The sequence below is a fragment of the Microtus pennsylvanicus genome, chromosome 18 (genome assembly GCF_037038515.1).
Source record: "Microtus pennsylvanicus isolate mMicPen1 chromosome 18, mMicPen1.hap1, whole genome shotgun sequence".
Classification (NCBI taxonomy): Eukaryota; Metazoa; Chordata; class Mammalia; order Rodentia; family Cricetidae; genus Microtus; species Microtus pennsylvanicus.
The window spans coordinates 8268131-8411271 of record NC_134596.1 but is presented as its reverse complement, the minus strand read 5'-3'; the positions used below and the strand labels follow the sequence as shown (position 1 = coordinate 8411271).

General features: G+C 45.3%; 3 protein-coding genes across 6 annotated transcripts; 1 reads left to right on the top strand and 2 right to left on the bottom strand.

Moving 5' to 3' along the window:
- Positions 1-12672: 12672 nt before the first annotated feature.
- On the top strand, positions 12673-51521 carry Zdhhc13 (zDHHC palmitoyltransferase 13). Its single transcript, XM_075952306.1, has 17 exons — positions 12673-12803; positions 18428-18573; positions 21897-22019; positions 23775-23852; positions 25415-25559; positions 27031-27095; positions 29434-29596; positions 29824-29949; positions 31158-31291; positions 34069-34169; positions 39945-40069; positions 40879-40941; positions 41555-41648; positions 43271-43354; positions 47121-47278; positions 49339-49436; positions 50959-51521. Exons 1-17 carry the CDS (start codon positions 12777-12779, stop codon positions 51095-51097), a joined length of 1869 nt encoding a protein of 622 aa, XP_075808421.1. The 5' UTR covers positions 12673-12776; the 3' UTR covers positions 51098-51521.
- Positions 51522-56896: 5375 nt separating this feature from the next.
- On the bottom strand, positions 56897-74644 carry Csrp3 (cysteine and glycine rich protein 3). The gene is made up of 6 exons (XM_075952307.1): positions 74541-74644; positions 66368-66504; positions 61598-61766; positions 59968-60100; positions 58807-58900; positions 56897-57202 (listed from the first exon to the last, which is right to left on the bottom strand). The coding sequence occupies exons 2-6, from the start codon at positions 66477-66479 to the stop codon at positions 57126-57128; spliced, it is 585 nt and encodes a 194-aa protein (XP_075808422.1). The 5' UTR covers positions 66480-66504; positions 74541-74644; the 3' UTR covers positions 56897-57125.
- A 13824-nt stretch (positions 74645-88468) lies between these two features.
- Positions 88469-104755, bottom strand: E2f8 (E2F transcription factor 8). Of its 4 annotated transcripts, none has more exons than XM_075952885.1 (13): positions 104624-104755; positions 102904-103032; positions 101407-101682; positions 100900-101056; positions 98416-98730; positions 97968-98129; positions 96401-96538; positions 95003-95206; positions 94618-94705; positions 93460-93991; positions 90178-90310; positions 89663-90063; positions 88469-89278 (listed from the first exon to the last, which is right to left on the bottom strand). In XM_075952885.1, exons 2-13 carry the CDS (start codon positions 102916-102918, stop codon positions 89096-89098), a joined length of 2604 nt encoding a protein of 867 aa, XP_075809000.1. In that variant the 5' UTR covers positions 102919-103032; positions 104624-104755; the 3' UTR covers positions 88469-89095. The 4 variants fall into 4 exon arrangements, with proteins under 4 accessions (XP_075809000.1, XP_075808999.1, XP_075808998.1 ...); XM_075952884.1 differs by lacking the exon at positions 104624-104755 and adding an exon at positions 104060-104278; XM_075952883.1 differs by lacking the exon at positions 104624-104755 and adding an exon at positions 103313-103659.
- Between the last annotated feature and the right edge of the window lie 38386 nt (positions 104756-143141).

The window sequence follows — 143141 nt, the reverse complement described above, 5'->3', positions numbered from 1 at the left end:
ATGAACTAAGACAAGATAATTTTCTATCAAGCTGTGGTGCACACGTACAACACAAGTACTCAGGCAGATCCCAAGCTCGTCCAAGGTCAGTCTAAGCTACGCAGAGTGGTCTGCCTCTGAGAACAAGCAAATACCCCCTACTCTCGGCCTTTACCTTTACCTACTCTAGGCCTTTACCACCCAGGACATCACACCAATGAACCACACTCCTCATCAGAGACAGGCTGTATCTCATCTCTAGGCTTCCTGACACACCTGCTGGATCAAGTTAATCTACAGCCTGTAATTATGAGAGCCTGGCTTCTTTACACCTGTCCTGCTGATCACTGATGGGAAAACAAGGTTCCTCTTGAGCTGGGTACCTGAATACAGGACAGCTACAGTTCTCAGTCAAGACAAATCTCTGGCCTCCAATAACCTCAGATCACCGTTGTCTACACAGGAGAAAGCCCAGGGAAACTCAATCGAGGCAAAACTTCACGCAACTTTACTCACCACCCCAACAAGACCAAACCCCTCCAGCCTAAGCTACCACAAATTTTGAAATTGAATACGTTATTTCAGTAGCTGCAAAGTCCTGAAAAACGACAACAGTGACTTTCTCAGTGTGGCACTGGGATAGCTATGGAAGGCCATGCCAGGTCGTACAGAGCAAGTGGCTGCTGCTGTCCCACTCAGATACACACAAATGATGATGGTTACAGTGGGCAGGCTCCAGTCTGCCCAGCAGATGGTCAGTGCAGGATTAGTGTTGTTGACCCATGCATTCATTCTCTCCAGCCATCCTGGTAATGTTCCCCTCCTTGGCTTCGTACTTTCTTGAAGAAGAAACCTATAGTGATGCTCCTCCCTAATTTCTGTCTCCCTCTCTTGCATCCTTTCCCTCACCTCATCGCAAATGTAAAGGTGACTCACCTAGTGAGAGAGTTTAGGAGGCAAGCATTGCATACCTCATCCAGCCTCTCGTTCTTCCATTTCGGATCTGTCTGTCTCCGTGGAGCATCTCTTCCTCTGCATTCCAGGAAGACGATGAGATGCTGACAGCAGTCCAGAGGCAGCAAGAATTGCGGTGGGCTAAACTTGCCGTTGAAGAGGTGAGATATTGAGTCATTGACAAGAAGACCTAAGCCCCTTTTCTAACTTTATCAGCTTTTATCAGGAGTAAAGCGAGAACGTCTATCTCTGTCCACATGACTTCTCTGGGTGTTTATCTTTTTGAATTTGTGTGGAGATACCATTTTCTGACTTCCACAACTCCAAAGACAATTAAGCTTATCACTGTGCGTGAACTGGGAAGACACAAATACCAGGTTGAGTGGGACAGGAGCACATCTGTCAGGACAAACAGAAGATGAGTCATCCTAGTTTTGGCAATGAAAGTCCAGTTGTGCTGGTCTGTCCTTTGTCAACTTGACACAACCGGGGCTAATCTAGGAAAGGGGGACCTCAATAGAAAAAAAAATCCCTCTATCACTGGCCTCTAGAGATTGGCCTGTGGTCAAATCTATAAGGCATTTTCTTTTTTATTGACGATTGATGTGTGAGGGCCCAGCCCATTGTGGATGGTCATTTCTGATCTGCTGGTCATAGGTTGTATAAAAAGAAGTCTGAGTATGCCCTGGGAAGCAAGCCAGTAAGCAGCATTCCTCCATGATGTCTGCTTTAGTCCCTTGATGGAGGAGGGTCCTCTGTCTATCTGTTGCTTTCATTGGTTAATTAATAAAGAAACTGCTTGGCCTGATAGGTCAGAACATTGGTAGGCGGGGAAGACAGAACAGAATTCTGGGAGAAAGAAAGCTGAGTCAAGCAGACGCTATAGCTCTCCTCTCCAAGATGGACGCAGGTTAAGATTCTTCCAGTAAGCCACCACCTCGTGGTGCTACACAGATTAGTAGAAATGGGTTAATCAAGATGTGAGAATTAGCCAGTAAGAGGCTGGAACTAATGGGCCAGGCAGTGTTTAAAAGAATACAGTTTCCGTGGTAATTATTTTGGGTAAAGCTAGCCGGTGGCCGGGAGCTGGGAGGCGGAACACAGCCCGCCACTCCACACTACAGTCCCTGTCTCTAGCTCCCACTCAGACTTCTCTTCATGATGGACTGTAAGTTATAAGATAAAATAAACCCTTTTCTTCCCCCAAGCTGCTTTATGTTCACAGTGCTTATTGCAACAACAGAGCAGCAAACTAACATGCTAGCTCGCCAGGAAGACTCTTGGTCCTGAGGGAAATGGGAGGGTATTCACCTCCAAGTGAAGGCTCTTGTGCAATGATGCAATACTAAAGCAATACACAGAATCCGAAGGGGCACATAAAGAAATCAGTGACCCCCCCCCCCCGGGACACACAGGTAACTTGAGAGGAAGTGCCGCTTACTTGGTTGTGAAGGACAGGGGTGTGGGGATGGAAGTGGGAGACGTAGGATGAACAGGGTAAGTGACTTCCTTGACTCTAGATTACCCAGGAAGTAAAGCTCAAAGTAGGCATACACCTTTTTTTTTTCTGAAACAGGGTTTCTCTATGTAGTTTTGGAGTCTTTCCTGGAACTAGTTCTTATAGACCAGGCTGGCCTCAAAGTCACAGAGATCCACCTGCCTCTGCCTCCCAAGTGCTGGGATTAAAGGTGTATGCAACCACCGCCCGGCTTGGCATACACATTTTTTAAGGTCACTTGATGTGTTAGCCAGCCCAGAACCTTAAATTGCACCTCATATCCTCAAAGGTAAGAACCAAGCCTGTTTTCTTAGAAAGGCCTTCCAGTTTGTCAATAGATAATGAAGGCATTCTATGCTATCCTGCTTAGCTTTTCTCCCTGAAGTATTTGTAACATTCTAAAATGAAAATATCACAGTTTCAAAATACAGAGAACAGGCTCCGGAGATCAGTTGGCTCCATGCTTGTTGTATAAGCAGGAAGACCTTTCGATCCTCAGACCCTACATTAAATTGCCAAGTGTGACTGTTCATGCTTGTAACATCGGTGCTGGGAAGCTGGGGACACTGGGGCTCACATCAGCCAGCTCAGCCTAATCTGTGACAGGCAAGCCAATGAAGACACTTGACTCAAAAGAGAAACTGGAAGCTGGGCAGTAGGGGTGCATGCCTTTAATCCCAGCACTTGGGAGGCAGAGGCAGGCAGATCTCTGTGAGTTCAAGGCCAGCCTGGTCTACAAAGAGCTAGTTCCAGGATAGGCTCCAAAGCTACAGAGAAACCTTGTCTCGAAAAACGAGAGAGAGAGAGAGAGAGAGAGAGAGAGAGAGAGAGAGAGAGAGAAGAAGAAGAAGAAGAAGAAGAAGAAGAAGAAGAAGAAGAAGAAGAAGAAGAAGAAGAAGAAGAAGAAGGGGGGGGGAGGGAGGAAGGGAGGGAGAGAGGGAGGGTGGTGGCACCTGAGAAACAGTATTCAGGATTGATCTCCAGTGGGGGTGGGATGGGGGGGGAGAAAGAGAGAAAGAGAGAGAGAGAGAGAAAGAGAGAGAGATCAAATGACAAGCTTTTTAAAAGCATAATTCTTCTGACAAAGTAATAATTTCAGCTAACGTATCTATGATTCTGGCACCATCCATCCCCCAAACCACTCATCCGCAGGTACCATACCATCCATATGGTTCTCTCAATTAGACTTCTCAAACCTTAGAAAACCGGAGCAGACCTGTGAAAGCTTGTGTGACTTGGCTAAGGGGACTCAGCTACTGGGCAAGAGTCCCCCGAGGAAGAGCTAGCTCCATCTCTCCCAGATCAGCAGACCCCATCGCTTTGCCTCCATAGCAACGGAAGAAAGGCTGGAACGACGGAAGGTGTTTAACCAGGAAGACAACAAGCTGGAAAGCGGTGGTATCATCGTGCATTCAGGTATCAGTGGTCTTCACTGTAAGACAGAAACTTCACTGAAAATGTATGAAGACAAGCAGAACCAATGGGGACACAGAGTTCTACTTAAAATAAAGTAAAGATGATAGAGAACGGACACACATTTCTGTAGGTATTCTGGAGATAATGACAACAGCTTTTACAGGCTGTGACAGAGAGAAATAACCCTGACTCAGAGAATGCACAGAGTGGAGAACTTTTAGAACATTTTCAAAATGTATTATTAACAAACAGGTGTGTGTGTGTGTGTGTGTGTGTGTGTGTGTGTGTGTGTGTGTGTGTGTGCGTGTGTTTGGGTGCTACAGCACCTGTGTAGAGGTCAGAGTGCAAGTTCGTGGAGTTGCTTCCTTTTTTCTGCATCTACATGGACTCCGGATTGAACTCAAGACATCAGCCTTGCACAGTAAGCTCCCTTACCGGTTCAACCATCTTGTAGGCTCTGGGTACAAGACTTTTAATGACCATACGACTATGAAATTATTTCATTTTTTAGATTTACTTTAACATTTCTTGATTGATTGACTCAGGGAGCAGGGGGCATGAATGTGCCACAGCACACATTTGGAAACCAGAGAGCAACTTTCAGGAATCAGTTCTTTCATTGAACTCGAGGTTTTGGCTTACTGAGGGAATCACATTGGCTCAGAAATTACTTCTTGTGTTCTGTGTACCCCATACCCTGAAGTTAGTTTATAATCTGGGTCAATCCCAACTAGTAAATTGCTCCCCAATTAATTAATTAATTAATTAAACATGTAAATAAATAAAAATTATCCATTTTGTGTCGATTTTTGTAAACATCTATGTGCCTGTAACGGTTCTAATCTACCCCAGACTTCCCAGAATTCTTAGTTTCATGTTTATTACTTAAAATACTCCATTTTTAAACATTTAAAGATAACTCTGCTTATGCTTATTTGAGAATTTTTTTTACCAATTTTAATATTCTTCCTCATCGTATAAGTGAATTACCTAAAGGAAGTGAGGGGAGAATGCCCAGGCTTCAGTGGGTATCATGTCGGCACTTGCTTCTGTCTGCCTCTGCCTTGTTCATGGGTACCTGGCCCCAGGTTCTGCACAGAGTAGCATCATGGAAGGGCTTCCCTTTTTCAGAATCAGGACTCCAGCTTGTCCTTCACAGAGGACAATCTTCCATGGGTCTCCACAGGTGTTGGGGCTGAGATCAACGGATAATTTCTTTTGTTTTTGTTTTTGTTTTTGGTCTGTCCCTTAAGATGAGCAACACAGGCAGATTTCCCATGGTACCACATTCCAACCTGTGCCCCGATGTGCTGTGTCCACAGATCCATTTTACAGGACAGAAAACTAAGACTAGAGACTGCCTCTCTTGTCTGAGACTGTGTGCCAGCGATGGATGTGTAGACTTAGAGGGCATCGGGAATCTTGCCCAGTGTTCCTTCACCTGCCGCACACAGCTCCATCACCAGGTTCAATTGCTGTATCTCTAATTGAGGAGGAAACTGACCTAGGAAAAGGCACACTGTGGTTCTGTGAGGTGGCCCGGCTCTGATCACAGCTTGAAGACTGGCCTCTAGTACCCTCCATCCAGGTAACCCCGTGACACAACCTTTCTGTTCTACCCTGGGGACATATTAGTTGTGTGACCTCTTCATGGTTCTGTTGCATGACACTTCCAGACATTTGAGTTCTTCATGTGACTGGTGCTGGCACCTGTACAGTAGGCTTCCACCAGAAGTCTGCAGCTCCCTGAAGAAAGGGGAAGGTGGATTATTCTTCTCCTGACTCAGCCCTGAGGGGACAAGGACCTATGCAGAATTTGAAAGTGAGTCATGTGACTGAGTTGGGAGTTCTGGGTTAACTTCTACCTTCTCTTTGCCCACTGTGCCTCTTCAACCATGTCTTTAAGATAGAGTTCCTGACCAGTTTTATCCGCTTCACCCAGCGAGCATTTATGAGACCTAGGCTTTCCCAGTCACGTGTTGGAGGCAGTGACAGACACAATACAGAGAGATAAGCCCATTGCCAGAGTGCCGAGCTATGAGGCAGAGGCAATGGCCATCCAGGCCCCAGCTAACTCTTCCTCCCTTTCAATCTTTCTTTCCCTCTCCCTGTCTCACTCATTCTTCCCTTCTCCATTTTGCTCTTTTCCCTGAGTACTTACTATTTTTCCATTCTCCTGCACGGGGTGAGATATTTACTCTGCATTCTTGTGACTCATATAGTATATCCTTGGTCGAGAATCCATTTTCTTCCAATTTCCTAACATTTTTGTTTCCTCCCCCTCCTACCCCCACCACCAGGATCCCAGTGGCCTTTATTGTCTCTCAGGTATCCAGAGCCCCTCATGATCTCATTCTCTCGGCCTCTGTCTCTAGAAAGCACTTCTTATCTCGTCTGACTCCTAACTCAGTTCTCTCTACTCCGTCATCAAACATGATGCTATGTTAGAACCTCTCAGATGGATATGAATTGGGCGAGATCTCACTTCCTCCCCTCACTTTCTGATGTGGGTTGAATTGTGCCCTCCAAACACAGGTGTTCAAGGCTTAAGTCCTGGCACCTGTGACTATGACTATATTTGAAAATGGGGTTTTATAGAAATAATCAAATAAAGATAATTTCACATTGGGTAAGGGTGGAATTTACACCAGTGACCCCTGCCCTTGCCAGAAGGGAAGAACAGTGCAGAGACAGGAACCATGGGTAAATGGCATGGAAGAAGCAGCCATTGAAAGGATACACCTACAGACACGGTGTACAAGTATTGCTAGTGACCACCAGACATGAGGAAGGGTCAAGGGGGCCCTAGAGCTTCAGGAGACCATAGCCCTCTTCACATTTTAGTTTAGAGCTTCTAGCCTATAAAACTATGAGGAAATGATTATATGTTCTTTAAAGTCACCTGTTGTATTATTTTTCTCTGGTGGCCCTAGAACATTGATAAATGATCCTGAATGTGTTTAGATATGGGTGGGGGGGTGACTTTTTTAGGACTTGGAATTTCTAATGCTGTAGGTTCCCTTTCCTGGAAATTGTTCTTACCTAAAGCCCTGGGAGATCCTAGCAGAAACAAGATACCCCAGCACAGCTGTGTAGACAAGATGGATAAGTAACTGGAGAACTCGGAAGCCACTGAATAAATAACTACAAAGTCGCTTCTCTCTTTGAAGAGTCTGAATAAAGATACATAGTAGATTCAGGGATGAGCAAGCAATATGTCCATGGCCTTATGAGATGCTACAAAGTCAGAGCTGTTCCCTGTGTTCTAAGAGAAAGTATACTGTCTTCTTTTTATCCTCTGTGAAGTGGGTACTATTGGAATTCCCACCTTACAAATTAGAACATAGAAACCCAGAGTTGCAGGGCTTTTCTAGAGTGAAGCAAAGAGTAGGCTCTAAACCCATGTCTCATCTTCATTCTCCAGAGGAACTGGGAGCTTGAGAATGTCGCTTAAAGCCCCTGGATAAAGTTCTGGAAGGCTCTGAACTTGGAGCTAATTCCTGGATTCTGAATTTAATTCTCCCCAGTGATTGTGCTGCCAAAGTGACAAGCGGGAAACTGTGCTGCTCAAGCCATTGGGTATTCTGTCGGAGACCAGCTCTGACAGAAATACCATTTATCAGGGTAGGGGCATGGGGATCAGAAAAACTGTAAAGAGGACGAAGACGCAAATGAAAATAATAAAACAGGAAACATAGAGGGAGCTCCAATGACTACTGAAATCCACTATGTTTAATTTTCCATATATTTTTATACCCCAATACAACAGGGGAGAAGACAAAAGACTGCGTTAACAGGCTACAAAGGACAATTAGAACAGTTACTTCAGTACTTTGAGATATCAAGTCATTAGCCTTCTGTTGTTGAGGCAGTGAACCCACCCTAGACTAAATCCTGAAGGCGGCCACTCCCAAGGTCAAACCTCCTTTTTCAAAAGAGAAGCAGAAGTAAGTTTGCACAGCCTGACCATTTGTCAGGGTGGAGTGGATCTACCTGTGTGGGCCATCTTAAAGAACAAAGAACCAAGCAGCCACGTCCTGGGTCAGGATGTATAGCCCTGGTTGTTGTCAACAATTTTGAGCAACCTCAAACTCTGACCTTCAGACAAGGTGGAAAAGGCTCACATTTTTGGGCCTCCACAGCATTTTGGGGCCTTAGCTTTTTGATATTATCTTGCTTGATGCTCTTAGATACCTGATTATCCTTCTGAGGCACATAACAACTCTAAGTCTATGGGGATTGGGGGAGGCTGATCCCTGCTCTGCCTGTTCCACAGTCTTGTTGGAGCCTCAAACTAAGTGACAGTCAAGTAGTTTGCAAACTGTACAGAGGGTTCTTTAATGTAGATCAATGCTTTTGAGTACTTGGTAATTGTGCTAGCTTCCAGAGATATAAATGAAAATGACAGCTATCTGATTTTGCACTCAACAGCTGAAGGTTGAGCAGCTCCCATGGGCCCTGTACCATGATGTATGTTGGGAATAAGTTTATATTGAGACAACTCAGGTCTTGTGATCATGAAAACTGCTCATGTTGTGTAGGAAATGTTAGGTTCAGGGGGGTTGTGCAAAAATGGGACAGACCACCAAAGTCTAATAAACCAGAAGCAAACTTTATTCCAGAAACAGATTCCAGAAAAAAAATAAAAAAAATTTAAAAAACTCTCCATGGGGCACAAAAAGCTTATCAGCTAGCTGAGACTACAGCCAGAGATGGATTTTGTAAGGCTGTGGCAAAGGCTGGTTTTAGAACCCACCTTTTTATACTAGGGGCAGCAGGCATTAGGTCTGAACAAAGGATGTTTTACAATCTCGAGGTAAAACTCAGATACAGATTGCCTTTCTTTACAATCTCCATTAACAGAGTTTTTCAGTTAAACTAGTGTTTGTACTTAATCTATTATCTTCCTTGGTACTTCCAGGTAGTGCTTACTGAAGCCCTGTGCTCTCCCTGTGCTCTCCCCTTTGGGGCTGCCACTCTCACATAGCAGAGAAAATGTGTAGCCCTATCTCCTAAAAGTTAACTCAGCTCATATCTGTTGTTAATCAAGGATGGCCGGGGGTGTTAGGCTCTCAATTTGTAGAGAGATGCTTCAGCCTTGTAAATAGAGCTATGATTGTAAAGCCGAGAAACCCACTGTTGATAGTTAACCCTTAAGCTGCTGAGAAAGCTGCCGACAGTCTGCTCTCATTCTCCTAGGCTTACAACTTTATATATTTTTTTATTTCTACATTCTTATTTTGGGAATCTACATATTCTTATTCTTGGACCCTTCAGGGAAGATAGATGTTCTAAATGTGAACGCAATGTAGCCATAATGTTCCATGGATGCTGTGATAGAAGTATTAGGATTCCAGGATCTCTAAGACAGATCTCTTAATGTTTGCTGTCTGCTGTGACAAAAAAAAAAGCCACCATGACCAAAGAGCAAGTTGGGGAGGGGACGGTTTGTTTGGCTTACACTTCCACATTGCTGTTCATCACCAAAGGAAGTCAGGACAGAAACTCAAACAGGGCAGAAGCCTGGAGGTAAGAGTTGATGCAGAGGCCATGAAAGAGTGTTTCTTACTGGTTTGCTTTGCCTACATTTTTATAGAACCAGGACCACATGTCCAAGGTTGGCACCACCCACTATTGACTGGGCCTTCCCCCACTGATCACTAATTGACTCTGGCTTGTCAAGTTGACACACAAAATCAGCCAGTACAAAATCCTAATATGAATTCTCAATTCAAATAATTTCTCAATATGGTGAAATCAGCACTTAGTACGATTTGTGGATCTGATCCACTTTTGATGTCACCCTTTACAGACCACTTTTTACATGTGGTTGTTTGTATGTTTGAACACTTCTTGTTATCTTTCAACGCTTGTCAGATGTACAAAGCATGATAGAGATGGGGGAAATATGGACGTTCACCAACAGCCCATGGCCATGAAGAAAAGTAATGATCTACTCAACAATTACACTATAAGAAGGGAGTCCTGGTGAGTTGGTTATAGAGTCTTTCTCTTTGTGCTAGACAGTAAGCCATGGGGATCAAGAGAACAAGTCTCTTTCTTGCTCAAATGCTCTTTCCCAATGCTGAGCAATGTCTGGTATGTAGGAGAAAGTTAACATGTGCTTGTAGGGTGAGGATAGTGCTACCCATGTAAGGGTGTCAGAGAGAGAAAATGTATACTCTTGCTTAGGAAAGTTACATGATCAAAACTAAGAGGAACCATAAAAACCTCAGCTTCGAGGCAACTTACATACGAGGACACTTAACAGAAAGGGGAAATGGTTTGCTCAGAATCACACAGGGTTGTGGGCAGAAGAATGCCCTGCCTCTGTCCCTCCATATCTGAAATCTTAAACTCCAGTGCTTCAAAATGGAACTGTATTTGTCTATATGGTTTCTTTTACATAAGAATAGTAAAATAGGGTCAGGGTGGTCTCTAATTCAATTTAGCTCCTGCCCATACAAGAAGAGCGAATTAGGATACAATACACGCAAAGGCAATCACGTGAAGGCACGTGGAAAACATGACCATCTCCAAGCTAACAAGATCAGCCTCAGAAGAAGCCAAGCTTGCTAAGACCTTGACCTTAGGCTCCAGACTTCAGATCTATATGACAATAATTCCCTGGCACCTTAGCCACTCAGTCAATACTGTCTTTTTCTGTGGCAACCCTGGGAATCTAATACACGCAGAAAGTGTAAACTAGAAGCCAGTCTTGCTGGATCTCCTTTCCCCTTTACACAACAGCACCCAGCTGGCCCCATTCAACGCTCTCCCAGTCCCATTCCTGAGGAAGAGCATGGCGATTATAATAAGCAGTCCATTGGCAAGTCTAGAATGTACCAAAGCAGTTTGGGGAGCACGCACAGGCATTTATGCTTTTCTACTGAGCCAAGTCTACAGTCACTTCAAAGGTGAGAGTCAGTGACAGCACTCAGCAGCGTCCCTGGGCTCGCTGCCATAGAGGAACTAGACACGAATATGCTTATCTTATCTGAAGTAGCTTGTTGGCGGCGAGGGGGGGTTTGAAGCTAATGGCAGAGTGGAATCAGGAGCCTGGCTAAGAAATGGGGCAGTAAAATGTATTCGGTACAGACTCTTCCAGTATTGTAGGTCATCAAAACAAAAGCATGGAAGAGAAGATTTCAAGGCTCCCTCAAGTTCAACAGCACCTTGTTACCTCCTTGAAGATGAAAGAACCAAACCACATTGGCCATAGCACCAACTAATAAAAGAAATGGGATCGAATCCTCTTTCTGCCACTCACTAGCCAAATGACTTGGAATTTATGGAATCAGTCATAAGCAACTCATGGATTAGAGATAATGTATGCAGAACACTGGCACAGTTGCCAACACACACTAGGCAATCAATAACTAAATAAATCATTACCTGGTTAGGTAATGAGTGGGAAGGACCACACCAAAAGGTTCTCTCCTCTTTAGAACCTTCCCCACGCTTCGTCCTCCCAGCTCTGAAGGAAGTCCCTTGCCCTTCTCTTTGTCCTTCAGTTTGTTCTGCAGGCCGTCTTAAAAGTTGATGACACATTCGTACATCCACCCGTCTACTCATTGTAATTATGGTAAATAATTTCGAAGTCTCAATGATGTTCTGTGCAGAGGGAGTTCCAAGACAAATACAATATGCTTCCTATCTTCACTGGGTGTAGGTTTTGTAGGTATGCCCAGTAAGTAGGGCCACTGACAATAACAACAATACACTTACAATCTTACTGTTTCAAAGTAATACTTTCCTCCTGGGTAAACCCAACACTTTATTTCCAGACACTTATTTCATGCTTTATAGGATTCTGAACTAGCTTCTAAGGATCTAAGTCAGCTGACTTAGCAGGAGACACGTTGAGGAATTATTACAAAGCACTGTGTTGAGTGCTGGCCCAGGAAAGCCCTATTGTTTTCTGAATGCTGAGGAAGGAGAGCTCGCCACCGGTAGGATCCAAGAGTTGTCTTGTTTCATAACCCATCAATCTTTGTAAGCCTTACACGCTAGCTCCTCCCTGCAGTCCACCAAAAGCGGCAGGGTGAGACTTGTCCAGTTTATCTGCACCTTCCCTGTGGAATTCATATATCTTCTACTATAAAACAACAACTTGTTTTGTTGCATTTATTAATTTATTTGTGGGGGTGCTGGTAAGAGAGCTTCTTTGCGTGCGTGCGTGCGTGCGTGCGTGCGTGCGTTCGTGCGTGTGTAGATGAGGACAACTTTGAGACTTTTTCCTTTCTGCCATGAAAGGGAAACACACCCGGGGACCACACTTGGGTTGTGAGACTTGTTGGTAAGCGCCTTTGCCCACTGAGCCATGAGGAAATAGGCCGTGATGGTAGAAGTGCCTCCCTTAGAGCACATGGCTCAAGAGCAGAAGATATTTTAACAGTTAACATCCGTGAGCCTGACCATGCGACAGAATGCACTTCATTCGCCAAACCTCAGCTGAGGGACGGTGCATAATTTTCCTTAGTTCATCCTCCAAACGCTTAGATGAAGTTGTTCTTGACTCCATTTCACAGTTGGGGAGACTGAGGTGAGGCAGAGATTTCCACAAGGACATCTAGGTTTGGGGTAGCCCACTCGTGGACATTGAAATAACAGCCTGCACAGAAATCCGTAGGGCCTCCAGAATGGGAACCTGAGGTTTGCCAAGGGTGGGGCGGAGGGAAATAGCATAGCGGGGGCGGGGCGGAGGGCGGGGCAGGACCGGCCGTTCCCTAGAGACGAGAAAGCCCCGCCTCCGTGCGCGAGAGGGCGGGGATTGGCTTGGCGTCGCGGATTGGCAGCGCGGGGACGCGCGCAGCTACGGGGGCGGGGCGCGATCCGGAAGTGAGCGAGAGGCGGCGAGGCGTGCTAGCGGGCAGAGCCGTGGCCGCCACTCTGCGGAGGAGCCGCTGCGGGGCGGGCGCCGGGCGTGATGGAGGGCCCCGGGCTGGGCTCGCAGGTGAGCGCGGCAAGGCCGGGCGGGGACGGCGGGCGGTGGGGACCCGAGCGGTGGCCAGGTGAGGTGGCTCCGCGAGGGTGGCGGGGCCCGATGCTGCTTGTCCTCTGCTGTGGCCGCGAAGCGAGGGCGGCCGCGCCTGCCGCTTCCATTCGGCTGCAGGGCGTCACGCACCGGCCCCTGGGTCGACTGGGAACGGGAGGGTTTCAGGTGACACACCTCGGGCGGCCCCGTCAGCCTGAGACCTCGGCCAGCAGAGTGAGAGATTCTGAGGAGTAGTTTTCAGCCTAGGCTGCCGCCTTCCCTCCACCCTGTGCTGTCTTAGCTCTCGTTCCCACCCACATCCTTCCTACTCCTTGGAAGGGAAGCCTTGAGGCTGTGGGCGCAGGAGGAAGGGAGCTCCTTGGTGTGGCGTACAAAATCCCCCAAGCTAGGTCAGCCCCAGGGGCCACGGGGGAAGCTGTCAAAGCCAAGAGAACTAAGAATTTGTCCCTTTGGGTTGTGACCTCTAAAAACTAATAACTGGCTTTCAGTAGATGCTCACTGAGTATCTCCAGACTTATTCAGTCCAAGAGCGTCCTTCACATCTCTTTTTTTTCTTCTTCAACCAGTTTGGTGTAGGTTTGGGTAGAAAATAACATGCTGAAGTGTTTTTATTGGGAATTCTTGCATTTTTAAAAGAAAAAATGCACAGCAGGGAGACTGGATTTTATAAAAGGGTGTAGACACTACATAAAATTGTCTCATTATTTTCCTCAGACTCCAAAGTTGGCAAGAGTAGCCATCGTTTCTTAATTGCCATCACTCTATAATAAAAGCCCGTAAGGGCTAAAAGTTTACTCCTGCCTGCTGAAGGGAAAATGACCCTGCCCAAGGCCTGTGACTTCAGAAGGGGGAGGACGATTTTAGAGGTTGGAGTTGGCAAGAGAGTTTGTTGTTAGTAATAATTGCTTCTGGTACTTTCTTGAGTTATATCGTGAAGAGCTTAGACTTTGTAGAAAGTCCCCATACCTGGTCCTCACTACCCACCTGTTGGCTAGGAAAGAGTAATTATTTCTAATTTTAAATGTGAGAACTGAGACTCAAGAAAGTGAAACCACAGCTATAAGAGCAGCTGCCACCAAGATTCCATTCATTTTGCAAACGTGTTTTGAATGTCCTCCAGAAGCTCGGCTCTGCACTTCATGAACAAAACAGACAAAAAAAAAAATCCCTTTTATTGAATTTGCTTCTTAGTGGTGATAGGTTTTTGCCAAATTTTTTCTACCCAAGATTTTTCTGGTTCTCGGTTACATTTAAGACTTCATATGTTAGATTTGTTTGTTCAGTAAACTCCCAGCTACCCTGGGCTCCAGGCTGTTGTATTTGTTTGCTCTGTATATCTATCCTGTGCATTTCTGTGCCTTATTCCTCCATCTCTATATTGTCTTCAGACAAATCTCACCTCCATGTCGCATTTTTCATCCCTCTTACTTAAAACTGCAAGCCTTTCCATTGTCATCACTAGCAACAGCACACCCTGCCCTCCTTCCTGGGTTCATATTTCACCCAGCATTTAATACCATGCCATAGAGTCGCTGATCCTGAAGATGCTCTCTTTCCCCTCTGACAGAAATAAGTGCTATGAGGGCAGTGAGTTGTATCAGATGCTTTCATTACTTTGCGTCAAGCAGAGAAATGAGAGTCTAACACTGGTATTGTTCAACCACTAGTGAAGTTAGAAACTTAACTCTGATACTTCTGTTAATATTGTGACAAATTTTAATGGTTTTCTGTCACGGCTCCCTATCCCATTTTATTTATTAGTGAGGATAATGACCCTCACCAGAGTTTTCCAGATCATGGTTTTCTCTTAAAGCCCATTATAACGTCAAGAGTACTTACTGTTTTTAAAATAGTTTGATTGCATGGTGATTTCCCTGTAGCTTAAAGATGCTCTAATTATGTGCTGTGGTATAACAAACCACTCAGAAGCATAATGATATGAAGAACGGCCTTTGTTAACTCATGGATCTGTGTATCAGAAGTTTGAGGATACTGCTCAGGTGTTTGTCTTTGTGTTCCATTGTGTCTAGAGACTCAGCTGGAAAGACTCACAAGCTAGGGGCGAATTGCTAGCTGGGGCTGGTATCCAGGAGTGTCTTCACTCGCAGATCTGGCAGTTCATGCTGACTCTCAACAGACATTTCTGTGTGGCATGTGACCTGGTCTACACAGTATGGTAGCTGGACTCTAAAAGAAGTGTGTCTTAAAAGAGACAGAAAGAGGAAGGTACCAGTTTCTAAGGCATAGACTTGCAAACTGGCACGGTATTATTTCTGCAATATTTTATGAGTGAAGCAGTTCATAGAGCTTGACGTCAAGAGGAAGTGGCATAGACCACTCTTGATCTTGAAAATAAGAAAACTTGGGAGCCTATATTATAAAGATTGCCGCAGATGTACTGTATGCCTCTTATATAGTGTTCCTATTTCAGCCCCTTTCTTTCCCGTGAAAAATTAATCAGCTAATTACATCTTTCTTGTTATTCCTTTTCTTCTATTTCTCCCCAACAACCCATGTATCTTATAAAAACAAGAAACAAAACATGTTATCCTGGTACCTTGAGTCATTTGCGAAGTGGAATCCTAATAAATCAAAATCATAGACTGCTTAGAGCCAGAGATTTTCTAGCTTTCGTCCAGTTAAATAGATTATAATTACTGATTGACAAAGAATTCTAAAAGGTTCTTACTTTCATTTTACTGTAGCTAAGTACATGTTGCTTTTGGCTATGTATGACTCTGTGTTTGATTTTTTTTTTTTTTCTTTTTTAGCAGAGAGCCAAACAGACCTATTTAAAAAGATCATTATGGTTCTGGTTCTGGGTAAAATGAAAGGGTGGAAAACACACCTTTCTCTTCTACATCTTCAGGACTCTGGAAAAGTAAATGGTAGAAAGCAGATTGAAATGACCAAAAGTCAGACTCTACCAACCCACCAGATAATTTACGTTTTTTTGCTTCTGGTTTACCCCTGGTGTAGACTTGGGCCTTGAGAGAGGGCATCTGGGTAGACAGAACTCCATAAGCAATTCGGTTCACTCAAGAGGCAAGAAAAGAATCTTCTGGCAGCATGGGTGTCAGAACATTCTTCAGTTGCCGGAAGAATTGTGATTTCAAGAGTACTTCCTGGAACTGAACACAAAATAAACATTCATCTGTGAAATAGCAAGTTGAAAAACTGGACATGAAAATGTAAAACTTACCCCATGAATGATTCTAGGGAACATATTTGCAAGTCACATATCTCCAGTACCATATCTAGATTGTTTAAAGTCAAGAACTCTTAAAACTAACAGTAAGAAACAAAGAGCACAAATGGAAAATGGAAGCTAATCATGTTAGCACATGCCTTAAATCATAGTTCTTAGGAAGCTGAAGCAGGGGGTTCACCACAAGTTAGAGCTGAATTGTATGTAGTGGGACCCTATATCTAAAAAGGGAGGGTGGCAAAGACATGAACAGAAACTTCATTCAAGATACGCAGAAGACAGATTGTGATTTGTAGGCTGGTTTTCTTTGTTTTATGTTTAAAAACCACTTATGAGTGAGTACATGTGATAATTATCTTTCTGGATCTGGGTTACCTCACTCAATATGATGTTTTCTAGATCCGTCCATTTGCCTGCAAATTTCAAGATGTCATTTTTTTCTGCTATGTAGTACTCGTTGTGTAAATGTACCACATTTTCCTTATCCATTCTTCAGTTGAGGTGTAGTGATGAGGCGAGCAGGCCTGCCTTTCTTCCCATCCGGCTCTCGCACGGCTAGCTTAATACCCGAAATAACAACACACAAATTGTATTCTTTTAAACACTGCCTGGCCCATTAGTTCCAGCCTCTTAATGGCTAATTCTCATACAGTTGAGGGGCATTTAGGTTGTCTCCAGGTTCTGGCTATGAGAAACCAAGCTGCTATGAACATAGTTGAACACATGTCCTTGTGGCACGATTGAGTATCCTTTGGACATATACCCAAAAGTAATATTGCTGGGTCTTGAGGAAGGTTGTTTCCTAATTTTCTGAGAAATCGCCAAACTGATATCCAAAGGGGCTGTACCAGCTTGCACTCCCACCAGCAATACAGGAGTGTTCCCTTTACCCCACATCCTCTCTAGCATAAGTTGTCATCAGTGTTTTTGATCTTGGCCTTCAATGTCATTTCTTAACATAAGCAATAATACATTTATTGACATTGAATACTTTATTTCTACTTGAGAATTTGAACAGTTTAAGAGATTGATTTGATTGGTTATCTTACTAATGAATGCTGTACATTTAGAATCTTTTTAATTTTAGAATACATACAAATAATATCTTTGTTATCAAGAAGCATTGAGAAATGTTGAAAAGTGTCTGTAATCTTCAGCTGTTAAGAGTCTTTCAAATAAAATTAGATCTTTGCTTTGGGGACATTACAGTGACTAAGTGAGCCTCATTTGATTTTAACCCATTTCCAATCTCTACCCTGATGCTTGGGCATCTGATATTTTAATAAAGCTGTTGACAATTGTCAAGTGTGCCACCACCACCTAGCTCGTAGGCCAATCTTGATTGTTAACTTGACTACACCTGTAATCAACTAAAATCCAAGCAGCTAGTCATTCCTGTGAGAGGTTTCTATTTTTATAATTGTTAATGACTTATCCACTGATGTTTTGCTTGCATGTATGTCTCTGTGAAAGATCGGTCAAATCCCTTGGAACTGGAATTACTAGGCCTGAGCTCAGGCCTGGCTGATGGGACTCCTTCCCTGAACTCTGTGGTCACTTCTGTCCTGGCTATCTGTTGCTGTACAACAAATGACCACACCTGTAATAGCTTAAAGTGTTTATTAGCTCAGTGTTTCTGCTTGTCAGAGGTCCACATACAGCTTAGCTGGATCCTTTTTTCAGGGTGTCACAAGCTGGTGTCATGGTGGAGCTGCGTTCGCTTATGGAACTTAAAGAGTTCTTTCTCAAGCTCATGTGGTTAGTAATGCAAGTAGCTCTTTGTGAATGCTTGATAATTGCTTTCATTTTCTTGATGTCTGTCACCAGGGGCACTTTCAGTTCTAGAAGCTACCCCCCAGCCTTGCCACATGGGCTTCTTGCCATCCCTTTTGTTTTATAGCAACCTGCTTTTGCAAAACCATTAGGAAGGAGCCTCTGCTAAGACACTCATATCAACATTGTCATAGAAGGCATTGTCCCACCACCTTTGCCATGTTCCTTGCCACAGGGTGTTTCCATCTTCAAAAAAAGGGGAACACACAAGATCTTGATTCTTGAGGAAGTGGGGAGAATATTTTTAGGGTGTACCCACAACTCTTAAAAATAGATCCTCATAATGTCCCTACAGTGTCAGTAGCCATGACCCTCTATTGCTACAACTACCAAGGCACATCCGTGCCTTTTCTGATAACCTGTTCTTTGACAACATTTATAATGTGGGTTTTTCCAATAGTAAGTATCTAAGATAAAATCTTTTCCAAGATACTCCTGTAAGAGATTAAAGCACAGGTATTGATAGTTGAATGCTTCGCTACAAAATTGAATTATGACATTGATTCTTTTACATGTTTTGTCAATTGCTCTTACTCTTCAGTGCAGGAATCACAGCCATGGCTCCCACCTTCAGGGATTTGGTCGACACAACGTCTGTGCACACGAAAACCAAGAACTTGCGAAGGCAAAAGAAATCCTTCCTCTTATAGAGGACTCGAGCAACTGTGACATTGTCAAGGCTACACAGTGAGTCTACTAGATGCTCTGTTTTATCTGTACAGTCTGTTCAGTTCTGATCGTGTGTGTGTAGTTGATGGCACTTGATGGGCACTTCCCTACTGTATCCTACAGCTCAGTGCCAGCACCAATGTATCTGCCTTTTCAGCATCAGAGTACTTAGTGCAGTATACAGGCTGTGCATCAGGCGCTTCCATTCGATTGTGCATTTCAGCATCAGAGTACTTAGTGCAGTATACAGGCTGTGCATCAGGCGCTTCCATTCGATTGTGCATTTCAGCATCAGAGTACTTAGTGCAGTATACAGGCTGTGCATCAGGCGCTTCCATTCGATTGTGAGCAGCTTTTTAGCAAAATTGAATCTCCCTTATATTTTGTAGCCCCAGGCCTTTTGCATAGTTTCTGTCTTTTATTAGGTACCTGATAAAATTGTTTACTGAATGAATGAGTGAATGAATGAATGAATGATTTGGGACAAGACTAAAACCAGACTCTAAATTTGAATTTAAAGCATGCTGTAACCTAATACAAGAGTGGGATGGGAAATACCAGCTCATGTTTATAGATATTAATTGTTAATTATTATGTATTTCCTATTTTTTTTTTGTTTGCTGGCACCAGAGGACAAGATAGTTAGAGGTATACTCTTGATCACTTGAAGCAAATAATGGGTCTGAAAATAGAAGTGCATCTGAGATATTCTGCTTGTGATCATACGTGGACATCTCTAACATCGGTTATTGCCAGTGTTTTCATCTTCGTAGAGCCTGTTCGTTTCAGTGGCTGTCTCACCTCTTGCATTTGAGCATATTTTGAAATACATTGTCTATCAGACAGAATTCGGTAGTTATTTATATTGGGGTAATCAAGTATAAACATTATAATGTTCATTTAACATAAGTCACACTCATCAAATCACCATTAAAAAAAAAACTAGTATTACCAGACTATCTTGGTATGATTTCTGTTAAATCTCTGGTTGGCCTTAACACTGACTAAAGTTTATATTCATAATTCATATATTGACAATTACTTGAGTATCCTAATTACCAGTGTTTATAAAGTTTAGAGGCTCAGGGCCCACTACATTGGGTGAATATGATTTGGTAGTTTGTATTGCTATGAAGACAAGAGTGTTCGTAAGGGGAATATTGGCTTTAATCAGAATGGGAAGACTGAAATGTCTCTGTCACCTGGAAAACTCTGTTGTAACAAGTGCTAGATACCCACTGCATTCACGAGGAAGCTCAGTGAGAACTCATCTCTGATGTTCCGTTAGGTCTTGGACCTTCTCAAATGACTGTGGAGACATCTTTAGTTAGTTGTTTTGGAAGGAGAAATGAGCAGAGAGAAAGACGTTCTAAACCACCAACAATGTTTCTCAAATAAAAGGAATATTCTTTTCCAGTAAAATAACCCAGGTGACCTTCAAAAGATGAAGCATACAACTGTGACGCTGTGCCATTATCAGAAGCCTCCACATACGGTTCTCACTTTGTATTGACATACATGTGCCTCCGCTCTTTAAAATGCTACGAAGGCTTGTGCACATTTTCATTTAACAGTGTGGAAAACTGAGATCATTTGCCAGTTCATTTGATTTTTGACCTCTGAGAGCCTGTTGATATTTTCAGGTTCTTCTAGATAGAAATGAGTTTCAGAGAAAGTGCCAAAGATAAATGCTGTGCTTAGTTTCTGTTGGAAAGAAATGTTGTGCGGGTGGTGGTGCACGCCTTTAAGCCTTTGATCTCAGCACTGAGGAGGCAGAGGCAGGTGGGTCTCTAAACTCAAGGCCAGTCTGGCACGCAGAGCAAGTTCAAGGACAGCCAGAGCTACGGAGAAACTGAGGCAGGGGGAGTTGCTAATGAATGATTTTTGAAGTTATGAAAGTATTAGAAGAAATACCTCAGTAGGTTGACTATCTCCTAGATGCACCTTTTGCATTCCTGTTGTCTGCCTCACACTGTAGGTTCTCTGCCATCACCCCTTTGTTGGTCTCTGAACTCTGTTCTTAAGCTGATCTGAGTAGCTTCCATATTGCCACTAATGTAATCTTTCTTAAAACTTAAATTCCCGGGACTTTTCTTTTCAAGTTACTCTCTTGGTTTCCCACTGAACTGTAGAGTCTTATCTTCTTCTACCTTGAGTGGTCTTGCCTCTTGCCCTTCCTACTCTTCTCTTCCTCCTCTATTGTATTTTGTGCTCAGCATTGCTGAGTTGCTTCTGTTTCATTGAACATGTGTATAATATTTCACATCTCAGTTTTTATACATGCTGTTTCTCCTGTCCAGAATGCCCCCCTTTCTTAAAATACAGCATGTCTATCATCTTTTAGTTTCTCCAGGAAGGAGTCCTCATTCCCTCCTTGCTAGATCTACATTTTGGCCATTTCTGGTTGAATTTATTCCACTCCAAGTTTGATTTTAGGGTTTTGTCTGCATTGTGAGGTAGTTGCATAGGTGCACTTTGCTTCAGAGATAAGTCAGGAGGATGCTGTAAAATCACCATAGTCTTTAGCTGTGCACAAACAGAGGTCTTGTGTGTCGGCTGCTCCACCGTCCTCTGTCAGCCTGCAGGCCGAAAAGCAAGGCTGACAGAAGGATGCTCCTTTAGGAGGAAGCAGCACTTAAAAACATCTGATTCAAGATGAGTGGGAACCATCCCAATAAACACATTTTGGATTAAAAAAAAAAGATTAAGTCAGGAGCCAACACGATATGTACTTAGACAAGTGTAATTATTGCAGGGGACAGGTGTGAGGACTAAAGTTTAAGAAAGTCTGTTTCAGCTCCACATGGATTAATCCATCAGTTCATACACAGAGCTTACTTTTGTTTGGCTTTGCATTATGTTCCCTTTGTGCATTAATTAGAGTTGGACCATATCAAAGAATTCTCCCTTGTGAAGTTAAGTAAGCATAGTTTCAACCCATCTTGAGTTCAAAATGTTTTCAAGAAATACTACACCAGCACTCGTACTGTACATTCATAAAATTGTAAAGCTTCGTCTTGGTCACCTATACAATATGGTATGACAGCTGTTTACGTGGCATCTATATTGTGTGAGTAACCTATAATTGACTTAAGTATGTAGGAAGATATGCATAATTATTATATATGACACTGTTTTATGTAAGGGACTTAAATATGCACAGATGTTGGCATCTGCGGGGATTCCTCTAAGGATACTGAGGGACTTTGTATTTACCTTTGATTAGAGAGTTGTGTAGATTTAAAATAAAAATAAAAAACAAAGGTCATGATAAAGGGAAGAAATTTTACACATAAAATTATTATAATGTATTAACTATACTTTTCTTTTTCTTATTTAAGATATGGAATTTTTGAACGATGTAAAGAGTTGGTAGAAGCAGGATATGATGTCAGACAACCAGACCGAGAAAATGTGTCTCTTCTTCACTGGGCTGCCATTAACAACAGACTGGAGCTTGTAAAGTAAGATGGGGGTTTGTGCGCATGTAAACTGGTCTTTGTGGTTCTAGAACTCACTCTTGTCTTGTTTTTTTGTATGAGTTGGGCCACCTATGGTCTTCTATTGTAAATGAGTACCTGGAGTATGCAGTCTTACTATAGAGTTGAAGACGACCATCATAAAGGGGACCCATCATAAAGATAAAGGCTAGTAAGTAAAAGCAGATGTGTTTTGAAAACAAGGACTAGCATTACATCAGTCTCAGGAGAGAAGCTGATTCTGGAAAAAGCATTGAAACGTTTTGTGTTCTAGCAGCAGGAGGAATAGATAGGTAGAGAATTAAACTTTGAGAAAAGCTAAATGTGGAATACGTTTGAAGTGAGCATGGAATGGTTTATATAGTTCTTTATAAAGAATGCTCTGCTGCCTACCTGTTGTTTGTGAAAGGTTTTTAATCTGAGCAAAGCAATCCCGAGTGGTCCCAAGGGAAAAACTGAAACCATGAGGGGAAACCACGAGGAGGGGGCTTTGAATGCCCTCTGGGGAAGGAGCCACCATTTGTGGACTTTCTCAGGGACAGACAGGGTCTGGAATGGGAGGAGAGGGGCTGGGTGGAGCTTCCTAACAGTTTGGTATAACAATTTCTACTTTAGTGTGTAAAATGGCAGTGGGTAGTGAGTATTTGAGTGTACATGGTCTTATCAGAGGACTATATGTATAAAATCCTTGAGGCCTAAAGAACTAAATTTATTAGTTTAAAATCTTCTAACAGATCATACCAACAGACAAACTCATGGTATATTCTTTAGATAATGTGATATTAAAAGCATATCTTTAAAGTAAGAAAATAAACTTCTCTAAACTAGAGATGAAAATTGTTTTTATTACCTTATAGGTTCAATGTAGCAGTACCCCATATTCTGTGTTCTCAAAAATGGAACGTTCATGCCAGGCGGTGGTGGCGCATGCCTTTAATCCCAGCACTCGGGAGGCAGAGGCAGGCGGATCTCTGGGAGTTCGAGGCCAGCCTGGTCTACAAGAGCTAGTTCCGGGACAGGCACCAAAGCTACAGAGAAACCCTGTCTTGAAAAACCAAAAAAAAAAAAAAAAAATGGAACATTCAAAATTTATCTAAACATTTCTAATTTGTCTAAAATGATTTTAAATTCATTTTTGCTACTTTAAAAAATCCTTCTCACATGCTACTTCTAATTATGAACTGCTAAAAATGATAAAATCTCACCATTCTCTTTCCACTTTTGAAGCTAAAAGAATACTATAGTCATTAAGATGTTCAGGGAAGTTACTATGTGTTGTAACTATGTGGGTGATAGTGGAATGCTATTTATAGCAGAAATAATTATACATGGACTATTGTTTCACTAGAGAGTTGTCTGCTGCTGGCCTACATATTTTTGAGACTTCTGTAGATTTGGGCCCTTCAGGAGAGTTACTCTAATTTTTGTTTTATAACATAGTGCTGAGAAAAAGTTAGACTGGGTTGGTAGAGTACTTGCCTAGCAGACACAGAGCTCTGGGTTGGATCCCAGTGTCACATGGAAACTGGATGTGATGATGCACACCTCTAATCCCAGCACCCAGGACGTGGAGACAGGAGGATCAGAAGTTAGTTCAGGTCATCTTTACAACGTAGCGAGTTTGAGGCCCAGCTGGGATACATGAGACCTTGTCTTGGGCAGGTGGGGAGATAGAGGAAGGACTTTTCTTTCTCAGTATGAATCTTAAGTTTCATGTCTTATTGTCGTTGCTTTTAACAGGTTTTATATTTCCAAAGGTGCTGTGATAGATCAGTTGGGTGGTGATTTAAATTCAACTCCTCTTCACTGGGCCATCCGGTAAGATGTCTTCCCAAGCTGACATTAAGCTGTGTGGCTTGTGGGGGCAGGTCTCAACCTCAGCTGCAGGCGGGAGAATGGTTTTCTTTTCTTTCCTCTTTTCAAAATGAAGTACTGTTTTAACGTTTCCAGAAGGGTTGTTTAGTATTTGGCCCTGTGCTGCAGTATGGTTATCAGACTCAAATATATTAGAATTTCTGTTTCGAAACTGGAATGAACGTCTCTTCTATTTGGTTTGTGTGAATTAAAGCAGTAATTCAACTGTAAACTCACTCTGCAGCCTTTCAGATTGATTTTGCCAGTCAGTAGTGATGCAGGCCTTTATTCCCAGCACTCAATAGGCAGATGGATCCCTTGAGTTCAAGGCCAGCATGGTCTACAGAGTGAGTTTCTGGTCAGCCAGGGCTACACAGAGAAACCCTGTCTTGAAAACACAAAAATGATAGATAGATAGATAGATAGATAGATAGATAGATAGATAGATAGATAGATAGATAGATAGATAGATAGATAGAATAAAGAGATTTATTTTTCACAGAATAGAAGTAAAGTATATTTAAGATCAAATGGGTAAACGCCTTTGAAGTTGATGCATGATGATCTTGAGTAGGCTGGCTGACCGTGACAGTTATGATATCTAGCCTCCCCGTTTGCTGTGTGATCCACTGATCCTATGACTCTGAGGGAAGGAGTCTCTCTGCCTGACCACTCTGTTTGGTGAGGTTGGAACTGAAATGAACAGTTAGTTGTTACTGCAAAGCAGAGCACTGGATCTGTTCTCCATAGGCAAGAGTTTTGAAGAACCCAAGGGTTACTCTTCTACTTCAACCTGCTGATGTTGTTAGTTTACATGAAAATGAGTTACATTTGGAGATATACGTACATATATGTATCTATGTGTGTATCATATACATATATGGTTCTTTGTATGTATATGGTTTTTAATATGGTTTATAAACATATATATGGTTCTTAACATTTTCACAATTACACTGATAATTATACTTAATTTTATATTTCTAGCGTATTATTATGTTTTAGTTTCTGAACCAGCTCCACTGTTGGCATTAGTCATTTGCTGTTGCTGTTGACACATGCTTTAGCAGCATAACGTTTGATTTAAAATGTAAGGTTATCAAGTTTATCGTTTGCCCTTAGCATGATCATGTAATTCTGAATCTGGAGTATTTAAGTAAAAGACATTTGGGGCTGGAGAGATGGCTCAGTGCCTAAGAGCCCCTGCTGCTCTTACAGAAGACCAGACCAGAGTTCTGGCTTAGAACCCACTGTAGAGTGGTTTACAGCTGCCTGCAACTCCAGCTCCAGGGAATCAGACACCCTGCTCTGGCCTCTTCTGGCTTGCACGCATGTGTATATACACACCTAAACATTAATAAAAATGTACAACTGCCAGTATTTAAAACATCTTCCTATTGGAGAGCATTCTTTCATCCAGCCAGAATCCCTCATGTCGAAATGTAGCTTCTTCCTGGATATTTTTTTTTCTGCATTAATTCTACTTCCTCAGAACGCAGTACAATTTACAATTGTTCTATTTACAGACAAGGGCATTTGCCTATGGTCATATTATTACTCCAGCATGGTGCAGACCCCACTCTAATTGATGGGGAGGGGTTCAGCAGCATTCATCTGGCTGTCCTGTTTCAGCACATGCCGATCATAGCGTATCTCATCTCGAAGGGACAGGTACGTTTTGAAATGTTCCTATCTTCCAGGTAGTGTGGTGTGAAGGTATCGGGAAGGTTATTGGCCCTAATCTATTCTGACTTTTAAGCTATAAGTTAATGGATGTTCACATACTCAGAATTAACCTTGGTAAGCCAACCTAGCTGTTCAGCACTGGGGTTTTTGACTACATTAAGGGGGAAAGACAGGTTATTTTAGCTCAGCATCATTTAATGTTTCTGAAACTTGTAAGCCTGTAATAGTTTTTCTGACGAGACCAGTAATTTTCAGGGTTTTTCAGAAACATGACCTCAAAGCCTGTATTTTTCTTTTGCTTGAGTGTAGAAATGGTAGTCAGATCACTATTAACCCATCGCTTGCTTTCATTATTTGGACTCACATGGGAGGCCAGTTTGAATGTTTGCATCTTATTTATTGTTCTCTGAGTAATTCCATGAAAATGATGTCCTTCAGAGCACAGGTTAAATTATAGGCTGTCAGCCGTGGGAGTTTCGCTGTGAGCTGTGCTTGCTGGATGGAGTGTGCTCTCTGACAGCAAGGTGGTTTATGTGTTAGCAGTCTTGTCTGGAATGGGTGTGAAAGCGTGTTTGCACAAATGCCATTGGATTGATTGTTCTCCCTCTATAAGCACTTTCTCTCAGACAGCCCAGGGAAGTAGAATAATTATAGCCTCCTCCCGTGCTTCATATTGGGAAGATGGAGGAGGAGGAGACCTTTGTGCTTCTCCCAAGTTCTGGTTCTCCAGGGCCTTGAGAACCCTCAGTACTTTAGACTCTTCGACGTGATGACAGCCACTGTGTGTGAAAGGACTGTGTGTCCTTACTGGGATATGATTTCCCTTTTCCTTCTCTTCCAGAAAATATAAAGAGTTTTGAATTTTTCTTGTTTAACTGTTTGAAGCAAGTGCAAAAAAAAAAAAAAAACCCCAAAAAAAGTGACTCTAAAGATAGGTAATTCACTATTATTGGATGAATGTTAGTGTGAATCCATGTGTCAAGGTTTAAATCATATGTCATCTAGATCTCTGTGTCATATTTGATGGTGACTGTCAGCTGTCTTCTCTTCCTTTTGCATCATAGAACACTTTATATCATATATTCAGATTCTTCCTTGTTTTTTATTTATATATTATGTATACAATATTCTGTCTGTGTGTATGCCTGAAGGCCAGATGTGGGCACCAGATCTCATTACAGATGGTTGTGAGGCACCATGTGGTTGCTGGGAATTGAACTCAGGACCTTTGGAAAAGCAGGCAATGCTCTTAACCGTTGAGCCATCTCTCCAGCCCTTCTTCTATGGGTTTTTACCCTGTAAAAGCAATCTTTTTTTTTTTGTTTTTAACTTAAATGATATTTGAACTATTTTTGTAGAGCAGTGATGGGCTGAATGTGTTAAAGTATTTATTTACTAAGAAGTGCAACTTTTTATACTATATTCACAGTTTTGCTAATTGATTCCTTTTGACTAGAGTGTGAATATGACAGATGTCAATGGCCAGACGCCTCTCATGCTATCAGCTTACAAAGTCATTGGGTGAGTGTTACTGGGTCCCTTCATTCTGCTTCTTGGTCCTTATAAGTTTTCTGTAAATATAATCTCAAGTATCTTGGTCTGTGAGTTGCTAGTACGTGCTGAAGATTTTACACACGGTCATGACTGTCTATACTTAAGATGCACCATTGAAGGACATTGTTTTCTCTTGGTAGCTTTGATGAAAAGTTTGAAAGTTTACAGAGTTGATATTCCTTAGCATATGCTTATTAATTGACTGATTTCTTCTTTTGTACCTGAAAAGATGACAGATTTAAATGTTCTCACAATCATAAATCTCTATGATAAGCTCACTTTTCTGACAGCAGTGAAATTGAGTTTCTCTGCTATTGCTGACTACTCTGAAGACACCGATAGAGCTGGTGTGTGACAAGAGTCTGTTACAGGATGTGATCGGATACATATTCATAAACAGATTTACTTAATGCCCACCATGTGGTCCAGCTATCATCATTCTTTGTACACACATGCGTGTTATAGTTCTCTCCTTATCAATTTGTTTCCAGCGTTGTACTGAATCCCCAGGTCTGCTTGTCCTCGACACAGCTCTTGCTGTAGCTGGCCTTGTTAGAGGACCATTTTTCTGGTCTTCTTTTTGGGTAGCAGTGGGGTCACAGGTAGCATTTGACTAGAAATATTCTTAGCGCTAATAGAGTAATTAAAGTCAGATCTTATTCTTACTGGGTAGATCTCCCGAAAGAAGGGAAAGTATTGATGATTAAAAAAGGGAGAAAAGGAAAAAATATTTCATTGAATTGTTTGCTTGGTTATCACTTTCTTTTTCATTTATTTGCATGTATGTATGTTTTGAGGCAGGGTTTCTCTTTGTAGCCCCAGCTGTCTTGGAACTCACTTTGTAGACCAGGCTGGCTTGAACTCAGAAATCTGCCTACCTCTGCCTCCCAAGTGCTGGAAATAAAGACATGCACCACCACTGATTGGCTTAGCTTATCACTTCCTAAAATATTACTAATAATATTTTAGGAAGTAAAAGGTGAACATTCCTAATCTCAGAATCCTAAGTCCTAAATGTTTAAAATCTTATTTTTTTTTAGACAATATAATGTCTGTATAAGTTGAGCATTACTAATTTTGGAATTCTAAGTCCCAAATATTCAAAATCTGAATTATTTAGATAACATGATACCTTATTATACCATACATAATGCAAAGAATCATTAAAAATATAACTTTAGACTATATATAAGATGTATATGAAGCAAATGAATTTAAGTTTAGATTTGTTGCATATCCTTAAGGTCTCACGGATATCCTAAAATCCTATTCCTTAAGGATGAGCAGCAAAAAGAAAATACAAGATACCTTTCTGGTTCCAAGTATTTTGGGAAAGGAATATCCGGCCTATGTTTGCACCTATTTTCCCTAGTAGGTAATAGAAAGTGTGTAAAGGTAGCTTTTAGTTTATCTGCTCAAGTAAGACATGCAATTAGTGTTCGGTTGTACACCATTTAATAGTAGCCAAGGTTAAATTGACAGTCTTAAAAATACTAATCACTAAATAGAACAAAAACATGAAGAGAATTTTCCTTATCTTCTGAATTGCTAACTAAATTATGTCATTGATACAGCAGGCTGCCATTCAAGAGCTGTCTTGTTTGTTTTCTCTTCTCTGCTAGTAACTAGAACAGAACTGGTCATTTGCTATTACTGTTTGCACATGCTATAGCAGCATAAGGTTTAATTTAGATCGTGAGGTTATCAAGTTTATCATTTGCCCCGAGCATGATCATGTAATTCTGAATCCCGGAGTATTTAAGTAAAAGACATTTGGGGCTGGAGAGATGGCTCAGTGCCTAAGAGCCCCTGCTGCTCTTACAGAAGACCAGACCAGACTTCTGGCTTAGAAATCACTGTAGAGTGGTTTACAGCTGCCTGCAACTCCAGCTCCAGGGAATCAGACATCCTTATGTATATACACACCTAAACACAAATAAAAATAGCCCCCTTTTTTTTTTTTTTTTTTTTTTTTTTTTGGGGTTTTTTTTTTTTGGTTTTTCGAGACAGAGTTTCTCTGTGGTTTTGGAGCCTGTCCTGGAACTAGCTCTTGTAGACCAGGCTGGTCTCGAACTCACAGAGATCCGCCTGCCTCTGCCTCCCGAGTGCTGGGATTAAAGGCGTGCGCCACCACCGCCCGGCCAATAGCCCCCTTTTTTAAGAGGAAAAGATACTTGTACAGCTGCCAATATTCTTGTTCTTCAGAATGCTTTCTTGTTACTTGATAGACTACCTTAAAATTTCTCTGCTTGCATTTTCTCCTCACATCTTCCTCCCTACTAATGCCTTTATTGTCTTGACACAGGCCAGAACCAACTGGATTTCTTTTAAAGTTTAATCCTTCTCTCAGTGTAGTTGACAAAACACATCAAAACACTGCGCTTCATTGGGCAGTTGCGTCAGGAAATGTCAGTGCAGTTGATAAGCTATTGGAAGCTGGTTCTAGCCTGGACATCCAAAATGCTAAGGTATGACCTGGTGTTCGCTTTTCTAGTTCATTATCTCTTCAGCCAAAGATGGAGGATATTTAATGCACTGGTAGCTATTCATTTGGATTTTAGATACCACAATATAAATATTAACGATAATAGCTACACTTAGAATAAATGTATTGAATATATGAATCTAATGAAAAAGTGTTTTATTACCTGTACTATATCCAAAAGTAAAAATATAATTGATTTTTTTTTTAAAGGGAGAAACACCTCTTGATATGGCTGTACAAAATAAAAACCAGCTCATTATTCACATGCTGAAAACAGAAGCCAAGAGGAGAGTGAACAAAAAGTTTAGACTTTGGAGATGGCTACATAAATGCGAGGTATGCTGTGTGATAAAAGTCTTTGTTAGTTTTTGTTTCTAGGGCCACAGAAGAGGCTGGAGATTAAACTTTGATGGTATTGCCATGGATCTGCTAATGACATCTTTGCCATAACATTAATTCTCAGGTGGATGGCACCCAAACTATGAGTTACCTGATGGATATTTGCTAATTACTAAGGAATCAATTGAAATGCAAAATGGGCTTGATTCTTAGAGTGGCACCTACTTGACCCCCCAGTTCAGTGTCTGGTAGACATTTGCAGTGTGAGGTCTCAGAACTGGCCTCCTGCTCCTGCCCACCTGTGACTGAGCCTTCTGATCTCCTTAGGTAGTGTGTGCTGTCAGCCCTACCCCATACCCATGTCAGTTTGTCACTAGAACGTGACCTCATCACATCACTAATGGCCACATTCGTCCAGCCCCGTTAGTCTTTATGTACATTTATTTTCCTACTGAAAATAACTTTTTTTAACTTAACAATTCTTCTCTATAGTGTTGTGAACTTAAAGTAAGCAAAACAGTAAAAAAGGGTTTAGGAACTTCAGCTTTCTCTCAGATGGCTAAGAAAACTAAACCATAGTTGTGAATATAACTCACGATGATAAAAATGGGTATTGGGTTGATTAATTTTTTTCTCAAATATGATAGTGTCTTTTCAAGCAGTATTAGTAATTACAATTGCAGGATAATTCTAACAGATGCAAGATTTTTACATAGAAAATCCCTGTGAGTACTGTGCTTAGTTTTCAGTTGGGGTGAAGAAAGGGGCTGTTACTCTCCAACTTCTTAGGAGTAGAGATGCCAAGATTCTGTCCTAGAAAACTTTTCTACCCCTTCATCCGTCCCTTAAATGACATTTGCATCTTGACTGCCCCCAAATTTCTCTCCAGCATAGACCATCTCTATTACTAAACTAAATCGCCTGTTTGGCCCATCCCGTCAATGTTCAATTATTTTTGAAACTTTTAATTTTTATTATCACTCTCCTTTTCTTTTTGAGGAAAAGAAAAAGGAAAATGTCATTAAGCAAAATTTATAAAATTATCTCTAAGGTGTATGAATGAATCATATTTTTAAATTTGACAACTATTTGAAGAAAATCTGCTAGTTCGGTTGTTTGTTCTGTACTTAGGAAGCAGTTCTTGTACTGAACTAATTCTTGTTAGGAGGTGTGATCCACAGTTGTAAAATCTAATCTCTCAATAGCTCTTCCTGCTGCTGATCCTCTCTGTGGTTACCCTGTGGGCCGTTGGATACATCCTGGACTTCAATTCAGATTCTTGGCTTTTGAAAGGATGTCTTCTAGTAGCCTTGTTTTTTCTGACATCTCTGTTTCCAAGGTGTGTATATTAGTCTTTGCAAGGCTGTTCTAAGTCAACTGGAATCTCCGATTGATGTTGAGCTATAAATATTACTGAATCATGTGACAACATCCTCAGGATGGTAGGAAGAACGAGATTTGGTGGTACAGCTTTGGGCTGAAAGCAGACATTTGGTGAAAAATAAATATTGTGGGTCACACACTGTATCATTCAGTTGGTCAGTGATAAAGTTCTGTTACCATTTTATGTCCTGAATCATTTTACCCATTTTTCACATTTTTTTCTCTTTTAACTGCTAAATTCATTTTATACTAATTATTTTTCCACATGATGGTTTTAATTGAAGCAACCTTAATATAATGGGACGGGGGGGGGGGAGATAATGAAAGTAAATACATTGTAGTTCTCTTTAAAAATAACCCACAGAGAAATATGCAGGATTGTACTAGTGAGTCAGTCATTGTCTGGATCCAGATTCGGTTTTAATGTATACCAGTCTGATCTAAAACAACTTGTTCTTCCTCTCTGTGCCTCAGTTTCTCGATCTCTAAGTGAAGATAATTGTGATGATGCCCACTTCATGACTAATGCATGACAGAACATTGTCTGGTACACTATCTGTACTTGGAACCAATCATGTCACATCCCAGTCTCTTCCCCATTCCCCACCTTAGTGGCAAGATGTCAATTCTCACACGGATGGGGGTGTCATCCTTGAGTTCCTTGCATCCTTGATTCTTCCCTTGCCTTCAGTCCTAACATTTAGCCCTTCGTAAATAATTCCTGCCAAGCCTCCCAGCTGTTCTCCTGCCTTCATCCCTACAGGGTGCCCCCACTTAACAGTCAAGGCAGATCCATTTCTGCCTGGTTTTCTTGTTAAAATCTCCCTTAAAACTTAACTGTTATGCTCAGAAAAAAAACAGACCAGATTCCCTCCCTGCTGCTTTCATCCCTTGTCCATCCCCACACTGCCCTTCACCTTCTTTCTACTTCTGGAACACAAGCTTGTTCCCTGAGCCTTGCTGGTGTCCCTAGGCCCCGGGTTCAGACCCCACCCCTTGTGAGGCTGTCCTGACACAGGTCTGCTGCATCACCATCTTACTGTCTCTATAATGTAAAGCCCACGAAAGTAGAAGCTTGTCTCTGCTGCTGAACATTTCATTCTCTGAATGAGACAAGCTGTAAAGATAAGGATCCATAGGGAAGAACTGGAAGACAGTGCAGCCTGCCGGCTGAGACTAATGTGCTGTCCAAGACCTTTTGCTGCCTGCACCTTCTAGAATAAGCATGCACTGCTTTCTGTCATAAGAAAGTCAGTGTTACAGGAATCTTTACTTTGTCACCCAAAGACCAGGATAGTTAGATGGAAACAAACTAGAATTTAAATGTGAAAGCTCAAATTTCTAAAATATAGCAAAATACCTAAAATTGTCTGATTCAGAAAACATGACCTAAAAATACTCATTTTTCACTATATGTTTGAATACACTTTATGCCACACTAGCAGGAATCAGTCATTAGTTTTTTTTTTTTAAGATGCAGCAAGGGCTTACCTAGCAATTCATACTCTCAACAGGAACATTTTGTTTAATTATTTGAATGTTTATTAAAATCCAAATTATTAAAAAATAATTGTGTGAATAGCTTTGGTTTGATATCTTCAGCCGCCATGATTGTCATGGGAATACATTTCAGATAGGAGTCAAGTGCACGTGACAGGTTGGTCCACTGCCTTAGTTTTCTCGTATTCCTCTAGAGTTTACGTTTCACGCAGGTAAGCAGCTGGACGCTTCTGTTGTTATTTGGCTCGAGGGGCGATTGCTTCTTGGTCCAGACTTCTATGTCACCTGTCAGAAATAACAAGTTCTTGTGGGTTTGGCAGTTCATTGCACTGTTTTATTAGACCAAGTGCACTTTTTATCCCCTGTAAAATCTTAGTTCAGACAAGGAGGTTCCAGTAGATTCCATTTTTACCAGACATATACCTGGTGCCAGAGGTTGAGGTCTTTGGTTCTTCTCAGATAGGCTTTTATCCTAATTATGGCTGTGGTCATTGTGGCATTTTTTTTTCCTTTTAACTAACCAAAATTTCAGGTGTTTCTGTCATAGGCCTCAGTTGCCAACCCTTGCTTCCACCTCTCCCCCCTTTTTTAACCCACCACTAGCCATTCCCAGTAGAAATTCTGAGATGTACCTAGGTAAAGTATATTTGTTTATAAGATAACTATATTGAACTTGATGTTTCAAGCGTATATTTGATATACGTTTTTATGTTTTGCTTTTGAAACTACAGTATTCGCCTTTTAAACAAATTACACAAGAGCGTTAGCTGCCTGCTGTAGGAATGAGATTGTTAGTGCCATGGTGACATTTTAGCTGATGTGTATTTTCGTGTTGTGACTGCTCACGCTAGTTCATGCATCAGCTTGTACAACCGCTGTTTTATAAGCATAGGGCAGCCCACTTGACAAAAGCTTGCTTAGACACGAAGGTGAATTTCCACGTATTTCAATGTCTGTGTCTTGGAATATTTCAAAATTACATGAAAAATACAGTATTGCAAAAGGAATACTGAATATTCACTGGAAAAGTATTGTTATAAATGAAATAATTATGCAATAGCTTAGAAGAACTAGGATGTGTGCTTTTGGAAGGTCATCGTACAGTTTTCTCATGTGAAAGATTGAACTGACATTTAAACAGGGGTGACTTATTGTTGGGGAGTTAGAACTGAATTGACATGAAACCACACCAATTCCTTACTTCACTAACATCTTATGTTTCCTTTTTTCCAGGTTTTTGGTTGGCTACAAGAACCTTGTATACTTACCAACAGTCTTTCTGCTAAGTTCCATTTTTTGGATATTTATGACTTGGTTCGTCTTATTCTTTCCTGATATCCTTTAAGCTTAAATGAAACACATATCACGTTTTACTTTCGAAATCAGTAATGCCATTATTAGCACTTTAGATATTAGAAAAAATCTAGGGGCTATAACTTGTGTCTGCACTCACATATTAATTTTGACTGAGCTTAATGTTGAATATAGTTGCTTCTGTTAAATCTGCTTGGTGCTGTGCAGACATTAGTCTCCTGTGTCCTTCCTTCCTCGAGAATGGCAATAGAATGTATATTGCTTTACCTGAGCCCATAACAATGTGTTGGGTGTTTTGAGATACTTCAAGGTCAGATGGTTCTTTTAATTCAGTCAGCAGTTACGTTGATGAGTAAGTCTTCTGAGTACCAAAATTGGCTGTGTGGGAGAGATTGGGGAATATGGCTTTCTCAGTAATGCTGAGCAATTCAGAGCTAGTGGCTCAGGCAGGGTTTCTCAGCAACATTAAGTGCGCTTTGAGCGGGTGTTAGGCAGGGCTCAGAAAACTACCCCTCATGTGTGCTTTACCATGCTTCGTCCTTGGTTCTTTTAAAATTTTAAGTCATGGCCCACGTTATTCTTTCATGGCCTACTCATGTGGTTTCAAATAGATCTTCTGTCTAGTGAGTATGTTTATTCCATGAAGACAGGGACCCAGGTCCTCTTGATGGTGACCAGATTCAGCCACCTAAAACCTGAAGGAGGGTTGCTCTTTGGATGATATCCATTTTTACATTGTAAACATGTCCAGGCTTCTGTCTCTTTCCAGACTTCCTTCTCTCCTCCCTGTGAGACCGTTTTATTACTGCTTATGTGCCAGGGAAAGCGGAAGTGTGTGGGGAAGAGATGTGCTTTTTAGTTTATTGCCTTACTTTCTGTGTCTGTATTTCTTTCTGGTAATATTTCTGAAAGGAAAGAAGAGAATATTTATCGAGGTAATGCAAAAGGGAAATTTAAGAATCTTTCCCACAGGAATAAATGGGGTGGGCATATGAGTTCTCAGAGTGCATAGGTCTGTCATGCCATGTTTCTCCTTTAATGCTGTTTCATTATTTCTAACATGGTTTGTTTTCCTTTAACCTAAATGAAAAGCATAAATACCATAGATGTAACTGGGTTTTAAAAGAATTACCTCTAACCTTTGTCTTGTAATTACTGATTTGATGAGGGTTTTAATTAACACTGGCTTTCGTATCACCACCTAGGACAACATAGTTTCTACTACGTCATTCACAGATGACCCAGTGCTCTTAGATGCTGGGACAGTGGGCATTATACTAAAAAGGAATGATTCATACTTTTGTGTCAATGAGCAATTTTTGAAATGGTGGTTTTTGAATAATTTTTAAAACATAAGCAATTTCAGTTATTCCAGATTTTGCACACCAGATTATTTTGGTTTTGCAGAATCAAAAATTAGCAAAACATATAATCCCAGTGTAAGAAATTCTCACTTGACTGTAACTAAGAACTACTTGGTACTTGTGAAGGTATATTATGTTAGGGGAATTGATTTTCACACTAGATAGAATCTGGGGATGTCAGCATGCACACGATGGAATATGTCACGTGCTGAACCTTGAAGCACCACTTTGACCATACTGCTAGGAAATCATGTGAACCAGTAGGTGGCACACTTCACCCAAGGGTAGTGTTTTCCAGGATGAATGCTACATACTGCTGGAACTGCCCTGTGGGTTTGCTGCTGTTTTTTCTTGTAGAGACTTCAACTAAATATTTAAATTTGCATTGCTCAGGCTGCCAGTTAGGATTTACCAGGGGCTTCTTCCTATAGCCCGTGTGTTATCAGGCAGCGTGCTTCTGAATTTCAGGACCTTTTTCTTGTTTTGTTTATTTCAGATGCGGTCTCACTTTGTAGTCCTAGCTGCCCTACTTGGCTGTCGTGACAAGGCTGGCCTCAAACTCGCTGAGATACATCTCCTGAGTGCTCCAGCGTAAAGGCTGGCTTTCCTCCCTGTCAGGGACTTGAACCCCAGTCTCCCACAAGATAGGCAAGGACACTCACCACTGTACTAACAAGAATTACCTTTTCTTTTTATTAATATGTATCATTGGGCAGGTTACTTGACTTCAGGTTTATGTTTGTTGAGGACAGCAGTTCCAAGCTCTTGGAGTGGCGGCAAGAATTCCTATACTGTTGATGTCTAAAGGCTGTGCAGAGTCCCCATTATTACATAATTGCTATTTTTAAATAATACGCTGTGTCTTAGGGACAACTCAGTGATCTTTTTCTGTTGGTCTCTTTTATGTGTTCAGTTTGCTTTTATGAGAGGGACTGGATGAAAGGAAAGAAAACTTTAATAATGATTCAAGCTACAATTAGGACTTGGTAAAGAAATGATAAACCACTGAGTGTTTCCTTTACAATGCTGGCTGTACTAAAGTCTGATCTGGGTACGTGAAAAGCCCTCGTGGTTTCAGTCAGCTGTCGGTATGACTTAGTTTTTAAGTCAAGTAGCAGAGAGTCAGGAGCTTGCTGTGCTGATGCATGCATGCGTGTCTGTAGCAGAGAGTCGGGAGCTTGCTGTGCTGATGCATGCATGTGTGTCTGTAGCAGAGAGTCAGGAGCTTGCTGTGCTGATGCACACATGCGTGTCTGTAGCAGAGAGTCGGAGCTTGCTGTGCTGATGCATGCATGCGTGTCTGTAGCAGAGAGTCAGGAGCTTGCTGTGCTGATGCATGCATGTGTGTCTGTAGCAGAGAGTCAGGAGCTTGCTGTGCTGATGCATGCATGTGTGTCTGTAGCAGAGAGTCGGGAGCTTGCTGTGCTGATGCATGCATGTGTGTCTGTAGCAGAGAGTCAGGAGCTTGCTGTGCTGATGCATGCATGTGTGTCTGTAGCAGAGAGTCGGAGCTTGCTGTGCTGATGCATGCATGTGTGTCTGTAGCAGAGAGTCAGGAGCTTGCTGTGCTGATGCATGCATGTGTGTCTGTAGCAGAGAGTCAGGAGCTTGCTGTGCTGATGCATGCATGTGTGTCTGTAGCAGAGAGTCAGGAGCTTGCTGTGCTGATGCATGCATGCGTGTCTGTGACTCCAGTGCTTGGGAGATGGGTAGGAGAATGGAAAGCTTGAGGCTGACCTGGGCTATACATTGAATTCAGATCCAGCACAAACCCTGGGTTTGATACTTAGCACCGGAAGAAGAAAAGAGGGAAGAGAGACTTGGGAACTTTGAGTGGCTACACTGAATTGGGTGACTGGGTGACTGAGCTCTGGTGTAGTAGTACAAGGACTTGAGTCCCCAGGCAAAGGACAATACAGACCCAACGTGTGATGCCCTCTTGAATTCTATTTTTTTTTTTTTTGGAGAAAATGGTAAGTAATGCAAGCATGTTATTTATAGGAGCATAGCCAGTAAACTGGTATGTGAGGAATAGCCTTACTGCTACCCTAGAGATGGCACCACTCCTCCCAGTTTCACATGCTGGGAGATGTCATTTGGAATGACATTGTCACTCTGGAGCCATTAAGAAATGCACGTATTGAGCAAGTGCGGGAATGAGCTGATGTCAGGTAACGCTAAAGGAGAGCAGAAGTGTGGACTACAGGCGGAGAGTCCCAGGGATGAAGCCAGGTGGTCATGCTGTAGGGGAGCAGGCTTTAGCCCTGCATCTTCAGTAGTGCCACCAGCTTACAAGGGACGCCAACACATCTCCAGATACTGTATTTGAAATTCTGAAAGCCATAGAGAGCGTTCCTGGGTTCAGGAAAAGGTGAAGTCTTTCAACAAATCTGAAAAGACAAGCAAGAGAGATAACGAAGTTGAGTCTTGAACATTCTGTAATTGTGGCTTTAAAAATAAGGTGGTGGAGAATGTTCGTGGTTAACACAGAAATGAGGAATCTGTCTGCCTTCCACGTGAGGGGTTAAAGTGCAGATCCCTTTATTTCGGAGAGGGAAGCCAGTGATGCTTCTAGGGCTTGTCTTCAAGTTATTATAGTGGAAACACAGGTTCAGTCAACTTACCCTGCAGGACTACCCCAAGCCTGAACCAAAGGAATTTTGAGGCTATGACATGTAAGTTATTAGGACTTAGTAGAGGAAAACTGCATCTAATTTTAATAAAAATTCATTTTGTGTATCATTTAAAAGTGTTCTTCTTCATTCAGTGTAACCTTTGTTAAACTTCCATTTCATAGAATTTATCTAGCCTCTATATCTTTCTTAAAAGTAGTCTCACGTATATATTAACTGTGATAAACTAAATGCCTTGGTTATGGCTTTTATTGCTGTGATACAGCACCATGGTCAAAAGCAATGTAGGAAGGAAAGGGCTTTTTCAGCTTTTAGCTTGTTGTCCATCTTCCACAGAAGTCAGGGCAGGAACCCGGGGTGAGGAACTGCTCCCAGAGGCCATAGAGGGGAGCTGTTTATTGTCTTATAACACCAGGACCTGCCTCTGGGTAACACCATAGAGGGCAGGGCCCTCCCACATCAGTCATCAATCAAGAAAATGCACCACAGGTCAGTCTGGTGGGGATACTTTCTCAATTGAGGGTCTCTCGCTCTTTCCAAATGATTAAGCTGGCTCAAGTTGACATAAAACTAGCTAGCACAGTCAGCCAGCGGGATTCGTTCTGTCTGTCTGAACCAGGCATGTTTGTGCTAGTCTCTGGATTAGATCAGTGTTTCTCAAACTTCAGTGTGGGATGAAGCCTGTGGAGAGCTCCATAAATCCAGTCTCGGGCGGTTGGTGTGGTCTGTTTAGAAGTTGACCTTAGCTGCCTGACTGTCTGCTTATGTTCTTCCCTTCCTGTCCTTCATTTTTTCATGTTGTTCCTCTTCCTTCTTTCTCTCCCTCCCTTCCCACTTTCTTCCCATTTAGTTTCATTTCTGTTAGATCTTTGAGATAGTATCGTACTCAGTAGCTCAGACTAACCTAGCACTGCCTCTGTAGCCTAGGTTGGCCTCCTGCCTGAGCACTCCTTGTCTTGGCATTCAGCTCAGAGTTCATTGTTGGTTGGTTGGTGGACCACACTTTGAATAGTAAGAATTGAGCATCTGTTTTATGGCCTCCTTTTCTGTTCTGAAGTTAGCACAAGGTGGTTTGGTAACACCTTGTAAGGCAATAGTTACTGTGCTAAACCAATAATATTTACACTGGGCACGGCCAGGCTTATTGCTGTCTCGTTGACTTATTACTGCATACTTGTTTCTTCTCTGTAGCAAAATAGTACTTAGTATTTTTTTAAAGTACCACTTTAAAAACATTTTAAAGTGGACAGTTTTTAGTCCTTGTAATCTTTTTCAGCATAAACTTACTCCTATTTCCAGTAGTGTGTAATTTGTCCTCATTTTGCAAGAAGGGCGATTATTAATCCAGAGCAGTTAAAAGGACAGGTTACTAAACTCTCCAGTAGGAAACACATGCAGTCAGTTCTGTACTTTATAGGAAAGTGCATTGAAATCTCTGACCCAAGGATTATGAAAGTGGCTTGGAGAATATTTTTCTCGATGATCTGAGGAAATCTGCAGTTACACCTTGAGAAGTTAATTTGGGGAGGCCTAGATATTTCCCAGTCTCCAGAATGATTGCAGCTTTTGTTAGTATTCAAAATGGGCTTCAACAATGAAGAAGCAATGGTTTTGACTAACTAGGAACAAACTTGTGTAGGATTAGAACCTGGAACAGGGCCACTTTGAGTGGGTGGTGGGTGTCCATGGGGAAGTTGGGAGCAGGTTGCATGAAAGAGAGGTTCAGAGGGACAGTGATAACATTGCTCACGTCACGCACTGATGCTTTCCTCAGTATGTTCCTTAACGTGACTTTAACATGTAGCAGGCAGCCCTTTCTATTTTGCTTTCATTTTCAGCATCATAGCCTTTCTCTATTTTTTCTACAAGACGTGGGCAACGGATCCAGGCTTCACTAAGGCTTCTGAGGAAGAGAGGAAAGTGGTAAGTCTTTTTTTTTTTAATGTCTTTTTCTGAAAGTCATGGCCGTATTGGCCTTTGGTGCAGCTGCATCTATAGTGCCTGCCACTGAACAGTGTCAATGTGGGCTGATGAGAGATCCATCAAAATGGGATTCCTACACGGTTATACTTAAGTTTTAGAAATGCCTATTTTCTGTAAAAGTGACACCCTACCATACTTTTCTAGAGCTGATTTTTGTTCTTGGATCTCCCCCTTCATTACAGTTTTGGATTAGTGCCTTTTGTCTAGAATGCCTAGCTCCATGAAGGAGTGATGATGCTGGAGTGTAGTGGGTTCCCCCTTCCTAGCAGCTGAGAAGATACCCCCTTTCTTCCTCAAGTATGAAGTGCCCAGAGACATTTGCTCCTGGGGTTTAGAAGTAGGGGAGAACGTTGTCTTCTACTACCTAAGACCTGTCCGAAAGACCCAGGCCTCCTGCTTGTAGCCATAAGTTTGGGCTTTTATCCATGAATTTTGCTTTTTTAATGAGTAGGGTGTGTGTGTGTTTCTCTGCCCTAGCAGGCTATAACTGGAAGGTGCTTGCCATTTGAGAGAAGGTAGTAAAGGGTGTGGGAATATAATTTTTATGCAGTCAGATTTCTTGGCTGCTGCCTGAAAGAACACCTTGAAAAGTCACATTATTTCAGGAACAGAATGGTTGGGTGGGGAGTATTCCAGATTGTGGTGCTGGCTGCTTTTGAAGCTGGAAGTGGAGTGAGAGCTGTGAAAAGTGCGTACCATGCATGACTGCCCAGGCAAACGCGCCCTAAGGCCAGACTTGTGTCTTTCAGAGTATTGTCACCCTCGCAGAGACTGGCTGTCTGGACTTCAGATCATTTTGCACATCATGTCTTGTGAGTCTCTTCTGTTACTACTTTGTGTTCCGTAATTCTTAGTAGCGTTGCTTATGTAAGCATTTGTCAGTTTTTCATAGCATGTGTATACACTTTTGTTTTTCTCCCTGGCTCTAATTTTGTATTACTGTCAGACCAGTTTTCTGCCATGAGCCTATGAAAGAATATTTATAATCTCATGAAGCTCCCTGTGGTTAACTCTTCGTAAATTATCTGTAGTGCTTTTATTTGCTTTTCCTATCATGAAGTGTATGTTAGAAATCACTGTAAGTCAGAGGCACCTCATCATCTCAAAATGCAAACGGGAACCTCCTATTTTGCAGTTGACTTGAGGCTTAGAAGAAGAGAGCAAATGGTCGGAAGAGCCTGGAAGGGAACTGAGGTTCCCGTTTTTCTTACTCCAGTGCTCATGCTGACTGTGTCGCTGCTTGAGCTTCCCTTAGCCTCCTGGAGGTGCAGAAGTAAATACTAGTAAGGCCTCTCGGGGCTTCTGTGCGAGTGAGTCATCTAATTAGGATTACTTTGCCAGTCTTCTGTGACATAAGATTAAAGGTTTGCTTATGCTCTGTTACCAAAGACTGTTTTTGCTTAGGCCTCTCTTAATTTCCCTCAGATAAGGAAGCCTTTAAGGTCGCTGCATTGCCATGTATGCAACTCTTGTGTGGCTCGATTTGATCAGCACTGCTTCTGGACTGGACGCTGCATAGGTGAGAGACTTAATTTTTTTCCTTACCTCTTTGGTGAAGTTAAGTGTGTTTAGTTATATGTGTGGCTCAAAAAGAAATGGAAGGCTTTCCAAGGTCTCCATTTTGTAGCTCCTCCTCAAGAATCTCTACGGTTAAGACTTGGGAAAATGATTAACAGGTTGCTGACGACAGTTGCTGTCATTTGTGTAGCATTTTAGAGTTTATGAAATACTTTCATATGTGGTGTCCAGTTTGGTCATCTGAACGTACCTGTGAGGTTGTTATTACTATTTCTATTTCAGGGCAGAAGGTGTAAACAGTTGAGATTATTTTGTAGTATTCATTTTCCACTCCAAATGTCACACTCTTTTCTTATGTTGTGACTTACCTTCTCCACCTGCCTCCTCCAGTGCTCAGGTGGGAGACAGAAGCAGAGATGACAGAAGGAGCTATGAGGGATTTCAGTAGGGATTTTCTTTTATCCCCCTAAGGAACTTGAGGCTTCAGGTCAGGCAGATTCCTGTGATATATTCTGATGTTCTCTTTGCTTCCTGTGAAAGGTAGCTGGGTGATTCCTGGGGTCCCAATCTTCCCAGGCTCCATTCTCTCATAAAGATTAGATGATTGGCATTATGCCAGTCAGATTGAATGGCAGCAAGAAAGCAGTTCTATGTTTACCAAACTGCATTTGATAGTGTCTCCACATGCAGAGTCCTGTTTGCTTACCACAGGCCAATGAAGTGAGAGAGGTCTTATCTCCTCTTGTTATTATAAATGAGACTGCAGGATCAGAAAATCCAGTGGCGTCAGCTACAGTAATACAGCTGATAATCATAAGCAAGGGTCGCTTGTTGTAGTGGGTACATTCAGATGCTATGAATATTGCTGCTTCACAGGAAAATGACACTAAGGAACATTCATGTTGTTAGCACCAAAATGTTCCCACCTCTACCATCAAGCAACTAACACATTGTAGGAAGAGCTTTGGTTGCCTGGAGTCCCTTACCCCTTCCTTCTACAGCCTTTTTTAGGCCGTGTTCCCCCACTTTGCTATGTAGTCCACCAAGGTAGGTTATGCACTTGCTGCTCTTCAGTTTGGCTGTTCCTGTTCCCTTTCACGTTAGTCTTTGATGCCCATAGGTTGTTCTTACCTAAACACAGTCTGTGAGAAAGGAACCAGATGTGATTCCACCTGTTAACCTCCACTAGTCGTGTACAGCGGTTCAAAGGTAGTTTTGCCTAGTTAACTTTGCCCTATGCAAAATGTCTTCTTTTAGGCTAGTGGAATTTTTTTTTTCTCTTTTTCTTTCATTTTTGATTTTTTGAGACAAGGTTTCTCTTTAGCTTTGGAGCTTGTCCTGGAACTAGCTCTTGTAGACCAGGCTGGGCTCCATCTCACAGAGATCTGCCTGCCTCTGCCTCCCAAATGCTGGGATTAAAGGCATGCACTATCACTGCCCAGCGGGACATATTATTTAACACATACACCTGACTGTCCTATCAGAGCTGTCTGGTTTGGTAGTATTCAAAAGCATAGCAAGCCTGTTTCTTCTGTTCGCTTTGAAGATATTTCACAGAAGAGTAGTCTGGGGAGTCATTAGGAAAGGAAAATATTAAGTATGTTTTCTTTCTTTCTGACTCAGGTTTTGGCAACCATCATCATTACATCTTCTTCTTGCTTTCTCTTTCCATGGTATGTGACTGGATCATTTATGGATCTTTCGTCTGTAAGTATAAATGTTTCTTACAAGCTTGTGCACCTGTACCCCGTTCTTTTCCTTATGAACCCTTGTCTGCCACACTCTGGCCAGTGTGTAAACCTTACCCCTCCTCAAAGAATGAAGTCGGGCCTTTCACACTGGAAAGCTGCAAGAGCTGTAAGAAGGAGGTAGTAGCTCTGCCGTACTTGGGAGAGTGCCTGGGTGAATCAGAGTGATCAGAAAGACACCGATTATGTCGCGTGTAGACATCCTGGAAGAGAGACCTGGCGCCCGCCCGAGTGCAGAGCAGCAGGTGGGGAGTAAATGAGGCAGAAAGAAGAGGCTGGTGGTGAGAGGTTGAAGGACGTGGCCACAGCAAATCAAAGAAAAGACCCTGAGAGTACAGGCCATTTGAGAAGAATCACCCTGAAATTGAGAACAGAGGGGAAACTGTCACCCAGGAGAAATTGGGAAGAAAATGCTGGCTCACTTGTTCTGCAGTCCTGGACGAGAAAATAACCTTCAGTAGCATGTTTTAAAGATGCCTAGGTGTGTCGTGCAGGGCTGTTCTGGGGTGGCTATTAAGGCCAGGGTTTAATCTGAAGCATACAGGACATTTTGGTGAGCTCTTAAGAATTGTGTACCTGCACTCTTCACACCCTGAAAGAGGTCGCCTAAGGGAAGAACCTGTAGTGGTAGTATTTCTTATCTATGTGTTTATTTGAACTTTGGCTTTTAACTATTCGTTGTTTATATATTTTGAAGACTGGGAAAATTTAGACATGGTCTTGACTGTTAATCTTTTCACACCTGGTGTCCTCCTCCGTATTGTTGCCGCTGACGTCCTAGCTTGTTGCTCTGCGTGAATGTCTTCAGAAACACGGTGTTTTCTTTTTCCTCCACATCCTAAGCCCGAGCACTCCTGTCCTCTCAGGCTGTCTCCTCTTTGCATCATCCTCACTTCTATCCCCACTTCCTTGTTTAAGTTTAGAGGGTTTGGGTGGGAGGATTGTCTTACATTTATTTATTTGTGTTTGGAGGACAATTTGCAGGAATCATTTCTCGCCTTCAGAGATCTTCAGGGATCAAACTCAGGTCAGCAGGCTGGCAGCAACAGCCTTAAGCAACTAAGACAGCTCTTTGTGTGTGTCTTCCCTCCTGCAAACAGCCATGGTTAGGTTCCGTTGTGTTTGAGTTTTCTTGTTTGGAGGTTGGAGGAAACCAGGGCTGGGTTGCCTCTTGCCCTGGCACAGGCATAGTACAGGCTTCAGCCACTGTCAGACCTTTCCCTCCTGACATGGTGGGTGTCTGTTCTCTGGAGAAGGCTTTATAAAATATAACCATGGCCGACTCAGACAGGCTTAGTTCTTGTCCAAATCTATAGCAGCCCTGAGTGTTTTAAACCGTCTTGTAACAAAAAGCCTTCAAGATCTTCACAGAGCTTCTCTGACAGCAGCCTTCTAAGGCTCGACAATGAAACCTGTTCTTGGAAACCTTCTAAGTCGGCCCATGGGCCAGCTTGTCTCTTGGACTTGATCCTAGCAGAAAGGAGCCAGACTTTGCACCACCCCGTCTCTCCTTCACTAAAAATAACCACGTTGTTTGGTGTTGAGGTCCAGCACAACACCATGTTGATAAGGACGGCAGCAATTTCCATTGTATTCAGCCTTTTCAAGTTGGTTTTATGACACATATTTATTCTTTCCCTTCATTGTTTTCTTTTTCTGACTTTGACCAGTTTTCCTGTGGTTTTTGTTTGTGAGGGGTCACATTGTCTTAAATCCTGTAGACTAGCTGAGCATGCTTTGTCATTGATGAAGATATTGTCTCATTTGTCTTTTTGTCCATACAGCAAGCACAAGCTTGTGCTCCATTTCTCTTAGCAAGAGAGAAATGCCCCTTCCTTGCCACCCACTCCTTGGTTCGCCATTCGTTTGTTATCACTAGAGTTACGTCACACACCCTCTTCCTATGGCCCACTGCCTGCCGCTGCTGCTTCAGCACAGACTCTGTCCACTGCTCTTAGAGAGTAGAAAGAGGTGAATCAGAAAGTCAGCGTCCTACAGGGTGTTGGGAGAAAGCATTCCATCATATCAGGAAGGGCCATGTAACTGTCAGAGCTACCTAAAGATGGCTGTCCTGGAACAATAAGAATTCGCTGTCGGGAAAGGGGCTGGATTTAGGTGGAGGGGAGGTGGGGAAGAATTGGGGAGGAGTAAAGGGAGGGGAAACCATAATCAAGATATATTGTGTGAGAGGACTAAATCTGTTTTCAGACTACCTATAGGAAGACTGCATTCACATGGATTAAATTGTTCCCTTACATAAGATAATATAGATGACCACTTGCAGCCATATCTTTGATAACGTCAGTGTGAGTGCTTCACTATAGGCCATGCTGTTATATTTTTAAAGAAAAGAAAAAGAAAATCCCAGGAGGAAGCAGTAGAAATTCATGAAGACGCTAGATAGTCTCCCCTTCTACCTGCTGTGGAAATTATATTCCTTCTTTTTCCTCTCTCCATCCAGCACACAGGATGCCTCTTCCTTTGCTAACGGAATGAGAAGCTCTAAAATGTGGCGTTTGCTTTGACCTGTTGCCTTGATTGTTACTAGGCTCTTAGGTGCCTTAGGCATGCGTTCATGAAAGATGGTTAGGAATCAAAATGGGGGAAATTAGATGTTCAGGACTGAAATGAACGGCCTCGAGCTCATTTTCTTCCTGTCTCAGGAGATGCTCGTGCTTCTTTGGGTAAATGTCTGCAACTGCTTACAGATTGTCAGAGGGCTTTGCGAAACACCAACGTGCAAATCTACAGAATTCTCTCTTCAGAAGTGATCTACCTTTTACCTGCTGTCATGGCGCCTGTGAGCCTCATGACCTTGATTTGTTTTCTTGTTTCTGCTGCTTCCTACCTGTTTTCTCCTTGCTGCTGCTCTCAGTTTATGGGCTAGGGGTTAGAATCATGGCCACAGCGAAAGCCTCTTTTAATTGGAATTAGACACCCTGGAGGAGAAAATGATCAGTGACCATTTAAATCTTGCTCTGTATGGTTGTGCTGGACTGGTATATCTGTGAGGCCCTTCACCCTGGCCTTTCTCGAGAGCATTATGAATCAGGCTGAAGGCAGAGGTATAACAGACCTGGCTCCCTATCACAGGTTGTGTCCTGGAGGTATCTGAATGCTTGTCTTATGTGTGGTGTTCTATATGGGCAATCCTGCTCATCTGAACCTTTAGTAAGTGTGTATATTCAGTCCTGTACTCAATCTAACTTCCCTTTAAGTGAAGATAATGTTCTTAAATTATTACATTTTATTAGATATCATTATCCTCACTTGTCAAACCCTTTAAAAAAAAAAAAAACCTCTGGCCGGTGTATTTTATATGCCGAGTGTACTGTTTTTAGTGAGGGCTTTTCTGGGCCCTTTTTATTTTCACTCCCTCCCCTGTCGGCTGCTGGTGTGGTGCCGTCAAAGCCTCTCTACAGCTCGGGCCCCATTCACATCTCCAGCCCTGAGCTGGCTTGTAGAGAGTGAACTCCTGAACTTTAATCTGCTTTTGTTTTTTATTTGATTTGTTTTACTTTTGATGCTTGGAGCTTGGACCAAGGACCATATACCCATTAAGGATACTCTCCACCCTGAGCTACTCTTCCCATTCCTAAAGTTAAATTCTAATCTATTCTGTTGTCTGTCATTTCTCCCTAACTGTATAATTTTATCTTTTTAGAGGATAGCTAGTTTTTTGTCATTGTAATAATGCTTTTTTTTTTCCCCTTGTGGATTTACAGACTGGTCAAACCATTGTGCCACAACATTCAAGGAAGACGGACTGTGGACCTACCTCAGTCAGATAGTGGCCTGCTCTCCCTGGGTTTTGTACATCTTCATGCTAGCAGCTTTCCATTTCTCATGGTCAACATTTTTATTAATAAATCAACTTTTTCAGGTATTCTCATTATGGCTCTGAGTGAAATTTCCAGGGACTCATAGTTGGGTAGAAAGAGTTGACTTTAAAATTAGAAGACTAGCATCCAGCTCGTCCGGGGCACCCTCTGCGGGTCTAGCATGTCATCTCTCGCTCTTTAATTTTAGTTTCCTTATCTGTGAGCTGAGGACAAGAAAGTCCATCTGTTCTCACGGGCAGCGTAAAGGTTGGAATAATAGATTGCTTGCTGACACTGTACCCACTCGGGGATGGCCTAATCTGGCCTTTTAACTTATGTACAGAGAAGTGCAGTGAGTTGCTCAGTGTCACTCAGTGAGTGGCAGAATCAGAAATGGAGACTTCATTCTTCCACCGGTCCCATTCAGTGTTCTTTTCATGTTATATTTAAACTGTGTAATATGTGAAAACATGATAGAAGCTGTAAAGTATTGCACAAATGCAAAGCAATTAATTCCTTCAGTTCTTCCAGATCTGTTACCTTATACAGTTCTTAGGTAGATGCAAGAAGGGGAAGATGAAAGTCGGGCCACTGACCAGTGGACCGGGTGACCACCTGTTGAGGAAGTTCACATGCCAAGGCAGTAGCAGCTTCAGCTTTCTGCAGGGCTCCCTTCCTGTTGCTGCAGCCTGTCTACGTGAAGTAGACAACAGTGATCAGTATAAGGCAGTATTATAAGACTAGGGTTTAGAGTAGAGTATTACTCCGCAAAAGCAGAGCAGATCCCACTTTTCTGAGGAAAATCGTGATAGAAGTAAGAGGACAGGTGAAGGGAGTCAGGAAGTGCTAAGGAAGGGGCCAACACTGATGAAACTGAGCATCCGTCCCTTCCTGACATCAGCCACTCAGTAGTGAGCATCAGTATTACCAGTGGATGCTCACCTGTTAATATTTAATTTATAAGCACACTTTCCAAAGCGTTTACACATCTAGTTCATCATAAACGCCTGACAACAGTAGGGAACATACCAGAGGAGTAGCTCAATTCATTAGTTGGGGAAATGAACTCTAACAAAGGTGGAGGGCCAGAAGCCTAATGATAAGGTGATACATATGAGGTTCAGATACTCCTAGGGCTTGGAGACATAACAGCTCTAATGCAAGCTGCCAAGAGTTTAAAACATGAGAATTAGAAATTAAAGGCCAGCTTGGGCTACATAGCAAGACCTGGCTCTAAAACAAGCAGATGGTAGCATTAATATTTAAAGAAAGATTCATATATTTGTCTGCACTAAAGAAGAAAAATAAAGATTCCAGATAATTTTCACAAACAAGAATCTCACAATTGTCTATTTAAGGAACAAAACAATCCAGTTCTTTGAAAACTTTGATTTCCTAAATCCCACAATATAAGATGACTTTAACTGCATTAAATCAAGCTGAGCATGCGGGCTGATGTTTGGGAGCAGAAGCCAGTCCCAGCTCTGCCTCTCTCTCAGCTCTGTGCCTTGGACCACTTACTTCACCTCTCCGAGCCTCAGCATGTGTCTTAGATGTGTTAGCTCAGATCCTCAGCATAGGCTGATGAGGATGAGGAGGTGATCACTCCATTCACAGATTGGGAATTGACACACAGTGTTTTAAGGTTTAGACGAGGTAACCATGTGAACTGTTGTGGTCTCTAACGATTTAAGAATCTCTTAATCATCTTAGTCCTAACTCTTCAAATTTATGAGTTGGTTATTCCCTTTAGTGTAAACTCTTTTCTCTGCAACTTTTAAAGAAAAGTTCAGAACTCAGAAACTGATAATTGTGCTGATATTACCTTATACCCTGTTTCATTTCTTCAACAGATATATGTTTCTGTATTGAAATCTAAATATGGCCACAAGACATGGCTGTAGTAAAAAATCATTTCATAATTCTGAGTCAGTATATAGTGCTTTCTTGAATATTTGTAAGATTCAGATAATAAGTCTAGCTTTTGTGTTTACAAGGGGAAATGCAGTTTAAGGTTGTGAAGTCTGGGGCTGTGGCCTTGGTAGAGTACTAAATGTTTACCACTATTCTATAATGCGCTTTTAAGATGCAGTAATTTCTGATGTACCTCCATCTTTTTCAGATTGCATTTCTGGGCCTAACCTCCCATGAGAGAATCAACCTGATAAAGCAGAGCAGGCACATGAAACAGGCATTGTCCCTCAGGAAGACACCATATAAGTAAGTGAATCCTGGTCTGTTCACCAGTCCTTGGAAGATTCCCAGCCACTGATTTCTTGACCTAGTTCCATTCTCTAACTTACTATCTGCTAGAGCTGAGCCTGTCTTTCTTGGAAGCCTCAGTGTTAGGTTTTAAGTGATAAGGTCATATGCCCAGTGGGGTCAGGAATTTAGTCTGCTGGACTCAGCACAAATATTATACTTTGAAGTTTTGCCAGAATGGGGACTCTCCAGTTGAACCAAGTGATCACAAGGTTGTGTGTTGCTGGCATGGAGTCAGCATGAGATAGTTAAACATGTGACTGACAGGCCAGCCACAAGGTGCTGCAGAAACCATTGGCTGGTGTGCCTTTCCAGAACCTGAGCGTGGCTTTCCAGCCCCAGCCATTCTTTGGGTTCTGTTCAATGTGCCCACTTGTGTTGGGGAGAAGCTAGATTTTTAGACTGGGATGCGCCCCCTAGAGCACTGGCTCTGTGAAACCTGCCCTCAGTTTTAAAGTTAGAGCGCTGTCAGGGCTCTGGTCTCCTGTTGTGAAAGGCAAGGCTTTGAAGCCTATCTTCCCTGAAACCTACAGCAGTGTCTCGGAGGCTGGGAGTGTGGCAGAGGTGACCCAGAGCCCTCAAGGGATTTGTGCACTCAGTGCTTATCTCAGTGGCAGTCTGTTTCAAAGCCTGCTCCTGGCGTTAGGCTGATAGACAAAGGAACCAGGGGCTGATGTTACAGTGTGTATTTACGGAGGAGAGAAGAGGGGGCTGCAGAGAGGACTGGAGAGCACTTTAAAGCTGGTGATGATCACTTCAGGCTGCAGTCCATATCTTGGTAGTTTTGCTTGAGGAATGAATGTTTACTCCATTGAAGTCTAGAAACAGGACAGAGGTGATAGTGTTGACTGAGGTTTCTGAACTGCCTGGTCCCCGCAGTCGTTAAGTCCCAAAGAAATCACACAGAGTTCTACATTAGTTATAAACTGATTGACCCATTAGCTCAGGCTTCTTATTAACTCTTATAACTTATATTAGACTATTATTCTTGCCTGTTAGCCACATGGCTCGGTACCTTATTCAGTGAGGCAGTCACATCTTGCTTCTTCTGTGGCTGGGTCAGGACTGCAGAAAGCAGAAGAATCCTCTTCCCAGAATTCTCCCATTCTTGTTGCCCCGCCTCTACTTCTACCTGGTTGTCCCGCCTGTACTTCCTGCCTGGCTACTAGCCAATCAGCATTTATTTAAAACCTACCTGACAGAATACAGACCATTGTCCCACACCAGTGATGAAGAAAGGTATACTCAAGTTGCTGACCTGGTGTCAAGTGTCTCACAATAGTAATTCAGGTCCACAAATGGAGCTAGGTTTCAGCTTTAGGGTTCCATACAGGGAGCTGCCACTTACCTCTCAATTTTCCAGAAGGTCCTCAGAGAGAGTGTATCGCAGTTGCTCAGGGATTACCTACAGTCTGGGTGAATGCTTGTCAGGAGCAACACAGGAAGCATAGTAAGCCATCTTCTCTTCTTTTCTTGACAGCCTTGGATTCACACAGAACCTGGCAGATTTCTTTCAGTGTGGCTGCTTTGGCTTAGTGAAGCCCTGCATGATAGACTGGACATCCCAGTACACCATGGTTTTCCACCCAGCCAAAGAGAAAGTTCTTCGCTCTGTATGAAGAAAAGCACCTCCGAACACACCTTGACTTGTTTTTGTTTCTGTTGGTGCTGGGAGGTCTGAAAGTGAAGTGAGGTGCTGAGCTCACCATAGTTCAAAACTCTGGGCACACAGTCCTCAGGAGCGCGTACCCCTGTCAGACCTCGGAAGAAGGCATGTTACTGAGCAGTCTGACAGACATACTTCAAAATCTTCCATAGATTCCCCAAGAATATGAGTTACTTTTTAAAAAAACAGAATAGTCACTGATGATGGATTAAAATAGAGTATTTTCAGATACTGTATTGGCTTTCTAAAAATTGTACTCTTTAAACTTTTAATTTTTAATAAGTTATTTGTCCTTATTGTACCTATAAATATGTAAAGAGTATTTAAATAGATGTACCTGTTTTACTTTCGCACTTAATAAAAATATTTTTTTTATACTTGAGACTTATTTCTGAAGCTTAACTTCTGTAGACTCTTGAGAAAACAGGTTGCCAGACATAGGGAAACTAATTTATGATTTTAGGAATGGGTGGAAATTGCTGTTGATGCCAGTAAGCAATGTTTTGCTTAATTTTCCTCTTAGAATTTGAATACGTGAAGTCTTAAATATTCATATCAATTTTTACCCAGTGCCATTAAAATACTAGTTGCCTGGTGATTGTACTTACTGATCTCCCTTGTTCTAGAGGAAACGCTGATTCTGCCTAAGTATCGTTTGCACAGCTCTCCCAGTTAATCTCTCCTGAATCCTCCCGTGGGTTCTCGTCATGGCCTGTCAGCCACCAAATGATGCTCTTTTATTGTACCAGTGTCTCTCTAGACCACTGTTCAGTCTTCAAGGATCCTTGCTCCTTCCTCCAGGAAGGACCTAAATGCAAAAGAAGTGTGGATGCCCCATAGAGTGTCAATCACCTAGAATATTGCCTAGTACAGTGTTCATGCAATAAGTATTTGAATTAATAAGTTGAATGAAATAAAGAATTTTTAAGTAAGTTATGATGTATGTGATCAGGATCACGAATGGTGGACAGGACTTTCCCAAGCTCTATCCTCTCCCTTCCTCACCAGCCCCTGTCTCAGTATTCTTTTGCTGTGAAGAGATACCGTGACCATAGCAGCTGTTATGGAGGAAAGCATTTAATCAGGGATGACTTACAGTTCAGAGCTTTAGTCCATTATTGTCATGGTTGGAAGCATGGTGGCACTCAGGCAGACATGGTGCTGGAGAGTACTAGATCCATAGGCAGCAGGAAGAGAGTGTGGACCACTGGGCCTGCCTTGAGCTTCTGAGACCTCAAAGCCCACCCCCAATGACACACTTACTCCAACAAGGCCACACCTAATAGTGCCATTTCCTATATGCCTGTGGGGGCCATGCCGTTTTCACTCAAAGCACGCCTACCAAGTCAGTTTACTCAGATTGTCCACAGAACATTTAGATCAGAATGAAGGAAACTAGGTAAGAGTCCTGGACTCAAATTCAAACTCCCTACCTGAGACCTTCGGAACAACCAAATGTAGAATGAATTCTAATTGGTCTTAATATTAAAACACGGAGTCAGATATTAGGGGGTGAAAGCTGAAAGATCAGAGAAGAAGCAGTCAGCCACTAGCTCTTATCTCTATGAAATCCTCAGACTAAAAGGGATATCCTTTCTCTACAAGTCCTCAGACTGAATGCTTTGACCATATGTCTCCTCATGCCTTATCCTTATATTATACTCTCCACCTAGCCTTATCCCTTCCTGTCTCCACCTGTCCCTAGTGCTGGAATTAAAGGTGTGTGCCACCACTGCCTGGCCTCTGACTAACTAGTGGCTTACCTCTACACTCTGATCTTAAAGGCAAGCTTTATTTGTTAGATCACAAACAAGATATCACCACAACCATATTCCAGGTCTTTATAGATAGAAAGTGCATTTTGTGTATTTAGGTTACTCCACACTGGTATATTGACCTGTTATAATCATGGAGCTTTGTAAGACAGAGGAAACGGCACTTTAAATGAAACTAGTATAAGGTAGCGAACATTAAAAGTAGTTCAGAGTAATGCAAATTAGACATAAGAATTGAGAGGCTAAGGAGAGACTCGGTGGGTACTATCAAGGGATTGTTTATAAATGGTGATGTGGGATTCCCCTCTGTATGCTATGAATACCTTTGGTTAATAAAGAACTGTCTTGAGCCTGTGCAGGGAATAGAGGTAGGTGGGGAAAACTAAACTGAATGCTGGGAAAAAGGAAGAGTTAGAAGCCATGAAGCCCCGCCAGAGACAGATGCCTGAACTTTACCCAGTAAGCCACAGCCACATGGCAATACACAGATTTATGGAGATGGGTTAAATTAATATGTAAGAACTAGTTAATAAGAAGCTAGAGCTAATGGGCCAAGCAGTGTTTTAAATATTACAATCTGTGTGTGGTTATTTCAAACAAGTGGCCTTCCTCCAACAAATTGGCACCCAACGTGGCCAACTAAAATCCACTTAAAACCTGAGAGGGCTTGAAAAGGAATTCTAGACAAAAAATACAGAATTTAACACAGGTTTTTGCTGTTTGCTGGTGGTGTGCCACAGCTCCTTTAAGAAAGGTTTTCCTGTAGTAGGTGGAAAAAGCCACTTCATTTTGAAATGGTGGCTTTTTGGGCCACGCTGCCAGTGTGACCTCTGGTTTTTCTCAGGAGGCCGAGCATTTAAATGGGGTTTATAAGCAGCATGTTACAAACTGCTTAATGGCTCAACGTAGACCCACTACATACATGGAACTGGGGCAATGGGCATGGATTGCAGAGGCAGTAAACAGACTTTGGACTGTGCAGAGCAAGCAGACAGGGCCGTATAAACCCTCGTAATGCCACAGACAGTACAGACAATCATAGATTAAAGGAGTAAAGATAATAAAAATAATAAGCCATGTAAAGATAGAATATTCACAGAGAGTCTGGTTTATGTATATGTGTTTTCTTTGAATTTTTTGACTGTGAAGGAGCTAAGTAACCAACATACATTAAAGTTGTTGTCTTCAAAATTTGGTTCTAAGGATATGTTGCTTTGGAAAAGAGGTTCTTCTTTTGTTTCCACAGAGGATGAGAACCTGTGGATTGCAATCTTCTAGATTAATATGGATTGATGGACCAAGACCCCCTGAAAGGTCACCGTGAACCCCTCAAAAACTTACTTTACCCAATAAACAGCAGGAAGCAGTTTGGAGAGAAATATGGCCATATTCCCAAATGTTATTTGTAAATGTTTCTTTACATTTTAAAGGAGGATATGCTATAGAGATTTGCATTGGTATGGATCTTGGTCTATTGATACAAATTTAAGGTCAATTTTGTTTTATAAGTATATTTCTGCTCTTGATTAAGGTATTGTGTTTGTGCAGTTCATTTTAAAATGTAATACATAATTAAGAAATATCGGTTAATAGATAGTCATCTATAATAGTCAAACTTGTAGTCATGTTAGTTAGATTTTCTAGATGTATAGAGATATATTTTAGTTAGATAGGTAGTCTTCAAATTTTTCAGAGACCTTCAAAATATTGCATTTAAAATGTTTTAAGAAGTTAGGACTTTTCATGACATGAAACACATCTGCTCAGGCAGCATCAATCTACTTCAAGAGGAAGATGGGCATTGAAGAGGCTACTTATAGAGTTGGTTAGCCATTTGAGCAAGAAACTGCTCTTGCCTGGACTGCTTGATGAACTGGACATACAGGATCCACAGAGAAATGACTGCTGAACTTGCCTAAAAATGAGACTATCCTTTGGGGTTCCTGCTTCATGGAAGAGTCTGCCAGACATTCTTAAGGACACAGAAGACAGTGACTTGACAAACTGCCAATATAGGCAGAACTATCTTTGCAATATCTTGCTTCATAGAAAAGTCTGCTGGATACTATAGGCCTGTAGGCTGAAGATAGATGCCCCAGCAGTACAGATATCTCTGTCAATTCTAGAGTTTTGAAACATAAATACTCATCCAAGAAACTTTGGCCAACAGGGCTTCATTGGCCAAACCCCATCATCTGTCCCAGAGAGCTACAAAAGCATCTAGGAAATGGAGTGCATTCAAGTGCCTGAGATTGTCCACCATGAGGTTCTCTGATGTTCTTAACTTTCTTCATTGCATGTCTTCTCAATGTTGGTGCATTCTGTTCTGTCTGGCTTCTGTTCTCTTCTACTGCACTCAACAGATATTTATAATGTGCTTTGGTTTGTGCCTTTGTTGTTAAATGAAAGGGCATCCCATTCTAACAAGGATGCAAGGAAATTCAAAATTTGAGGCAAGGAGGTCGCACACCAGCTGTGGGAGCGCAAAGGCGGGCTCATCTGCTCAGATACTTGAAAAAGTACTTTGAAAGCATTTGACTTGGGCCTGAAGGAGTCAGGTTAAGGAATAAAGAAGGAGGGAGTCTCCATTTTCCAGGAATTCAAAGCAGAAAGAAGAGCATCAGCAAAGGCATGGTGAGCAGAGAGTACAGGGCATGTTAGGACAGATTTAAATCTGAGTGTAGCCTGAACTTGTATGGAGGATAAGTTATGTAATAGACTTTTACTGGTGGTAGTGCCTCCCCAGAATTTATGATAAGTCCTCAAATCTCGTCCCTCAGAATACAACTATATTTGGAGATAAAACCTTTAGAGAAATAATTAAGGTTGGAGCAGATTACATGGATAGGCCTTCATTAGCTCTGGTGTTCTTATTGAAAGCCAGGACATAGACACACTTAGCGGGCAGACCATGTAAAGACAAGATAATGAGACTTACAAGAAGCCAATCACATTGACCTTTGATCATGGACTTTCAGCCTCCAAGAATGGGAGAGATTTTCTATTGGTGGTGCTTTATTGCAACAGCCCTAGTAGACCAATATGTAAACCAAATGGGAATGGAAAGTTGTCTTCTAGAAGTCCCCTTGAGTCAGAAGCAAAGGTATTAGGAGTGGGGCAAGAAGATGAAGGACAGATCAAAACCACTGGGTGACAGTTTTAGCTTGAGTGCTTCCTTGGGGGGGCTGGCATCTGAAATGCAGCGGAGGAGGAGGCTGCATTATTCTGCAGTCATGGCACACACGTGTCTTTGAATTCTAGGCAAGCCTGGCATCTATTACAAGGCAAAATAGCGTATTGCTCTTAAAATCCACCTAGGACCTTGTCCAAGGCAACACGGAGGCAGTGCTAAATGACTGCTTGTTTTAAAGATAGCCTTTCTTGGGGCTTGTTTTCATAGCTTTTGTCCAAGAGATTTATATTTGTATTCCAAGTAGTTAAGGAATCACAGAGAGATGGGGAAAACGAAACAGTGTGGTTGCTTTAAGAAGATACATATACTCAAGCCACGGAAGAGGCAGAGAAAGTCATGTCTAATTGACTGTATTTCATTGGTGAGGCTAGAAATTTGATGTAAGAGGGGTGTCAAGAAAATTACTAAACCCCAAAGAACCACAGAGTAAGAGAAAATCCTCCTGTCATTTGTAACACGGAGCCACATCTCAAGTCTTGTTGTCTTTTCCCAGGTCCCATAGTTTTGCAAAGCCCATGCTAGGACAAAGAATCAACCTTTCATTCATTCTATTAGTTCTGATTTTCCTCTTAGCATCGGCTTTCACGTTCTCTGTTTCCTCGGACCGCCTGTTTTCTTCTCTACTCTCGGTGATGAGGGAGATGCTTCCATAGAGACACTGGGACACTGTCTTCCTTTACCTCTTTTCCCAGTCTCTTTTCATGGCTGATACAGAAACTCATAAACCAGTTCTCTCCCGCTCTCTTTAAAGCCTTGCCCTCTCTGCAAACAAGACAGACACGGGGCCACTAAAACATTTATTGCCTCTCCCGCCCCAGGAATAGTGAATAATGAAGCATCTGTTACAGATTACATCCCGGGGTTTTCTTCCAAATGACTTCGGTGCAGCCTATACCTGCTCCTGAGGAGAAATGCCGTCCAGCTACAAAGGAGGCAGTTTGGGGCAAACTCTGTGTCTGCGGGGTTACTTGGCCCTGCTGTTGGCTGGCAGGGTTGTGAGAACGCATGCCATTTCACTCTTTCTTTTCCACTTGCTGTGTAAGGCCGCCAAACCCAATGCCTGTGGGGCCAAAATTTTTGGCGTAGCAAACTGTGAACCAAAAGATAAGAAAGAATATATGTTAGCATTGCTATTTTAGATCCTGTCTAAATATCATCCTTTTTACCTGCCAGTAGTAGCCTTTTGGCAAATTTTACTTTTAAAGAAACAAAGCTGCACTTACATTTGCTAGTAATCATTTTTTTTATGTCTTTGCACTTCACAGTGTTACTGAAACTTCCTTATAAGATAGTCCACAAAAGCCAACTTGAATTGCCTGCTCAGCCTTCAGCTCAGCTGCTGCCCAGGGCTCTCCCTGCTGTGTCCGTCCACCAAGCACTCGGAAGTGCTTACAGTTTCTGCAATGTACTGTAAAGTCCTTCCTGTCACTGTTCCCTGTTCCTGGGATGCCCCCTCCCAGGCCCACATCACCCTTCAAGCCCAGAGGACTGTCTTCAGAATCGCACCTACTCTGCGGATGCTGCTGCACTCTGAACACTCCCCACTACGATTCCACTTTTATTCATTTATGTTTTTTACTTTGAAAACCTTTTTTTTTTACATGCTGGGTTTTTTTTTTTTTTATGGCTACAGCGAGATTCTAGGGTCTTATGGCCTATACATCTCTTCTGCCTATCAGACAGCAAGTGAATTGCCATCTATGTCATCATGGGGAATGCTCTGGGCAATCTGTGGTCTTTGGATCTGTTTGACACAGTCCCACAACCCATCCTGGCCTTGAATTCCCATATCTACTTGCTTTTGCTTGCCAGGTATAGGGATTTTTGGTTTTGTTTTGTTTGTTGTTATTGTCTCAAGACAGGATTTCGTTGTGGAGCCCTGACTGTCCTGGAACTCGCTCTGTAGTTCAGGCTGGCCTTGAACTCACAGAGATCTGCCTGCCTCTGCCTCCCAAATGCTGGGATAAAAGGTATGTGTCACAACACCCAAAGGTGTGGGGTTTATTACAAAAGTACGTGCTGCCACACCTGGTACCTAATCTCAATTAGCAATTTCTCTTCAAGCCACCCCGATTCCCTCTTCTCCACCACACACATTCAAAGCTCCTGGAACACCATCATTAGGTGATGATGTTCCTCTGAACTTCAGACTACGCCTTAGAGGTGCTGTAGAGTTGAGGACATATTGCCTTTGCTGCCTACGGTGTCCTTTCTTTTCCCACTGTCAGGCAGGAGCTGGGCCTCACCATCTACACACATGACCAAAGGATTATGGAAGTAGTTAGCAAAGCTGGAAGGACCAACACTAAAGACAGCTCTCTCCCTGTGGTTGCTAAGTGGCTTGCAACATCAGGAGCAAATGTCAGGAGTGTAGAAAGATTGTGAGAGAGGCATACACATGAGGCCAGGATGATCTGTCACTCAGCAAGACACCCTTTCTGCTTCCCACTGGAAGAGAGTTGCTTGAGTTTCACCGTTCTTCCTTATCTCCTTCCCAGATACCTTTGGTCCTAAACCCCTAAGCTGGAGCCCAAACCCCTGAGCTGGGGATAGGGGCTGCTCCATTTCTATTGTGTGGTTTTACTACCTTCTAAGAGCCCAAACTGCCAAGCTGAGCAGCCTAATTCCTGGCAGACATAGGTAGCCCTCTGAGCACGGCACAACTTCCACCCAGAAAGTCTCCACACCACTTACCTTTGCAATAAAGCTCTCCATCCTTGTCTGTGACATTTGTGGACTCCAGGCTCTTCCCGCAGATGGCGCAGCGGAAGCAGGTCTTATGCCAAGGCTGGGAATCATGAGAAGGTTATTTATCAGGGAGGCAAGCATCACATTGTGGTCTTACTGGAAGTGCCCTGATACTACTGCCCTGGTCTTTCTCTTATGAAAGAAGGCCCTCAACTAATAATTCCAAGGGTTTCAAGAAAATAAGATGAATAAGATGCCATGGTTTTGACCAGCAATTCTTAGAACACTGCTAATGGATTTATAATAATAATTTGCATGTGTATTTCTTCAGAATAAACTCAACAGGAAAGGGCTTCCTTAGAGAGATAAGATCAGGGGAGAAACTGGCAGGAAAGACTTGCCCATGAGGCAGTGGCAATGTTTATGCTACATATAATGTTCAAGAAACTGAAAGGGGAGGAACTAGGCAATTATCCAGGCAAGCCATTTGTTTTTACTCTGTAACTATGATGGCAGAGAGGTGTATGGCTTGGCTTCCAGTAGACCACCTCTGTCCTGCACATCTTTGTCTGCTAGGCATGGCCTGGAGGTCTTGTATGTCTGAAAATGGCTGGTCTTCGTGTGACGTCAGCCCTAAGCTTCAAGCCCTTCAAGTCTCCCCTTCTCCTTATACAGAATGAACATAATTTTTCTTTCCCCAGGTCCAGGTCTTTTGGTGAACACCCTGGGTTTGGACTTAAAGGGCAGTGCACATTCTGAGACCAACTTGATGACTTTCCCCAAACCAGGATATGTGCGAGTGTGTGATAACAGAATCAAGCCGAGTTGCACAGGGCTGATGGGGTTCCAGGGTTGACACACAACCATGGGGGGAGGAAGAGGGTCTTGTGCACCTTTGTATCCATGAAGCTTTGCTGCATGCCTTCTCCCCAGTACGTTCTTATTGCGACAAACTCGATAGTTGTAGTTGCCAAAGGGCACTATGTACAGTCACAAAATTTGGAAATGGCTGGGCTGGGGAGGGGGTGCGTGTGAGGCTTCTAAACAACTGTGGAAGCTAAGGAGCGTGAAGGGTTTGGCACCACCCACAGTCCCCACAGATTTCATTTCTCCCACGGATCCAGTGGAGATGAAAAGCCGCTGTTTGGCTCACCCGGACATCCTTACCTTGCCACCTCCCATGACCTTCTCAGCAGCGTACACTGACTTCCCGCATCGGGGGCACTTCTCTGATTCTCCGAACTTCGCAGAGAACTTGGAAGGGTTGCTCGTAGTGGCTGCGCGTGCTGGCTTCGGGGACCTGGTGGAAACGGCAAGTGGAATGAAGACTGCTCTCGGCACACAGTTGGAAAATTGTGCCCCGCGTGATGTACCTCACTCCACTGTGCCTCTTTCTCATCATCTACAGTAGGCATAATGGCAGGACGTGTCTCAGTTGTTGAGGGTGATGGCTGTGTTAAAGCCCTGAAGACAGCGCCTGTCGGGGTGGGTGGGCTAACATGTGTTAGCTCTAATGATTTTACATCTTCCCTTTGGCACTTTAGTGAGTATTCCATGCATGCCCATGTGCTGCTATTGCTGTTGTTACTTTGCTTTTGTTCTTTCGATTTTTTTTTTTTGTACTATCGTGAAGCCAGGTGAAAACTACAGGTCACGATGATGCGCACTTTTCCCAAGATAGAGGCAAGGACTCAGCTCCTTGCAGTTTTAGTCTTTGATGTTCTGTTATATGTGGTATCTCTTGAGTCTCACCAGTGACTGAAGTAGATATGGACAGTGGGAAGAGAGGGAGGACCCAACAGAAGCAAGACTAGGCATCTCCTGGCAGCTGGAGCTAGGAAGAAACCCAGGTCTCCAAAGGCTTTGCACTGTTTCCCCAATGTCAAAAAGTAGGCTTTAGATGATGCAAGACAGCACATGCAGCTGCCATCACCTCGTCGTCTTTAACCAAAGGCCGCTAGCAAGGATGGCGAGTAATGAGAAAAATAAGAAAAGGCCTCTAGTGAGCACACATCCCCCCACGTTTCCAGGCTCTACAGTGGGTGCCCCTCTTCTCAAGAGACAAAATGACAAACTACTCTCTGAGGTAGGTACTCAGTTCAGCTAGCTGTTTCTGGCCAATCGCCACAGGGCTAGGCCCAGATAGATACCAGCTGGCCAGCCAGCAGCTGTGGACCAACCACCATCAGATTGTTTTTAAGTCTGGCTAGTGATGGTCAACAGGAAAAGTGGGGAAACGGATTGAGCTGGCAGTGGCCACTGTGATATCCCACACCCTCAGGATTGTGTTGGGGGATGTTAGTACTATACAGGTATGGCCGCAGGCAGCCAAGGAGGCCCACAAAACCAGAGGGTCAGCTCTAGAGCCATCTTCTTGCATTGCAGACATTACTCATCTTACAACCTAAGAAATAAATCTTCACCAACAAGCACACAGAGAATGACCAAGACTTTCCTGCTCTATTTATACGATTTACACAGAAGCTCACAAAGGAGAAGAAAAGAGACTCCATGCAGTTTGCCAAGATCAAATAATGAAACATCTGTACATTCTGGGTTCTCTCTTGACACGCAAACTGAGAACCACCGTGTAAAAGTAATTGCCCTTTAGAAAAGCAGATAATTTAGAGAGAGACAACACATTGTGAGGACTTGGTCAGAGTGAGTATTCCTATTGTTGGCAAGCCAACAATAGAATCCATTCTCCCACTTCCAGAAAATGTTGCTATGGGAACGGAATGAACTGTCTTGATCATTGGAGACTAACAGAGAGAAAAGAAGCATGGCAGCCACTTACTGTTGGAACTGCAGGCCAAGATGCTCGCCTGTGTCCGTGCTGAGGCAGCCAGCGCCTTGTCCAAACCCGATCCCCTTGGGGCCGTACTTGCGCCCATAGCAGACCTTACAGTAGATCTCTGACTCATGAGCTGCCACTGTGGTGCTGTCCAGAGCCTTCCTGCAGGCCACTGCAGAGGGCGGGAAGAGTCAAGGAGTAAGGGTTGACCTCCCCACCTCTCTCTTCTGCACCCAGAGCCCCAGGCCAAGAATACATCTGTGACTCCCGGCACATCTAGAGCATCTGTCTATTCTGAGTCACTTTCAAGACAGACCTGGTCTGGCAGACAAGGAAAGAGGCTCAGAGAAGAGGAACAGATGTTAGCATTGCAACCGAGTATGGAGTCTTGGACCTGCTCGTAACAGTGATCCTGGTGAACTAATGAATCCTACTGAATGACATCAGGGAACTTGTGGGGTGGGGCAGCTTACTTACACCTGAGTCAAATAGGAGCAGTTTCTGTACCCATCAAGGTTTTGTTATCTATTTGTTTGTTTATTTATCTATCTATTTATTTTATTTGGTTTTTCGAAACAGGGTTTGTTCGTTTAGCTTTGACTGTCCTAAAACTAGCTCTGTAGACCTCACAGAGATCCGCCTGCCTCTGCTTCCAGAGTGCTGGGATTAAAGGCGTGTGCCACCACTGCCAGCCTTTTGAAGAACACTGTGATATTGTGTCGAGTTCTGGAATCAGGGGTGGGACAGAAGGGACACAAGTGACCCACTGGTCCCCTTTGTCACCCATTGCCTCAAGCCATTATCTATCACTTACCTTATGTCATTTGTCTCCAAATATAAGGTAACTAAATCCAAAGACAAAGATTGCAGAAGGAGTTGATTTTTAAGCTTGAAAAGACTTTGTGTGTGTGTGTGTGTGTGTGTGTGTGTATGTATGTGTGTGTGTGTATGTGTGTGTGTGTGTGTGTGTGTGTGTGTGTGTGTGTATGATGTTAGAAATTTAACCCAGGGCCTCAGGTATTCTAACCAAGCTCTCTCCTACTAAGTTATGCAGGCAATCCTGAGGGTGGGACTTTTAAAGATGTAAATGAAAATGTCATGTCATCTTATAATATTTAATAACACACATGAAGAATATACTGGAAATGCTGTTTCTCCTAGTCTCACACGAACTCAAGGATCCCATTCTTTCTTGCCATCCTCATCCGGTACGCTCTCTTTGGGGACAGCTGATTGTAGCTAGCTGCCCTGCACAGCTCATGTTCACTTAGCTCTCTGTCTGAGCCTTTGTCAGGCAGCCCTTGTTTGACCCTTGACCAGGAGGCTAAAGCATGAAAATGACCTCAACGCACAGAGCCTATTACCTACCATAGTTGCTAGGCAGTTGTTAGGGGTAAAGCATTTCCACAACTTAACAAAACACTGCAGTGCTTTGCAATAATGACCATTAAGGGTTTATAGTAATAATCGTTATGTGAGTATAACCTTAGAAATAATAAAACATAGGCATTCAATGTATTTGTTTCTTTAAAAGACAAAACCATTCCACCAAATGAACCTGGTATGGATGAGATCATCGCAGGTTAATATGCCTTTCTGAAATGACATTTTGTTGTTAAAAATAGAATAATTAAAACAAGAATAAAAGAAAAAGATTATGAATGAAGTAGGATGGGCCAGAGGTTAATGGTTGGGGAGTTTGGAAGATAGGAATATAGGAGAGAATTTATTCAAGTATCTATTGGTGTGGGAGGTCCTTCTGTTATATGTTGCTTTTATTGGTTAATGAATAAATAAATTGCCCTGTGAGAGGGCAAAAGAACAGAGCTAGGTGGGGAAAACTAAAGCGAATGCTGGGAGAAAGGAGGCGGGGTCACAGAGAAGCCATGTAGCCCCACTGGAGCCGGACGGAACTTTGTCAGGTAAGCCACAACCACATGGTGATACAAAAATTACTAGAAATGGGTTGAATTCAGATGTAAGAGTTAGCCAATAAGAAGCTAGAGCTAATAGGCCAAGCAGTGATTTAATTAATACAGTATCTGTGTGGTTATTTAGGGGCTAAGCAGCCAACAAGCGGCCTCCTCCTTACTACAATTGATAGGTTAAAAATTCTTCGCTCAAGAAAAAAGATTTAAATCATTGAGAGAATGTCCAATCGCATGAGAGACTTTAAAAGGCTTTGAATAAAAAAAAATTCTTTGAAGAACAATTTAAGAGAAATGCCTTCCACTGGGATGTAGAAAGCAGATACCCGAGTCTACCCTGTTAGCATTAGTTACTGCCCTCCACTCTGCTCACGGGGGACAGGGCCTGTTCTACCTGAGTATCTCCAGAACACAAGAGAGGGCCCAGAGCTGCACATGTTGGGTGAGTGGCTGGCTGAGTAAAGGTCCTTGTCATTAGAGATCATTGAGTTCCTGTTGTACAACAGTGAGGTCCAGGGCTGTTCCTGACCTCCATTCCTGTGACTTACCCAGTTCCCACTCTCTGCTCTCCGTGACCCCTTGTGAAGAGCACGTCTCAAGGTCGGTCCAAGTCTGGGACTCCAAAAAGCTCTTTTAAAATATTATATTCTGGTGTGTGTGTGTGTGTGTGTGTGTGTGTGTGTGTGTGTGTGTGTCAGCATGTGTGTGGAAGTCAGAGGATAACCTGCAGGAATTATTTCTCTCCCTCTACCATATGGGTTCCAGGGATTGAACTCAGGTCATTAAGTTTGGCAACAAATACCTTTCCCCACTGAGCTATCCTGCTGCGCCTCCCCCCCCCCCGAAGAGATTTTGTACATAGCAGTAGAGAACTGTGCTGCCCGGTACCATAGCAACCATCCATACAGGATGTGCTGATAGGCTCACTAAATCATACTCAGCTTCAGGTGAGTGTGAACGCTAAAAATATAAACTATCTCATGAGTCATGAAACATATATATTTGACTTACAGCTCATATACTGAGATATTTCAAAACAGATTTTCCCTAGTCTCATTGGTATATCTATAAAATGATGACTACCGTGGAATGATTACGCTTATATATGTGGCTTACATACATTTCTCCTAGGTAGACTGTTCTGGAGTCTATCTAGAAGTCAGGACCACACTAGTAGGCTAAAGTGCAGTAGAGCTTCCTCTCTGAGCCCTGTTCCCTGCCAGCAGAGGCTTGGCTTGAGTCTGGTAAGTCTCTTAGATGTAATATAGAAAAGTGTGCCCTCCCCAGAGGCCCCTGCCCCTACGGCTGAAACCCACATGGCTGAGCTCTCATCCCACCCATGGGGTATGCTCCCAAGTGTTCAAACCCTTCTCCTATGTCTCCACTGAGCACAGGCAGTGTCATCCGCTGGGAAGTCAAGACAGCACCCCCCCCACAACACACACAGTGGGAAGCTTCTGTCCACTCTACTTACTACACAGCATCAAAGTTAATACAAGCAGGACAGAGCCTAGAAGGCCAGATTTCCAGGTGTAGGACCCCAGTTTTCTCCGAATAAATCTGTTCTTATCTTGTGGGTAGAGAGGTGGTAAAACAGCTCCCTTCTACCCCCAAAGTTACACAGTTAGTGAATCGAAAAGCCTCAGTGTAAAGTTTACCTCCTCTTTGGTTCCAGTTCTCCTTCTGGTTCTGGTCACTTAAAGGACACTGGCTATTTTTAGAGAGCCATTGAAGGCTTGGAGAATGGATAACAAGGTCCAGATAGTTATAAGTGAACACTAGTGAGTATGAGGGATATATAAGGTGACTTAAAAGACAATTGCCCATCTTTAAAATCCAAAGCATTAGTAAGTGTGTCAACTTAATCACCCAGCACAGTCCTCTTTTTCCTCTATAAACACAGTTGCTGAGGAGGGGGAGGACCATGGACCTGCAGCTGGAGAACACAGCCAGACACTATTTCTGGCTGATACAGGTGGAGTATGTATCTCTCGGCCCTAACATTTAGAACTTAGGCTTTGAAGTTCATCTGGAGCTCCATCAATGGATGCCTTGCAGCCACCTGAGTGGGGTGTGGAGCGAAAACTGAGCTGGCTAACAGATCCTGAACAAAGATACCGAACAAAGCTAGCCTGTGAGTCGTTGCTTTGGCCTAGAAGCAGGGAAGATGGGTGGCCTTCCCTCAAAGCCATGGACCATTTGTCCCAGAGAAGAAACTGCAGAATGTGATGTCAAAGAGCACTGGGGCAGGGGTCTGACGGTGCAGGGGTTAGCCCTCACTCTGTTGCAGGTGCCTACCACCCCCTTGACCAAAGTCATGTGACAGACCCTCGAGTATGTCACAGTAGCTCAGAGCTCCCTTGGTTTGGGCATTTGTAAATCTGTCTGACAGTTAAAGCGTTCCTTCATTCTGATGCCTACGCCTGACATGTGCTGCCCACTGCCTTCCCTTTCTCAAGGAAGACTAGCCACAGCTGGCTTCGGTGACAGCTGACCAGGGCCACACAAAAAAAGACCCAAATCTAGTTTGGCTCCAGACAACTGCTAGCTTCCTTTCTCTGCCAAGTCATACTTTGCAAATGTCACCGAGAGCAGAGCCAACACTGCTTGTCTTGAGCTAGGTGAAACCGCCTCTGAGCTGATGCCTGGCTAGGGAAAGTGCTCAAGGGAGCACTCTGCCTCCTAATGGAGCCCACAGGCAGGGTTTCTCAGAGCTTCCTGCTCCTGCTCCTGCTCCTGCTCCTGCTCCTGCTCCTGCAGGCTGCTGCCGCACTGGGACAATCACAGTAGGATTCAATGAGGACTCAGAGCCCACAGCAAACCCCTGGGGCTCTCCCCAACTCACTGCAGAGGAAACAGGTCTTGTGGAAGCTCCTCCCATTGCACTGGATCTCTTCCGCATGGTAAACCGTCTTTTCGCAGGCTCCACATTTTGCACCTCCGCCCCAGTTTGGCATGGTGAAGACTCTGAGCAAGGTCAACCTAAGAGGATATAAAGCAAATGCCTTATGTTTAGATGGCATTGAGGGTAAACTGACCTAGAAATACAGTGATCTGAGGGCCCGGGTACAGCCCGATTCAGTCAGTCAGTCACTCATTCCACAAATGACTACCTTCTACAAGCAGCCCAGACCCTGCAGGCTTTGAGGCATCTGCTTATTGAGCCATCTCAGTCCCCTCTTCTGTTAAATTTTAGCAACATCGGTCCCTATATATCTCACAGGGCTCCTAGAAGAAATAGACAACTAATTTTTGTGTGCATAAAATTGTATTCTAATACTATTTTCTTGTCCTCCAAAGTTTAAAAGTTATCTCATCAAAAGTGGGATTAACTTTCTGAACGTGATGTGTTCTTGCCTGTCTACCTTAGATCTCAATATAGCGAAGGGTCGGGCTTGGTGTACCTCAGAGCAGGCAGTATTGATGCTGTTGCGGATAGGAGCTTGTGGTCTTGGCTTGTCCAGCTGGCAAAAAAATATAGAATATGAAAACTGTCTTGTTGAGTGTTGCTTCTCGTGTCTGTTGAAGAATGCCATTGCCAGGCACACTATAGTGGCTCAGCAATCTGTGCTCCCAGCTGCCCTCAGCTGCCCTCAGCACGCTCTGCATCTAGAGGGGTTGCAGGGCTTTTCTCTTTCTCACCACCCAACACTTCTCTCTGGGGCTGTTTAGGGGACCAGAAGATTCAATGTGTGGGAAGGGATGTAAGAGCTCACAGGCTCAGTGGGAGATGGTACCGACCTGTCCCCTGCACCTTAGAAACACACTCTGCCTAGAGCCGTACCTCTCCTCTCTCTCAGGTGATTTTCCCAGAGGATGATGTTTAAGGGATGTTCATAAAAGGGATGGTAAGCCAGAATTTTCAGGCCCTTAAGTGTGAACCCAAGTTTTTAGTTTCCTTGGAGCAAAGCTGAATTAAGCTGTCGATATTCAGTAGACTTCTGACAGCCCTACATCTGCCCAATGAGCTGGATTTTCCCCAGGAACCTTTGGCTTCCTAGAAGCTTGGTGAGCCACCAAATCATGAACACTAAGCACCATCAGGCACTCTGCAAGGCAGTTCTGCCCAGTTCCTTCTTATGATAGTTGCGATTAGCACTAAGCCCTCTTGGGTCACCTCTCCGGGTTGTGTCTCACAGTCTTACAACACTGGCAGTTTTTGCTAAGAAACAGAAGGTAAACAGAAAACAGACCACTGAACCTAACACTGGACTGAAGGGAATGTCTCCACTGAGCGTCTCTGAGATGCCATCCCTTTAGAAGTCATCTTAAACACCCCATGCTTCCTCTCTGTATCTTCTCTGTTTATTTAGAAAAAAAAAACTAGGAAACAACTTCCAAATAGGAACGTTTTTGTAGGCGTTTCTATTCAGTTTATCCGGCGGAGTGGAAAGAGTGAGAGGAATGGCTGGAATCAAGTCTGTATTCACTTTTTCTCTCACGGGGGGCTTACTACCTGCTTGCCTGGTACTGAACTAGGTCCCAAGTGGTGGGTCAAGGAGGAAACATAGAAGAATGAGTGGGTTGTGTCCCCGGCATTGAGAAGCCCACACTGAGAAAAGAAGACAAGAGCCAGAACACCTTGGACCAGAGTGCTGTGGTAACTCATGCGAGAGAACTTCAGGGATTGCGGTCACATTAGAGACCACATTCAGATAGTGACTAGGAGTCCAGCAGATACAGAAAAAGGCAAGGACAGTTCATGGAGATTTAAGAATTAGCAAACAGCCGTAATGACTTCATATCTCCAAAACAGAGCCTAAGTAGTTCTATTGACTCCATTGAAACAGTAGACGCTTGAGTTGAAATGAATTTTGGAAATTGTCTGGCATACTCATTTCCAGCCAAGATGGCTACATAGAAAGCAACTAGGGTCATTTCTTAGCTAACTTCTTTTTTTCCCAGATCCATCCTCCACATATGAAAGAACACGTTTTCTGGAAAAGAGCAGAATCACATAATTGTGTTCATGTTCATTTTGATCCCGGGTTTCAACATAATTCAAACAGAGGAGGGATAGTATGTTTTATCTGAGAACATGACAGTGACCCTTGTAGAGCTAATGGCATGGAAACTTTCAGTGAAAACCACCTCAGGTCAGATTTCTCATTTCCTATTGTCAGTGATTTCGTCGGCATGGCCAGCAAGTTTAATGGAAGACTGAGAGACTGATATGCCTCCGGGGAAAGTACACACACACACACACACACCCATGCCTTGGCATATTTTTCAAAATGAGGGTAAAATTACATATAATACCTCCTCACCAGCTAATGCATCTCAACAACCTGTTTGTAAGCGATCATAACTCTATGCCTTACATACATCAGAGCTCAAAACCCAAAATAGTAACACATAAAGATTCGCTTAATAGTGAATCCCATTCCTGAGGAAGGGAGCACAGCAAGGGAAGCTACACAAGGAAAATGACTTTGATTTCTTCTTCTAGTGCTCACAAAAGTTATAAAGGTATCATAACATGTTCTGAATCAGAAAGCATGGACTCTGATTGTCATTTGTCACTTGAACCCGAAGGAAATAAGCGTTAGTGTCTTCTTGTGCATGGGACAGTTGTGAAGGTCATGAAAATGTGGTGGAAATTTAAAGCAAGACTGGGCTTTTCCAAGGCAAATGTGATTTTTTGTTTTCTTTATGACAGGCTATTCAAACGCCACCAATGTTCTAGTTAAGCCACTACGACTTGAGAGTACATTTTGGTCTTGGCTTACAGGTGGCCTTTTTGGCTTCTGCATTGCTTTGGAATAGCTGTGTTTCAACACCCAGAGCTGGGATCTGGATGAGCATTTACCTTGGCACAGTGCCAAGAGATGGGCCATTTGTTTATCAGCGTTGCTTGGAACTGGCAAGGGTCATTGAAGGTAGGACACCAAATATAGGTTTGCCTGTCAGTCGGCACTGTTTATCGCCTGGGTCACCGTCACACCACCTGGCACTGCTTTCTGGAACTATTATTGAGGTTGCCGTTGTCAGAGACAAGTCATAGGTCAGGGTCAAAAGGGAGACAAGAGTTTATAAGGGTGAGGTAGAGAGTGAAGCCTATTGTACCAGCTGGGAACAGACTGGTTACTCTGATCCCACTCAGAAACGGCCTTCAACGGGCTTCTTAAATATTGGCGCTGTGAAAGAGAATTGCCGCTGACTGGGAATTCTCTTTAGTGAGTCAGGAATAGGGTCCAGGCCTATTCAAAGTCTAGTCCGTTCTAACCTCTTCAAAGCTGTGTGATCCAGGAAGCCAGTAACCTCTCTGACCTTTAGTGTTCTTCCCAAATGAGGACTCTTTGGGAACTGCTCCGAGAATTGCTTCTGCTCAGCTGCTGTCACACGCTCTGTAAACTGAGTGGTACTCAGTTATAAAATGTAGGTTTTGATCGGGTCTGGTACCGCTCTGAACTGCCGTGTGGCACCTGAACTTTCTAAAATAAACTCAAGTTGTTCGTTGAACAGTCCTCCAATTTTTGTTCCTCACTCCCTTTCTCCTTCCTCCTCCTCTTTTCTCCTTCTTTCTCTTTCCACTCATCCCCTGCAACTATGAGGCTGAAAGATGATGTTTTAGGGCAAAGTGGAGTGTACAAAAAGCTGCCACTTAAGCCGGGCGGTGGTGGCGCATGCCTTTAATCCCAGCACTCGGGAGGCAGAGGTAGGCGGATCTCTGTGAGAAACCCTGTCTCGAAAATAAAAAAAAAAAAAGAAGAAGAAGAAGAAGCTGCTACTTAGTAACCGTATTTCTTCTTAGAGGCCTGTTTAACAATCTGGGAGAGAAGCTAAGTCAAGACACCTCAGTAACTGTGTTCAACTTCCTCTTGGCTCACTTGCTCCTCCTAAGAGAAGTCACCACACGGTGAGTCGGTCTGTCTACACAAGCTGAGACAGAGTTCTGGACTCCATGGTAGAGTTAGTACTATCTCAGACATTGCCATGAAGTCAAACTTTCTAGAGCTCAGGTACTCAGGTACTCAGGAACTCATGACCAGTACGCTATTGTTGAAACCATCTTTGCAGAGAGGGAAATGTGTATTTAGGAAAATTAACATCTCTGTCCTATATCACATAGTTAGACTGGAATTCCAATCTTTGACTCCAGAGCTGTGTTCACATGAATACATTCCACACATTATCTTGGACACGTAGAACAGTCAAACAAAGTGAATTGTGTTGTTCCCAAGTTGGGGATGAGAAAACTACACAGAGGCCTAGACGGCTTGACCAAGATCATACAGTCCGAAAATGGGAGAGCTGCATCTCAGAGGCAAGTTAACTTGTCCCATCTGCCACCTTCTGCTGCCTCCTATCTTCTGGGAGACCAACACCACCATGTTTTTCATCTGGTGGCGACTGAGATCTCACAGACCCATCATCTCTTCATGGGGTGTAGGAAGTATTCATGAGAGGAGTCCTGGGGACCCCAACTTGGGAACATAAAGGACCTCCCAGGAACCCGTGGTGTTCACACATGGATAGAACTCCACTAGAGCTGGAGGTCTTTCTCACTATTGGGTTTCATCTCCTGTGGGGATGGACATCTAAGAGGCTGCAACGCAGAGAAGCATCTTCTAGAGTCCTCCCAGCCCTGAGACCAATTTAAGGACCCGAACTGCCAGCGAGCGAAGACTCTCTTTGCAGAAACGCTGCTCAGTAGTGTTCCCTCTCAAGTGCCTCTCCTCTCACAGTTCAGCAAAAAAAGGCATCAAAGTGTGAGAAGACACCGGCTTGCGAAAGACCAGAGCCATGTTCAGAACATTAGCAGTCTGATCGGGTCACATGGCTCAGATTCCTGCCAAAGGAGTGGGTCAATCCCAGAAGGATAAGGGCAATAAGTTAGTGTACTCCATATTCATCCATGCTGCACCCAGGGATCCAGGGACTTGAGTTGCCTATATATTATTATGATGGTTGGTTGGTGTGGTTTACTCTAGAGTTTAATCGATTTTTGCAAAACAAACAAAGCTCTCTGTCTTTTCTCTCTGTGGAACTTCACTTTAGACCACAAATCAACTGCGTTTCCCTGTCTTCAGAATCTCAGAGGTTGCCACCCATGTGTGGCCAGCACAGGGGTGGGGGATCTGCTCCCATCTCAGATTGCCAGTACCATCGACTGAGTTGGCCTTCGGCCTACCCTGCCTCTCCGAAGCTCTCGCTGAGCTTGCCTTGCCAATCACGGGGCTTTGAAGGGAAGCATGCCCACCTGGAGTCACTGTGGCTGAGGGGTGTCACCTCCTTTTAGCTCCTAGAACAGGAGTCAAGGTCAGAGGACAGCTCCCTCCTGATGTTACAGATCAGGCGTATATAGGACATCTTTCCACCGTCTCCTGTCACTAAACCTTGGAAATAACCATGAATGTTTCCTCTCGGGCATGGTGGACATGAGCTTAGAGAGACTAACGCATAATCACAGTAACCCTGCTCTGAATTATCTCTGCAGTGCGGCTGACTTCTGCTCCTGGAAGCCATTCTTGGTTCTGCTTTGACCTTTGTGCTTTAAAGACCACATTGTACCTCAATCCTATTCTGGTTCTGCTGCTTCCTGGCCATGTGACCCCCGTGTGGTTGTTGCAGTCCCTTGAAGTTTAGTTTCTCCCCCTAAAGAATAATTTTTCCAGGACTTTCTGTGACTCTAAAGAAGCCCGTGCTTAGTCTGAAACGGCAAAAGGGCAGCTTGGCAGCCTCAGGTGCCCTTCACTGTGTCCAGCCATGTCCTCAGGCTCCACACTCCGCAGCTCCTAGACAATCCCTGCATCCCTCGCTACAGGATCCTTCCCCAGGAGGGACACTCAGTTTCCACCTAGGCAGATCGTATTTCTCTTTGGACATGACTCCCAACCCTCTATACAGTAAGCACTCCCAGACATCTGGGCAGCATGCTTGAGCTTGGAAGGCTGCCTGCCTGGAGTTGTATTTCCTGCGAACGATACCCCAAAGCCTGTATCCTGCCTCTTGACAAACATCACCATCACCTTTTCACTCCTGGCTAGCTTGTTAGCCACTCTGACTGCTGGACTTCTGTCATCATCTTGTTCTTCACAGGACATCTTTCCTAACTCAGAGACAGCCCTGTGCCCCTTCTAAAAGGCTTCGTTTACTCATAGTCGTGTGAAATTTGGAAAGTATTTCCCCGAGTCTTACTCAGTGCACACACATCCCCTAGAGGTAGGTGCTCACCCTTGCATGTTCCTGTCCCAGAAGTGAAAACTGGGAAGCTAAGGGATATGCAGAGCTCTGAATTGAACCTTTGACTTCCTTTGCTTTGCTTTTCTTCTCACGGCTTTGCAAAACAAACAAAGCTCTCTGTCTTTTCTCTCTGTGGATCTTCATTTCACATCTACTGTGTGAAATAAAGGATTTGCATCTACCGTGGTTCTGTCCCACTTTCTGGGTAAGACTCTTGTGGTTCACCTGTTGGTTGCTGCTGCTTGCTCTTCTCACCCTGCCCCCATCCTACCTCTCACCCCATCTAGGCTCTTACTGGTATACTTGCTCTCTTGCCTCTGACGGATATGACCAGGCTATAGAGTACCCATTGGCCCAACCTGGGAGCAAGCAACAAGCCCTGGCTGAGGTATAGCTCCTCCTAACAGTGGAGTTGCTGACACTCACTGAGCACAAACAAGAGATGAACCAAAGGCAAATCAGGAAAATCTCCACACGTTCTGAGAGATAAAACAGTTCTGCACACATTGTAATGACCTGGTTGGAGGATGAAGCATTTTATAGTTGAGAGAGGTGTGGTAATTTCACACAGATGGCCATAGTGTTGACTCATAGGAGATACTCCTGGTCTTTGTTTTGTAGAAAACAGCATAGCGTTTTCATCTTATACCATTTTCTTTGACACTCAGTCTCCAAAGTAAATTGAGGACACAGACTATCTCCTACCCCTTTTCATGGCTTATGCCTCTACCTGCCCTAATTCTGAGATAGGAGGCAGGTCTTAGGGCCTATAAACTGGCATTGCACCACACTGGAGTTAGACGAGCCCCTCGGATGGCTACCGGGTTCCTCTATTGAGGGTTCACCACCCTGGCTAAGGGCCAGAACAGAAATTAGAAGCAGCATCTTTGATCTGCACAGCATATCTGCCCAAGCCACTGCTTAGAACCGCTCTCATCCTCATTCACTGGACAGCAAAAGGAAATCCTTGACCGAAACTTATAGGAAACACCGGGGATCACCCTTGCCACTAGCAGTGAATTAATCTCCCCATTAAATAAGAGCTTTTAATGGATTTTCAGCGTCACGGTGTCTTTTTAAGACCAATTTCGATTTATCTTACATGGCTAAAAGCATGCCCACCACTGAGTATCTTTGATGTGTATCTATTTTAAAACAACAGACCTGGAATCTCTTTGTCTACCCGCACCGCGTGAGTAGCAAAGTTTCGTGATTTGTGCTGAGAAAGACTCTCTTCTGTGCTATCGGAGCTAGGATACCTGCTTTGGAACTGTGTAGTTCTTTAGAGTTTAGAATAAAAAGTCACTCTATTTGTATCAAACCCTCGAAGGACAAGAGACCAAGACCCCAAGGGCAGAGACTTCCTTAGAGCTACTCATCTGCTTCTTCGATGGCAGTTCTGAGACCACAATGCAGGGCTCTTGAGCTCCATGTTTTTCTCTGCTCTCCTGCCATCTGGGTCAGAGGACCGAAGCTGTCCCTCTGTGACGGTGGCTTTTAGACCCAGATAAATCCCATGCCCGTTGCTCTGTCTGAGAGGTTCCCTTGAATTCCCAACTTTTTTTTTTTAGGATATCAGAAAATCAAACCCAGACCTTCACAAACACTCCCCACAACCCCCCCCCATATTAGTCATGCTTTTAAGAAGTTTAAAATAACTGCTAGATTCACGTGTGGATCAAGTATATAATTTGACCCTCCTCATGTGTAGCCAGAGTAGCTACTAGGACGTGTTTGTAAAATATACCTCGACTCTATAGAACTCTATATAGTCCCATCGGCCACCCAGTTAGTCAACCACCCCAGTCCAATGCCTGGTTCAGTCCACTTACCTGCCTGTGTGGTCTCTGTCCGCTCAACTGAGTAAGGGGACTCTCGTCCTCTTTAAATATATCGAGGCTGTCACCAGCCTTGGCTTGCTGAGGGAAGGGCAGGGGGGAGGCTGAGGGGAGGGGGTGAATAAGACATGAGTAACACAATTGCCCAAAATAGCCCGTGACCAAAGCTGTGTTCCCCAGCCCCCACACCCCACACCAGCCGGGAGCCTCCTAGAGAACAATATTAGTTGGGTTCTATTTTAATTGCCATTTGCCTAAGGCACCAAGGGATACATTTGCGAAGTATACAGTTTCCGACTAAAGACTTGACTTGGAAGAAGAGTAAAGGGTTTTAATCTAACATCACTTCTGCGGTGCCCCCTCCCCCACACCCAGCCTGTTCTGGAAATCAGTGCACGGTACCTGCAAATGAACCATGAGCCATGCCTGGGAGCCCTCTGGAATTCCGAGACCCAGGTCACCGCACTTGTGAGGAGAACGCGGAGCTAAAAATAAGAGTGATGGGGGTCTGGCACACACTTAGCTAATCTCCTCAAGGAGGCTTCAGGAGAGGTGGGGTTGACATCAGCTAATCGTCAGAGGCCTGTTTATCCGAAGAAGAAAAGGTTTCTCTCAAGGTTTGAGTTTCAAGTATTGATTACCAGACTATTTCGTGGTTTAGACTAGGGCTTTTGGTGATCTCACAAGGATGGGCGTAACATTGCTTTAAATGAAATATACTCAGTTTGTGTTATCATGGAAACAGCATAACTTGCTTGGCTGAGAAATAAGGCAATGATGACTGCCCAGCAAGGTTAAAGGATCTTAAGAATTCTTATAGAAGCTGGGCAATGTGGCCCAAGCTTTTAATCCCAACACTCAGAAGTGTAGGTAGGCGAAGCTCTCTGAGTTCGAGGCCATACTGGTCTAACAGAGCAAGTTCCAGGATAGCCAGGACTACACTGAGAAATCCTGTCTCGAAACCTAACCCCAAAAGAAAAAGTTTGTCACAGCTGAGGCCCTTTCGGTTACAAAAGGATTGTACAATCTTGTAGGATTGCAACATTTAAAGTCGTATGCGTTTGTGTGTGCGTGTATATGTGTGTGTGTTTGTATGTGTGTGTGTTTAATCCTCAACCTGTGTAAACCAGTGGAATTGGTACATTCCAGTAATTCCAGCATTTGGGAGTTAAAAGCCAGAGGATCAGAAGTTACCATTCTCAGACCCATAACAAAGTTAAAGCAAGCCTGGGCTGCATAAGACTGTCTCAAAAAACAAACAAATAAACAAAACACACACACACAAAAGAAAACCCAAAACCTTTGAATAATAATTGTGAGTTTCGACGCCAATATTTTTTAATTTAGCGAATGTTAAATGAGGCATCAGTGCACGAAGCCAATAAAACTAGAGCTCCAGACTGCTTCTTGTGTGCTCTTTAACGTTGAGGGGGTTTTTTTGTTTGTTTTTTTTGGGGGGGGGTTTGGTTTTTCGAGACAGGGTTTCTCTGTGGCTTTGGAGCCTGTCAAAGTCAGGGGTGAGAATACATTCCAGAGAGAGAGAGAGAGAGAGAGAGAGAGAGAGAGAGAGAGCGCCTGTAATGACTTCACTGAATCCTTACCTAACCAAAAGGGCCTCAGATGTAACAAAGTTATGTGTCACAGGTCTTGATTCCTCAGGATTAGTTTCTCTGAAGCCACACTCGTTGGCATGTACGCGAGTCCTGTCTCATGTCTTCCTGTGATCTTCCTTCAGTGTTTGTGTGGCCCCGTGTTTTCTTACAAGGAAACCAGGTATATTGATTAGTGTCTTCTTTGAAATCCCTGTCTCCAAGTGCAGCAGCACATTCTGAGTTTCTGGGGTTAGTTGGGATGTAAATGTGGATTTCAGAGGGAGCCAATTCAACCTTCATCTTGCATTCCTCTTGGGCAATTATCATGCTTACACCTGAGAATCTATATTCAAGGTGAATATAGATTTATTTCTTTATTTATATGACTATATTCTTTAGTCAGAATTTAGACAGAACTGTCTATAATTGCCCAGTAGTGTTGCGGTGGGTGGTGATATCAGTGTTTTCTTGTTCCTGTATTAATTTGATTTGTTTCCTCTGGAAACTAGATCTCTTAAATCTCATGATTTTCTTTGTCCTTTAATATCACTTGTAATTTAGTGGGTCATTTCAGCCAGAAAACTCCTGTTTTCTTTTCTTTTGTTTGTTTTGTTTTTAGCTTTGGAAAACTTTAATTTTTTAAATTAATGCCTTCCCTCTAATGCCCATTAAAAATCAAAACGTTGTCTTTTTGTGTTTATGCAAAGATCCCTTAGCTCAACATTGTCTAGAACAGTGGTTCTCAACCTGTGAGTGGCAACCCCTTTGGGGAGAGGGGGAGTACAGTGTTGAAGGAATCTTTCACAGACCATTGGAAAACACAGATAATTACATCATGATTCATAACAGTAGCAAAATTACAGTTACAAAGTAACAATAAAAATAATTTTAGGTTTGGACATCACCACGACAAGAGAAACCATGTTAAAAGGTCACAGCATTAGGAAGGTTGGGAACCACTGGCCTAGAATGAATTTGCATTACATCCAAGTGTATTTAGCCACTTACTCATTCACTAATTTAATAATAATTTCATTTACAATTTTTTTCTATTTTTTCTGGGATTACAGGTGTGTACCACCACACTTGATTCTGTATAATTTTTAGCACATGTAATTTTTTTGCCCAGCCCATTCTTGCTTTCTGGTTGGCGTATATCCTGAACTTCTGCACAAATTAATCACTCTAACTGAGGAGAGAGAGGTCTGTTTTCTCTATTCTATTTTCTTGGTTATTGGTTCTTTTGTGCATTGACTTTTGGCTTCCTGGTAGTGCTGGTTTTTACAATGTATTCAGATTCTTGGCTGTCTTTTGTAATTCTGAGAATTCCTGCTTGTTTGCCTCCTGGCTTGTTTCCAATTGGAAAATGTTCCTTTGAATTGTGAGCCAGGGATGGATCAGGCTGAATTGTAGTGTGCTGTGTCTACTTGGGCTGGAGTGGGAATTTCCGGCCCCTTTCACTAGGTCTCTAGGAATCTTTCTGGGCTGCTTCTTCTCTTTCTTCTTTTCCTTCTCCTCCTCCTCCTCCTCCTGCTCCTCCTCCTTCTCCTTCTCCTCCTCCTCCTTCTTGTTTGTTTGGTTTTTGTTTTGTTTTTTGAGACACAGTTTCTTCGTGAAACAGCTCTGGCCTGGCTGTCCTGGTACAGTGCTCTGTAGACCAGGCTGGCCTTGAACTCACAGAGATCTGCCTGTCTCCTTCTCCCCAGGATTAAAGGCGTGCACCAGCACCCCACCCTGCTACTCTAGGGTTCTTGACACTATAGACTTGAAGCACTCTGGCCCTGCGTCTGTTTCCTTGCTTATTATCATGGTGGCCTTCAGAGTCTCTTCCACATATTTCTACTGATTTCATTTAGAGTGTCCCCAGAGCAGCCCCCACCTCATCACAGGGATCCTCCATGTGCTTGGGCCCTCTCTGTATTTCTTCAAATTTCCTTACCTAATGATGAATACTCTCTGTTCTTCACTATTATTTAGGGTTTTTTTCCCCTAATACATCTCTCTCTGGAGTCCCTTAGTCTTCTAGCAATCTTTGTTCTTCCACCAAGTAGTCAGTAGCCACACTTGGCTATTCAGATCGAAATGATTTATAGTTGAATAAGATGTGATTTCTTGGTCATTGAAGGTGTTTAATCCTCATGTGTCCAGTGCCAACACAGAGCATAGCATAGACAGAAAAGGCCCAGCACTATAGAAAGTTCTGTGGGGCTGCCCTCCCATAAAGCTTCCCTGTGTGTGAAAAATGCAGAAGGTTCCCACATCCTGGCTGGGGCGTTGTGAAAGAAAGGATAGGCAGCATGCCCGAGGTGTACAGCAGGACACCTGGACAGCAGGAACTGGAAGCTCACTTGGTGGGAAATGAGTGGCAATGCTAAGACCTGAGCCCATTGCTCCTGTAGCATTGCTCCTCGAGCGTCACTGGAAGCCCATTGCTCCTGCAGCATTGTTCCTCGAGCGTCACTGGAAGTGAGTGAGCCATCAAGAGACAAGCTGTGATGGACAGCAGGTCAGAGAGAGGATGAGACCATCCAGGACACACATCTGAAACAATACTTTTGAACTTGAAATCAGAAAGGAAAGACACTACGCTATAAGGTCTTTACTTCATCCTCACAGTAACTTTGCCAAGATGGTTTTAATATTACTCCCATCGTATTAGTGAGCGGTGAAGAGGCCGCTCCTTAAAGCAGTCGGTCCTCCAACACACACGCGAGTCAGGCAGCCTTTGGCTGAGAACCCACATGTTCCCCTCCTCGCCGCTCTTGGAGTAGCAAGTCACTCAGACACATAGGTCACAAAGGGACAAGGCATTCAAATGCCGCTCTAACTCCAAAACCTTTACACAGTGGTCCTTAGGTTAGCTTGACCGTGGTCCACTGGCAAACATTTTTGAGCAATCTACTATACGTGTGTGTGCACTCTCATATTTACATAGATATTATGTATATCTAACTTCTTATCATATTCCTGCAGTATGCATATAATGAAGCACATTCAAACCATGCTCTGAAAAAGAAAAAAAAATATAATGAAAGTTCTAATTCTTTTTCTCTTGCTCCATTATCTCCCATGCTCCCCTGGTTGCTGCTCACCATTCCTGGCTTTCAAAATCACTGCGCTGCACTGAGTCGCACAAAAGAAGGCATATTTTAAAAAAAGAATCTGCAGCCTAGGAATCTTTGCTTCCATCTGCTCATCCCAACGCCTCTGAAAAGAAACATAATTGGGCCCTGATGTATTCAATGTCAGCCACATTCTTGAAGTAACTAGGGCTTTCTGCTATTTCTATGCACCAGTGGTCTGACATTTGTCTTCAGTTCTTATTTCAAAGAAGAGAATTAACTCTAACCTCCCAGTCAAAAAGTGAGCCTGGCCCTGCGTCCTGTCTGTGAAAGGCACAGAAATGGACAGACGGACACCTGAGTGTGTCACAATGGGTGTTTCTACCTAAGCTGGGTGATAATAGTGCCACCTTTTCTGAAAGGAGCTGAGACTGGAAAAAGCAAATGGCGCACTTCTTCCCAGTATCTGGGCATTTTTAATTGGTCACTTCCATGACAACGGTGTTCTTACACAATAGTCCTCAGTTTGAGAGCACTCCGATGTACTTGATTCTTCTCTTGGGTTCATCTCTGTCTCTGTCCATTTACCTCTGTTTTTCTCTCTCTGAAGCAGAGGGAGAACAGAGGTGCAGATACCCCTTTTCTACTGATGAAGAAGCTGGGTTGAGAAATTCAATCATACGGCTAGTCAACAGAAAAGTCTAGGCTCGGACCTAGTCAATTCTCCACACCAAAGGCCATGGCTTGGTGGAAATTTTCACTACAGTGGTTTTATACGGATGTCGGAGAAGACTCTGGGTCGGATGCCTGCACAGAGAAAGTACAAACACAACTTCATCTTACACCAAGAGGTTGGCGACGCTTTGTAGAATTAGTCCCTTGGAATCAGGAGAGGCTGCTCTTATATTTTATGCCCCTAAGAGTATCCTTGAGCAATATAGTTCCTGAAGTGGCTACCACAGGCCAGCAAACTGATCAGGGCAAGTCAAGTGAACACCATTCATTCTGTGAGACTGTCTTAGGAGTCTGGTCTCTGGTCATCTATGTCAACAATATGTTCAACGTCTTTAGAATCCATCCCTTTCTCTTCCTGTAGTTCCTCTTCTTGTCCTCATTCAGACATCTTGCTAGATTGTTCTAGAAGCCCTCGCCAAGCTTCCCCACCTCTCTCTCATTTGGCACATCCACCAGAGTCATTTGAAGCGGTTCTGACGATGGCAGCCCCGAGCTCAGAGGCCTCTGCTAAGTGCCCCACTGCTATGAGATCATGTTCAAAAATTGAACATGGCATTTGAGTTTCTTCATCTTACTCCAAACCAGCTTTCCAGCTTCTCCTCAGCCCTTCCTTTATCCTATCTTTCAGCCTCTCCAGTTTAATCTCTGTTCTCCAAAAATAGCCAGGGCAGTCATGCCTCTCGGCTTCGTTCATGTTCTGTGCTCTGCCTGGAATGTCCTCCACCTTCACGTCCGCCCTGGTAGAATCTTCCTCATCCCTTGGAAAACAGCTCACATGATGCTTCTTCCCCAGGGCGCTCATGCCTCCCCTTTCCAGGTGGGATGTGCCTCTCTGGGTACTGGGTCCCCAGAATATTCTGTTTTTCGCTATGGGAATCTTTTAACGCATAAGATCTTGAGCTTGTTAGGGGCTAGGAGAGTCTTGGTGATCTATGAGTCCTTGGTTTTGATACCTAGCATGTATTCAGAAATTTCTGTTTGAATTCTTTTGTTATAATCCCAGCATTCAGGAGGCCAAAGCGGAAGGATCAGGAACTTGAGGCTAGTCTGGACTATTACATACAAAGACTTTGTGCCTTCCCGACAAAAAGGCACAACAAATGTATTCATATAATTGAATGATTTTGATAATTTTTAAAGAGTTGATTGATTATTATTTGTATGTGTGAGATGTGTGGAGGTCAGAGAACTTTTGTGGAGTCAATTTTTTTCTTCCACCATTATGCAAGGTTTGGGGACAGAACTCAGCTTACAAGTTTTTTCAGCAAACCCTTTACCTGTGGCACAGTCTCACTGGTCAGACTTTGAGCGATCTGAAGGAGCCAAATGCCCACTATATCTAAGACAATCAGCAACTGATAATGTAGAAATTCAGTAAAAACATTACTTGTTTAGGGGTGGAGTCAGCTTATTCGCAGCATCACAAGGCTCATTAAATGAGCTTCCATGACAGCTGAAGGTCTCTCACTGGCTTTGCTTAGATTTGTGCTCTACCGACGGTGCAAAGACACTGGATTAGAGTGGGCAGTTACTTTGTTCACTCTTCCCATGCTGGGAACAGAAGCTAGAGCCTTGTACACATTAGGCAAGTGCTTTACCACTGAGCCAAACCCCTAGCCCTTCTGGGATGGGTTTCTAGCTACAGCTTTGCTACTAACTAGCTGTGCCCCTTTCTAGCTTCTTTGTGCAGTGTTCACACTAGACCAGTAGACTTCTGAGGCCTCTTCTTAGTCTATAATTTGATGATCCTTATTTTCCAGGCAAACCAAGCCTTCATTTCCCTCTGAGTGTGAATGACCTTTCTTAACAGGAGTGGTCCGTCTACATTGTCATTAAAACACCTTTATCTTTGGTGGCCCTATTAATAAGACACAATATTAGGAAAGGCTCTGGATAGCTTTTGGAGTGGGAGTTCTTGCTATGGAGGGAAGTAAAAGCAAGAGCGCCCGACAAACAGGAATTTCCTGTTAGTGCTAGAGCAGCCTCTTCCCCTTCAAATGGTGACAACCGAAAGAGAAGGGAAAGACTTCAGAGACCGCTCGCCTAAGCTGAGTGTGTGGCTCACACCAGCACCTGAGGGGAGAGACAGAAGGATTGCCATACGTTTGATGCCATCCAAATCTGCAAGGGCAGTTCCAGGCCAGTGAGAGATTCCTAGTAAAAGGAAGAAAGAAAGAAAGAAAGAAAGGAAGAAAGAAAGAAAGAAAGAAAGAAAGAAAGAAAGAAAGAAAGAAAGGAAGGAAGGAAGGAACCAATAACAATAAATAAATATTAGGTGATCAGTGAGGAGCTGAAAATGGAGGCTAGAACACATCATACAAGACTTGAAGATGAAACAGAAGATTACTGGACGATGAGTTTAAACTTCCGGTCTTTCTGAAAGCTGTCCAAAAGTGACACAGGCCCAGTTAAAGTAACATTCGTTCAGAGTGGTATGCGTCACTGTGTCTCAGGCTCCAAATGGACACCACGACAGCCCGCCTTGCCATAAAAGAAGACACCTGGTGTTTCCATCTTTTTGAAAGCCGTCCTTGTGTTTTAGTAAGTATTGAGATTCCTGGCAGAACTGGGTAGAAGTCACAAAGTTTCCATATACAGGCTGCCTCGTAGTGGATACATAGTCATGCTTTTTTTTCCCCTTGTTGATACATAGCCATGCTTTTTTTTCCCCCTTGTTGCGGGTAGTGAGGGAAGAGACAGGGGACATATACAAACCCTGTGACTTCCTTTCGATTCTGCTGTGAACCCCATTATTATCGCATCATACTGGAAGAGTTTGTTGAGTTTAAAATCCTCTCTCTGTTAATCCCAACCCGACTAACCCACGAAAGCCACCAACCTCTGTACCGTTCTCATAGCTCTTCCTTCTCCCTGATGTCTTGTGGTGGCCACGTGACATGCCGCCTGTCCATCCAGGCCTCCTCTACTTGGCACTGCACTTTGAATGCTCCCTGCGCCTTCTTAGGCTGTGATAGCTCTTTTCTTCTAAATGCTGAATAATGTTCTACTCTCTGGATGGGCTTCAGATTATCAATTAAATGACTGCAGGACATCTTGGTTGTGTCTATGTTTTGGCACGTATGAGAAAAAGTCTCTAGAAACACTCATTGTATGTGTGTGTATATACATAAGTTTTTGGGTCAACACAACTCATTTGGGTAAATATAAAGAAGCTCATACTGGATCATATGGTAAGAATATGCTATTTTTTTTTAGCTTTGTAAGGAACTGCCAATCTGTCTCCAGAATGGTTAGACCATTCTGCATTCCTGCCATCAATAAAAGATGTCGTTGGCCATATCCTTGAGGTGGTCAGCATTTTAGCTTGTGTCCACTCTAACAGCTGTGTAGTAGATCCCGTGTTGTTTCCTTTCAACTTTCCTAAGGACATGGGATGCTGGGCCTCTCTTTACCTGCTCGTATCTCGCTCAGTCTCTGGTGAAGAGCCCGTTCCAGCCTCTTGTCTGTTCTTTCTTATCTGACTGTTCGTTTGCTTATTGTTGAGCCTTGGGAGTTCTTTGTGCATCTTGGATTTATCACAGGTGTGCTTGGAAAACATTTTCTCCTAGACTCTAGCTGTCTTCATATTCTCCTGAGTGTCCTTTGGAAAACATGCTAACACTATCCACCTTCAGTCGACCCACCCAGGCGTCCTTTGGAGAACATGCTAACATTCACATTCACACCTTCAGTCAACCTACCCATGCAAAATCCCACTTCATATCACTTTAGCATATGTCTCATAACCTATAAAAAGTGGTTTTGTTTTCTTTTGTTTTGTTGGTTTTCCTTTGGATACGGGGTTTTATGTAGCCAAGGCTATCCTGGAATTCACTATATAGCTTAAAATAACCTTGAACGTCTAATTCAGAAATCCTGGGATAACCTGCATATGCCGCCATTCCTAGTTTTAGTCTAAGGATGAAACCCAAGACCCCTTGCATGCTAGGTAAGTACTCTTCCAATCGAACCACATCTCCAGCCCTTGTTTTGTTGTTGTTCTGTTTTGTTTTAGAAACAGAGTTTTGCTCTGTAGCTCAGGCTTTCTTCAAACATAGCTCAGGGGGGCCATGACTTGATTGTAATTCCCCTGCTTTGGCCTCCTGGATGCTAGGACTACAGGCCTGAGCCACCACTCCTAGTAAAAGTAGGCTATGTTTTATTTATATTTCCTTGACTTAATGATTAGAAGACATAAAAGAAATCACTTTGGATCAAATTTAATTATGACTTATAACGTGTCTCCAAAGTTTGTTGAAGATCAGACATCTTGGGGATGGCCAACTTCAACCCTGTTTCTGAAATATTTTGCTGTATATGATGTCACAGGTCAAAAAATTTCAACTGATGTTCCATAACCCAGCAAAGGAAAGTGCATTTCTTAGTAAGTGTGTATACTGTAGAGTCTATCTGCTGTGATGTGACTGCCGAGACAGCCAGAAACTGATGTGGGGTGTCCTATTACAAGAAACTCTGTGAGTGAGGAACACCATTCTGAGATTAGCGGTACATAAAGATGCCCCAATTCCTGGAAGATAGGAGGAGTTTGCCTTTCATTGGAGAGTACTTGAGAGAAAGTGGTCATGGCGATCATAGGATCAGCGGTGCTGGGAAGAGGCTGAGCGTGGTGTGAACTGCAGATCTTTTTATAGCTGCGGATTTTTTTTACAGCTGCTGAGATACGGTGATAGGAGCTGAGTGATAGTCATTGTTAATTTGTTTGGTAACGTTTCAGGTCTCTGAATTCCTTTGGATTGTGGATTGTCTCCAAATCCTAGACTTCCAAAGCTCTCTAAGAACTCCCAGAGGCTATGCAGGCAGACAGAGCAGGCCAGTCACGAAAATAGATAGCAATGTTGGCTTCTGCAAAGAAGGATTGTATTATGCATTATTTGCTGGATTGTGAAATCAGGAACTATGGGATCCATTTCGATAACAAACCCTATCTTTGTAGAATCTAAGCTAGTTAGAAATTAAATATGATATTCTGTTATGGTGATTGAGAAAAAGTATTGAAAATGAAGGCAATACTCTGGAAAACGATACTCTTAGACACTTGTCGTGAGAAAAAGCCCAAAGAACCAGACACATACACTTAGAAGACCTGGAGATGATGGGGATAGGAGAGCCTACAGAAAATCTCCAAATATTTAATGAACCATCATATATAAGGAAGGAATCAATTTCTTTCAAGAAAAAAAAATCAGCTGGTGAGAATTGGCTGGAATAAAACAGTGGACTGGTTAAGAGCACTGACTGCTCTTCCAGAGGTCCTGAGTCCGATTCTCAGTAACCATGTGATGGCTCACAGTCATCTATAATGGGATTTGATGCCCTATTCTGGTGTGCAGGTGTACATGCAGACAAAGCTTTCATACATAAAGTACATAAGCAGAGAGAGAGAGAGAGAGAGAGAGAGAGAGAAGAAATGGGCAGGCAGTGGTGGCACATGCCTTTAATCCCAACACGCAGCCTGGTGTACAGAGCAAGTTCCAGGACAGCCAGGACTATACAGAGAAACCTGTCTTGGAAAAAAAAAAAGAGAAAAAGAAAAAAAAAAGAAAGAACAAAGCCTGAAACCGCTAAGTGTAGAGTAGCAGACAACCTGATTTTATTTCAACGTAAAAGAAAAAATTAAGTTATTCTACAGGGTAATGGTTCACTTTCCAGTCTGTAACAGTGATAGAAGAGGGAGCCTGTCTTACAGCCCACTCTGGGAGAGCAGTGCTGTGGCTCCCATCTGCCTGAGGCAGAGGACAGCTTGGGACCTGTAACCCACTTCCATCCATGTGATTTAGAAGGAAGACCTACTGTAGGGGAATCAATGATCTTCAAAAGCAGTGAATTCTTTATCTTCGGGTAAGGTCTGGCAACAACCCAGATAGAGTGTGAAACAGCAGTTTAAAAAATATTCCTAGGAGCTGGAGAGATGGCTCAGAGGTTAAGAGCACTACCTGCTCTTCCAAAGGTCCTGAGTTCAATTCCCAGCAACCACATGGTGGCTCACAACCATCTGTAATGAGGTCTGGTGCCCTCTTCTGGCCTGCAGGCATACACACGGACAGGATATTGTATACATAATAAATAAATAAATATAAAAAAAATATTCCTAGCTGCATATGCTTTTTGATGTATTGTTTGATGGGTTCAAATGGATGCCTAGACTCAAACGACTCCCTGCGGTAACAATGCACTTTGTCGACTTTACTACATCTTGAATCAGCTACAACACAAGCCGCCAGAAACAGCTATGAAGAATTTTCTAGATCAGATTATTTGAAGCGAGAAGACCTACCCTAAATATGAGTGGTCCCTTCTGCCAGATAAAAGGGAGATGGGACCAGACAACTTTGCTTTTTGCCTGCTTGTCTTCTTCACTCTTTCTGTCACCTTCCTCCATCCTGCTGACCACCAAAGTCACGTTCCTTTACTGATATCATTATAACATTATATTATAGTAAAGACGGTAGCTCTCCAAGAAACCTCCAAGCCTTCAGCACCAGATTGAGAGTGCCGAGGCAGCCAGCACTGTGGACTGAGAAACTACTGGACTCTTGGTCTCTAGAGTGAGGCAGCCATTGTTGGACAGCCCAGACCATTAAGCTAATCTAATAAACTCTCCTTAAATATGTACACTTACTCTATCAGTTCTGTTCCTCTAAAGAACCCCAACTAATACAGCCCCAGATTGTCCAGGGCTTTCCTTTAGAGCCATATTCCCTTTAGTTCCCAATCACTTGTAACCACTAATCTGTTTTCCATCCCAAACGTTTGACCTTTGCAGATTGTCATATAAATCAAATTATGCAACAGCCTGGCCTTTTGGGTCAGATTTCTTCCACGGAAGGTAGTGCATTGGAGATTGACCCACGTTGTCGGCTCATCTCCAGTAAGCTGCTCCTTACTGCTCAGTAGCTGAGATCGTGTGAATCCTCCATAGTCATAGTGCGTGGCTGTTGGTCTTCTACCCTGACAGTTAAGAAACCTGGAAATCAGCACTCCATCTTAACCTCATATAAAAAGCTGGGCAACTTGAATTAAACATCTCGCTTTCCATTCCCCTGAACACTGAGATCACAGGAAATGGTCTACCCCCAAATGGGGGAAAGAGGCAGGTAGATTAAAACAACACCACAATTTAGCCAAGCGAAAACAAAACAAAACAAAAAACAAACAAAAACAACAAAAGCATGAGTAGAAACTCCCATGGAAATCAGAATGTAATAATTTTGCAAGAATACATCAAATTAGGCTTGTAAAAAATGAAAAAAAAAGCAAGGAATATTATATTCATAGGAAAAACAGATTTGAAGAGACAGAGCAAGCAAGCATCAGACCCCAGCAGGAATACAGCAAGTGTTTGGAGTGATCAGACTAGGAATGTTAAATAATTTGACTCACGTGGAATAATTAAATAATTTGACTCACATAGACAGCAAGGAAGAGTGGGCAGGCTGTGTGACTGGAGGGATGGAGCTCTAAGAAGCACAGAGGGAAAGGTGCTGTAAGGAAACAAAGGCTGCCTTTGGAAGGACCATTAGTCCACAAGGCACAGGAGGGAGAGTCAGTGAGCTTCAGCATATGGTTACAGACTCCCCAGACCCAAAGCAAAGAAGAAGAAAGCCTGGGAATCTGCCGTCTTGCCTGTGCTTAGCCACACAAAGAGAATGTGTGTTCCCAGGGGGTGACCTTGAATGTCCACAGCAGCTCAGAGCCTCCCACAGCTGGATGGCTTCACCCGCTGTTGGACGGGAAGGTTGAGTCCTCACAGTTCCCTCGGATTTGTTGCCTTATTCTGTCTCAGTGGCCTTGTGGTCCTCGCTCATAACATGCAACTCAAGCGTCCTAGATAAACTTCTGTTTATCTAGCTGCAAACCTTTTGGAAACAAATGCAGAGCAAACGATGCTGTCAAAAATGGCCCCTGCTTTTAAAGAACCTGAGTTCATACTTGGGGAAGATATAAATCCATAAGGCATTTCCATGCACTAGAGTTCCCTCTGGCAGATATGTAGACATCAGCACATAGGAAGAAGATACGATGTTCTGGGAAGATCCAGGCCAGAGGAGGCCCTTAACTTCTCAGCATGCAGCTTCTCCCCTAATGGCTCAGGAAGATGCACGCTGGACACACCCTAGCTCAGTCCTTTTCCTGGAGCTCACTGCGGGTGCGGTGCATGGTGGTTCCCTACCTAGAGGGAAGTAGAATCCTTACTGCTGTTTCTTCTCTGGAGCTGGATCACAGAGAAGGCGTAGGACAGTGGAGAGTAGGCCTGGGATGGGTGCTGGGCAGAGCCAGGGTTGCCGAAGCTTCTCCTGCCTTCCATCCGCTCCTCTGGCCTCTCCACATCACGTTGTCACTATTCTAGCAAGGCTCAGGACCATGGGGAGGGGGTGGGGAGCTGGGAGAATGTGGACACTTCCTATGAACTCCAAGTATCCGAGGAAGCCTTTCCCAAGAAACTGTCCCTGAGATCAGGCAAGTGCCCAACAGCGAGTACCCTAAGAGGCCCAGTGAAAACATTCACTACGTTTTAGAAGACTTTTAATTTTAACAACTTATGATTAAAAATACATTTTATAAATAATTTTTTCCAGACTTGATTGAGGAGGGTTGTAAACTCTACAAAAAGACAGACTGCAACAGCAAAGGATTAAAGAAATTACAAAAAAAAAAAAATAATAATAAAGCCATCTCCTCCCTAGGTAAAAATACATTATACGTCACACAGCATTTCCTTTGTGCAAAAAGTCTGAGCAGGAGCTGTGTTAGGTAAGCCGAACATTTACTGAAAGGGTAGTAAAGTGTAAATTGCATAATAATACAGGCACAGGTGAAAAAAAAAATGAGTATTTCTGCCCTAGAAGTTAATGTACCTTAGGTCACCATTTTACTTTATAGTACAGAAGGCTGAATTTGGCCTTCTACAAATGTGTGTGTGTATATATATATATATATATACATATACATATATAATATATATACATGCACACACATGCATAAGCATGACAAATATTGTGGTGATATTGAGTAAAAACCCCCAAAGTATTTACAGTATTTTCAAAGGTGGTATTCTCTCAATCCGTATGTGTATATCATTGTATATCATCTCATTAAATAGCTCTTTAGGAAATTAAATTAAACCACCGTCTCTGGTCAATCAGTGGACATCCTCAGTTGAGACTTCCAGTTTACGCTGTGGGACAAAGAGGGTTCCAAAAGAGGTTTTGTTAGCACCATCAAAATCCATGTAGGGTGAGCTGGTAGGCTTGGTTGGTCCACCTGGGGTACGGAAGAAACTCTCAGCCACCAACTGGGAGCCTTTGGGTGTCACAGGAACAGACTGGTTGGAGAGAGCAAAGGAAAAACGGCGTTAGACTAACGGTGACTAACACTCCCCAGAAGACTCAAGACAGGGCTGGATGATAGATCTGTGGCATTCTGGGAGACCAATACATCCTGATATCCGCATGGAAAGCCCCTAGTTCCTTTGAATTATTGTCACTAAGAGGAGACAAAATCTCATGGGTGCCTTGGGCATTCTTCTTGGGGCTGGAAGAACACTTCCCTCTCCAAAGAGGGGAACACGAGCCTCCTGATACAGATGATTTAATAATTAAATTAAATGGCAATACCAGCACTCGGGAGGCAGAAGCAGGAGGATCAAAACGTCAAGGCCATCTTCAAGTTTTAGGCCTATCTTTAAATTAAATGCAAATACTCTTACCTGTTGTGGTCCTGCCCCAGCAACTGATTGTCCATTTAGTTGGCTCTGGCCCAGCACTGGCGAGTCATGGTTGGTGGCTCTCCCTTGCCGAAAGCTCAAGTTATCTGGTATGACACTAGCTGCTTCAACACGAGGGGACACAGGGACTGTGCTAGCTCCAGGCCCGGGGCTGGCAGACATCTGCACACTAGGGGAGATGAGTCCCAGGTGCTGCAGGGTGAAGTTGACAATGGCTGAGCTTGGGTTCTGGGCAGGGCCAGGGTGGCTTGAGTTGAGAGCTGGGCTGTTCCCAACAGGTACGGCTGCCACAGATGTTGGGGAGACCATAAGTTTCAAAGGTGTCACATGAAAAGGGGGAAAATTCACAGCAGTGAGTTCAGATGATGCCACCGGGATAACACCTGGAAAAGGGGGGAGAAGGGCTAAGTCTTAAGAACAGACATTTACTTGTTCAGGAAGATGATAAGGGGACTGCAGGCCAGCTCAGGTCTGAATGGCATCTGGCATATACTCACCTGCAATCGGGGAGCCGTAGATCCTGTGGTTTGGGGAAAGTGTACCTGAGTTTTCTGTGCTAGACAGCACGGATTCTGCCCCCAGGGACTGGCACTGGGTGAGAGGGATTAGGTACCCTGATGGGAACAGGGTCTACAAAATAAGGAGAAAGAATTGATTTCACACACGTACCAAAAGAAGAACAGGGTCAGGTACAGTCCCCTTCCGGAACCATCTCTTGGCTGCTTTTCTAGAGCAGTTTAGGCCATCAGTCAGTCTAGCCACCCAGATAGCCCGGGCTGGCCTTGAACCCTGGGTCCTCCTGCTTCAGTCTCCCCAGGGCTGGGACGACCCTTGGGTACCACCATTTTCAACTCAGAAGATACCACTTGAGGCTACTTAAGGGTAGGCTCAGCCAGTACATCATCTTTCCACTGGCATCCCAACTCCTGTAATCAAATATCCCTGCCGGAGCCAAGTTTAACAGTGACAAACGCCGCATATGACCCTGCTGGGTCACTCCTGGATTGATCTTTAATTCTGAAGACTTGGTATTCCCCTGAGAGTATTCCGAGGGACACTGTTTCTAGATTTAAACAGGAAATACTGAATCACAGCCCAAACAGGCTTTGGAAAAACTTAACGCAAAATGTCTTTACTGAGGGACTCTGAAACTGATGGATGCCTGTTAGTAACCCAATGGGGAACACTGCGTGTAGCCTTTCCAGTCCATTAGGCAACTAAATTTTTAGTAGGCCATTGAGGAGGACTAATATACAAAAAAAAGTCTCTAGCAATACTGATTTAGCGAAAGGAGTGGCTGAACTATAGTCCTAAACCATGCCCAACTTTTTTTTTTTTTTTTGAGAAGGCTTCATTGGAATGTGCCTCACCCTTTGTGCAGGGACCGTCGGACCTCAACAGGGACAGTGGAGTGGGTGCAACAGAGACCCTATGGCCTAGCGAATGGCCCTCTGGGTTTTCTGACTCCTGATTTAGAACTAAGGAACTGCACTGGCAGACAGTTTCCTTGTACTTTTATTCTGACGAAACCTAGCAGCCTGCTCACACGCAAAGCAAACCAGCAGGCAGAAAAGAGCGCCAACTGGTCCTATTAGAGACCCAGATGCCAAAAGGCACAAGCTCCCACTGCGGTTGGGGTGACGGAGTGACGTAGCTCCCACCCTATTAGGTCGCTGAGCTTTTCCAAACACAGAGAGTGTGTGGATACCCCCCCCCCACACACACAAGTCAGCTTTCCCCTCCTGGTGCTGACTGACTGGAGAATCTAAAGCAGCTCTTAGAAGCAGGGGCCTCCTTTCATCCTTCTTCAGACTTTTTTTCTCTCTGTTGTCAAAACAACAGCCCACACTTTGATCCCTAGCTCTTGATCGGTCTCCTGGAGAACCAGGGAACTCAGAATCTGTAGAGCTGAGAGATTTAAACTGTTTCTCAGGGGCCTGGAACTGTTCACATTGGGAATTGGTGCCTCGAAAGCTGCAGGGATAGAGAGCCCTTAACCACTGGGTTTGGGCGTTGTACATAGGTCTGCTGATGTCAATCGTCATCCATCCTTGCTGGCTTGACTCACTCAAATCTTTAGTAAAGCCTGTATTACCCCTGAAATAACTATGCCTCAATCTCAACAAATCACATCTACGACAATTCTTTTAGCCGATAGTAATTCCACTTTTTGAAGTTAGCAAGATGAATGAATTTGATGTTTCTTCCCTTGAATGTCACCTCGTCTAGTCTTCTGAGCCCCTAGCTTCTGATCATCTATCCTGTTGTTTTCTCAGCCCTTATGAGCTACTATCAGATACGTTTGCATTTATTTGAATACTGCCTTCTCTCCGTCCCTACGTGCCCGGGGTTCTCAGAACATATTTATTGAATGAACTTTGCACATGAATCATTTTCTTCCTACTGTTTGGTCCAAGCTAAAGGAGAATCAAAATGAACTCAACAGAGATGAGAGCTAGGGACACGAGAGATCTAAAACCTCTAATCTGGGGTACCCAGGGAACACCAGGAAACCATTGGAAAAAAAATCAAGCGTGCTGGCCCACAGACGTTGTGGCCCTCACAGAACAACTGAGTCAAGCCAGGGTCTTGTGATCCCCTACCCCCGGTATGTACATCAAGTGCAAGGGAATACTCCATGAGACAGTGGAGTGACATGAATGGTCCCCACGAGGCCATCCTCAGGGAAGATTACACAGACTCCAGCTGCCTTAACAAGCCCAGTGCCAGATAACGCCATTCGGCCGATACGGGGCCCTAGAGGGGTCACAAAGCCCTTTATACTTATCCTTGTGTAATACATTCGCTTAAGCCCACAAAAACTGTAACGTGGTCATCGGGTGAGCACAGAGAAGCAACTGCCATCAAAGGTGGGTGCTGGCTTAGACCTGATCTAGGTCAGTCTTTTCTAACCTAGAGGACCGAGGGGAGAGGGGATGGGGACAGGGGGGGGGCGGTGGTGGGAATGACGTCATGACAAAGAAAAGAGGTGGAGAACTAAAGTAACAGCTGGGGGAAGGACGGACTAACTTCTGCTTCTGGGTTTAGGTGCATCTGCTAATGACACTGTGCTTCACGTGCGTGCGCCGCCGCCGCTGTCCTGCAAATCAAGTTAGACCTCTGGGCAAAAGATCCTCGAGTCTGATACCGGAAGAGTGGCTAGCTGTCCAGCAAAACATCCAATTCATTCTTTCCCCAATCTAATCTTACCTAAGAAAAGAAATCACCTCGAGGGCCAACACCTTTAGAAGCCAATGCGTATTCGCTGTACCCACACGTCGACAAGATCAGCTTGGCTTTTCCACGTACGCAGAAAAGACTGTGGTAAGTTTGGGGTAGGTAGTAAAAAGGGGGGTGGGGTGGGGTGGGGTGGGCAGATTCTCTTCCAGGCAACAGATGCCAGGTACATGACATCAAGCAAACCTTGAGGAATGACTCAGAAGGCACGAGTTAAAGGAAGCCCTTGTATGCCTCCGGCGACAACTGCTTTTAAACTATTTATGACTCTCATGACAGGTGCATGTGTTCCAGTATGGGGTGGCCACCTGTGACGCTTTAAAAAGAGACCAAGTCAGCCCCTCCTCTGTAGGTTTAAAAATGGCCCTGCCGTCATCCCTACGTGAGGATTAGCTGTCTGGGCCTTCATTTGGATACGGGGACGTTAAGGGACAACTCTTTTTGTCTTCTGAGAGGCTGCTCTTTGCTTACAAGCCACCCGTTCTTGTGGAGTCGGCCATGGGATTGCTAAAACTTTCAGACACCATCGAGGCTGTACTCACCGTGGGGACATTCTCAAGCGCCTTCAGGTCCTCCTTGGGTTTCTTTACAGAGCCACTGTCCTCCGAGGAGCCTGCCCTCTTTGTGCCTCGCTCTCCAGTTGTCTCCTTGCTTCGGTTCTTTGCACCCTGTCTTTCCGGTGCTGGCTGCAGGCTTCCGGGTCTGCAGGAGGCGCTGGACATGGTGGCGTCTGTACTGGTCCTCTCAGTGGGGGCATCTGTTGGGTCTTTGGATCCAGTAGCATGAGAGGAGTGGGCGGGGCAGACTGTTGGGCTCAGGCCATGGGGTGGTGTCAGCATCTGGGCTTGGGCAGGTTGCAAGTAGATGGCATAGGATGGGCCCGAAGGGGCCTGAGGTAGGATCACAGGCACTGCAGATGACAATGGACTAGGGATCAGGGGGACCACCCCCAGGGGCTGGATGAGGGAGGGTGCGGGCAGCTCCAGCTCGGTGTTCCCTGCGGGGTCCAGAGGGGCCAGTGGTTTGTAGTGCCCAGATCTCGCTAGCTTTACTTTCACTTTCTTCCTGGGTTCACTGGGAGAAAAAGAGATAGATAGGGAACATCACGGAACTGCATGGCTCCGAAGCGTTGTGTCTGCATCTGTGTGCACACGCATACACGCGGACGCAGAGGTCAGAGGCTGACGGGAGCTGTCTTCCTCAGTGATTTCCACCATTTCAGTGAGCCTGGAGTTCATTAGTTAGGTCAGCCGGCCAATGAGCTCTAGGAATCCTACCGTGGCCATAACGCCACACTGGGATTAAAGATGGGTGCTGCTATCAAGTGAGCTGAGGGTGGCCAGCCAATGAGCCTCCAGTGCCACACCTTCACTTTGGGATTACAAATGGTTGCTGCCATACCTGGCCTTTTACATGAGTATAGGAATCTAGATGCAGGTCCTCACGTCGGAGCCGTAGGCACCTTATCCACCAAACCATCCCCCAACCCCTTCACTCTACCACTTTCTTGCCCAGGTCACAGCCATACTTTTATGAAAACAGAGGCAGTGTTTTTGTTTTCTTAAATGACTGAGGGCAGGTATTTTAAAGGCTATCTCTCCAGTTTCCATAGGTGATGCCCACCCTTGAGTAGAGCGATCGGTTCTAACAACACACCGAGACAGCAGCCCATCCTGTTTCTAGCTGTGAGGCCAGCCTACCTTGACTGCTCTTCCAACTGCATCTTGCATATAGCAGCGAGTTGAGCCATCTTGTTTGGGAGAGGTGGAGAATTTTGAGAACTCTCAGCTGGCAAAAAGAAAGTAGAGGGAAGATGGTCCAAGCTAAAGATTAAGTATTCATATGGAAGAAAACGCAGGTGTCAGAGGAACAGAAAGCATCTATCTGCTACCTAGTTGCACAGCAATTAAACACTAAACCCCACAAACTGCTTTTAATCTTTATAAGTTATATAAATATATGTCATATATTATATATATAATATATATTCATTTATAAGTTAGACTTATGAGGGATGAAATAGGCTAAAAGAAAGCAGATCAAAAGTAATTCTGTGAAGAGCCCCGACCTCCCAGGAAAACATACCTTTGCTGCTCTTGGCAGGGCTGCTGGGGGCAGAACTGATCTTTCTCCGATCATTTTCTATACTTTTTACCAATTTGATAAGGGATGGGTGTCGAGTGAAGCTGGGTTTCCCCCGTGTAGAAAAGAGGTTTTTGGCACAGTTCTCTTTTGCAGACTGCTCCGCCTCTAAGAAGGAGGTGGTAAGAGGCATGACTGGGCTGGAGCCTGAAAGGGAAAAGGCCAGTATATTAAAGTCCAGTTGATCCTGCTTCCTTCTAACAGAGTAAATCAAAATGCAGCTCTAAAACCATGTCAGGGACAGGGGCTGGAGAGATGGCTCAGTGGTTAAGAGCGCTGGCTATTCTTCCAGAGGACCTGGGTTCAATTCCCAGCACCCACAGGGCAGCTCCTAACTGTTTGGAACTCTGTTTCTTGAGGAACTGACGCCCCCACACAGACATACATGCAGACAAAACACCAATGCACAAAAGTAAAAATAAATAAAACCACGTCAGGGACAAAGGGTTTTTGTCTGTGTGCACCTGCTCTAAACACTGGAAACTCATCAGATCTCCTTCAGTGACTTCATAGATAGTATTTCGGTGCTTCATCTCTGATGCCACAGCGCACAGCTGGCCTTCCACTTCTGAGGAGGACTTGCTCCAGAATCCCTCTTACGTGCCCAAAGCTGCAGAAGCTCAAGTGCCTTGCACACAATGGCATATGCACGCACAGAAGCGAAACACATCCTCCTGTCTACGCTCCAATCATCTCTTGGTGACTTGAAATACCTAATAGAATGCCCATGGCTGTCACATATCATTGTTTAGGAGATAGTGACCAGAAAACATTTGGACATATTTGGTGCAGACCAAAAAATATTTCCAACTTATGGTTAAACCCTTCAATATGAAAATCGTGGATCTGGAGAGTGGACCGTATCTCACAACCAGAGGAATGCTGGTGTGCATTCACTGTTGGTTTTCCTCTTTTGGTGATGTATAAAATCTTGCTTATTTCCCCTTAGGGGAGTGTTAGAGTGGGTGGAAGGCGGAGACCCTCCTGCCTGCTCCAGTTGGGCAGGCCCTCTCAAGAAATGCATTCCGTGGTGGATTTGAGAGCACGGTCACAGAAGACACTGGCTAAGGACACACTCTAATAAATATCGTGGGCCCGGGGTTATGCAGCTGTCACCACAGCTCCAGGGCCTCCATTCCAAATTCTTGCACCAAAGGACCTCTCCCCGAGAGTGTCCAATGTCAGAGCATCCAACTTTCTTTATGAGCAAACTGCTTTTCCAATCATCTACAGATGGTCTTCCCATGGGTGGGGCTGCATGCAGGATGGAGGGGAAAGAATCCGTCTAGATTAAAAACACACACAAGCAATGAAAGAAAAACAACAAAACCCCATACGCACCACTAGTATTTGGGCTGATTTCTGGGCCTGTCCATTTAAAAGCTGGCTTCCGACCTCTTTCTTCCGTGACGTGGACTTTCTTGATGAGATCCAGGCTACTCAGAACATTAGCAATGTCATACAATCTCCTAATTTTTGCTGTGGGGAAAAAGGCATGAATAGCATTAAATAGAATAATGAAAGATGACAAGGATTTTGCCTCCTAAGAAAGTCAGATGTGTTCAAGAGCTATCCTGCCAGCATCGGGCAGGGACTCCCTCCTGACTCCTTTCAAGTTATTCTAACAACACTGCTTGGATTAAAACCAAAAAAAAAAATGAGCTTTATGTATTTCAGGAGTCACTGCTGGTCCTGAATTTGGAAAGGACAGTTGGAAGTGACTCAATGAGATGGCCCTGCTTTATAAAAAGTCACGTTCCTGGGTGTCAAGCCATGTGGCTAAACATAGACAAACATTACGGGTTAATTTAAGTGGTAAGTGCTAGTTAGTAAAAAGTCTAAACTAATAGGCCAAATAATTTATTATTGATACAGGCCTCTGTGTGTTTCTTTGGGACTGAAGAGCTGTAAGATCTGGTGGGGCAGAAACTTCAGTCTACAGTACAGAGTTACAAACTGACTCTCCCTCTTTACAGCCCTGCTAGAAGTTTCTGTGGTCCCCAAGGATTCAGCAAGTGACACATTCCACTGTTACTAGAATAGTTTCCAAGGGTATGACTGACCAATAAGCAGTGTTGAGCTGAAGGGCACCTGGTGACTCAGAAAATCATTGACCAAGTGGCAGTATCAGGATGCGTTTTTCTCAAATTGTACTTTCCCCAAGAACTGTCAGAATTACTGCCTTACTCTCTCCTTGATCCTGTTTTGTAGATGTACTGTCAACCCAGGAATATCTGGACTGAACTTCCGCAGACTGGTACAGCTTTATAGAACATGTCATCTTGAGGTCAGGGACCACACAAATCTACAAATGCTGGCCTCTCAGGGCAGCTATGTTTTATATACAGCTGGTTGCCCAGCAGTTCACATCTGGGTTGTCCTCCAGGGGAGGCGAGAGTGTGGAAGGTCGCTCTTGCCTGCTTGGCTCTTTCCTCCACACCTTTCCCTACAATGTCTGGCATAGCCATGGGAACAGAGCTGGTTAGGAACCAGCTAAATCCACAGCAGCCATCTGGCTAAAACTGTTTCAAAGCAGCAGGCCATCTGTGTTGCAGGGCCATCGGGGGACAATTTAGTGGGAATTATTTATGCCATCAATGATCAGTAGTAGTGGAGAGATGAGATCTAGGAGCTGGACCTACCTTACAACTGATTGTTCATTTAAGCCCTGGGAGTATTTACCATGTAAAACGAGGAGAGAGCTACCGTATCAGATGACACCATAGTGTCGGACCGGTAAGAAGGTCTTGTTGAATTCCGCCAGTTAGTGGCAGCAGCATCCACCACTGTGGGGGAGGGTGAACATAGACACATACCCAGAGATCTGCTCAGTGCCTGGTCAAAGGGAAGACGACGCTTTGTTGTTCATGAATGGATGCCAAACCTCCTGGGTAGTTGTGACACTTACTTTTAAACTTGCTTTTATCCAGATCTTCCACATGGTCCTCCCCAATTAAAATCTTGGCAGCGATTTCCAGGCTCACTATCTGCGGCGTGGACACCAAGAACAGCATCACAAACTTCTGGCTCATCACTCGTAAGGACTTGTCTTTGCGGCTGTTCACGGAAGCTGCAGAGAAGGACGGGGATTAGGGAATTAACAAGAAGGGAAAGCAGCAAGCCTTAAAAATAGCACCTTTGGACCAGCCAGCCCACAGCCGTGGCGTGTGCCCAAAACCTCAGTGCTAGGCAAGTGGAGACGAGAGGACGGACGATCAGGGACGTGAGGCCAGGGTGGGCCAGAGACCTCGACTCCCCAGCCCTAACCCCACCCAACCCCCAAACAAGTGACAGCAGCTGCAGAGCGGCAGGCTCCATGGCGGTTTTCACAGGCACCACGCGACATCACCTCTCACCTGCCCGGAACTCCACTCCGGGGAGTTCGACGAAACACATGTCTGAATGCCCATTCTGGCCAGTGTTTGACTTGATCACGTGGTCCTCTAGGGCACAGCTCTTAAGGAAGTCAAACTCTTGTTCGTATTCTTTCCTCTTGATCATCATGATCTGCTCAGCATACTTGTTCTCCTCCCCGACGCTCTTCAGAGTCCCGAGGGTTTTGGTGAGATTGTGTCGGCCGTGCCAGGTGTACCGGTTTTTGGCAAGGCGGCTCACCATGTGCAAGCTCTCTAGTACATTCACAATGTCATAAATCCGTCGCCGTTCAACATCTGCAAAGAACGTGTGGCGGTGCGTTAGCAGGATCAGGCTTTCGCTGTGTGTTCGAAGTGGAATAAGGCTTTTCCTGTCTGTCAGCAGGTGCATCTGAACAACACAGTAATATAATACACGTAACAAACACTACGGGAGGCCAGAAAGACATGGCTCCCTCACGGGGGAAATGAGCCTGTTTAAATTAGTCACCATCTTCCCAGGGGTGCAAATTGCATCATTCAGGACAATTGTGTTCTAATGTGTGTGGTGGCCATTGTCACCAGCACCTTACTGGTGAGGATACAGTTGAGACCTTGCTGCAGTGATAGAGAGGAAGTGGCATGCCCAAGCCTCTAAATAGTCTAACTGTTGCAATTCTGAGCCCATTCCTTTATTCCCCTCCTCGTACCCACACCTGTCTGCCATAATCATATCACAGGCACGCAGTGCTTAGACCTGGGGCTGGAGAGATGGCTCAGTGGTTAAGAGCACTTGTGTTCTACCAGAGGACCAGAGTTCAGTTCCCAGCACCCATACTGGGTGACTCACAGCCACCTGCAACTCCAGCTACAAGGACTTCAGCATTCTTTTCTGTCTGGTCTTCAAGACCACACACACACACACACACACACACACACACACACACACACACTTTCACACTCCTTTATAAAGTGCTGAGGTTTCAGAAAAAATATAAAATCCATGATGTCATTTCTCAAAAACCTACATTAAAAAGCAGAAAGGTCTATCTCTTGGGGTCTAATTTGGCCCATGTTCTGCCTACCATCAGTGATGGTAAGACTAGCAATTCTGTGGCTCTTAAATCCACAAGGGGATTCAGTGTTCTGCATGATGGGATTCTCCTTGTTTCAGAAACTTTATCTTCACTGTTGATTTCAACTTCAGTACTGGACAGAATAACATATCCTTTCTGGATAGAGCACCCCCTAGTGGCCACTGCCAGGTGAGAAGGAGCATAAAAAGCTCAACCCTGGGCTGATCCTTCACCCAGGAGCCCTTCTCCCCGATGTCCTCCCAGACCTCTGCTTCTCTTTCAAGCCCTGGACATCAGCTTGATCTGAGCCCTTAGTTTATGGCCAGAAAGCACAGCTCCCACACACCTGGTCCTTTCACCATTTTCTAGATATCCTCCTCCTTTTCTGTAGCATGAATTGTCTGTCACACACAGTGAGTTCCTGCCATGTCCTTTGCTCTGTAGCCTCTGCTCCACTGAAGACAGGTTCCAGGGAAAAGGGAATTTTGCCCTTTTTGTTCATGGAGCTATAGAAGCTCCTCTGATGAGTCAAAGAGTCTGCACACGCGCACGCATGCATGCACGCGAGCCAGACGGAGCGCATGTGAAGAGCAGATGGACCCAAACAGCATAGTCTTAAACCATGAATTAATGTTCCTGCTTAGAAAGGCCATCTTTTCTTTTTTTTAAATGGGGTGATAGCGACGTATTAAAACACTATCCTGAGCATACTTCTTCAAGTTTTAGATTAAGATGCATTCAGGCTGGGGAAATGGCTCCATTGGGAAAGCGCTAGCCTGAGTCAGACCCCAGCACCCAGAGGAAAAGCCAACTTCATTTAATTGGTGAGCCCCCGATCCCAGTGAGACTCATTCCCAGAAGGAAAGGTGGCTGGCTCCTGAGGAATGACACCCAAAGCTGACCTCTGACCCCTTTGCACACGAGAACAAACATGTACACCCATACTCTCTCTCTGTCTCTCTCTTAAACACACACACACACACACACACACACACACACACACACACGCATGCATGCATGTACGCGCGTGCGCACAAAGATATTTAATGACTTCAAAGATATCCTGTATCTTCCAGACTCCTTTTTGGCTCTAGAGTCAGGTCTACACCAATCTCAAATGGCTGAGAGGCGGAGTCTCAGAAGCCATCCCTCTGTGTAGCTATGGATACGCTGGCTCCTCAAGGCCCAAGGCCAAGGTGAGGGTCAGAGTCACAACTATTTGTAAAGCAAGTTATGAAACTCTACTTCCTTCCTGTACAGCTCTGGAGACAACCTGAACCCGGAAACCACTCTCCATCACCTTTTGTGAGACTTCTAATTTCCACATGGCCTCATTGAAATCTGTGGTGCCGTGAGTTAAGTCCCCGGACTTGCTGTCATTCCTAGCCATGCCGACGACTGGCATACTCACTGAGCTCCTCGGCCACCTCATCCAGGCAGATGTCATTATTCACAGCAGGGTTGGGGTACCTAGGGTACCGCGCTAGGAACTTGTGGCACAGCAACCCCAAGCTTTTCTCTTTTCGACTTGGCTGAGATTTCTCAAACTCATCTCCAGATAAGTGTTCCTACAGAGGAAAAGACAAACAATGTCTCATCCTGAAATAAAGTTTGACAGACTTATTGGGGACATCTGGGCTCGATGACTAACACTTCTTACCCCCTACCCCCCACCCCCACACAGGTTGGATCACCGCAGGGTTGGGAGTGGAATTAGAATGGTCTTAAAAGGAAGCCTGGGATGAAGGCCACTCATAAGGTCCAGGATTTCCAGTGTTGTGCTCCAAGGGTACAAACTCTTTCCATGCTTAGCAGGTCAACAGCAGCCTTCCACGGGCTCCTGATTGCTTGACTCTCTGTATTCACCTCCCTTCCCTCAACAAGCCCCCAGCTGACATGAAATTCCTCACAAACCTACATGCAAACAGTCTCTAGCTTCAGGTAATCCGCGGTTGTCAGACAGGCCCCTCTTCTGATCTCGGCTTCTGATCTCTGGGCTCACGGCACTGATAAGCATTTTCAGGTTGGCTGTGGGTGTCCATGGCTCTCCTTGGCAAACTTCCTTGGGCTTGGTCGGCGTGGTTAAAGGACCCAAGTCAGGCTGGATCTCAGCCAATACTATGTTGGCCTTCGAGGACTCTTGCAAGGGGCTTTTCATCAGTCCCCTTTTATGTGGCTCAGAAAAGAGGTTTTCCTGGTTTAGAAGGAAGTCACAGCTGAGTTCATCGCAAAAGAGAACCTACCAGAGAGTTTTCTATCTTTAAAATGGACTCACCCCGTGATCCAAGAATCAAATCAATAAATAACTTTAATTACAGGCTCTGTCTTTAAATTTTATTTTCAGATAGGAGAGCTGTAAAGACAGCTTGGAGCTCACACCCTTTCTTACTAGAACTGATCTAAGTGACCTGAATTCCTAGAGGCAGCCTCTACTCATGTCAAGCAAAGGCCTTCAGGACCAAAGCCATTCTCCATCTCGCTGTGTGCAGTGGGGGCTCACTAACACCCTGCTGACCAGGAAGAGAACCAAGTAGCCAAGCTGAGGGTGCCCTTATGGTTAGACTTATCAGGTAGGGCTTCATGCCTACCAGCGAGACTTTTGACCAGAAAAAAAAAAATCTGCTTTCAACATCAACTTTTGAGGCACAGATACAGAAAATAGCCAAGGGAAGTAGCCATTTAAGGCCTCAGGGCCAGTCCCTGCTTGGGAGACACAGTGGTAAGCTAGCATTCCATAAGGCTAGTGGGGACTGGGATTTTCACTTTGGGGAGGGCACCATTCTTAAAAAAGAATTCTTTGGGAGACAACAGCTCAGAGAACAGACACCCACTGTTTCTTCGGTAACTTTAGGAACACGGGTTAACAATCCTGTATTACATGGCTATGATCAAGCACCTTCCAGTGTGTATTTCTGCTGAAGTTGGCATTGCTACTTAGCAGAAGAGGACACCAAGCTGAGAGGTCTCATAGGGCTAGCACCTGAATTTGCTCAGCCCAGTTCTCCCTCAGGAGGTGCTGACCCAGGGGTGGCAGGTTCAGTGAAAACTGCCAGGAACAGGATTTAACTAACATCTAAAAATCGATGGGGAAATTTATATAAGTTCACTTGAAAAAAAAAAAGCAAAACAAAACAAAACAATCCACACAATCCCATTGTCAAAGTCTTTTGTAATTTTTACAAAATACTTGCCATTAAGTATTAAAAAAAAAAACAACATACCTCCCCTTGTGTATGTGAAACTTACACTAAACTATTGAAACAGAGAGATTACTATTCCTCTTCAAAAATAGAATTTCCTTCTGAATTTCTGTAACAGTCAACCAAAAAGGGACATCAATGGCCCTATTAAAGGAAAAACTTTAGCTGTTACTCAGGAAAATACAGCAACGGTGTAGACTTAACTTTAAATATACCTTTTGGTTCTCCATTTTGTCAATTTCTCATACATTTAGTGTGTCTTTAAAAACGAAAAATCTTAAACTCCTTCCCAAATTCCAGTGGTTCAAGAAGTCCAATCGATCCTATTAAGGTTTTTTAGTATCCTTAAAAGAAAGAAAAAAAGAACAGAAAGAGAGAAATAAGATCTGCTGAAAATGCATTCACGGACACAGGAGGACCCCTGAAACAAAGAAACGAAAAATGACAAATCGGGGTTATATTTGCCCCCACCTCGAGGAAACACCGCTGCTCTAGGCAGATCGCGCCAACAGACAGCAGTAAATTCCTCCATCAAACCCATCTCCTGTCACGAGACTCCAAGTTAACACAATCTGCAGTGACAGTCCTCTCTCACGTTCAAAGACAGCTGTAGCAAGCACCCACCTGTGTACTGATCCGGGCTGCGGATGGAGCGTACGAGCCCGGGTACCGATTGGGCACACACCGAGCTTGCATCTGGGGAGATGCTGAAGTTTTTCGCCTGACACACACGTGCACAGGCTCAGAAGAAAAAACTTGGGGACATTGCCTGAGAGCAACCCTCCAATTCAGCCTTTGCGCTCTAAACGCACGATGGGGCATTTACAGAGCGCTTCAGGATTTGGACCCCTTCTTTTAGACTTGTTTCAATATAAGCAGTAATACGCGGCTATGGAGGGGTCTCCCTCGGTGCCTAGGTCACTGCGATGCACAGTAGGTTGCGCTCCCGGCCAGGTACAGTACCCTGCAGTCGCCTGCTTCCCGCCGGGCGCACGCACTGGCTCCTCCTCCCCGAAACTACACCGCCCCCGGGGGCCGCCAGACAGCATCTCACGGTTTCCAGGGCGACGGCTCCCAGCCAATCAGAACGTCCGCTTCCGGCCTGCGATTGGCTAGAGGTCCCCGGGGTGGGGCCGGACCTTCCGCCTTCGATTTAAAAATTTGGCGCGGAAAGCAGGATCGTGGCTGGCACCGCCCCCGAGTGCGCGGGGATGGAGCGCGAACGAGCCCCTCCCCCGCCCTCTGCGCGGGAGCTCGGCTCCTCCCCACGGGCCCCGGCTGGGCGGGAGGCGGGAGGCGGGAAACGGCCGCCTTCACCCTACCCCGCTTGAGATCCCGCAGCCCCGCCGCGCCAGTCAGCTCCCCGCTCACCTGTCAATCCTCCTCCGGGGCTGGCGGCTCCGGGCGGCCCGGGCTCCTGGCTGCGTGTTTCCACCGATCCCGGGAGCCCGCGCGTCTCAGGGAGACTCGCTCAGCCCCGCCGCGTAGAGGTGGGTGCCCGGGGTGGCACCGGGGCCGAGACTGGGGGGTGCGGCGGGCGGGCCGTGGGAGCGTGGCCGTCCCGGAGCAGTCCAGCCCCCGATTTGAAATTAACCCGCTCCCGGCGCGAGCCGCTCCCGCGGGCGCGGAGCCTCCCCTCCCCCCACGCCCGCTCTCCCGGCCCGGGACCCCGCGCGCCAATCGGCGCCTCTGGACCGCTGTCGTGGCGAATCAGGCTGTAGGCACCTCCCTCCGACCCCGCCTCCAGCCAGACTTGGGGAAAAGTCCTCAAAAACTTTTCCTTTTTTTTTTCTTTTTGCAAACACCCTTTATCCGAGATCGAAGTTGGGGGATGAAATTTGGCTCGTCCAGGTCTAGCTAGCAAGGGCACGCGGGCTCCCTGCCATCCTCAGCTTGGGGCCATATCAACCGGTGCACAGCCCGGAGTCTGCTCACCTGCCCTTCGGTCCCCAGCGGGGCCCTTTCCCATGCTACCCTTTGCAAGACCGTGCTCAGCTTCTGCCCTACGGCTTCCAGAACGTGTGAGAAAGAAGGAGCTTCGGTGTCCGAAGTTGACGGGCGCGGGGCATTGGCGGATCTCTGATCACGCAGGTGTGGGAGTAGGCGGAGTAACGCGGGAAACGCGCCAAGCTTGTCCCCAGCGTCCCGCGTCTTCCTTTCCCTTCCTTTGCTCTTCTCTCGCTTTTCCCGCTTTTCCTTTACGAGCTCCGGGCTTCGGCCTGGTGTATAGTACAGGTTTAGGGAACTTCAAAGTTAGGAGACCCTCTCGTCCTTAATCCTCATTTTGCAGAAGTGGAAACCGAAGCCCGGCGACCCTGCGCTGCCTTTCCGTGCCCGAATCTTTTTGCGCCCGCCTTAGCCTTACAACGTTTCCCCTTTTCTGATCACTCCTGGGGTCTCCGGAATCGCAAGTTGCCTAACCCGCTTCCATCTAAGACTGTGTTTTGGGCTCTTCTCACTTTTTATTTTGTGTCTTCAGGCTCCAGAGGAGCTCGGGACCATTCTGCCTAAATTCCATCACTGAGCTTAGCCATCAGTGAAAGCCATCCATTGCTGACTCCAAGCAAAATACCGTGTTTTTCTTTAGTGGTTAGGGTGGGGATGTAGTAACACCGCTGCGGGATCCAGGTGCGCAGGAAATACACCCTGGGCCAAGGTCTAGGTAGCGAGCCCGGACCTCTGTTCAATTCTAGTAACTGTCAGAAGTGCGGGCGCCAGGGATCACCAGAGTAACTCCAAGACCAGGATTGGACCTGAAAGCTCAGATGCTGTGCAGAACGGGCTGGCTGCCTGTAGCCACGGATGTGGATGTAAAATAAAGCCCTGTTTAGGAGGCAGGGCTGGAGGCTCACAGGACAAATAAATCTTACTGAGCCCAGCTACACCTTTTTAGAACAAAGATGAAGTTTAAACACATCACCAAGAAGAAGTGTGTGGGCTTCTACCGAGGCCACTGCCTGCCAGGTTACCTCTCAAACCTCTCACCGTCAGTGTTTAGAGCCCCAAAAGGGTTAAGTGATGTCCAATTTATATCTAGAGCCAGAAGCAAAACTCAGGTCTCCCTGTTGTCACTTCCTATACCCCAGTGCATTATCTCAGAAAATTCTCAGGACAGAGAAGTCAGTGACTTGGGGGCCAGGTCCCAGCCATTTCAAGCCCTCCCTCAGCACAGGAGGAAAAGGCAAGATAATGTAATTTTTGTTTAATGATGGCTGCCGTGTCAGTTAAACCAAACTCATGAAACAGGATGAGGAAAGTCTTGAAGTCGTGACGAACCCGTCAGTCATGAGACTTTGAGAAGGAAGCGAGAATCTGGAGATTTAGCTCACGGCAGAGCGATGACTTAACACGCTCCAGGCCCCAGGGTTCAATCTTCAGTGTCAAGCACACACGTCCAGTGTGTCAATTTGAAACTAGGCCTGGCTCTAAAGGAAAGAGGACCACGAAAAGCCTTCATGCTTATTGCTCGAATAGAAAGAGTCAGAGGACAAGCTGGAAGTAATTTTTCTTACTTTCCCTTCAAGTATGTTTTCTAGTTATCGATTATATAATCCAAGAAGATTTTCGTGCTTTTGTGTCTGGTCATCCGTGTTGCGTAATAGCCTATATCTCGCTGAGTGCGGCCAGTTTTTCCACTTTGCTGCCATCCTTCTGGATTACACAACCGAGAGAGTTGTGTAACATATTCAACGATAAATAAGGTATTATGAAAAAAAGATACCAGAGGTGGGGGGGGGGGAGGTGAGAGGCATCCTCCGAGGTACCGAGATTCAGAGGCAGCCTATGGAATCTCTAAGTCAGGTCCCTCTGGACGGTCAGAGGGTGTAGGAGGAGCAGCCAAGTCCTTCCTCCATGACCAGGATAGGATGGAGGCCTAAGTTCTGACTCTCACAGCCCCCTCCTCCCAGGTGCTTTTCAGATGTTCACAAGCAGATCTCGGCCCTCCCTTGTCCCTTGAACAAGATAGTTATTCTGTGAGTAAATGGTGTTTCAGAGACCAGGAGCAAGGGACTTAGGAGAGCTGGCACTGGTTCTGGCCTTGGGGCTGTGGTCCAGGACTTGGTCAGAACTTGCCCTAGGAAGGGCTGAAATCCTGCCTGTTAGACTTGCTCTGGGCAGCTGCTCCTGAAGCCTGGGCACAGATCTGCGGCTAGGGACTCAGTGGCAGCAGCTGCCATTGCTGCTGTGTATCGAGCAATTTCTGCCCCTACATTTTTAAAATACCTAAAGGAAACATCAAAAATACTAAGGGCCCCTTTCCAGAGCTGGTGTCTGAATTCTGTCATTGTATGAGTGTGCCGAGAATCTGAAGCTGTTAGAGAGCCGAGGTCACGTCCGCTTGTGCTTATCAGGAGGTTGGAAGGACAGTTTTCCCCGTTCCAGGACACCACAGGCACTGTCCTGGTTCTGGGGATTAGAGGCGGGGATTGACCACACACACCAAAAAAGTCTAAACCAAAGCAGGACCCTGTAGCCTCCCTGAGGAGCCCTTGCTGCTTTTTGTCAAAGCCTGTGGGGGCGGAACATCTGTGTGGATCCCCTCCGGGCAGATGCCTCACATCCTGTATGAGTGAGAATCCCTAACCCTGTACTTGCCTTTCTGCCATGGACTCCTCCCTCTGACCCCACTGTGTCTTCCCAGGGAGCAAGGAAGATGACTCTGTTCTCCCTTGGACTTCCCAGCATCTAGCCTGGAGCCAGGCCCACGAAAAGGGCGTGGTGAGTGTTGGCTGGTTAAGGTTCTGCCTTAGAATGTTATCCCACCAAGGAGGGAGGGATTTTCTTTTTCTTTATCTCATTACCTGCAGCTTCAAGTCCAGATGTGAACACACACTGAGCGCTCTATAAAAAGAGAGAAGTGGCTCTCATAACAACCTCCTCTTATTGACAGAGGGCGCACGCGCTCGCTCATAGACAGCTTAGCCAGATGCTTCTCACTCATTCACTAAAGCGTGTCTGAATGTCAGCCTCTTGCTCTGAACCTGGGGTTGTGTTCAGCGCGAGGTTCAGGATGAACTGGCTCTCCTGGAATCCCAGCACTAAGGCCAGCTCCACTGACTCATGGCCTTCTCCCAGACTTGTGAAACTGTTTTGTACCAATGGACCGCTTGTTTGAGTTCTTCAAACTTGCGGCTTCTGAGTCACTGGAGGTGGCTCTGCCCCTACCCCTCCTGAAGTGGTTGCTGACTTTGGTATAAATGGGGCTGTTGAATATTGGCATGTTCTCTGGCCTTAGAGCAGGGTGCTGCAGAGGGAGAGCAGGCTCTGATGCTCATGCCTTTCCCAAATGAGGTTTTGGGCAGTCACTAAGAGCTTTAGCAACCCATGCCCAGGCCCTTCTGAACACCCTTTAGTTATGAATTTGAAGATCTGATTTGACGATCAGCCCCGAAAATGCTCAGGTCTGTTGTGGTTGAGTTTTACTCTTTATCGTATACCTTGGTCGTACCATAAACAGCTGCATCTTCCTAGCTTGTGTAGACAGAACAGTCGCGGTCATTCCCGCTGAAAACGGCCAGGGAAAGCTCAAAACGTCTCTCAGTGTGGAAAGCGTTGGAGTAAAACGATGGTCTCACAGCCACAGCGAGGGATGAACTGCATCTGGGTTTCCCCGTGTGCTTTTGGAATAGGCTGCACTCTATTACAGATTCAGTCTTTGGAATCAGCCGTCACCGTTTTAATGTTAGTTGACGTATACACCCCACCAATACTGGACTGGGAGAGAACTCACGGGAAGAGTGCTTGCCTAGCATTCATGAGGCTGTATGTGGGTTCAGCCGCCAGCACCAAAATGATTTTATTGAGAGAGAATGATGTTTGCTGGCCTGGCTTACAGTCGATTGTGCTAGTCAGGCCCTACCTGGGTCCCACTGTGGATGGCTGCTTTAGGGGGACTCACATTTGGAAAGCAAGCACCTTCTAGTCATCTCTCTTTGAGGTAGTGGGTCTGGAGTGATGGCTCAGCAGTGAAGAGCACATACTGCTCTTGAGGATCTAGGTTCAAATCCCAGCAGCTCCAACTTCAGAGTATCAAATACTTCTGCTTCTGAGGACGCAGGCACTATCATGGGCAATACCCCCTCCCCTCCATATTCCCTCCCACACATATACACGATTAGAAAACAAAACAGTACCTAGGATTTGGAGTAAAACAGACCTTGCTTTTAAAACCCCATATTGTTATTTCAACTTTGTAGGCTTAAGCAAACACTTTCTCAGCAACTCCCCCCCCCCACCACTTACATACAGATACACTAAAAGGGGAATCAGAATGTACCCCTGGCGGGGCCTGGTGAGGAATAGGCGAGTTCCTGCATGAAAACCAGTACAGTGTTTAGCATATGCTAAGTGCTCAAAGAAAGCTAATATATATATTGTCATACGTGATCTAATCCAAAGGAATCTGCACACATGCATATCTGGACTTGTTTTTATTTTCACACATTCTAACCACCACAGTGAACTTCCTAGTAGCCGGATAGAAACGGTTGCTTCTGGTCGACTTGCCTCTGCATCCTCTGTCCCCTCCCCACCTCCCTGTTTTGTCCGCTGTCTTAAGGACATAGTATCCAGAGTTGCGTGAGAAAGAGACCCCGAGTAGCACTCTGAGAGGATGTGTTCTTACTAGAGTTAGTGATTGTAACTTGCCTGGCTCGTCTGCATGCTAGTCAGGATCCTCCCTCTGAGTTTTCTTCCGCCCTTGCTCCCAGAACACAGACAGTGCTAGAAGCACAAACCTGGCCAGGGAGTTTGAGTCAGTGTCTACTCGCCAAATGGCTTAGAATCCAGAGAGCTCCCGCTCTGACCCTCCTTCTCTCTATCAGGAAGTATCCGATCACTCTGCAACCCAGCCCTCTCCTCGGTGAAAAGGGCTTCATTGGTAGTGTGGGAGCCAAGCTGGCACGTGGGGGAACCACCGTACGGAAGTCTTCGTTGCCATTTGATGGTAAGAAAATGACCGTAGCGATCTGATCAAGCTCCTTCCTAACTCACTCGTTCCATCCAGAAAGCTACCATTCACGTGATCTTAGATCCCTTCCAGCTGAGCTTGTCTCCCTGTGACATCAGGAGACCTGATGACTTAAATCTCTGGACCCTGGCCAGGCGGTGGTGGCGCACACCTTTAATCCCAGCACTTGGGAGGCAGAGGCAGGTGGATCTCTGTGAGTTTGAGACCAGCCTGGTCTACAAGAGCTAGTTCCAGGACAGGCTCCAAAACCACAGAGAAACCCTGTCTCGAAAAACCAAAAAAAAAAAACAAAAAAAAACAAAACTCTGGACCCTGTTCAGTTCTGCACTGGTGTCAGGCTCCCTTGGAAACCAGAACCCACTAGGCTTTGAAGCCTAACGACCGGGGCCCATCCCTTCTTTGTAGGTGCACAGCTTTCTGGCCCTTAGACAACTGACTCAGAGTGTTCATGACATTTCTTGTTGGCTTATTTTTGAGATCATCGTTTTATATCTTCTCTCCCAGCCTTCCCATATCGCGACTCCTTGATGTCCTTCAAATTAATGCTCTCTTTTCTACCAGTTGTTGCTACATGCATATTGGTATTTGTATATACCTATATTATATACCTATATATTCCTAAGTATAGCCTGATGAGTACATCTAATGTTACTTGTATGCATGTTTCAGGGCTGACCATTTGGCAGGCAACCAATTGTTGTGCCCTTTCCTGAGGAGGCCCCTCTCTCTCTCAGCTTTCCTCAGTTGTTCGTGCTTCTTTGTGCAGGGTTGAGGCAGTCTGACATGCCCACTGGTGTCAGGACATTTTTTTTTAAATGGCAGCTGTTTGGCTCAGATGGGTATAATTGCCTGCAGTGAGACATCAGCTGGGAACTGACGTCTCCAATGACGAAGGAAATAAAAAAGGATCTGGTTGAGATTCTTCTCTCTACAAATTCCAGTGTCCTGTGAGGTAGGTCACTGGCATGACATTCCCGGTGACTAAACCAGAGTGCTTTGAGCTGGGGTAGAGCCCTGGTCCCCTTGGGTGGGCTTTCAGGGAGTGGCAGTAGCCACTTCTCAGGCTGTCCCGGCCCCCGGCTCAGGGGTGTGCAGCTGTGTCAACAGGCCTTTGAAGTCCACAGTCACCGGATGACTGGTCCGCAGACCCCGGGACTGTCACCGCACACACACACTAGGTCACAAGAGATCACAGAAGGCTTGTGGGAGGAAGCTCTGCCAGAGGGAGGGGGAGGACCCTCCCCAGATTCGCAAATGTATTCATTCCACAGGGGTGGCTGCCACATCCCCAGGCTCTGCCTGCAGGTCCACACAGTTGTCTGGTTTATTTCGCTCTGACCTGAGGAAGCCCTTCCATAAGGCTTAAGCAGGATGACAGTGCTGAGGGGCGGCGGGATCCGGGAAAGGCTCCTGAGTCATCAAGACATGAAGGGACGTGAGCAGGACAGCTTCAGCTGTTAGACTTTTTGGTATTCTGCATTTTTAAGGCTTTCTCTTCTGTTTCCTGAGCAGTCTCCCTTGTGGCAGGCACTGCCGCAGGCAGGTCCCACCAGCACCAGGGGCTCGCTCCTTGGGGCTCATGTGTTCCGAAGAAGGTGGAGGTTCAATCCCTGTGTTGCAGAAGCAACGGAAGCGCTGGAGGGGGGGTAGAAACTGGGAGAGAGCAGCTAGCCACCTCCTCCTCTAGGAAGAAAAGAGAGCTAAGTTCAAAGACACGTAGTCATCTCTTTTTTTTTCTCCTTTTAAAGACAGGACCTTACTGCTGCTTCCTCCTCCCAGGGAGTGTCTACAGAATTTCTTGTAGGTCCAGTGGTTTTCTTCTGTGTAGCTCAGCCTGGCCTCAAACTCACAGCAGCCCTCCTTCCTTAGATTCCTGAATACTGGACTTATAGGTGCACATCACTATGCTGGGCTGTCTTGCTTGCTCTGTACAGCCATCTGGCCACTGAGTCACATCCGCTTGTCTCTGTGTCCCCGTATCCTGTCTTCATTTTTATCCCTCACCAGCACACTTTTGGAAAGTACAGCAGCCTGTCTGCCCCCTTTGCCGGCAGGCCCGCCATCCTGTCTGCCCACGCTGGCCAGATCCATCTTCCTTTAACACTGTATGTGTGGTCAGGCACACTGCATTGGATGAGGTCTTGACATGGACTCTCCCTTCCCAGTCCTTGTGACCTCTGAGCTCTTTTCCAGGCTTGCCCATCCCTATATTTAAAGTTGTCTTGGTTTTGTTGTTGTTGTTGTTTAACTTTGCAATCTTTGCTTATGAAGTATCCTTTCCTAAAAGGTGTTACACGCCCGTCTACCCTACTTCCTTCTCTGTTTGGAATCTCCCAGCCAGGCTTTAGAGCAATGATTCTCAGCCCGTGGATCGATTCTCAGCCCGTGGATCGTGACCCCTTTGGTGGTTGACTGACACTTTCTCAGGGGCCGCATATCAGCCCTCCTGCATATCAGGTATTTGCATTACAACTCATAACAGCAGTAAAATTGCAATTCTAAAGCAGCAAAGAAAATAGTCTTCTGGTGGGAGGTGAACACAGCATAAGGAACTGTATTAAGGGTTGCTGCATTAGGAAGGCTGAGAACCACTGCTGTAGGGAAGCTTCCTCTTGCTGCGTTTCCTGGAATGATCTTCCTCTACCATTTTGTAGTATTTAAGCGGTGCACCTCACAAGCTGCTTCGGTGTAATTATTATTCCTTTTTTTAGTTTAATGTATTTTAATAGCAAAATTACAGGAACAGCACAGGACAACATTAAAAGCATGTACTTGCATGAAGGACAACTCAGAAGAGTATAGTGAACCAATGGAATCTTCTGTGTGAAAGAAATGCTACAGTCAACATTTAGTTGCCATCCATAAGAAATCTACCTTTTTTTTTTAAAAAAAAATCCAAATGCTGGCATTGTCCAGTAAATTGTAACAGGTTTGTTTATAATTGTTACAGTGTTGAACTGTTGGAATGTGTTCACGGAAACATTTTGCTTGCACTGAGGCTTTACTTATTGCATTTATATTAAAAATTCACACACAAATGAAAATAACAAGAGTTTCAACATCTGATTTCTGCTCCCTACTTTTTCACTCTCAAACATATACTTAGGTACCTTCTGACCCCACTGAAAAAAAAATCTCTGAAACTACTGATAACAAGAAGAAGAGGGAAAAAGAATTTTTTGAGAATGAAATGTGTCCCCTCATGGTAGATTCTTAAGCCGGTTCTCCACGTATGCGGCGTGATAGCTGGATATCTTTTGGCATAATTGTTAACGTTTGGCATGGATAGCACACAGGTTGGTATCTTCAAAAAGGTCAGTCCGATAGACCTCACTTGCCTCCTGCAAAGTACCAGTAGCTGCACTCTGGAAGCGTAGATCTGTTTTTGAAATCCTGAGCAATTTCTCATACCAGACGCTGGAAGGGGAGCTTGCGAATCACAAGTTCAGTGGATTTCTGATAGCGTTTGATTTCACGGAGTGCCACAACGCCAGGCCTGTAACGATGAGGTTTCTTCACGCCTCCAGGAGAGGGCGCACTCTTGTGAGCGGCTTTTGTAGCCAGTTGTTTCCTGGGTGCTTTACCACGGGTGGATTTGCGGGCAGTCTGCTTTGTTCGAGCCTTGGTATGGGCACCTCCTTACTGACCCCCTTTCTTCTTCAGCTGGAGCTCAGCAAGCGAGAGTCGGCATTGGCTTTAGAGAGCAGTGTGCAGCGACCGCTTCCAACAACCAGTGCAATGATTTATATGCCAGAGTTTATGCATACATTACAGAATTTATGCATGCCAGTTACTTTGTCTCAAAGTGAATATGAAGTGTGTGTCCCAGTCTGTGTGTATATGTCCCAGAGTGTGTGTCCTGTTGGTGTGTTCCAGTGTATATATGTTCCCCAGTTTTTGTGTATTTCAGGTTTGTGTGTATGAGTGCACACATGCGCGTGTGCGCCGGTGTGTGTGTGTGTGTGTGTGTGCATACCAGTCTGTATGTATGTGTCCCAGTGTATATGTGTTCCCCAGATTTTGTGTATTTTAGGTTTGTGTGTGTGTGTGCACACACACGCGTGTGCCCCGGTGTGTGTGTGTGTGTCCCAGAGTGTGTGTCCTGTTAGCGTGTCCCAGTGCATATGAGTTCCCCAGATTTTGTGTACTTCAGGTTTGTGTGTATGTGTGTGCTCACGCCCATGTGCCGCAGTGCGTGAGTACCTGTTTGATCACTGGCAAAGTGCAATGAACCTGGTGGGCCCTTTTGAAGTGGTTGAACTAATTACTGGAGAAAACACAGTAGTGAGGAACAATCACAATACGGCGAGTGTTTACTGTGGCTGGCAGTTCCTTAGTCCTAGCAGAAGGCGTCACTCCTGTAAGCCTTGCAACCACCTTGTCAACTACACTTGACAGGTAGGTGACCCTGTGTCTCTGTGGCAGAGAAAGGGCTAGTGATTGCTTTGGGATTCCAGTCCAGGTCTTAGCATCCACTGTGACCACTTCTGTTACTTTTCTCTTACTGTAACCAAGCGCTTGACTAGAGAAAATTGAAGGGAGGAAGGCATTATTTTGGCTCACAGTTTGGGGGAATAGTCCAAGGCAGGAACGGCAGGGGACATGAGCAGCTAGTCACATGCTGTGTGTAGTTAGGGAGCAGAGAGGAGGAATGCTGGCTTTCTCTCTTTCCTTCCCCATAGGACGTCAGTCTGTGACTGTGCTGCCCACATTCAGAGTGAGTTTTCCCGTCACAAACCACACCCAGAGGTGTGTCTTCTAGATGGTTCCAAACCTAGTAAAGTTGACTGTGAAGATTAAACATCTCACCTGACCCTTCCTGGGGCTCTTTGCCTCTGCACGGAGGGGCCTGGCAGGTTGATTGGCGTGCACTCCGAACAGCTACTTCACAGCAACAAGCACTTGGCAAATTGGGACATTGTAACAAATGGACAAGATCAAGGACGTGTGCAGAGTGGGACTCAGGACCACCACGGAATGGCTGCATAACTGAACTTGGGTAAGAAGGGAAGAAAGCAAGTGTGCTGAGCAGCGAGAGAGGCACTTTATCTGTGAGCAAGTTGGGTGAGCCAATATAGGCAGCTTGCAAGTGCCGATGCTCCTGGGAGGCAGGTGCTGTGTGAAAAGGAGGCATGTGTTCCACGTCCTAGAAAATGTGCTATCTTCATTATGCACTAGTCAGACTGCGGGCTTGGGACTTCTCTAATTCTCCACCTTTGGCGTGAGATGATTACTTGGTTAATAATCCTAATCTGCCCAGTGCATGTGCGTACCCTGTGCTTATCGCTCCTGTCTTATAATTAACTTTTATATTTTCCTTAACTTTACAACTCAATCTGCGCGCCAGAGTGACTGCAACCCCGTCTTTATCTAATTTAGCAAGCATTTGCCTGCACTGCAATTAGACTCACATGTTGTATGATCAACGTCCTTTGCTGATTGCATAATTCCTTTTGAGCTTAATCATCACATGGCAGCCTTCATTTTTTTTTTTAACTGTCTGTGTGGTTTGCTGTCGGTTGTGAGCTGTGCGATGTAGAATCTCAGTTGGAAGCATCTGCACTCCCACAGCTAGAGGTCTTCCAGAGTCAAAGATAAGGGAGGAACTGTCTTCCTGCACTGTGGAGAATCGGACACAAGGATGTCAAAGGGACCTGCCTCTCCAAACGGCTCCCTTCGTTAGCAGTTCCGGAACAAGCTGGAGGATGAACACTTCTGCAGAGAGGAGCACTCGCTCTACCCCAGTGTGGGAACTCATGAATAATTCAAACGGGGCCTGACGATAAACGGGGAGCTTAAGTCTGGACAAAACTAGTCAGGGTCTGAAAGAAACCAGGTGACTGGCCAGGAGGGTCCCAGGATAGTCTGAAATTGTATCCTTCAGTAACTGTTTAAGGCTCTTCATCCTCTTCATCGCAACCAGATGTATCATTGGTAGGGAGGCAGGCTGTGTTCTCTCTCCTTCCTGCCTGCTTCTGGGAGTTTTTGTTGTTACTCTGAAGGTAGGTTAGAAGAAAGTAGAAACTGCCCTCAGGATCTGCCGGTTCACAAGGAAAGAATCAGAATATTCTGCTGAAGTGAGTCTAAGGTGCGGCTTTCTCAGTTTGCTTATTTATTGGACCCTTTCGCAATAGGTTCAGAAGGGTTTATCCGAAATTACAGAGTTGGGGTCCATGCCTCTTAACTCCAGGCTTGGGTCACCACAGTGACCTAATGGACAGTCCAGTGGCCGACGCTTTCCCTGACTCCTTCTGGGACTCAGCACCTTGTCAGGACTTTGGAGTGCCCAGTGCTGAGCCAGGAGTGGAGAGATGCAGAGGCTCCAACCTCGATCTTGGCTGAGATACAAGGGTCGGGGTGGAGGGTCAGATAGAGAAGGCACCACTCCCTGGGGAAGAGATTCTCAACTCAGATTTTAAGAAAATGCCATGGAGCCTGTTATAGAACCTGGCCTATTGTAGGGACATTATATTCTCGGTGACCATGTGCCCTAGCCAGGGAGGACTTGTTAGGCAAAAATGATGTAATATTTTAATTAAAGTTTTGTTTTGTTTTAATGACATCAACAAACTAGCTGCTGGCTCCTGAAGTTATTGAGCCCGTGAAGATATGAGACACCCTCTGCTATGGACTTGGTTTTTGTTTTTGTTTTCTGTCTGCCCAGAAAGACCTGGTCAGCAAGGGAAACATTAAGAACCACTGTGTCCAGAAAAATGCAGTCTAGTGGTGTACTTAGAAAGAAAGGGTGCAGGGGCCGGGAGACAAGCAGTAAAGCACTTACCTTGCAGGCACGAGGGCCAGAGTTTGATCCGCAGACCTCCTGCAAAAAAGTCAGGCATGATAGCAAGCATTTCCTATCCCAGTGTTGGGTGAGTGGAGACGGACAGATCCACAGGGCTGGCTGAGCAGCCAGCATAGTCTACCTGACAAGTTCCGTGCCAATGAGAGCCACTGGCTTAGAAAGACAAGGTGGACCACCTCTGAGAACGGATAATCAAGGAGCCTCTGGCCCCTATGCATACGTAGTTGCATGCACACAAATCGTGTGCACACAAATACAAGATTGCAAAGCTTGATTTTCGCCTCTGCCACGTCTCCTGAGCTGGAAAGCCTGCGCGCCTGCTGTGTGTAGCCTGCTCTCCTATTAGCAGTCAGGGCATGCCTCTGTGTAGGTCCTCACCATCCAGTCAGATAGACACGCCATCGGCATCTCCTGACTTCTCGCACAGCATCTAGGCCAGGGGGTGGTAGATTTGGGCTAGGGAATACATCCTCGGTGAGTTGGATGCTGTTGAGTTGCTTGTACCTCACCACGTCTGCAGAGTAAGGCAACACATGGACCGGACAAAGAAGCTTTCGATGTTCTGATAGCTGGTTGTGTATTCTAACACCAGGGAGACAGAGGCAGTTGAACAAAAGTTCAAGGTCGGCCTGGTCTACAGTGTAACATAATGAAACTGCCTCATCAAAAAACAAGAGGGAAAAAATATATAGATGGAAAACAAAACAAAATCTAGTGGAAATGTGACCTAAAGTCTACAGTTAAGCTAAACACAAACCAAAGAGCAGATGAAACATGAAGGGGTAAGCCTGTTGAAAAAGCACACGGGGAAGGCCATAGTGGGCCATGGTTGAATTCTCCACACAGCCACAGAACAAGGCTGGATCCCATAAGAAAGCAGATGCTTGCCCATAAAGGGACCTCCCTGTAGCCGTTGCGTGGGGGTCAGGTCATGCTCCAGCATGATGTCTGCTTGGGGAACTGGTAGCTATATCTTCTCCTGAATCCCAAGCTTTATTTCACAAAGGATTTTCATGGTCATTTTCTTGTCACAGCGTCCTCATGAAATGGTTTGTGTATGGTCAAGGGCAAGTTGACTTGTCCAAGGTCACCCGGGCAGTGAACCCAGCCTTCTGCCCCCCCCCCCCCCGGTCAGCACTCCTCTAGCGCAGCCTTGCCGCCTTTGTGCAGCCCACAGCTCCTGCTGGCAGCGTCTAAAGCAGCGAAGCTAGTGTGACACTTGTCAGGCGCATCAACGGTGGACACGCTCAAATGGGCACCTCACCATTAGCCTGGCTGACAGTCATGGTTCAAAGAACACTTTTCCTAACTCGGGGGTAGGGTACGTGATGGGCCAGCTCACATCCTGGAGTACAGTGACTTTTTCTTTTTAGAACTGCACATCACTTTCCCTCTGAGCGAGCCCAGCTGGGCTGAAGTGGGGAAGAGCAGAGGACCTGTCTCTTCCCAGGTGCCTGCTGAAAACATGGCTAGGAAGTCTGCACATTTGTCTGTGTTTCTTATGTTTAGCATAGACCTCTGGGTAGCCTCCTGCTTGTCCTGGCCACATTGTTCGCCATAATATTATGTCATAACATAAGGTCTTTACCAGTGATAAATACTCATTCATCCTGGAAAACCGTAAAACAAGCAGGGCAAGAATTTGTCCCTTATTTTTCCTGAGGAACAATGGTGTCTGTCCGTCCATCCATCCATCCATCCATCCATCCACTCATCCATATATGCACACACCTTGTTTTCATTCAGATAACCGTTATTAATGCACTCCTGTGTTCGAGGAACTGTGAAATGCAGGGGAAATAGGAGGGTCTGGAAAGCTCCAGGGAGAATATACAAATCCATTGGGGGAGGAGGAGAGAAGGGGCAGACTGGAATGAGAAGATGGCATGTCATTGCACGCTGTGGCCAGTAGGTGGCACCCAGGGTTCCAGGAGGCTCAAGAGTACGCAGGCCAAAGCTTTCATTTCATATCCATTACTGGGCTTAAAATCAAATTCTAAGACATATTGAAAGGCTGCATTCAATTTGATTTTAATTCCATTTATTTGCCATTAATTGTTCCATGCTTTTCTAAAAAGTGGTCACATTTAATCTGGTTGTGTTGCGGCTTCCCGGTAAGTGAAAGGCATGGCCAAGGAAATTAGCCTCCTAAATACGTTAGCACCTCCAGTCAATGGTATTAGCAAATGCTTGTGAAGAGCTAATGCTGTCAGGGAAAGATCTGGAAGGATATACACAAAGATGTTAGATATCGCTCAGTGCAGAACTCCTCCAGATGGCTTTAATTATATATATACTTGTCGACATTAGGGGGAAAAAAGTGCACTTTAGCACTTTATTTTGCCTGGGTGTTTGCCTGCCTGCATGTATGTCTACGCACCATATGCACGTCTGGTGGCCACAGATGGTAGAAAACGGACACCCTGGAACTGGAGTTACACTGTTGAGAGCCACCATGTGGGAGCTGGGAATCACACCTGGGCCCTCTGAAAGGGCAGCCAGCGCTCTCAAGCACTGAGCCGTGGCTCTAGCCTTGCAAATTAGTATTTTTTATAAACAGAAGTGCTAAAGCGACTAAATATGTGGAAAGTCCTCTGTTGCTGGAGGCCAGGGGACACTTCAGCATCAGAGGGTGTTCAGGGTGTGGTACTAGTCACCGTGGTGGGATCGGCTTAGGCGCAGCAGCACGGGGCCTTTGAGAGAAGAATAGAACAGCAAGGGACAGGTATACAGACACACAAGCTTTAACTGCACTGCTCGGCAGCTGGCGGGACTTGTCCACACCCTCTGGTTATGTTTTGGGAGTCTCCCTCTCTGATTGTGCTTTGGGCAGATTTGGGTTTTGTTTGTTTGTTGTTCTCAGCAACCCAGTTTTCTTACCTTAAACTCAGGGTTACCAGAACTGGAGGAAATAGGCAAGAGAAAAAAAACAAAGCAAAAGACTCAGATCCCTTCTGGTTTCAGACGATCCCCAGGTCGAATTCTCTGCATAGCATAACCCAGCGTGCCCATTGCTCCCTTTCATAGCAGTGGGTTGATTTCTCTGCATAACCCAGCATGCCCATCGGCCCCTTCCACGACCCGCTCCTCTGCATCTCCCTGGCAATCTTAGGAGCAGGTGTCCTCCTGCTCACAGGGCAGCACAGCCACGTGAGAATGTTTGTGCAGGAAAGGGTGCAGGTGCCAAGAAAGGGCTGGAAGGCAGGAAAGGGGACCAAGTGTGTCTGCGGTTGAGCCCTGGGACCCACAGGTGGGGAGGATCTCTCTCCATCTACCCAGCCACCAGCTCGGCGACTGAGTAGTGGTAGTGGTACCCACCACATCTGCTGAGGGGCTGAATGGGTTTGGCATCCAGCAAGCGCCCTTTGCTGTGCTGGTCTCAGGCCAGTTGTCCCCCCCCCCCCCCGCCCTTACTCCTCAGCTTTCTCCCGCAATCTTCCACCCAGTCCTGCAGAAAGTCAATGTGGTCCCAGCTGTTAGAAGAGGAGACACAGTGAGTGGGGGAAGAAAGTCCGCAAGTAAAACCCAACAGAAGTATCTTTACCTGGGATGCAGCTCAGCTGCAGAGAGCTTGCCTAGCATGTGAGAGGCCCTGCAGTTGCTGACGATGCTCATGTGGATGTGCACGCATGTGCATGCATATGAGTGAGCATATGCGCACGCGCAAGCAGGCATGCACGCACACACACAGAGTTTCCGTTTCTATTAGAGATGAGTGACATGGTGGTAACAGGCTGGTGGTGTCATTTCATAGGCTGCTTGAGGGGGGTCACTATAGGAGAAAACCCCACAGCTGACTAGGAGTCATTCCATGAGGTACCCAGGAAGCCACACTCTAGACCGAGGAAAAGCACATTTTCTTGCTTCAAAATGAAGAGAGGAGACCTATCTATCTCCTACAGCAGTAAGAGTCCAGTAAAAAGATTTCAATCTCTCCCAAACTTTTCTCATGGCTCATCAGCTTCAATCCCAGATGACCCAGGCCAGTTTGTTGCTTTAGATTTAGGGTAGAGCTATGCCACAAAGCCTGTGCCCTGAGTAGCTCCCACCTGATTGGGACAGTCAGTACAGACTCCTGTTTGAGGTTGTTGTAACAACTGAGCTTGCATCTCATTCTGGAATGTTCCTCTTTTTTATTTTTTCTTTCACCAATCTCAGTTGCCAGAAGAGGAGGAGAAGAGGGGTGAAGAGGAAGAGAAAGAGAATGCTCTATAGGTTTACCACGATAAAGAACGGGGCTCAGGGCTTTCGAGCGAGAAAAGGCTGGGTGGGCGGGCTGAAGTTCAGTCTCCTTATAGGTGCTTGATCCTAAGTTGCACAGCATACAACCCTGTTCCCTGGTCTCCTCACCTGCAATGGGCTCGGCAGTACCACCCGTTAGGAGCTTTGAGAATTCGCTGAAGTGAGAGCACCGGACACAGGAGCTGTGCGGAAAATCAGCTCTCATTTATTACTTTGAGTTTTTAAGCTTCATTCATTCGATTGATCAATAATTATTGAGAGCCTACTGTGTGCTAGGTTTTCTTCTAGGGCTAAGGGAAATGACATAAAACTCCCCCATTTGTACAGGGAACAAATGAACAAAATGATACTATAACAGGTAGTCATCACTGCTATGGAGACAAAACAGGGAAGAGGGAGCTGTGAGTGGGGGTGGGGCGGAGAGGAAGGAACCGACATTCTATACACGCTCTCAGTCGAGCAGACAGGAGGTGTGAATGCCCAGACGTGGGATCATCCTCGCTTGTGTGTTTCAGGGAACAGCCAGGAGGTCAGCACGGCAGAGCCAGTCAGAGAGGGGGAAGAGTGGCAGAGAGGACACAGAACACAGGGGCCTCCATCTTCCCAGCTGTCTCCAGAGCCAGGGCTCAGCAGACACTTGAGAATAGCTTGGATTTGGTAGTACTTACTCTCAAGTGGCTAGCAGGGTCCTGGAGCTGAGGCTCAGGGGTGATTTCCACCCCAGCCTGAGTATGGGGCCTTTAACTTTCCTTCCCACAGTGCTTAGCGTGAGATGTACAGTGGCTCTAAGACTGTCAGGCTTGGATGTGTCATTTCCAGCAAAAACAGAATTCATTCAGTCTTATGAAACCAACCCCGTCTTTTCAACGTGAGTGACTGTCGAGGGCCCTACACATACGCAGTGGACGCTTGTTTGCCATCGCTTCCGAATCTGGGCGTTGCCTCACTTGCTAGAGTGAATTTGTAACCCATAAATCAAAGTGCATTGTTCTTGCTGATCAGTTTTAGACAAGTGTACAGCAGGGGAAACCTTGAGCCACTCTTCAGGAGCATTCCCAGGGTGGGGGTGGGGTGAGTGAAGCCAGGCGGCGGCTTCCTTTGTGCGTCCCTTGTCACAAACAAGTGCCTTTTGTGTGAGCGACTTAGCGCGGTGCTGTTTGGATGTTTTCCATGCGTGCGCATTCATGAATCTGCCGCTTGAAACATTCCCGAGCAGGCTGCATGCTCTCCGGCGTTCTTAAGCGCAGCAAGCTGCAGGGTGGCTTTACCGATGAGCGTCGTGTTTGACAGGTTCTGCTCAGCTCTGCACTACAAGGCTGTCGGTGGAGAATCGACGTTAATGAGTAAGTACGTGGAATAAGGTGTCTTGAACAGAAACGCATCCTGGTCTACAGAGCTAGTTCCAGGACAGGCTCCAAGGCCACAGGGAAACCCTGTCTCGAAAAACCAAAAAAAAAAAAGTCCCTTTTAATTGGGTAGACAAAAGGGCTATCTCACTCTATCAAGAGTTTCATGATTCCAGGTAAGGGTGGATGCGTGTGGTAGTTTGAATGAGAATGTGCCCCTTAAACTCAGGCATTTGAACACATGCTCTTCGAAGGTGCTTAGGAGATGCCGCATTTCCAGGACATCGTGGGAATAGACGTTAAGATTATAAAAATCCTTGCCCTACATCCAGTTTGCTCTCTCGGCTTCATGCTATGGTTGAAGCTGTGAGCTCTCGGCTCCTTGCCCCTGCTACCATGCCTACAGCTTGCTGCTACGCCGCTGCCCCACCACGATTCATTCACACCCCTCCAGGACAGTGAGCTAAAGAAATCCTTCCCTCTGTAAGTTGCTTCGGTTCTGGTGTTTCATCATAACAGCAGAAAGGTAGCTAGCACAATGTGTCTTCTTGTTTCCAGGACAAAATTTGGTGACACTTTCGAAGAGGAAGAAAGGACCAAAGCGCTATTGGACGACACAGAATAGATCACAGGGTTTGCTTCAAACCAACGGAAACCACGGTATGTGTAAGCAAAGGCCAAGCTTCCTCTACACCTCTTCCCTGGGGAAACAGAGCCGGCTCTGTTTTCTGAGCCGTTGACTCAGAAAAGTTAGAGCACAATTCTCAACCAGACGTTTCCCATCAGGAGACAGCAACTGCTCGCTGGATGTGTGGGCTCGAGCAGCTTTCATAACCTCAGTGTCCTCCTATGTAGAGATCAGGACAGCAACCTCATTTCCTTGTCTCAAACACTTGCCCCGTGGGTAAAACAAGTCGGAAGATGAAGAGAACTGAGAACAAAGCTTGGCAGAGTGTACTGGCTTTGTGCGTCTCCCCAGCATCTCCACGACAGCCCAATGGCTGCTGTTCTGGTTACTCAGTGCTCTTCTCCGTGGGGGAGTATGGCTTAGCAGACAAAACTCAGAAGAGCAGAGAGGAGTTCTAGTGCTGTTTGCAGTTTGTTGGACTCTTGGGACCTCATCTTTACCTGTTCAAAATAGAAGCAATAGCTGGGCAGTGCTGGTGTACCCCTTTAATCCCAGCACTTGGGAGGCAGAGGCAGGCAGATGGCTGTGGGTTCGAGGCCAACCTGACCTACAGAGCGAGTTTCAGGAGAGCCAGGGCTATGCAGAGAGACTCTGTCTTGAAAAAAAAAAGACAACAACCACAAGCTAGAAGCAACTGTGGCATCCTCCACGACATTCTCACATCTGTTACAGGCCTTCTAAGTATTCTGCAGCATCCCATGGTTACTAAGTGCCAGCAAGATTCACACCCAAGAAATTTTTAAACTGTACATGCAGCAATGACGTAAAGGACAACTGGAATGTCCCCACAGTATAGAGAAGGAAACAGCAGCTTGGAGGCCAAGGGCATTTTTCTGAGATCCTGGGGCTTCTGAGAGAATGACCATTTGGATAGTGTTCTTCCCGTGGGGTAGGAGGGGCTTGGTTTGGGTTCTCCACCTCCTGTCTGCAGGAAGTCTAGGATCATTGTGGGTTGGGGAACGGAACTTACTTTGTAGGAGCAATTGGCTTCATCTTGATATGCTGTTGTTGCTCCGACAGTGCTAGGGCGCAGACAGTGCTACAGTGTACACAGAGGACATTCCTACATTGCAACATTGTACTCACCACTTTTCATTGAGCCAGATTTGGGGGGGGGGGTACCTACACATGCTCCACCATTGAGCGTATCTTCTGTTTCCCTCCCCATTATTTTTACTTCCTTTTTTTGAGGCAGGGCTTTGCTGAGTTTCCCAGGCTGCTCTTGAGCACACTCTGTAGCCCACATGGGCACTGAATTGCTATCCTCCTTCCTGACCCTCTCAATTAGATGAGAGTGCAGGTGTGCACCGCTAGGCTCGGCTATGCGCTGCCTCTTCTGACTGTCCCCTCTCCCTTCTCATGAAGCAACTGCCTGAGTCACTTCCATCATGTTTCCAGAGGAGGCTGCTCTGGCCTGAGCGTGTGGACAGAGCCCACGTGGGCCTACCCTTCTTTCTGTCTTTTTCCGAAGCCATAGTAAACAAGTCTTCTGTAGGAGAGTTGTGCAAATCTGAATTCTTTTTATTCACAGCCACCTGGGCAACGGGCTGGTGAGTGTGCTGCCTGCCACCCAGGCACGGCTGGACAAAAAGATCTAAAACCCCTCTGAAGCACGAGTCTAATTAGTCTTAATCAATAAAATCCTGGAGTCAGATATTAGGGTAGAAGTTCAAAGATCAGTGAAGCAGAGCAGCCAGAGCAGCCAGCCACCAGAAACCTCTGACCACTACTAAATCTCAGACCAAATAGGGACTCCCGGTCTCTATGAATCCTCAGACTGAATGGTCCTTAGATTCTGTCTCCACCTCCCCTGGTGCTGGGATTAAAGGCATGTGCCTCCCAAGTCCTGGGATCAAAGGCATGAGATCCCAGGTGCTGGGATCAAAGGTGTGAGCCACCACCATGGGGTTCTGTTTCTCATGTATCCCAGAGTGACTTTGAACTCCATATCTTCCTGCTTCTTCCTCCCAAGTGCTGGGTGGGATTATCGGTGTGTGTGTGAGACACCAATGCTTGGCCTCTATGGTTAACTAGTGTTAGTTTGGCTCTCTGATCTCCAGTCAAGCTTTATTTGTCAGAACACACATAACATCTCATACAACACTCCTCCCTGGCTCTTTCATTCCACAGCAAGCTCGCTGTGGCCTCTTTCTTGCAGCATGACTCTTGGATATTAGACACATGGAGATTCAAGGCCCCACCGCCTTTCCCATGCAGGTCACAAGCGTGATATTGAGACTTTAGTTTCTGTTTTCCCTCGGTCTTGGCTCTTTGGCTGTAGAGGACCCTGGTCCTATCCTTTCAGAGTCTGAAATGAATTTCATGGACTCGTGTCACTACCAGTTCAGTAAGAATGGCATCCCCAGGTCTGTGCTGTCGCTGGAGCCCGTTTCAGGGCCTGGGTCTGTCTGGGGAGGAGGGGCTGTGGAATTAATGCTGCCTTTGTGCCCTGTTTCTCTGTTGAGTTTAGCAGCGAAGCAGACATGGTTAATAATAGCGTGTCTGTGTGTGGAGACAACCAAATCCAAGTGCATCTACTAGTAAACAAAAAAGACTGAGACTGCAGGGAGAGTCCCCATGAAGATACTTCCTGCAGGGAGTCATCCCTAGTACACACGTGGAGGCTCTGTCTGCCTGCTGCTGGTACAGCCCTGACTGTCGCTTAGTATCGTGATGCGGTGCTCTTGTTTCTCAGCAGACCAGGGGGCTCCCTGAGGCATTTTCACGACTGCCGATTGATGTGGGAGGGGCCATCCCTGCACAGGTGCTTTGGGGGTATCTAAGGAAGCAGGCTGAGCCAAACATGAGAGCCCAGAAGCAGGCTCCTCTGTGGTTTCTGCTTCCCTTCCTGCTGGTTCCTGCCCTGCCTTCCCTCACTGAAGGACTGTGACCTGGATGTGTTAGCCAAATAAACCTTTGCCCCTCCATTTTGCTCATTGTCTCTGTGCGTCCCCACCCTGCCACAGCTCTGGGATCTCAGATGAGGGCCTTTAAGCGGGTGTTGGGAATCCAAACTCAGGTCCTCACGGTGTTTTACTCACCGGATTTCATACCATGGCTGCTATGACAGGCGCTGGGGCGAACACGGAAGTGTAGGTGTCTCCGACACACTGCTTCCAATTCCTTCGGCTGCACAGTGGTTGGGTACCAGAGTCATGGGACCAGTTTATTTTTCAGTCTCCTGAGGGCTGCCCATACTGCTCTCTATTACAGGGGCACTGACATCCCCCACCCAAGGCACATGAGTGTTTACCACTCGCTGTCTCCTCCTCAGAGCCATTCTAGCTGCCGTGGGCGGAGGAGGTCGAGGTCCCCATTGTGGAGACAAGATCTGATGGGCTTTGGGGGAGAATCCCTGGCCCAGGACTCTGTGTTTCTCCTTAGTCCTCCTGTGTCTTAGCACCACACGCATGTGCACATGTGCACACACACACACACACACACACACACACACACACACCACATCTCTGAAGAGAAGCACTCTAGCTGTCTGTGTCCGCTCTCACACTGAAAAGAAAGGATATGTTCTAGTCCAGAGTTGGGAGATCTAGAGAAAACCTTCCTGCTTCCCTACCAGCCCTTTTTATGACACTGATTCAGAGTGAAAAAAAGTAATTTTAAACTATCAGTGTTCATTTACGACTCCTATTAATCACACGCTAATAGCCTCCCAATTATTAAATTATAGAGACATGTATTCCCTCACCCAAACAGAATCATTATTTACTAAAATAAATTAGCATATAGAAAAACCTTCATTCTATGGAGGCTGAAACTTAACATAATGAGTTTATCAGGCTTAGAAGAAACCAGTCAGGCGTTTTAGGGTGAAATAAATACAGTGATCTCAGTGAGCTTATCCCTGAATGCCCGAGTCACTTGCTGTTCCTCTAATAAACACAGATCAAGTTGTTTATCTGTCCCATATAATTTATCCAGAGGCTCTGCTTCACAATTAAAAGCCTGGGGTAGGGTGGGAGGAATTTATGTTCTTCCAGCTTCCTCTTTTTGCTCCCCAATTTTGCTCATTTTGAGCGCTCTTTGTTTTTTAATAGGCCTGCCAATCAGCATGCTACAGTGCACAGATCTGATCGACGCCGACAATGTTCTTGTCAGTAGGAAATGCATTTCCAGGACATCAGCCTTAGCGGGGTAAGGGGGAGCCAGTCAAGGGGAAACGATTATGCAAATTTAAATTTTGTGCTCTCTGGAGCCTCTGCCACACAGCCTAGGAGAAGATAAAGGTCTACTTCCTATCTCTTTCTCCAGGGGCAGCATTCTCTCCTGCATAGACAGACCTTCCAGGGGGATTCCGGAGATATTCAAGTTTCTCCAAAATGACCCTGGACATAGGGTTGGAAAATGGGATCGAGGGTAAGTTGCTCAAATGCTCTTGTTTTAGGGGCACTCACAAAGTCACTGAGCCACCCAAATGCTTAGAGATTGCATCAGCATTGACTGAAGGACACTCGTTCAACAAGCCTGTGGTAACCTATGTGCTTCACAGCCTCTCTAAGAAGCAGGCTGCAGAGATAAATGGCTCGGCTGTTTGGAGTATTTACGACTCTCACAGAGGATCGTAGTTCAGTACCCAGCCCTCACACAGGGTGGCACACAACTGCCTGGAACTCCAGCTCTGGGGGTCCCAACCCCTTCTTCTGGCCTCCGTGGGCACCACGCTCACCTGCATGTACTCACACACAGCCATCCACACAAACAGATACTTATAAACAATAGAATGCCTTTAAATGATGAGGAGGACTTGAAATGTTTTCACTGCCCCAAAAGTGTTGAGGCTGTGAGGTAATGGATAAGTTAATTATCTTGATTTAATAATCCCATGATATGTGCATGCATTAAAACATGGCATTTACCCCAGAAGTATATTTGATTATTTCTCAGTTAAAAATAGAAATAAAGAGGCCAAACACAAATTTTAGGATACAATACAAGGATCTTATAGCTTACCTGTTTTCCTTAAATATGTGTATCAGACATCTTCTGCAGCAGGCCCCAGAGTGGGAAAGCGAGGAAGACATCATGAACTCACAGCAGCCCCATTTGCAGGGCTTGAAAGAGCCACGGAAGAGCTTGAACTTGGGGATGCTGGGTAAAGAGTGTGCAGATGCTGTAGCATGGACTGTGGAGAGCCATGGGCGTATTGGGACCACAACCTCATGTAACTCTCTGCTCTCGTGACTCACTAGGCACAGAGTGAGGGGTGCCTCTCCTGAGGAGGTGACATGGGGGTATACCTTCCCCTCTTAATGGCTTCCTTTGACTCTCCCTTGCTCCAATGAAGCACCTGGCATATTGGGAGCACAGTGGCCCCAGTCCGAATCTCCAGAGCGGCCTGTGAGACCCAGGTAGCTTCTCCGGGATTCTTGCTCCAGACACTGTGAGCATCTGAATGTCATCACATGGGAATTAGGACTACCACGTGTGTCCATGCTGTTTTTATGGCAATAGATAAGGAATACAGGGATAGGGGAAGGAGAGAGAGATTATGGACCAATACACAAAGAAGGAAATGACAGTTGGTGACAAGCTGTTACTGATTGTTTTTTTCATTTATTTAGTTATTTTACATCCTGACCAAAGTTTCCCCTCCTCCTCTCCTCCTATCTTTCCCCCTTCTCTCTATACCCCCTCCATCCACTCCTCTTCTGTTTCTGTTCAGAAAGGGGCAGGCCTCCCATAGGGATATAAAGTTGCCATAAGACTAAGCACCGCCCCTTGTATTAAGGCTGGGCAAAACAGCCCAGTATGAGGAACAGGTTTCCAAGAACCAGCCAAAGTGTTAGGGACAGCCCTGCTCCCATTGTTAGGAGTCCACAAAGAGACCAAGTGACACGAGTCACATATATGTAGAGAGCCTAGGTCAGTCCCACACAGGCTCCCTGGTTATTGGTTCAGACCTCTGGGTTCCCATGAACCAGCTTAGTTGTTTTTGTGGGCTTGCTTGTGACATCTATTGAACACTGTAGCTCCTACAATCCTCCCTCCCTCCCTCCCTCTCTTCAGCAGGAGTCTTTGAGTTTGGTGTAATGTTTGGCTGTGGTTCTCTGTATCTGTTTCCATCAGTTACTGGATGAAGGCTCTCTGATGACAATTGGAGTAGTGTCTAATCTGAATCCAGGTGATGGCCAGTTCAGGCTACATAGTCACTATTTCTAGGAGTCTTAGCTGGGGGGGGGGGGTCATCCTTGTAGACTCGTGGGAGTTTCCCTTGTGTCAGGTTTCTACCTGACTCTGAAAAGCGTCCCCCTTTCCAGCCATCCCTTTCAGTACCCCCCCCCCCCCATCTCCCCAACCTGATCCCTCAAGGTCCCATCTCTACTCGCCCCTGTCCACCCAGGAGACCTCTTCTATATCCCCGCCCAGGGAGATCCATGCATTCCCTGCCTTGGGCCTCCTTGTTGCCTGTGCTACTGATAGTTAATGGAGGGTGATAGATAACCAGAGTCAGGGTGCAGATTTACTAGGGTCAGCACTTCTCTCCCGGGTAGAAGATTCTTGGTGACAGCAACTCCATGTCTCTGTTATTCTGTCCTATATTTAGAAGAAAACGTTTGCTGCTGGGCCACCAACTGTATCCCTTTGGCTGTATATCTTGGGTCCTGGTTCTTCCTTCTGGGCCGATGAGCATCTATATCCCAGACAGATGCTCTCTCCAACCCCTCGTCACGCTGGTGGACCTACCGCATCATGCCGCATCCTTCACTTGCATGACAAGCCCCTCTGGTAACTGAGAGTGGCTGTCAGAGACCATCTGAGCATCTTCATCCCCAGGCTACCCATGCTGAGACGAGGCCTGGGCCTTTTCCAGGCACCTTCTTCTCCTGCTCTCCATCTGATGGCTCAGACTCTGATGTGGACCCAAATGCAGGACCATCTGGAGCCGTTCTTTCTTCCCTACTTTCTAAACGAATCTGTCATCTGGTCCACCGAAGTTTTCTTCTCAGGGTATCTTTCCTCCTGTCACGTTCCAGAACCATGTTCTTATCAGATCACCCTTAACAATCCATCCCAGGGGACTGGCAACATCACCACAAGACAATGTCTAGAGGGAGCTAGACACGGAGCCATCCTCTGGGGACCCCGCTGCAGAGGTGATAATTGAAGCCAGTGGAGAGAGGAGAAGAAATCCCTAGAGCCGGCAAGGATACTGGGGAGGCAGGCATGTTTAGCCCAGAGATGAAGATGCTTAGTTGGCGTCTGGTGGCTACTTTCAGCCAACAGAGTGAGAGAGAGGTGTGGCGTGATGCACTAGGGACATTAGCAACACAGGAGCAGGTGGAGATTATGAAGAGGGTCCAAATAAGAAGAGGAAGGGGAGTGTTATCCAAGGGATAATGTCAGGCATCACGAGTATTGGAACTTTCCAAGGACTCTTCGTGGAGCTTCCGAGGATCCTGAAACTAGATGTTGATGACGATGACGACGATGATGATGATGATGATGATAATGATGATGATGATGATGATGATAATGACTGGGTGAGTGAGGAGACAATTCTCACTATGTAACACTCATTGACTTCAATATCACAGAGATCTGCCTACCTCTTTTTTCCAAGTTCTCAGATTAATGGCCTGCACCACCATACTGCATTAAACTGTATTCTTGAGGCTCAATTATAGGATCACTTTTGGCTCCAAATTATTTAGGGACTTGTGGGCAGAGCATCAATAGTGTCCTTTTGATTATGCATTTTCTGTTTCCTTCTTCTTCCCTTTTTCCTGCCCCCTTCACTTATAGTTCCATTCTTTATAGCTCAGCTTGCCCCAGCTGTTCCTCAGTTGTGAGAGAAATTGCAGTTTTGACCTTGCTTCCTGCTGGGATTACTGCCTCAGGAACTCTGACCTGCCTCCCAGTTTGAGGGAGGAGCCCACTGAGTGCTGCAGCAGAGCTTGGTTAAAGACCTGCGTGGCACCTCTCTGAGCCTCTCTTAATATCACCCACATGTAGATTGCAGGGACAGCTCTCTCTCCCTCTCTCTGAGGGCTGCTGTGAAGACAGAACGAGACCCTAGGTAAGACAGGGTTTCTGTGACTCTCACCGGCTGTAGGATGCTCTGTGAAGTCAGAAACATGGAGGGGGAAGATAAACAGTCAGGCAACTTTGCCCTAATACATGGTCTAACTGACCACAGGGCCATGAGAATGAAGAGGAGTTGGGGGAAGGAGAGTGAGAAGAGAGAGAGAAGGGAAAGGAGAGATGTGGGGAGAGGAAGAAAGAAAGAGAAAGTATCTCAGGTAGGACTCTGCACTGACGATGGCAGATGGCAGACAACATCAGGACCAGATCCCAGAAGAGGGGAAGAAGGGCATTGCTGGAAGGATGCTATGGGGAGTTCCTCAAGCTTTCTCATGTTTAAAGAAGTCTCCTTGACTGGCCAGCAGAATTCTGAAGACAGAGCTTGAAGCCAGGCAAGTAACATCCACATAAAGCAGGCCTGGTGAAGACAGCAACCACCTGGCCGTATTAGAAGGGCTCAGGCCTCTTTCAGCAACACTCATATGTTGAAACCCATGTGTAGGTTCTCAAACCACAGAGAATATGCTCATTACATATTTAAAAGTATTGAGTAAAAAGGGAAACCACACAAACAAAGAAGTAGACAACTAAAGAACAAAACAAAACTCCCTTCCAGGAAGTTTTCTCTGTATGTATGTATACAGGTAGAAAATATTTGACAAAATAAATGTGAGCTGTGTTTTGGAAGCTGATAGTTGGCCAGCTGTGCATCGCTCTTTAACCACGAAGAACACATTTTATCAGTAAACATCCCAGCTTGGCGGCGATGTGAGAGGCCGTTGCTCACTGTATGGGCGCACCATGATGTATCTTACCCTGTCCTGTTTAGGACACTTGGATGGTTTCCTTGCTTTGGTTAGAGCCAGCAATATGATAAATATTGCTGCAGCTTGGTCTTTTCATAAGCTGTTTTTATTTCTTCAGTATGTATTTCTCAAATAATAAGGAATTAAAAAAAAACTTCTGGAAAACTTTAAATTGTTCTCAGCCGATCTAATTTCTTTAACTGCAGCCAGGTTTGCAGGGACGTAACAATCCCCAGACGCAGTGTTTGTAGTGTGATGCCTCTGAGGGGTGCAGCTGACACCATCCCATCTCTCCCCTGATTGACACCATGAGAGGGCGCTGTTGTTCCTGTTTTATACATGGGCATCTGGGGGTCAGTGAATCAGTTGCTCTTCTCATTGCTGGGACCAAATACCCAATGGAAGCAACTTAGAGAAGGATTTCTTTTCTCTCGCAGCTCAAGGGCATACAGGCTCATCATGGTCCATGGAGGAGACGGCTGCTGGATCCGAAGGCGGATGGTCATATTGCGTCTGCAGAGAGAGATGGAAGCCGGTGCTCCGTTCCCTTTCTCCGTTGTATTCAGTCCTAGAACTCCATGCCTGCGTTCAGGGGAGTCCTCCTGCCTTAGTCATAGCTCTCTAGAAACACCCTAACAAGCATGCCCAGACATGTGTTTCCATGGTAATTCTAAACCCAAATCAGCTGACCAGGAAGATTAACCACCAAAGATGGGCAACCAGACTTGCTCAAAGTCATGCGGCCAGGTATCGCCATCCAGGGGCTCCAGCCCATCTCAGGCAGGCTCAGGACACCGTCTTCTCTGTAAGGTGCTCTGTTTCCACTGGGCATCCAGGGAATCTGATACCCTAGAACACACCTGCTTCATCTCCCTTTTTTTTTTTGTCAAGCTAAATGTTCATGTTCCCTTTTGGCTTCCGCTTCCACAGGCTAAAGAGGCTCCGAATGACTGAGAACCACTTTTGATTAATCAGATTTTTGTTGCCAAGGAATTAATTTGGTTCTCCATCCCCTCCTCCTGCTCAAACAGCACACAACAAAATGCTCTTAGCAGTGGGGATAATTGGGACAAAATGTGGTGTTCACTTGAAAGGAATACAAATATTTTAGAATTTTTATTGTTCTTAGGACCACCTGTGTAGAAAGAAAAGAGAGTAAGACCTAGCAAACCTCAGGAGAGCAGACACCAACCTGGTCACTCATGGCCACTTCTATCTTTACCCTCTGGAAATAGAAGAGGGACAGCCTTGAGACAGAAACTGAGACTAGCTGAAGCTTGTTGGAATGCCTGAGCCTCATGTACTGGGGCGGAGGCAGAGTGCACACAGGCAAAGGCAGACGGGGCCTCTTCCTGAAACCCTGCTCACAGGGTCGCCTGAACGTCCCTAAGCCCCAGTACAGGTTTACTCTTGCAGCTCTGGGGGGAAGCTGCAGAGCCAGGCAGCCAGACCCCCCCACCCCCACCCCATACAGCTCTTTTGCCCTATGCCTGTCCTCAACTTTGGATTTTACCCCTTGTGCTGGAACATCCCCGAGTTGCTTCCTGAGACAAGATTTAAGAAGATATTTGGCTCACATTACTTCGAGACTCAGCATGCTTTCCTTCTGCTCTGATCGATTCAAACCATAACTTGATTCCAGAGTTGTGGGCAGAGAACTAGAATCTTGAAAGTGTCCTTAAAGGTGTTTCTGCTAGCACATGCTGCTCAGTGTGGCCCTGGCCCAGGCTCGCTCTGTAAACTGGATGCCACCCACCTGCTGTGGGGAGCACAGAAGAGAAATGGTCGAATGTTTATGTTAATTTGATCGAGTCCCTTTCTGTCTATTGAGACTGATAGTAAAACCGTGCGGGCTTTTAATTCACGCATCTTCTAGGAGCTTATTTTTTTGTAATCCTCTGTTGTGGCTCTTTAGTCTGTACTGTTTTGGAGCACTCTCTGGCAGACTGAGAGCAAAGGCTGGTCCTTGGCCATATCTTGGGATTGATGTTTGAGAAATAATGTCCCAAGATACAGCTTTGTCCTCAGGAGAGTCTGCCCATCTGAGCTTGGTTTATAAGTAGTTTCCTTCCAGGCTTTTTAGGGTTTGGTTTAAAAGTAGTTTCCTTCCAGGCTTTTTAGGGTTTGACTTTGAATACATGGTTCCAAGGTCTTGGTGGGATCTTTCGTTATCCCAGTGAGAGGTCCCTGTGACTCCTTCATCCCAGTGGTCCATTCCTTCAGTGCCTTGTCCATCCTTCTCCCGTCCCTCCTCTTCAGCACCTCCTCCTCCTCCTCAGTCCTCACTGAGTCTTCTGCTTTATCCTCATGTTTCTAGTCCTTTCTCTTCTTCTTGGACTTTTCCACCTTTATTCCCTCACTCTCTGTTTATATAGGTTGACCTATTTTTAATTCAAATATCTTTCTCCTTTTCTGCAGTTTTCTGTTCCTTTGGGCATGCATTAACTGCTTTTTTGCTTGTTTGTTAGTTTTACTGGTTGTGTGAGACACGATCTCACTGTGGTTGAGAGGTTGGCCTTGAACTAAAGGAAATCTGCCTGCCTTTGCTGGGATTAGAAGTGTACGCCTGGTTGCGATCTTATTCTTTGAAAAGGAACAATTGCTAGGTGTGCTTTTCCATCCATGTCTTTGCCTCCTTCGTGGTATTTGTTTCCTGCACCTTCCTTTCTGTTGGTCCAGTGTCCCTTTAGCTCTTTCTGTTGGTTGACAGCCACCTCTGTTCACATTGACTCTTTTCAAAGAGTTTTCACATCTAAGAAGGTGTTACAATTTGGATGGATGATTTTCTGGGTCTCCATGGTTTGTCTTGTGGCAGGTCTTGGTCATGGGCAGCTGGCGAGGAGGCTGCTGTTTGGGGAAACCCAGCTTTCACTATGAGTCTTTTGTTTGGAGCTGTTCGGTTTCTTCAGAAAAGAATTTCCCTGGGGGCAGGTCAGTGATGGGTGGGGTTTTAGAGGTGTTAGCTGCTGCTCTCTGCGCGTGACAAAGATGGGACAGGGCTCCTGTGTTGACTCAACTGTTCAGCTTTACCTGCCCTTCCTCAAGGCGACTTTGATCAAATCTCAAATTTCCCTTAAGTTCCAGGGCTGGACAGACAACCATTTCTTGAAATCTCACATCCATGGATATGTGCTGTCTGATTCGCTTTGCCTGAGTTGGAAAACAGACCAACATCTGCGGTCAGTTGAGTATTTGTTTATTTTTGTAACAGGGCCTCACTACGTATCCCTAGCCAGCTTGCAACTCATTCTGGAGACTGGGCTGTCCTCAGTTCAGAGAGTTACCTGCCTCTGCCTCTCAAGGGTGCTAGGATCGAAAGCATGCACCAGCCCAACTACTTTTTAACTTTCTTTTTATTGTTTTTTTGTGGATTTCGCATCAGACATCTCGATTCCACTCATTTCCCCGTCCCTTTGTATCTGCCCTCTGCCCTTGCCATCCTCTCCCCAAAATCAAATAAAATTTTTTTTCTCATTAAACTTGTTTTAATGGGTCTCAAAATTCTGTGACAGATTTTTGGTCAAGTTGTTTCCATTAAAAAGTACTGATTTTGAAAACTAATAACTTAAAACTGCCACACACACACAAAAAAAAAATGGTCCACAAAACATTCTCCTTTCCTTCTGAAGGTTTTACGATGCATTGTTATCATTAACCAGTCTTTTACTATTAAACTTAAATGGCCAATTGAGACAAACAGTTCTGAGACCGTTCTTCCACCACTGATTAAGACTGGGGTGGCAGGTGTTAGGGATAATATTCATTTAGCCTTCTGAGCTTTCCGGGCAGACTTATAAAACTTAAGAGAAGAAAAGGGGGTGGGAGGAAAAAACATATCTCCTCATGGAAGCTACAGTGTGACATGCTCCTACAGATCATGGGTGGGGTGGATGTTCAGGTAGACCAACTCATAGCCCTGGTTCTGGGCCTGGGTAGTTGCAGGGTTGGTCAACCCACCTGTTCTACCCTGTCCTCACCATTGCAGCGTATTCTCCAGCATTGCCCCTGCTACTTTACACCCCTTGCAGAGATGAGCAAGGGGCAGGGACAATTCTCCTGCTTTCACACACTCAAGGTTGGCTTTCCCACACCTGGACTATCAGGGCCAGCTCTACTGTGTTGCCCAGGCAAGGTACAAGAACCACTCTCCCGAGCGCTGCAGCTGGTGAGGGGCAGGGATAGCTCTCCCTCCTGCACTTTTAACTTCAGGGCCAGCATTCCACCTGGCTGCAGGTGGTGAGGGGATGGAGGGCATCTCTCCCCAGCCCACACCACCAAATGGCAGATGAGGGGCGGGGCCAGATCTTCCATGCTCATGTTCTCAGGCCAGTTCACCCTCAATCCTGCCAATAGGGTCAGATCTGCTGCGCTTCCCAGATGAGGTGCAGGGCCCACTTTTCTGAGGGCTGCAGCTGGTAAAGGGGAGGGTCAACTCCCTTACCCATCACAGGGCAGTCCAAACATTTTTAAACACTTATGCTTTCAGAGTTAACTTTCGAAACAGTGAGTATTTACTTATCCATTAGTTCTAGACAAATTAGGACTTCATCACACAAGGCAGAATTGGATGGAGACATCTCTCAAATCTTCATCTGACTCACTGGTGAAGATGAGGGAATGATAAGATTGAGCAAGATCAAGGAGCGGGCCAGTGGCGTGTTCCTAAGGATTCTTCCTGCACTATTGAAGGCAGATACGGTGCCTGCCTCATGCAGTGGGTAACCGGGTGCTCAAGTTGAACACTGGGCTAGTCTGCTGCTGAATATGACCTCCTTCGGAAGGGCTGTAGGGTAACAATCTTGTGAGTCTTGTCTATATGAGCCACAGTGCTTGCTGTGAGCGCCTCTTCCCTATTGCTCATTAAATGGGATTTAAAAACAATTGCCCAGGGGCTGGAGAGATGGCTCAGTGGTTAAGAGCATTGCCTGCTCTACCAAAGGTCCTGAGTTCAATTCCCAGCAACCACTTGGTGGCTCACAACCATCTGTAAAGAGGTCTGGTGCCCTCTTCTGGCCTGCAGACATGCACACAGACAGACTATTGTACACATAATAAATAAATAAATATTAAATAATAATAATAATAAAAACAATCGCCCAGCACCTTTTGACTTCTCCAGAGACTGGTGCTCAACGTGTTGGTGGTGGTTTTGGAATAACAGCATCGCCTTCTGTTCTCAGAGTTCTGATGTGGATGCTGGAGATGTGCTCTCTGCCTGCGGTTACTGACCGACCGTGTGGACCCAACCTGGTGTTCTCATTTACATTAATCATCTTACCTTGGTGTATCCTTCACCTGCACCTTCTCTGATTTCTACTTTCAAGATCATTGCTTTTAGCAGTGAAAATAGAAGCTGAAGGAGATGGCAGCTCTTGCTTTCTCTTTTTCGTTCTGTGATCATGACCCTGAACCAGGTAGCTGGTATCCTCTGGGTCTCAACATCGATTTTCATCAAGGGAGACAATAAGATAACACTTGGTAGGATCCTCAAATCTTACCCTGGGAATCCATTGATTTTACTTAAATCCATCTTCAATTGCCTGGAGAGAAAGCTCTTGTATTTACTTGACACACTATGTCCTGATAATTGCCTACCCCCAGACTAGCCACACCTAATGCAGAAACTGTCCAGCAAGGACCAGAGTCTCTGAGTGTCACAGGTTAAGAGTCCTGTGGGAGCCAGGTGAGGTCAACGAGATGTCATATGACCTGGAAGGTCCCACCAGCAGGAGCCCTTGACCACATCTCCTTGTTTGTTATGCTCTTCGCTCCAGCTTGACTGGTTTTGCTGTTCTGCAGAGGCGTTCAACCTGTCCGTGCTTGAGGCTCTGCATTTGGGTTCTGGACGCCTGATAGCCCACTCTTTGCCTAAATATCCACGTTCACAGCAACTTCCCTCCACTCTCACGTGAACGGGTAGTTTGCATAGGCGTGGTCCCTGACCATGCTAGACAAACTGTCTTCCCCCACCCCGCATTAATCTATTATTATTAATCCTCTTTATGTCACATATCTTTACTAAAAATTGTTCTTTCCTTGCTTCCTATTCCCTCCTCTCTCCAGTATAAACTCCAGGGACTTCACTTAGTGCTCAGGCCAGAGGCAGGCTTACTGGACACAGTGCCTTTACGGGAAGAAGCCAATGAAGACAGCTTTGCCAATCTGCCAGTTTTCCTCAGGGTCATCCCGAAGTATTACAGCATGCCCTGGGGATGCCCAGCTGACACTCTAGAGAAAGTCCAGCAAATGACTGCCCATGGGTCAAACTTGGCATTGTCTGTTTCTGCAAACAAAGTTTTCATCAGAATATGGTCTCCATCACTCCTTACGTACCATCTGTGGCAGAGCGTAGTGTTTCCGGCAAAGCCGAACAGCCTGCAAATGTCTGGCACTTTACAAAACAAGGTTGCATTCTGTCCCTCGGATGGAACATCCCTGGGCTCCCTTTCTTCTGTGTGAGTTGGCGTGGTCATGGCAAGCGGCTTCGTGCCTTCTTGTGAAGAACCGTCTCCTTGGTCTCAGTGTTAGGTGCGGGGCTGAATCTGTGGGCAGAAGTGCTGGCCTCCTCAGCCTGCTTCATTCCACTCTGACCTGAATTACCCAGAGAACAGAGAACAGTGTGTTTCCTCTAATTAGTAATTGTCTGGGTGACCCATAGAATAAGCCATTCCGTCTGCCTGCCCTTTGATCCAGAGGAAGAGGTTAGCGAAATACCTTGGTGGCACAGAAACTAGACTTTTAAGTGTGAGATTTTTATTATTTTTATGATTTCTCTTTGCTTAGATCTCTGGAAGGATCATGATGTTTCCAAGGCAACACATTGCTTGGGGGGAAATCGGAGAATATTCCCGATGCAGAAGATAACATCCAGCTAGCAGACAACGCCAGCCGTGCACGGATGTCGGTGTTCAGAGGGACCCAGCTGTCTTGATTAGATTTAGAAGGCTTAGCTTTCAAAGTACAATGGCCGCATTCCCATCCAGTGGATCTGAAAACCCTTCTTCATGTGTGGAGAAAGAGCAGGCAGACCGCATGGTGCAGGCGGTGGCTCCTGGTTTATCTGTGTGTGCGGTGGCTGTCAGGGCAGCTCATTGTCTCGCTCAGGTGAAGCTCACACCTCTGAGTCTCATTTCCGGTGTGCATGCCTACTGGGGACACGTTTTTATCTATTTTTCATCCCAAATATTTTGGAGTTGTTCCGAGCACCAGACTGTTTTCTCAAGAAGACTTGTTTCTTCAAAAACCTTTAAACTGTCATTACAGAGACTTGGTGTAGAAAGCCATATAGTTACTTAATATCAACGCACCTGGCTGAGCTAACCTTTATTAGTATTTTACTCCCTTACTTTGCTGCAAGGACTGATGGATGCGTATACACACACACACACACACACACAGACACACACACACACGTGTACATATATATGTATCCACACTGGGTGCACAAGGTATGATATATACATTATTTCATAAACTGCTTTCCTAATGGCTGAACGGGATGCCGTGAGGGTTTTCTCCCTCTCCTGGAGTGAGGTGGTGTGGTAGTTGGCACATGCTCTGGGCCCAGGGACTCTGTGCTGGATATGACCCTGTCAGTGAGCAGCTCTGTGACCTGGAGTTACACAGCATCTCTGGTGCCTTGGAATCCTCCTCTGTCAAGTGGATGAGACCCACAATGTTGGGTCGGTACGACAATGAAGTATGTGAAAGACACAACAGACCTGGGTGCAGTGCCCAGCGCACGGACCCCTAGAAATGCTCACTGTTGGCATCTGTCCAGGTTATCGCCTCTCTCTGCAGCACAGTCATACTGGCTGTGTAGAGTGTCCCTCTGTACTGGTTCATAAGCCCTTTTCTCTGTGCTCCCTTTGAGCTTGTGGTGTTTAATGCGGTGCAGCTCCGTCCTGTTTTGATGAACCAGGCCTAGAGCTATCCTAGACCCGCTGCATGAGAGTGGACAGTAGAGAGGAACCCCAAGGTCTCAGGGACTGCGTTATGGGCGTGTGGAAAGGGAGGGCGGACTCTGTAGCTGTGGTGCTTAGCAGATAAGAGGGGATGCTGGGACCATGCATGAGCTTCTTTGGGGCCTGCTCTTGGGTCTCCTACTCTGAGCATCACAAGCACCCTCCTCAACATCTGCAGAGCTTACTACTCAGATGTGAAATGAAGATTCTCTGAGTGTCTACCTCTTTGGCTCCTCATGAGGGTTGAATTAGGTCATTTGTCTTAATAAATATTAGATGTTATTAGAAATCAGAAGCTAGTATTTTACACACACACACACATGCACACTATTTACATATGGCTATACATGTTCTAATTTATTGCTGCAACAATCACTTAGCGAACTGTAAGTTTATTCCTTTTTCTCTTCTGTTTTCATTGCCCCTCACAGTGCAATAAACTTCGGATTCACAAGTTATTGTTTTAGTTTTAACCTTATTTTTCTCTGAGACAGGGCTCACTCTATACCCTATTCTAGCCTCAGCCTTGCTAGACAGCTCAGATTGGCTCACCAGTATTTCTGCCCCCATTTCCTGAGTTCTGGGATGACAGGCACATCCCATCATTCCTGGTCTCACACCCTTTCGTACCCTGCTTTTCCATTCCTCCTTTGCCAGCTGGAATCATAGTGGGCTCTAGCTACTATGGAAGCAGGAGGAGGGTATGTGTTTCTTCCTGTGTGTTTCTACCTCGGGTCACCACCAGCCATTATCCCAGCCACCCTTCACCCTATCCCTCCACACCCGGACCCTCTGTCACTGAAACCACGCCACTTTACCGGAGCAGGGATGGTTTCAATAGAGCAGGTTGCTCTGGTTTTATTTTTCCCACACTCACAGCAGTCTCAGCAACCGCCCCAGCTGTGAGCATCCTTCCTCACGCAAGGCTCCATGTCTGAGGGCCTCCCTTCTGTTCATCGATTCTCTGGCTGAGACAGTGCTTCCTGCTCCCTGTCTCCAGGCGGCTTCAGCAGCCTCTTTGTCTTGCAATTCTCTGATTCCTGGTGAAAAAACCACTCACATCAGATAATCTCTTAGAATTCCATGTCCTGACTGGACTTTCTTTGATATTCTCTTCAAACTCCACTCTCTCCAAATGAGCCAGTTGAGAAAGGAATGCTAATTTTAGGAGAAAACTTTGCCCCAAGGAATGGGTGTGGGTGCTTTGCCTGTCCCCTGGCTCTGGACTGACTCACAGTTGCGCTTCACGTGGCCTAGCTCACCTCAGGCCCAGGTGATGCCCTGAAGGTCCGGCACCTAGTGTCTCTGCTTTGGGGCTGCCACCGAGGACACAGGCAGAGCCGAAGCATCCAGTGACTGATTGCATTTTGGAAACAGAGTAGTCAGTCATGTAAGAATGTGAGAAGAAGTGAGGGAAGGGTTAAAGCCCAGTGGAGAAAGATGGGGTTCGGGAAGGCAGCTGAAGTAAAAACTGAGTTCAGTGTGCAAATGTCGCTGACAGAATGAAGGGAGAAAGCCGGGCACCAAAAGCTGACAGTTCGGAGCAGGGGAGGCAGGAGCCACAGAGACTGTTAGCCAGGCTGCTGTGGGGGTTTTCCTCTCCCTTACCTGCCAATAATAAAAGGGCAGACACAATAGGTGGGTCAACACTGCTTTCCTGCTCTGGTGGTTTCCAAACTGCCTCCCTGCTCCCTGCTCCCTGCTGGGTTTTGCCAGAAGCCTGTTTGAGACCTTTCGCCCTTGACCTCCTCATTAAGATTCAGGACTCCCCACTCCCCCCACTTTTGTCTGTTTGCCTCTCTTCTCTTTTCTCTCCCCCCTCTTACACACATACACACACACACACACACCCCACACACACTTTACACATGAGGCACACTTGGCCTCAGATGAGACACTCCTTTGCAATATACCCTTAAACCATGGTCAAGTAGGTCCAGACAGACAGACTTTTAGAGCACGGAGAGGAAGCAGCCCTTGCCCTCTGATCTTCAGCGGGTAGATCACAATGTGACCAGTTGGCTTTGTTGACTCAGGGAGCCAGGTGCTGCTGCTAGCCTGGGGGCAGGCAGCAGGGACTCTGGTGAGATGAGCTTGTGTGTCACCCCTGGGATGCCTTGTGTGGACATCTGCCAATCATCATCTGTGGGCATCAAGCGTTCCTGTCCTTGACCAACAGTTTGACTATTCTGGTTGAAAAGAAAACATACCCTTTGCTTCTTGAGAGACCATTCGGAAGGAGGGACTCCGATAAGATTCTCTGAAGCAGATGACCGTGTCATAATTTTGCCGTCACAGGAAGCCCTACTGACAGCCAAGCCCTCCCTCTTCCTTGTATTAACATCGGTGTCATCACGGCACCTGCAACAACTCAAAGAAACAAATAATAACACGTTGCTGTTAGTTGCTAAACTCCAGCCTACATTCCTATTTCACCACCCTCTCCATGTAAGTCCTCTTCTGTCCCAGGATCCCATGTGGGATGCCACACTACAGTTTGGGAGTTTCAGTTTCTGTCTTTCCTTGGTTGTGACACCTCGAGGAATCCTGCCCAGGGAGTCACAGGCATCCCGTAATTTGAGTCTGCTTATGTCTGCTGTAATTAAACTGTGGATTATGGCCCTGGGAGAAGATGACTGGGGCCCCTTAGCACAGAGGAGAGACACACAGTGACACTGATTCCTCGGCTCATCAGTGATTCTGTGTTCAGAGCTCAGGGTCCGGCCCCAAGGATTTTCCTCCAGGATGGAATCTAGATGCCAAGACTCGGATTGCTATCAGGAAGCACACGGAAGGGGGTGGGTTAGGGATGGGCAGAGCATGTGTGTAAGGAAGACAGCCTAGCAGCCGCGGGCCTGACAAACCAGAAGGCTACTTTCTTCTCTGACCCTAGTGAACTTGCATGCAAAACGCTGGCTGTCTTCTCTGCTACTCGTGTGGCAATGCCTCTGACTGTAGAGAGGCACTCGACGGTTTGTAGGATGGCTTTGCGGGCTTGGAGACTAGATTTGATGATGTTAATCTTAGGTTCCTATTTTCTCCGAGTCTTTCTTTTCCTTATCTGTGAGTTTAAGACAATGACATGGTACTTCCCACAGGATTATTTTGGGTTATCGACATAAAGCACTTGGGAAAGAGTCTTAGAGTAAGTATTACACAAATGCCACCCACCTACATCAGCATGGTTATAAACTGCAAGGACTTTAAAGAGCAGAAATTATAACTGTTCTCATAGTTGTGTGGCTCTGCTGTCTGGCATGCTGGGCATGTGGAAGGAGTCCACATGCCCATGTGTTTGCGGAAATTTAGATCCAGGGACCCTTCAGCAAATCCAAAGTTCCTGTGACCACGTCGCATAGTGCTTTCTTGCTTGTACTGGCTGGGCTGTTAGACAAAATAAGAACAAACCAAGCCAAATCTCGGTACAAAAAGCCGCAACTCCTCTGGGAAGATATGGTCATGGCAAGTCTGTTCCCATGGAATTGGAATATCATCAATTGAAACCTTCGGAAAACTAAGCAGAGTCCACCCATCGCAGAGTTGTACTGTTCATCTTTGATACGGCACCGGCTTCAGAGGACGAGAGCCGGGTTCC

Excerpts from the sequence above, each read along its gene's own strand:
- Zdhhc13 (XM_075952306.1), top strand. The coding sequence starts at position 12,777 with ATGGAGGGCCCCGGGCTGGGCTCGCAG. Across the intron at positions 23,853-25,414 it reads CCTCTTCACTGGGCCATCCG|ACAAGGGCATTTGCCTATGG; the intron begins GTAAGATGTCTT and ends TTCTATTTACAG. Across the intron at positions 27,096-29,433 it reads TCAGCTTACAAAGTCATTGG|GCCAGAACCAACTGGATTTC; the intron begins GTGAGTGTTACT and ends GTCTTGACACAG.
- Csrp3 (XM_075952307.1), bottom strand. The coding sequence starts at position 66,479 with ATGCCAAACTGGGGCGGAGGTGCAAAATGTGGAGCCTGCGAAAAGACG. Across the intron at positions 61,767-66,367 it reads CAAGACCTGTTTCCTCTGCA|TGGCCTGCAGGAAGGCTCTG; the intron begins GTGAGTTGGGGA and ends CGCCCTCTGCAG. Across the intron at positions 60,101-61,597 it reads CTTGGCCTGCAGTTCCAACA|GTCCCCGAAGCCAGCACGCG; the intron begins GTAAGTGGCTGC and ends CGTTTCCACCAG.
- E2f8 (XM_075952885.1), bottom strand. Across the intron at positions 96,539-97,967 it reads GGATAAAAGCAAGTTTAAAA|CAAAAATTAGGAGATTGTAT; the intron begins GTAAGTGTCACA and ends TTTTCCCCACAG. Across the intron at positions 93,992-94,617 it reads CAGTTGGAAGAGCAGTCAAG|TGAACCCAGGAAGAAAGTGA; the intron begins GTAGGCTGGCCT and ends TTTTTCTCCCAG.